This window comes from Miniopterus natalensis, chromosome 3 (assembly GCF_054644295.1).
Source record: "Miniopterus natalensis isolate mMinNat1 chromosome 3, mMinNat1.hap1, whole genome shotgun sequence".
In the NCBI taxonomy this organism is placed as follows: domain Eukaryota; kingdom Metazoa; phylum Chordata; class Mammalia; order Chiroptera; family Miniopteridae; genus Miniopterus; species Miniopterus natalensis.
In genome coordinates, this window is record NC_142083.1 from 91,150,547 (window position 1) to 91,258,879 (window position 108,333).

At 49.4% G+C, this 108,333-nt stretch overlaps 5 protein-coding genes, 1 non-coding gene and 1 pseudogene across 8 annotated transcripts; 6 read left to right on the plus strand and 1 right to left on the minus strand.

Annotated features, from left to right (window-relative positions):
• The first annotated feature begins 2,348 nt into the window (after positions 1-2,348).
• On the plus strand, positions 2,349-33,827 carry LOC107538266 (ectonucleotide pyrophosphatase/phosphodiesterase family member 7-like). The gene is made up of 6 exons (XM_087815211.1): positions 2,349-2,598; positions 17,877-18,022; positions 26,559-27,185; positions 30,178-30,415; positions 31,963-32,086; positions 33,758-33,827. The coding sequence occupies exons 1-6, from the start codon at positions 2,349-2,351 to the stop codon at positions 33,825-33,827; spliced, it is 1,455 nt and encodes a 484-aa protein (XP_087671337.1).
• Positions 22,260-22,366, plus strand: LOC148093556 (U6 spliceosomal RNA). Its single transcript, XR_015714322.1, has one exon. It is a non-coding gene; the product is annotated as a U6 spliceosomal RNA (small nuclear RNA).
• Positions 33,828-35,815: 1,988 nt separating the features above from the next.
• On the plus strand, positions 35,816-52,404 carry EEF2KMT (eukaryotic elongation factor 2 lysine methyltransferase). Of its 2 annotated transcripts, none has more exons than XM_087815657.1 (8): positions 35,816-35,911; positions 38,173-38,232; positions 40,371-40,451; positions 41,648-41,749; positions 47,811-47,944; positions 48,026-48,321; positions 49,647-49,796; positions 51,956-52,404. In XM_087815657.1, the coding sequence occupies exons 1-8, from the start codon at positions 35,816-35,818 to the stop codon at positions 52,054-52,056; spliced, it is 1,020 nt and encodes a 339-aa protein (XP_087671783.1). In that variant the 3' UTR covers positions 52,057-52,404. The 2 variants fall into 2 exon arrangements, with proteins under 2 accessions (XP_087671783.1, XP_016069980.1); XM_016214494.2 differs by lacking the exon at positions 35,816-35,911 and adding an exon at positions 36,225-36,397.
• On the minus strand, positions 51,775-64,698 carry ALG1 (ALG1 chitobiosyldiphosphodolichol beta-mannosyltransferase). 2 transcript variants are annotated; one of them, XM_016214492.2, is made up of 13 exons: positions 64,489-64,698; positions 63,512-63,589; positions 63,292-63,395; positions 61,681-61,829; positions 60,125-60,214; positions 59,678-59,788; positions 59,007-59,116; positions 58,782-58,820; positions 58,419-58,478; positions 57,541-57,651; positions 56,227-56,341; positions 55,260-55,335; positions 51,775-54,102 (listed from the first exon to the last, which is right to left on the minus strand). In XM_016214492.2, exons 1-13 carry the CDS (start codon positions 64,694-64,696, stop codon positions 53,971-53,973), a joined length of 1,383 nt encoding a protein of 460 aa, XP_016069978.2. In that variant the 5' UTR covers positions 64,697-64,698; the 3' UTR covers positions 51,775-53,970. The 2 variants fall into 2 exon arrangements, with proteins under 2 accessions (XP_016069978.2, XP_016069979.2); XM_016214493.2 differs by lacking the exon at positions 64,489-64,698 and having other exon boundaries at positions 63,292-63,351; positions 63,512-64,476.
• A 461-nt stretch (positions 64,699-65,159) lies between these two features.
• Positions 65,160-66,301, plus strand: LOC107538271 (GTP-binding nuclear protein Ran-like; annotated as a pseudogene).
• Positions 66,302-70,733: 4,432 nt separating this feature from the next.
• Positions 70,734-81,177, plus strand: C3H16orf89 (chromosome 3 C16orf89 homolog). Its single transcript, XM_087815124.1, has 8 exons — positions 70,734-70,938; positions 72,329-72,478; positions 73,705-73,855; positions 75,056-75,173; positions 76,374-76,509; positions 77,126-77,230; positions 78,810-78,896; positions 81,011-81,177. The coding sequence occupies exons 1-8, from the start codon at positions 70,734-70,736 to the stop codon at positions 81,175-81,177; spliced, it is 1,119 nt and encodes a 372-aa protein (XP_087671250.1).
• Positions 81,178-91,724: 10,547 nt separating this feature from the next.
• On the plus strand, positions 91,725-100,647 carry NAGPA (N-acetylglucosamine-1-phosphodiester alpha-N-acetylglucosaminidase). The gene is made up of 11 exons (XM_087815658.1): positions 91,725-91,823; positions 91,946-92,401; positions 93,335-93,474; positions 94,365-94,473; positions 95,734-95,862; positions 96,343-96,548; positions 96,652-96,699; positions 97,715-97,843; positions 98,049-98,180; positions 98,266-98,329; positions 99,630-100,647. The coding sequence occupies exons 1-11, from the start codon at positions 91,741-91,743 to the stop codon at positions 99,838-99,840; spliced, it is 1,707 nt and encodes a 568-aa protein (XP_087671784.1). The 5' UTR covers positions 91,725-91,740; the 3' UTR covers positions 99,841-100,647.
• Positions 100,648-108,333: the final 7,686 nt, after the last annotated feature.

The window sequence follows — 108,333 nt, forward strand, 5'->3', positions numbered from 1 at the left end:
ATTCTCCATCTCAACATAAGGTTTCCACAGTTACCGCAGAGGGGATGAGAAAGCAGGATGATCATGCACCAGCCTTTGAAAGCTTTGGGCTGGAAGTGATGCATGTGGCTTCTATCCACAGTACATTGACCATAAATTCAAGGGATCTGGGAAATGAGGAGGAGCACATGGATATCCCATGAAAATAAGTGTTCCTGCTGACATGCATTATCTTATCAGAGCCTCACAACCCCAGGAAATATTTCGTCATTCCTTCTTACAGGGAAGGAAACAGGCATAGAAAGGTTGTGGGACTTGCCCCAAGGTGTGAAGGATAGTAAGTGGCAGAGCTGAGATGCAAATCCAGGCCTGGCAAGCTCCAAAACACTCCCAACCACAATGCTGCACACTCATCACAAAATTCCACAAAAATCCCTCATATAGCAAAACGTCGTGCTAATTAATGATAGCAAAACACCGTGCTAACAACCCAAGTTACACAAATACAAAATGGAACTCCCCTGACACACCACCTCCTCACCCCAAAGATTCAACCTAAGCAAATGCCTAGAACAGAATTCTCAGGCAATTTCACAAGAGGGAAATGGATCATCACATCTGAGCCTGACATCCAGCCTTCAGCAACCATGTCAAGACAGAAGCCTTATAAAAACTTACAAAAACTGAAAACCCAAGCAGACTGTCACCAGAAAACCCATTGGTGAATCTTTATACAATTCACAGAACTTTCTAAAAGCGCAAAGGTAAGTGTTATCCATGCACCGACAGGAAAAGGCCAGAGGCAGGGGAACTGTTAGGAGACTGTTGTCATATCCAAATGAGTGGCTGGGTGAAAGTGCTTCCAAGAAGCTAACTCCTCCCAGCCTACAAAACTCAAGTCTAGCACCACCTCCTCCAGGAAGCCCTCCCCTGGCCAGCTTCTCAGGGTTAGGAACTGCTCCTGCATCACTTCCCATGTGCACCTCCCGTAGGGCCATTCCACTGCACGTAACCCTTTACTTGTCTCCTGGACTCTGAACCATACACACCAACCTCTGTACCTCTGTGTCTCCTGCACAATAAATGTGGAGTGGATAGGAAGACGCTTAAATGTGTTCTAAGCAACTTGTTCCCTTGGGGAATTTAACCCCCCTGTGCCCAGGAAACATGTAGCCAAGTATTAAAACTATAGTTCTAACCTCATTTACGCTGTGTGACCTTAGAGTGGTTCCATAGCTTCTATAAGCTGTTTACTCAGCTACAAAGTAAAAACCACCTCATACCTTGTAAAAATTAAGGGGAAAGCAGGGGTTATTCAAACCAAAGCCAGTATACTAATGTTCACAGCAGCACTTTTCACAGTAGCCAAAGGTAGCAACAACCCAAATGTCCGTCAGCTGGTAAATAGGTATATAAAATGTAAAATATCCATACAATGGAATATTATTCAGCCATAAAAAGAAATGAAGCACTGATTCATGCTACAATGTGGATGAGCCTTGAAAGCATTATGCTCAGTGAAAAAAGCCAGTCACCAAAGACTGCATTATTGTATAATTCCACTTACATAAAATGTCCAGAATAGATAAATCTGAAGAGATAGAAAGCAGATTAGTGGTTTCTGGAGTCTAGAGGAGAGAGGAATGAGGAATGACTGTTGATGGGTATAGTGTTTCCTTTTGGGATGGTGAGAATATTCTGAAACTAGATAGTGGCAATGGTTGCACAACACAGTGAATGTACTAAATATTACTGAATCTGTACACTTGCAAGTGGTTAAAATATCAAAATTTATCTTATGTGTATTTGACCACAATAATTTTTTTTAATTCTTATGGGGAATTTTCAACGAATAACCTTCCTAAGATTTAAAAAATAATAATTAAATGGGATAGATGATGTATATACAGTGCCCAGCCCTCCTGGGCACTTAATCCATGCTGGCTGTTTCCATAATCATAATGAACAATCATTTGTCGTTCCTATAAAAACAGGATCCACTGGGCAAAAGAAAGCATCAATCTAATTTGTTCCCCAAATCTTGACCACAGTGAAATTAGTAGAAGAGTCCAAAATACTTCACATGATTTGACTTTTCTTATCGAGGTAAAATACAAATAACATAAAATTTACCATTTTTAAGTGCACAATTCAGTGGCATTAGTGCATTCTCAATGTTGTGCAAACATCACCGCTATCCACTTCCAGAACTTTTTCATCAGGGAAAACATGCCACACTCCGGGTATTCTGATCCTCGGCGGAGCTGGGGCAGATTTATCAATGTGGACTTTGTCCAACCGCAGATAAAAAAGGGAGAAAACGGGAGAGCGCCCGGGCTGTGCGCTGCGTGCACTGAGGCGCTCGCAGCATGACCGGGCTCGGGGTCCTCGGGCTGTTGCTGCCCATCTTCCTGGGCTGGGCCAGCGGCCACCCCGTCTCCGGGGGGAAAAGCTTCAACAAGCTGCTGCTGGTCTCCTTCGACGGCTTCCGCTGGAACTACGACCAGGATGTGGACACCCCCAACATGGACCGGCTGGCCCGGGAGGGGGTGAAGGCCAAGTACCTCACCCCACCCTTCGTGACGATGACCTCCCCGTCCCACTTCACCACCATCTCAGGTAAGCGCCTCCCTGCAGCCAGTCCACAGGCGCTGGTGGGCGGCCCCGGCCTCTGTCGTTCCCGGAGGGGGAACCCATTCTGGCTCGGCTCTGGAGAGGCTGAGGCAGCTCATGCAACTTGGGGTCACCCCCTGGAAGAAGCACTAACTTAGAAAAGCCTGGGATCCCAGGGCTGTTCCTAGAACCCCGTGGGCTATGAGCCCTGGCCTCCAGGCAGAATCAGGGCTAGGGTGGCAGCCTCCTAAGGGATCTCTGTGCTCCCAGGCCCCCCCGCCCCCCACCCCTGTGCCTTTCACACAGTGGCTGGTGATCTTTTCTAAAAGTAAATCATGAAAAGAATTTTATAAAAATAAGTTGAGAGAACTCAGATCAGGCAACTCCCCTGCTTAGTATTTGTTAGTTAAAGGGACACCAATGCTCTTGGAGAAAATGCAAATTTTGTCTTTCCTTGGCCCAGAAGTTCCCCACAGCCTGGCCTCGGGCCTCTACTGGCCTCTCACATCTCTCTTCCCCTCCAGTGCTTCCCTGCATATCACAAAGGCCTCCTACTGGTGCCTCCACTCAGCCCCACCTGCCTCAGGGCCCTTGCCCGTGCTGGTCTCCCTAGCTCACCTGCAGCATGTAGTCCACTGGGACAGATAGACCTCAGACAAGCACACACACTAAAAGATCTCATTCCAACTCAGAGAGGCACCAAGAGGAAAGACGAGAGTTTCTCCAGGAGAAGGTGGCCAGAGTGAGTTGATTTGAAACTGGAGAGGCAGAAAAAGGGATCTCTGAGTTGGGGCCGTTGCCCTGCAAGTGATAGAGGCCTTGAGTGACAAGAGGAAGGAAAAGCGTTCTACGCAGAAGGAACAGCATGTGTGAGGTCTCTGTGACAAGAAGGAACATGGTTGCTCCAGAATCCCCATTGCAAAGGACTCCATATAACAAGAATAACAATAGCTTCCATTCCATAGCTTGATGTCGGGGTACTGTGCTAGGTGCTTTGCTTTTGTATCTCTAATGCAATATTGCAAAGCAATGCTGTCCCCATTCCACACATGGGAAAACTAAAGTTGAGTAACTGCCCAGTCACTCGGCCAGGAAGCAGGGAAGAAGCCAGGCCTAGAACCAGGATGCCACACAGAACTGGTTGTGCCCAGTTCTGAGCTGGGAATCCCCAGACCTCTCTCTCTCAGGGCAGGGAGGGGTGCCCAGCAGCAAGAGCCTCACCCGTATCCTGAAAGCCACTCCCTGGGGGTCCAAGGGCAGCTCAAGGAATCTCTGAAATGACATGTAAACAGCTGATGCCATTTTTGAGGGAGAAGAGCCCTCAAATCAGAAACTTAAAAAATAAAGCTGAACAACCACTCAGAGGGAGACTTGCTGAGAGATTTTCCTACATGTAAACTCTTTGAGAGGCTAGTCATTTGGGAACTGTTAGCACCAGGAAGCAAGAACTAAATAGCCCTTTCCTGGAGAAAGCAAATGCCGTTTCATGGCTAGCTTTAACTTCATAGCGTGTAAAAGGTCTCCCGCAGGCAGATGCTGGGTCCCTGGACACTGAGAATCCAAGGGGCACATAGTGTTATAAGGCTCGCCTACTATTTACTTATTCCCAGAGGGCTAAATATGTTCACACAGAAGATATAAACACTGAGAGCAAATTTTTTAAATTAAAGAATAACCCCAACTCCTCTCCTACGTTCCCTGCCAGGGGAGAATGGAAATGGAACAGCCCCAGTGGAGGGTAATTTGGCAACTTCCAACACAATCATGGATGCAGGAACTTTCTCACTTGGCACTAGCACTCATAGGACTTTATCCTACAGATATATGTATCTGTGTGGTGGAAAACCATGTACTTACAAAGTTATTTGTTGCATTAGTGTCTGTAGCCACAAAGAAAATATCCAGAGGGAAGTGGCTAAATGAAGTATATCCATAGAATGGCCCACTCTGTCACCCTTAAAAAAAAAAATTAGGAAGGTCTTGGTGCCCAGTAAGAAGCTGTCTCCGAGATGGGCTAAGTAAGAAAAGCGAGATGCAAAGAATGTGTGTAGCCTGCATATATGTGTGTGTGTAATACATATGTGGGCATATGCACATACAATTGCTTCTAGATGCTTAGAGGATCTCTGGATGAATAAGTGAAACTGGTAACACTGGTTGCTCCAGGGAAGGGGAGGGGTGGGAGGGAGACTTTAGACTGTATGCCCTGTGTACCTTTTAGATCTTGGACCATGTGAACATATTGACTATAAAAAATAAAGTGCTATAACACAGAAAGATCTTTTTAATTCACCCATTGTGGAAAAAGCATGTTCTTGCATCCCCCTTATTTATAACCCGGCCTTCCATGTATTGAGCAGGATTCACTCTGCTTCAGTTTTGAAACAGGCTTCTCCTTTGGTGTTTGGGACCAGGTTGTTCTGTGGTGGGGCTGCCCTGTGCGCTATGGCATATTGTGCAGGCTCACCCACTAGATGCCAAGAGCATTCCCTCCTCCCACTGTGACAACCAGAAATGTCTCCAGACGTTGCTCAATGCCCCCAGCTAAAAAAACACTGCCTTGAGTAGTTGAGCCCAGTACCTCCCTTATGAAAATGCCCAGCGGGTAGCATGGTCATCATGTCCTTCAATTCTTATAACAGTGATATGAGGTCAGGACAGTTACCCTCTTTACAGGTGACATATCCGAAGCTCACCAAATATACAGATCTTCCCTGGGGCAGGATCAGGATTCGAACTCAGCCCTGAACAGTTCAGACAAGGGATCTTCAATCCCTGCCCTCCAGCATGACTCCAGCCCTCTGACATCTTTGATTTAATTAAGTAATCCTTCCAAACCCCTCTGAATGCCATCCATCCTCAGAGCTTCCAGGCAATGTGCATATATGCTGAATACGTTGTATTAATGCAAGAGAGGCAACCTGGACCCAGCAAAACCATTGGTATTCATTGTCATGAGCTGGGCTCAAGCCAACCTCTGTCTGACTCCAACGTGGAAAAGAATCATCTGTAATAGGAAAAATAATGGATGAAAATTGGTGCTGCCAGCTCCCAAAGACCTCATGAGATTCCAGGGGGTCGGCCTGACACAAACTATGATAAAAGATGCTCTCTTGGCCCAGCGACTAACTCACTGGTGATCTTAGGAACATCTCTGGGCAATTTAACACTGGAGAGAGGTGATGACGAGGTGCCCTGCTCCATCCCTTCACATCTCAGCGGCGAAGGATGGCACAGCTCCAACGAGGGCTCAGGTCCGAGGACCTACATGGCCATCCCTTCCAGTGTCCTAGACAGAGTCCAAGGAACCAGGGCCAGGTGGTGCCAGGCAGGGGACAAGGCTGGAGAGGCCATGCCCCAGGCACAGGGCCCAGGAGCAAGTCCCCCTGAAACATAGCTGACTTGGCCACCCAAAGTCAGAACCCTGGGCCACCCGGGGCAGAGTCCACATCTGAGCAGCAGGGCCTCTTCGTGATTTGAGGCTGCCAGGTGTGCAGATATCTCAGCCTTCGCTGGAGCCAGGATCACATGACCCTCATCAGCGTCCCTGCTGCTGGTGAAGACGGTGTCCTGAGAAGTTTTTTAAAGTGCTCCTGCTATATGCCTTTATTCGACGATTATTGTTTCAGTATCTCCTTTGGGCCAGGCAGCGGGGACAGTGGCAACTAGACGCTTATGTGTCTCCAGGGTCCTGCTATCTTTCCAGAGCTTGTCCCACCGCACAGGCTCACGTCCCCTCTGCTCCCAGATCCCACAGACCTTTTGAGGGGTTTGCTTCTGTTTCCTTGTAATTCCACCAGGGAGAAGGGCCAAGAGCCACTTTCCCAGGGATCCTCCCGCCTCTGCTTCCTTTCTTCAACAGCTGAGGGCATCAAGCTGGGAGTTGTGTCCCCTCAAACCTTTCTCTGCACCCCAGCTCCCTGTGGCCCCCATAAGGAGCCAAGCTTGTGAAACTCCAAAGCCAGAGGAGCCTCTGCTTTCTACAAGTTGTCACGCGGATCCTTCCCTTGGAGGATGGAGGGCAGAAGTCCTGCCGTCTGAATGAGGAAAAGGCTAAGGGAGAGACAGTTTTCTTTAACCGGTTATTCAAAATAGCGCCCTGATCATCTTTCCATTCGAGAAAACCTTTTGCATCCTTGTAAAGAATGTGTGTTTCTCCTCCAAGTGTCTGCCCCCAGGACCACCTGCAAGAGGGGGAAGCAGGGCCTCTGTCTCGGATCAAGGCTTCCGAGTGCAGCAAGACCTGGCTGTGGGGTGACAGTCTCCCTCCAGCTCCCCAAGGCTGGGCACTGGGCAGGCCTGCATGTTCATCGAGCTCCTCCCCTCCCTCATTGGATGGGACATGACTTCCTCCAAGATAGTGTTCTTCCAACCAGGCCCCATCCTCCCACCCCCATGCCACACACACACACATGCACACACACACACACAGAGCAGGGCTTGGCCACAGCAGCTGGAAGTTCCTTAAGACAGAAAGATGTATTAGTTTTCTGTGGCTGCGTAACAAAATACCATGAACAATACCCATTTATTGCCTCTCAGTTTCCGTAGGTCAGGAGTCTGAGCATGACGGAGTTAGGTATTCCGCTCAGGGTCACACAAGGCCGCAATCAAGGTACCAGCCAGGCTGCGGTCTTCTCCCAAGCTCACATGGTTTTTGGAAGAAGTCATTTCCTTGCAGCTTAGAACTCATCGCAGCTTGCTTCCTCAAGGCCGGCAGGAAAGCATCTCTCTCCTCTAGACCCTCTTTTGAGAGTTCACCTGATTAAGTCAGGCCCACCTTGAATAATTTCCCTTTTGATTAGCTCAAAGTGAACTGATTAGGGGCCTCAGTTACATCTGCAAAACCCCTTCAACATTTCCACATAATAGTGGTTGGAAGCAAGCCACAGGTAACACCCATGTGCAAGGGGAGCGAATTAAACAAGGCATGTATAGGGGGGTTCAGGAATCTTGGGGGCCATCTGGAATTTGGTCCACCTCTAATAGATCCTTGATGGGGCTCAGATAACCAGGGGGTGAGCATCATTCTTTTGTTTAAAGGCAACAGGAGATGGTACCCCAGAGTGGAGCTCCAGAAAGCCCCCAGAATTATGGTCTAACCTCTGAGCCCCAGAGATCAATGCAAGAGGAGCAATGAGTGACCATAGAGGCTGGACTGCCCACATCACCCCAGTGTGTCACCATGTCCGTATTACACCCTTTCTGTTGCTTAGGTTAAAATGATGAAGATGAATATGGGGGGGTGGGGGGAGGGTTGAAGAAAAGAAAGAAGAGAAAGAAGAGGAGGAGAGAGAAGATTATTAATCTGAAATCGCTCACGTTTATTTCCTAGGGCTCCCGTAACAAAACACCACAAGCGGGTGGCTTAAAACAACAGAAGCTTATTGTCTAGCAGTTCTTGAGGACAGAAGTCTGAAATTAAAGTGTCATTAGAGCCATGCTCTCTAAGAAACTGTAGGGAATCCTTCTTTGTCTCTTCTTAGCCCCCTGAGGTTCACAAGCAATCTCTGGTGTTCCTCGGCCTGTAGACGCATCACTACAATCCTCCATGCAATTCGTGGCGTTCTCCCTGTCTCTGTCTTCTCATGGCTGTCTTCTTATAAAGACACCAGTCATTTGGATTTTAGAGGCCCACCCAGCTCCGGTATGACTTCATCTCTGCAAAGACCCTATTTCCACATAAGCTCACATTCTGGGGCCCTGGGGTTCAGGATTTCAACATATCTTTTCCAAGGAACACAATTCAACTCATAAGAATCGTATAGCACATAATTCACTGATAGCTTCAGGTATGGCTACATCCAGGTCCTCAAATGATGTCATCAAAATTAATGTATCTCTCTCTTTTTCCTAAGAGAGACCATAAAATTCCCAAGATGACTCTCACTGGGCCAATCTGCTTCTCAAAACCAATTGCTGTAGCCAGGGGGGTTGGAATGATGCTGAACACCCAAGGGGGGACCACATGCCCATCCCCAGGTCAGAGTGGGGGTGGCAAGCCCCACACAAAGTGTGAGTGATGGGCTGGTGGGTCCCCAGTGGAAAATCTGGGACTATTATCAGAGGGAAGAGCAAAGGAAGAGGGACTGGCAGAAATAACAGAAGCCCACCACCCCAGCCCAGGCCCAACAGTGCAGAGATGGGGGGTTGCAGTCCAGCGAACAGTACTCAGTCCCAAGAAATCACACCTCTGTCTATGGAGCTACCCACAGGGCATGCATTCGGTGATCACATATGAAAGCAGCCTCCTCCCAGCACCGTCCCTCGGCCTCCCTGAACTCTGTCGTAATTCCCCTCAGATATCACCAAAACGAAGCACCATTCTCTGAGGGCTAGGAGCTCATTCTGCTAGTTGCAATCACCCAATTCCCTCTCTCTCTTGAGAAGCCTGTACTTACTGCTCCATCACTAGTAATGACAATGAACATTTTTGCAATCTCAGTTTTTATTGCAAAATGATTGAGGACCAGTAAGATAAGCTATGCTGTTGAAACTAAGGAAATCCTGCCAAGCAAGTGGTGGGTGGATAGGAAGTCTTATGGCAGCACCGTAAATATATTTTCTCCCCCAAGGAACCGGCTGAAATTAAGAAGCTATCACCACTATGTTTCAGACAAAATCTATCAAAAGCATAAGCCATGATATCATAATTTGACAATTTTAGATCTAGTCAAATGGATATGGCCCTGGGGTAAAAATGAGATGCCCCGTAATTAGACTATGGTCAAGAATAATAAAAGTAAGGTCCTCTCTGTTCAACATTTCTCCTTCCTTGAAAGGACACTTGATGGTAGCCTCAGGGCCCCTGCTGGCCAGAAATTAAGTCTCTCCCAGTTCTGAATCCAGCCCCAGGGCAACCCCAAAACCAGAGCCAGCACTTACAGCCATGTAGATTGTGTACAGCACAATTCTGGGGGGTTGCTTTCGTGCATAACATGTGGGTGGTGCCCCCTGGAGGTGTGCAGGGTACAACTTGCACAAATGATCAGTCACTTACATTCCATCCCAAAATCAACCTATAGAAGGTAAAAATTTCCCACAGATATAATCAGTCATGAGCCTACCTCTCCTACATGAGACAGGAGCAAAGGGAATGGGGCCAAATGTACCTGCATGATCTTTAGGACTAAATCAGAGTTTATCAACCTCGGCGCTACTGACATTTTGGGCCAGATCATCCTTTGTCCTGGTGGGGCTGTCCTGTGCATTATAGAGTATTTAGCAGCATCCCTGGCCTCTACCTACTAGATGCCAGCAGCATCCTTCTCCCAATTGTGACAACCAAAACTGGCTCCAGACATTGTCAAATGTTTCTTGGTGGGGGGGAGGGGGGATCAGCACCTAGCTGAGAACTCCTGGACTAGATGTATAATATGCAAATCACATGTAAATCAGGGAGCCGAAGGTCACACTATGACAATCTAGCGGGAAAAAGTCTAGGGGAAAAAAGTCTGCAAGAGGTAGGGAAGGTAGGAAAAGAGAAAGGAAATTAAATTCCTGCTGCCAGTAACAATACAAACCCAGCAGATGTTGTTGGAAACATAGTTAGAAGATACTGTAAACCTTAATCACCAACCATCCTGCTCCCCCAGCAACAGCTCCTCGCTAAAAAAGTCCTGGAAGTCAACAAAGCCCAAAACACAGGCAAAAAGAGGAAAGAAACCACAGATTGAGACAAAAGATGTCCCTCTAACAACAGGCATTCCCACAAAGGGAGAAAAAAAATGGAATCATGAAAAAAAAATTGAAAATAAAGAAGACTGGGAAGCCAGGGTATCTCCTAACTTTTCAGTATGGAAATTTCTGCAGAAAAAAGCAGAGAAAATTGCACAATGAACCACCATGTACCCAGCACCAAGCTGCAAGAATTTGTCCATATTTTGCCAACCTAGTTCCATTTCCTTTATCCCCACCCAATGCTCCTTCCTCCCTTCCTTCCTTCCTTCCTTCCTTCCTTCCTTCCTTCCTTCCTTCCTTCCTTCCTTCCTTCCTTCCTTCCTTCTTCCCTTCCTTTCTGGAATATTTTAAAGCAAATGCCAGACATCATGTCATTGCATCCATAATACATCAGTATGCATTTCTAATACCAGAGTTTGGTTTGGTTTGGTTTCTACGTAACCTCCACGCCGTATCTAACAGACTTAACTTGAAGAAACTAGAATTCTTACAAACGGAGACAAAATCTAATCACCACCTCAGAGTCTTTCCTACTAGTGCTACCTAATCTGAACGTGTATATGAACCTTTGAGGATCTGGTTACAACGCAGATTCTGGTTCAGTGGGTGTGGGTTGGGGCCTGAGAGTCCGCATTTCTACCAAGCTCCAAGGTGATGCTGATACTAAGGGTCCAAGGATCATTCAAGAGGGTCAGTCCAAAACACCATGGCAACCAAGCAGAAAGTCTTGACTGCTCTGGATTCCAAGGCCTTGAGTGAGAGGAGGGGCTGGAACCACTTGAGACTCACAGCACGAGTGTATTAGTTTCCTGTGGCTGCTTTAACAAAATACCGTCAACTAGTGGCCTAAAGCAACAAATGTCTAAAGGCCAGAAATCAAAGTGCCAGCAGGGCTGTGCTCCCTCCAGAGGTTCTAGGAGATAATCCTCCCTCGCCCCTTCTGGTGGCTGTCAGCATTCCTTGGCTTGTGGTAGCATCACTCCAGGCTCTGCCTTCTGGTCACATTGCCTCTTCCTGTCTGTGTCCTCTCCTCTTCTGCTTTTTATAAGGAAACTTATCTTTAAATTTAGAGCCCATACAGACAATGTAAGATGATCTCATCTCAAGATCCTTAACTTAATTCCTTCTGCAAAGTCCTTGTTTCCAAATAAGGTAACATTCACAGATTCTGGGGATAAGAGTATGGTCATATCTTTGGAGGGAAAGGGCCCACTACAACGGTGAAAGGAAAAAGTGAAGTGAGGGAAAATGCAGAAGCAAGGACAGATTCTGTCTCTGTGACAGTGATCAGTAAGTCAGGCCAAAGGTAGAACTGTGTGCCAATAGGGTTCCCAGACAGAACTCAAGGACAGCGCACCTGCTTCCAGCTCCTTGAAGGGAGAGCATTTCTGTTTCTGACAGCAGATCAGAAGAAAAGGTAGGGGTGAGAAAAATCCCCCTCTGCTGGCCTTGCTCCTAAGGAGTCATGCCTCTGCCTTAGAGCCATGCTCAAGTCTTGTTCAAGGATAAAGCTATTTATTGATGGCCATAATTAAAAAGCAATGTCAGAAAGAAGCAGCAGCAGCAGCATTTCTCATTTGCATCTACACATGAGCAAGCACAGCTTAGTAAAATGGGTGTACTAGGGTTTTATTTTCTCCATTTAGAAAGGGGCTGCCGTCATCTGGTGCTAGCTACGGAATCAAGCCTCATTTCTATAGCACGACTTGATAAGGTGTTAAATTTGATGGGTGCACTGGGACACCTATTCTCATTTCAATACTTTAGTTATCAATGGGTGGCACCCAGGGTTGTAGACTTGGGGTGAATGTGGTTTTGAGCCCCAATGTGAGCTTTTTCCATCAGTGTCTCAGCTGTGGTTCTGAACGAGCTTGTCTGCTCGAGATTGGAGCACTGGGTTGATTGAAGGTGGTTGGTTGGCTTGATTTGGCAGCTGTTCTTCCTCGCTGATTTCCTACTAGCTGGTAAATAAGACGTTTTCTTCTTTGGTTTTGGGAATGTGAACTAATAAAGCACTGGACCTCACAAATCAGAAGGAGAATGAAGATATGTTTATAGCTTATATGGTAGATTAATTCAAAGGAATTAGTAAGTGACACATAGTAAGTCCTCAAATTTTTGTTAAGTAAGTAAATGCATGAAAGTGTGTCGATGCCCAAATGGACTATTTGCAAATATATATACTGTTTCACCTGAAAACAGGTAGAAGCTGAGGAAATGTTGGGGGGTGGGGTGGCTCTTACTGAGTTATTAAATTATAATAATTTAATAATTATATAATTATTAAATTATAGTATGGTTTATTTTAGTCCCAGTAAAGTATTTTTTCCCAAATTGACTTTGGACTAAATAAAGTTCTGCTTTCTATTTGTTCAGATTGTACCTGGCCATCTACAAATGGGGCAGGGGAGTTGGAGGGAGTTTATTCAATTCGATAAACATCTGGCCCTGGCTTGTGGCTGGTTGAGCGCCGTCCCGCACACCAAGAGGTCATGGGTTCAATTACCTGTCAGGGCACATGCCTGGGTTTCGGGCTCGATCCCCAGTAGGGGGCGTGCAGGAGGCAGCCAATAATCAATGTTTCTCTCTCCCCTCCTTCCTCTCTCTCTCAAATCAATAAAAACATACATTTTTTTAAAATTTAACAAACATCCGTTGAATGCCTACTAAGGGTAAAAAGCCCTATGCTTTGTGCCAGGGAGATACGAAATTAAATGAGGCACCTCCCTATTCACAGCCGTGTCGGAGAAAAATGGTTATAAGAAACAGAAATCCTTTCATGCTAGCTCAAGGGGAAGGGCTGCACTGCAAGGCTCTAATGAGCAAACTCACCGATATAAGAACCAAATTAGAGGCAGAGAATGGAAACTTCCTCTTTCTGGCTCTCAGAAGCCTAGAGGTCTTTTTTATCAGCCCCATGGATTTTCTTATCTCTGCTTCTCTCACTCACAACCCTCTTTCTCTTTTTGCTCATGGTCAAGCATGATAGACAGCAGAGCCCACCACCAGCTCATGAGGTACTGTGTCTCTAGGTTCAAGTCTTGAGAGAGAGAGGGAGAATTGGGTTTCAGACCAACCAACTGAATATAGAAAGGAGACGTCACTTGGTACAAATATAGTGCCTAGAAACCTGCCTTTCAGCAGGATTTATGAGTAGGAGGATTGTAAGAGAAAGTACCTGTGAGCACTGCAGGCACTCCAGAACATACTTTTTCTGTTTTTAACTCTCTCCCCTGCCCCCTCGCTGTAAATACCATGAGACAATCTAGGATAGTACTTGGCTCAAAATATTTGAGAAAGGGAAGGAGAAAGGAAAAGTTGAACCAAACTCTGGACTTCATGGTTTCCTAAATTCACTCTGCAAGTTTGAGAAATAAATGTGGGTCCCTGAGAACCAAAAAAAGGAGTTGGATCTATCCGGGTTTGTTCCCAGACCTGAAATGCTCAGCGGGGTGAATTTACCAACACTCTGGCATAACTGATACGGTGTGGGAGTCTGCACTGTACCCTGATTAAAGCAAAATTAGCAAGCAGCAGGAATCTCACTCACAGGGAGAGCTCATCCTCCTTCCTGTTTAACTTGCATAATTACCCACATCCCTAGACATCGAAATGACACAAATGACAGGCTCTCCGTATGACAGAGCCAGAAAGGCCCTGGAAAATCATTAACCTGGCTTGTTTTTCAAAAAGGGAAACTGAGGGCCCGGCCGGGCGTGGCTCAGTGGTTGAGCATCGACCTAGGATCCAGGAGATCACGGTTCGATTCCCGGTCAGGGCACATGCAGGAGGCAGCTGATCAATGACTCTCATCATTGGTGTTTCTCTCTCTCTCTCCCTCTCCCCTCCTCTCTCTGAAATCAATAAAGGTATATTTAAAAAAATAAAAAATAAATTTAAAAAAAGGGAAACTGAGGCCCAGAGTGAGAGTGAGGGTTGACAAGAGCCAACAGGAACCTTCTCCAGTCCAGCCCCCCTGTGCAGCATTGTACTGCAGGGAGGGAAGCGTCTCCTGACCCGAGTGAAACCCCCTCCTTGCAGCTTCGGGAACTCCAGGCACAACCAACAGTGCACCCTTCGCGTAGTTTTTCCAGCCGAGTCCCTGGTTGTCTCCAGAGTAGAAAATGCTGTTTAAGTAAAATGTGAAGGCTGCTCCCTCCCGCTGTTTGTTTCTCAGCTTTCCTCTCCTCTGTCATGTTTCGCCCACATTCCAGAACTGGCCCTTGACCGGGATAAAGAGGCCTGAGCAGCAGGAAGGAGGAATCAACGGGGCAGTGGAAACCTCTGCTGGGTCATTAGTGGTCCCCAGCCGCTGGCTGGATTTAGAACATGCCTTTAAGTGTCAGGGTGGAAATAGCCCAAATACCACAGAGATGGTTCTCTTTGTGCAATTACTGAGACTAGCCATGCTGCAGAATGGAAGGGTCATGCTCCCTGAGCTCATTTTAGCTTGGTTGTTTGAAACTTGAGTAACATCGCTTTGAGGGGAAAATGGATTCTATGATTGGTTCTCAGGCTAGTCTACTTAACTGAAATTATAATTGACCTCTGGGTCTCAGGGCATGCAAGCAGCATCCTTAAGGTACAGAAGGGGGAGGTTTTTCTGTCCATGGCATCTTTTGCTTTCTCCCATCGCTTCTCCTAAGTCCTCCCAGTGGCTCTGGACCCCCAAGTTTTCCAGATACAGGAGTGAGCCAGGTTTTGATGGCTTACCTGCCCTCCCTGCTTCCTCAGTAATGGGACATATGATAGAATTAATGCATGTACATCAATGACTAACATGTTTGTGTGAATGACTAACAGGCCCTGAACTAGTAGTTCCGACGAGTCAGTGGGCACTAAAACCACCTGGAGAGCTTGTTAAAATGCAGGCTCCCAGACCCCACACCAGAGGTGAGCATTCAGCAAGGGCTAGAATGGGGACCAGGGAATCTGTGTTTAAACAAGCAACTCGATTGAGTCTAATGCTGGTGGTAGAAAATGCCATAGAGAAACGCTACAATAGGTGAAACAGCAGGTGTTTGTAAGCCCAGGGTCATTTGTTTTGTACTGGACAGGAAGATAGAACAGAATCCAAGACAATGCAGGTTAAAAAAAAAAAAGGCACAGTAGAGTCGCTCCCTGGGTGAATTATCTCTGTGCTTCCATTTCATCTGCTGGAGTGAGGTGTGGCTCAGCCAAGAGAAAGCTCAGGCGCTGTAACAAGAAGACGGCTCACTGTAGATTTCAGAAGCCTTCCATAATTCACTTATGACGCCGAAAGGTACTTGCCCATTATGACCTCTACCTCCCAGTAACAAAGCGCTCCCACTCGAGGTTTTCAACCCCCACTCCTGAGAGACAATACAGCAGAGAGGTCAAAAGCACTGGCTATAGATGTCCAACAGCATCAGGCATTGAGGAATGCAAGTCAAAAGCACAATGAGACACCACTTCACACCCACTAGGTTGGCATTTAAAAAAAAAAATAAGCAAGTGTTGGCGAGGATGTGGAGAAACTGGAACGCTTGTACATTGCTGGTGGGTAATGTAAAATGGTGCAGCCACTGTGGAAACAGTTTGGCAGTTCCTCAAAAACTTAAACGGAGAGTTACCATATGACCCAGCAATTCTAGTCTCAAAAGAACTAAAAGCAGGGACTCGCAGAGATACCTGTGCATGAATGTCCATAGCAGCATTATTCACAGTAGACAAAAAATAAATAAAAATGGATATAACCCAAATGTCCATCAATTGATGAATGGACAAACAAATTCTGGTCTATCCAGGCACAGAATATCATTCAGCAATAAAACGGGATAAAGTACAGCCACACACTATGGAGCGGATGAAACATTGTGTTCAGTAAAAGAAACCAGACACAAAAAGTCCACAGTGTATGACTTCATGTCTATGAAATGTCCAGAAGAGACAAACCCACAGAGACAGAAAGATTAGCGGCCAACAGGGGGAAAGGAGAAGGGGGAAGGGAGGGAGGATAATTACTAACAAATACAGGGCCTCCTTTTGGGGTGATGACAATATTTCGGAACTAGAGAGAGGTGGTTATTTCACAACACTGTAACTGCCCAAAATGCCACTGAATTGTACACTTTAAAATGTCAACGGTTAGTTTTAAATTATGTAAGTTTTACCTGATTAAAATAACAAGAACGCATGGGTTATAACCAAACCTCCCAGGCTCAAAGCCTGGCTCTGCCGCATGACCTTAAGCAAACTCTGTTGCCTCAGTTTCCTGTAAAGGGGACTATAGTAATACGCACTTGCAGGGTTATTAGGAGAATTACATGAATTAATGTCTCTAAACGACTGGGGAGAGGTGTTGGCGCATGGCATGGTAAATGTGTGCCATGATTTCATTACACGAACCTACCTTATTACACAGGCACAGCAAGGCCAGGAGGGTTAGGGGCTTGTTCAAGTTCACACAGCAAGTTCAAAGGCCATGTCGGGGTTGGCGCCCACTCTCGTGGACTCTAGGTCACAGCTCTTCCTCTAACGACAGTCTGATTTGAGCCCTGACCAAGAATCTTGACACTCCAAGGTCCCAACCCCTGGCAGCAGCACACATTCTTTCCAGGAACCCCACGTGTGGCTGGCTGGCTGGCTGGCTGGCCTACCTACGAGGTGGAAACAACCGTTTAAAGCTTTACAGCAACAACTCTTTTTGCATCTTCCCAGTTGAAAGCTTTGGCCACCCGAAGGGTCCTTTTTACCCACCATCAGCCTGGCGGTGACTCTGACCCAGTGGAGAGCTTTTCCCTTCCCTGTTCCCATGACCATGAATATCCTACCTTGGTTTACCTTGGATATAAAGAAATTGTCACTATCTTATTACAGTCAGTAGGATCATCCAGAGCCTTTCTCTTCCAGGAGGCAGGGGGAGTAGGAGCTCAGTTCTCCCCTCAGTCTGCCCCTGATGTACACAACCCTTTTCCCTGGTTCAATGTCAGATCACAGGGACTTTGCATACTCGGTTCAATTCCTGTGTCTTCAGGAACACTCTAGCTTACTCACATTCCCCAACATCCACCTTCCTCCCTCAAGTAGAAAGAAATAAGTCTACACCCACCTATGTCTAGAAATCCTTCCTGATTCTTCTGGTTCCCTTGAACAGCATAACCATGGGAGTCCTAGGAGAAACCCTGGGAGGTTTTCTGAGAATCAGTCCGACTGGATGTTCAATATTGAATCAGGTCATCACAAGCAGAAGACAAGAAAAAGAGTCCCACAGGAAGTGTCGAAATCCCAGGCTCTTAGCTTTCGGACGCAGCATCGCCCAAGGAACCTGGCCTCCCTATGCCCTGCCTTCCTTCCTCCTTCATTACTTCCACAGCCAATACCAGTTTCCCCCTGGGCTGGGAGGTCTGTTCCAGGGAGCAGATCCAATCTGGCATGTGTGAGATGTGACTGTCCCTTCCTTTGTGGCTACCAATGCTTGCCCCTCCAGAAAAAACAAGTCTGAAGTGGTCACTTGGAGCCATAGTCCATCAGAAGACGTAAGCCAACCAGAAGGACGTTGGGGGAAGTGGTCTTAAGATTGCATTAATACCCCTGGCAGCGTCCGTTCATAGAACTCATACCTTCCTTCCTTTATCCCTAAGGTCGTTGGATTGAAGATCACGGAGTCATTCACAACATGATGTTTAACACTGAGACAGGCTGGAAGTACTCCTTCAAGACCACACAGAACAAGACTGAGTGGTGGGACAATGGTGTTCTCCCCCTCTGGATCACAGCCCAGAGACAGGTACAGTCAGAAACCCTGGGCTGGCTTCCAGGGATGCTGCCTCTCATTCTAAGGCATGTGGGGTGGAGACTAGAAGCTGTGTGACGTTGGGCAAGTGACTCAACCTCTCTAAGCATCTGTTTCCCTAAATGTGTAACAGGGATCATGATGATGTGTTTATTTAATAGATTTTATGTAAGGTTTAAATGAGATATGTGTGAAAAGGAGTGGGCACAGAGGAAATGCTCAGTAGGTTTTAGTTGTTATGGATGGACAAGTCAGGGCAGGGAATGGCTTAATCATGATTGTACCTCCAGGGCTCACCATAGAGTCTGGACCCAGCAGCTCTTTAATAAATATCTGTTTATACATTTTCCTCAGACTTAGGCATGAAAGCCCTTAGGAATGAAGTTGACCATTTAATGCATATTCAGACCATGAAAAGCTCTGATGAGAACATTCACTTGAAAGGATTCCAATGGCCATTCGTTATTGCTTTGAAAAGGCAGAAATCAGAGCTGTGTGTTCAACTCCCAGCCCCAAAACCTGTTGCCAGCTTTGCATTTTGTCAATGAGCTTCCAGTCATCACTTCAGAATAAGACCTCTTTCTTCCTCCCCAAGACACCAGCCTTTGCTCCAAAGCTATCCTGGGCTTCGCCTCTGTGCTCCAAGCCCACACTAAGCATGTCACATCGCAAGGTGGAGCAATGCAACAGCTCGGAATGCAGTGCGTGGACTCAGACTCCTGTAGCAGAACCCCGGCTTCATAGGGCATGGGGGTGGTTAACTGAGATGATACCTGTAAGGTGCTTAGATCTAAATGCTCAATAACTTTCAGTCATGCTAATGAATGGAGGCAAATTATTTTAGCACTTCTTCAGCTGGTCACTATAGCTCTAGGCCAGAACTATCCAGCGGAACGTTCAGCGATGATGGACATGTTCTATTGCACACTGTCCTATATGGAAGCCACTAGCCACATGTAGGTTACTGAGCCCTTGAAATATGGCTGGTGAGCCTGAGGAACTGAATTTTAATTGTATTTAACTTTCATTAACTTCCATTTAAATCTAAATACCATGTGTAGCTAGGGGCTACCATATTGGACAATTCTCTCTCGAAGAATCACAGTAGGTGGTCAGTGATCCTATCCTGCCTCAGGTTCATTTTTTTTCCCTAGATGTTGGGCCTTAATTCTTTCCTCTTCTGTCAGGTTTTTCAACTTTGAGGCATAGACCACGCAAATAAATTCTGTCCTCACAAGAAAATCATCCTCATAACACTAAGAGCCAGGCACTGATTTAAGTGCTTTACATATATTAATGTATAACAACCCTGAGGAGGGTGCTGTGGTTATACCCATTTAACAGATGAGCAAATTGAGGCACAGAGCAGTGCCATAACTTCTCAAAGTCACAAAACCAGTGAGAGGCAGGGCTGAAATTTAAACTCACCCTGGGTTAAGCAACTCTTAACACTTAACCATGACATACTTCTGGGCCAAAACATTTAGCCGTCGATTTCATAGTAAATCTTCTATTTGCCTAGCTGCTAGAAAGGTCTGGCCAGTCTTCTTTAATTCACTATTCAAAGCCCAAGGCCTTTGAATAGTGAATGGTATTTATTCACTGGCACAGAGCCTCTGGTAGCATCTCCTTTCCTGTCATTTTTCTTATTCACAGATCTTGTCTCATTGCCATTTATTTGCAGGACTTTGTTTCCCTGTGTCCAATTCATCATCAGAGTGTTTTTTCCTCTTTGCTTAATTCATAAGTGGTTGTGCAAAAAGAGGGTCTGGTGCAGGGCCAGGCAACTGACAACATGCCCACTTGTTCAGCAAGTGAATGTCAAATTGGTATATCTCAGTTCTGCCACTGGCAGCTCCTGCCATGGGACAGGCCCTCCGCCAGCTCCCTGAGGAGCTGGCAGAAAAGCGCTGCAATCAGATCAAGCCTGCGGCCCCAGGCCGGTGCCCCAGGAGCAGCACTCCTGCTGGAGGAGGGGGCCTGCCCCTTACCCATCACTGGGAAATCCATTCTTCTCTTCCCAGTGAGCTTTGTGGGGGCTGACACATGAACCTTTAATGCGACTAAAACGTCCCTCCTTCGATGACACTAACGCCCCCGGAGTCCCTTGAGATAAAGGAGAACGGACATGCCCTGGCGGATGAGGGCAAAAGACGGGATTCCTGACCACTTTTGTGTCCATTGCTCTCGGCCCACAAGCCCCCCACATTCCAGCAGGACTTCGCTAAGCGTCAGGGTGTAGACCGAGAGTCTCCGTGTGGAGCAGGCTCGGATTTTCGATGAGCGCCCCCAATAACTGGGCATGATCAATGGCCGAGGTATTTCACCAGGTTCCCCAGTCCTCATTCTCAGAGAAAGGCAGGCAGCCATGGCTGCAAGACTTAGGAATACCGTGAAAACCTAGGGGCACGCTCGCCTCTCTCCAGAGAGGCTGTAGAGCATACTAAGCAGTGAGACGGCAGAAGATGATCTGAGTGACACCTTCATGGGTGCCAAAAGTCTGCAACGGGACCACAGGAGGTGACTACCAGGAGGGGCTCTGGGGAGAGGGTGGGGAGGGCAGCTACAGCTTTCCAGTTCTCAGTGTAAGCCAGGTCTCCTAGACAATAGCGTCCAAACTTAGAAGAGCTGTGAGCAGGATCTGCCTAGAATAGCAAGGTAATGCATCCCAATATTGACCCAACTGTGTCTTTATTATGCATCATAAAGGCTCTAAGAATAACAGTCTCTCCTCCAAATGGTGTGGGAGGGGAGAAAACAGAATCTTAAACATCTAGCTGCTTTCTGCTCAGTGACTCCTCCTAAGCACAGAAAGGCAATGAAAATACCCAGAGCCAATTTCGACTTGTGAATTTCAAATACATGGAGTCCCTCTTTCCACTCAATCATTCCCTGGGACGAGTAACGAACTCCTTTTCCTAAGCCACACATAGTCCCCAACAAAACACAAGGACCTTCGTAAAAGGTGTGCCTTGTGACATTAATTCTGTCACCGAAAGGAAGAGACAAGACAAAATGCAAAACAGTACTGAAACTTTTCCTCTAATTATTGGTTCTAAAGAGTTTGGTGAGTCTGTACAAAACCCAATGGTCAGGATTTCCCCGTAAGAAGTGCCAACTCTTGTTTTTAGAAAGCAACCTAAAAGTAATAGCCACATTGATGCAACACTACACTAAGGGAAAATGATGAAGCTAATAAAAATAGCGATTTTCCAATTGCTATTGCTACTGGAAACACTGATTATGCTAATTAAAGGGTAGAATAGTAAATACCAAGTCCTTTGCATCCAATTAAGTGCTCAGATTATGTCTCGGAAGTATTTGTTGAAAATAGCACTTTTTATTATCATGGGTCCCAAATAAACAGAGTCAAGTGTGTGCGTGCGTGTATGGGACCAAATGAGAAAAACCACAGTTTCCTAAGACTACAGTTTGGAATATCTTTAAAGAAGGTGTGTGTTGAAAATGCAGCACAGGAAAACAATTCAATTTCAAGTGGGGGACATCTGAGATTTAACATGCAAACATCAGGAATTCAACTGGATATGCAGAGCTGCCTAAGTCCTTCGGAATATCAATGTCAGTTATTCTAAATAATAAAACAGCCAGCCAGGTGACATTCTACAAAATGTTAGAAGTGTCATCCTTCCAGTTAATGCCATACTTCAGAGCAAAGTCAATTAACATGTAAGTTAAACAAAGCACCGTCGCTAAAAACTGAGAATTATGTCGATTGCCAATCAGAAATGCAATAAATAAATATTAGAGGATTTGCAAGTTAAAGCAACCATAGAATTTCCATTATCAGAAAGGAAATGTGTTACCTGTGGAGGTTACAAATAAGATGCTAGAACCCAAAATAAGATGCTGTAACTATTTCCATAAGTTAATCAGAAGATATGATTCATGCATTCATTCAACATGCATTTAATCAAAAGTTAGCACTTACTCTGAGCCAGGCCTGTTCTAGGTCCCAGGAAAAGTGTGGTCAACAAGATAGACATGGTCCCTGATCTCCTTGAGCTCACATTCTAGAGGAGAGAAATGACAGCAAATAAGTAAACAAATCAAGATAATTTCAGGTTGGGGGAAGCACTTGAGAAAAAATAAAACTGGATCACCTACTAGAAAGCGAATGCTGGAGGGCAGAAGGGGTAATATTTTGCCTATAGCTATGGACAGCAGAGCTCCTGGAGCCTGAAAAGTATTTAGTATTAGGACTCTATCTTCTGTGCTCACTTCGGCAGCACATGTACTAAAATTGGAATGATACAGAGAAGATTAGCATGGCCCCTGCACAAGGGTGTCACGCAAATTCGTGAAGCTTTCCGTACTTAAAAAAAAAAAAAGACTCTATCTTCTGATGGACAAAATAGATCCAGAGACAAAGAAGCATGGAACAGACTAACAAATCTCAGAGGAAAAGCAGGGGGGGTGGGGTGGGGGGTGGATTAACCAAAGAATTTATATGCATAAATGTATAACCCATGGACACAGACAGTAGTGTGGTGAAGGCCTGGGACAGGGGGTGGGGTTGAGGTAAAAGGGATCAATGGGGGGAAAAAGGGGACATCTGTAATTCTTTCAACAATAAAGATAATTTTTTTTAAAAAAAAAGCACAACTAATCAAAGAATTAAGAAAACATAGAGGAGTTGAGCATCACTCTCAACTGCCTTGGCCTAATTGATACAGATAGGACACTATAAACAACAAAGTCAGTATATTTTATCAGGTGCTTATGGTACACTCACCAAGATAACCAACATGCTAGACCATTAAAAAAAGAGTTCAAAAGTATACAATGTTTTATATTATACACAAGTAAGTAGTAAATCAATCAGAATCAGAAATCCAGTAAAATTTCAAATATTCGGAAATTATGCCTCATAATTTGAGCTCACACATGGGTCGGAGAAACAATTTCCAGGGAATATTTTACCTATAGTCATGCTTGGAGAAAAGTAGTTTGCTTCCTTGGCAGGAGAGAAGCGTAAGCAACAGCTATGATAGTCCTTCAAATGTATGAGATCCTCCCTCACCGTCTCTAATGCTAATCACCATTTATCTCCAACTTTAAAAGAAATTTAGAAAATACTTCAAACAAAATGATAATTCAAATACACCAAGAACTTTGGGGAGGCTGCTAAAGAATTTATAGGGAAATTTATAGCCTTACATGTTTAGGAGCAGGGGTGTGGTTGCCCCGAACAGACGGACAGCAGTCAGAGGAGAGGGGGGCTGGGGAGCTGGATGAAAGAAGGTGAAGGGATTCGGCAAAAAAACATATATGCATAACCCATAGACACACAACAGTGTGGCGATGGCCAGAGGGAAAGGGGGATGGGGTGGGTGGAGGTGGGAAAAGAGGGGATAAATGAAGACAGAAGGAGACTTTGCTTTGGGCAATGGGCACATGATGTAGTGTGCAGATGATGTTTTGTTGAGTTGTATGCTAGAAACCTGTAGGGTTTTATGAACCGATGTCACCCCAATAAATCCAATTAAACATTTTCTAAAAAGACTCTATCTTATGCCCAGCTGCCCTGGCTCAGTGGTTGAGCGTCAACCTACAAACCAGGTCATGGTTTGATTCCCGGTCAGGGCACATGCCTGGGTTGGGGGCTCTATCCCCAATAGGGGGCGTGCAGGAGGCAGCCGATCAGTGACTCTCTCTCATCACTGATGTTTCTATTTCTCTCTCCCTCTCCCTTCTTCTCTCTGAAATCAATAAAAACATATTTTAAAAAACAAAAAGAGGTCAAGTTTCCCCAAAGCAGAGCCTGAGGCAGGGATTCAGTGCATGTAACGCACTGAGGGAGAGGTGTCAGGAGATGGGAGTAAGGAAACTGACAGGGCAGGGGAAAGAGCTAAGTGAGAGGTGGTCCCAGCTGGACACCAGCTTCATCCTGACCCCATGGGGAGCTCTGGAGCATGAATTGAACCCCAATGTTATCCCATCCTGAGTCCAGGGAGCTGGTCTTTTGTCCTGTCAATCAATGGCCACAGGCAGCTGGGGGCGGGGGAGCAGTGTGAGACACCTTCCCAAGTGAGACAGGACTTGCCTACTTGGATAAGGGTAATTTTCCAGGTAGTGATGCAGCTGAGAGTCATTAGCAGCTACCCTCACAGAAGTGGGTGTGGGTGCATTGGCCCAGTAAGGGGATCTGGGTGGGGCACCAATAACATCCCCTACAACTTCCAAATTGATTTCCTACTTCCCAAACGTACTTGGGAAGTTTGGGCATTACTCTTGGTTGTACTTTTCTGCTCATTTGTTGACAAAATAGTCACAACCCAGGGGCCATTAAACAGAGTCACACCACAGCCATCCCTTGTTTCTATTGAAGGGAATGAATTTGAGAGTGATTTTCAGAACATCCAAATCTTGGGCGATACACAGAGTGTCAGAGGACAGCCCTCGAGGTAATAGTTTAGATGAGATGAAGGAAATTTGGGGAGCTTACTTGCTCCCCAAATAAGCAGGCCATTCATTCACTGAACCAAAAATCTATTGAGTACCTACTATGTTCCCATTCCTGGTTGAGAAGCTGCTTTGCAAAAACAGAACCTACTGAGTGAGATGTGTCCATCCCATTGTTAACACATTGGTGAGCATACAGAAAATTACTTTCTTTTCCTAACTATTTTACCAAGCTTTGTCCAAAACCACCTTTCTGCTGGGGAGGAGATCACTTAAGAATATTGTCATGAATTTGTAGTCACTTGTGTTGTTAAAACAGCCCCATTTCTGAAAACTTAGTTCTGCTCACAGTAGAAACTTTTTCTCAAATTCAAGTCACAGCTCTCCTCCCCAGATGTCCCCTTCCATCTCCACAGACCCCCTGGTGGCCCCAGCAGCCTGGAGTAGAAGGAGAATGGCCTGTGCTCTACTCTTTCAGACACACACACACCCTTCCCTGGTTTACTCTCCGAAGACAAGGAGAGGAAAGAGACATAAGCTCCTCCCCTGACAGAGTGTAGGGAGGTCATGACTCTTTCCTTGTTGGCTGTCATTTGCTGCCCTGCTTAGTTGCCCGTGGCCTGACATAGAGGGGTGAAGGTTGCCCAGCCCCACTGACAAGGGTCTCAGTGTCAAGCAGCAATCCTAGGCCTCTCTGGGGCTTTGCAAGACTCAGGGCCACATTTCATAGCTGACCCAGCTCATTCCTCCGTTGTAAGGAACTCGATGCGCCATCCTACAGCCATTTCTGCCATTGCTGAAGCCCTCAATCTCATCTTCCCTCTGCATCCCCAACCCTGGGGTGTACGGGCACATTCCAGATTCACCTTCAGTACCCGCAGGAGACAGAAACTAGAGGAAATGATCATTGGCCCCTCTTCACCTGACCATACCGTTTGCCCAGTGCTCTTCGTCCCTCTTCAGGAAAAAGAAAAGCTAAGCTCATGTAACACTTACTAACGTGCTCTACATGCATATAGTCCTCACAAACACCCCGTGAAGTAGCAGAGTCATCTCCATTTTATAGGTGTGGAAACGAGGTGCAGAGCATGAGTAACATGCATCCAAGTGGTGGGAAAGGGTATAACCAGGCAATCCAGCATCAGAGCACACTTTTAACTGGCATCCTGTTCTGCCTCTGGGCAGGTCGTCAGGCCCAGTGGTCAAGCAAACATCTGCACAGAGAACAAGAGAGTCTCCCCTTCTTCCAAAAGCCCCCAAATTTTATAAGCATTAGATATAAGAACCAGTAGGGCAGCTTCTCCCCTCTCCAACAGCCCCAGGGGAAGTCTCATTAGCTTTGACTGGGACATAGGCCCAAGGCTGAACTAACTACAGTGCGAGAGGATGCAGTGTCCTCTTGCCACCCTACAGCCACATACCACATCTGGAGCCAGATGTGGAGCCAACACATCCCAAACCTGGCATGGAGCAAGTGCAGAGAGGGGAGCCTCCAGGGAAATTCACGGGACTCTGAACCAGCAGACAGGGGAGTGGGTGCTGGGCAAACAAACATATTAACTGTCCACTACGCACACTAGGAAAGACTTGGGGTGGCTTGTTATATCTGGAGGCAAAGAGTCCCTACTATGTGCCAAAACATGATGCCCAACACTTTATCTTGAAGTTAATTGGCCCAAACCTCACAAAAATTCCATCAACTTTTTAGCATTTTACATGTAGAAACACCGAAGCATAAGAGATTAAAGAACTCACTATCACCAACTTAGAAAGCCATTTTTCCTCCATCCTAAAGAATTTTTTTTTTCATTTTGCCATCTCCGACGTTAGAATGCATCTTCCAATCATTGGAGTGTCCCGTTTTAATTGGTAGCATTCTTTTTACTAATAGTTCATAAAATAAGGGCATGCCTTTCAACTAAAGGAGTTTTAGATTCAATGAAATCCTGGTGAAGCCAAGAATGAAATCCAGCCCCGAGTCTGACTCCAAAGCCCATGTGTTTCCTAAACCTCTGGATGAGGGCAAGGATGTCGACAAGTTGGGCTTTGCTTATTATGAGAGAGATTGAGAAATGGCCCTGATGGAATTTTCTTCTTGTGCTTGCAGGGGAGGAAGACAGCGTCATTCCACTATCCTGGAGGAGGTGCTAAGTACAAAGGTGAGGCCGTCCAGAGGTCCCTGGTGGAGTCTTACACTCACCCGGACAGCAACGAGACAGAGTGGAGGGAGAACATTGATATCGTCATGAACTGGTTCACTAAGGAAGACTTTGACTTTGTGACTCTGTACTATGGAGAGCCAGATAACGTGGGACACCGATTCGGGCCAGAGACAGAAAACAGAAAGGTGATCATTAAGCAAATCGACAGAACCATCGGGTACCTAGTGGAAGCCATTGAGAGGCACAACTTGGCTGAGCACCTCAATGTCATCATCACATCAGACCATGGCATGACCACAGTAAAAAAGAAGCCAGAGGTCACCGAGATCCTCTTAACCAAATACATCAAGTTCAGGGACTTGGTCAAGTTTGATATCGTAGACTATGGAGGCTTTGGGATGATCCTGCCCAAACCAGGGAAAGAGGAAGCCCTTTACCAAGCACTGAAGAACGCACACCCAAACCTCAAAGTCTTTAAGAAGGAGGAATTTCCAGAACACTTCCATTTTGCTAAGCACGAACGAGTCCTGCCAATCCTACTGTATGCCGACTCTGGTTATAACATCAATGGGGTGAGTTGATTTTAAATTGAGTAAAGTCACTTTGGATCTGGGAGACAGCCACCAGGGAGGAACAGTTCTGGAAAACATAAGTGCATGCACAATGAGTCGTAACCCACTGTTTTCTACGTGTTCCCCACCCTCTCACCCTACACACCACCCAACCACCCCTGCCCCATGTTACCATTACAAAATAATAGTGACAAACACCCCTGACCAAGGCTAAGTGTCCAGGACTATGCTAAAAACATGAGTTATTTCATTTTTGTCCAAAGATAGATGCTCTTATCTCCCTCATTTTAATGAGGAAGAAACCAGAGCTAGAGAGGAGTGATTAGAAGTGTAAGGCTGAAGTCTGAACCCATGCCTGTATGCTTGATTAGTATGCACAGATCACCAGGAGAGTCACACACACACACAAAAAAGCAACCCTGTACACACAAAATATATACACTAATGCTCACAGCAGCATTATTCACATTAACCAAAAAGTGAAAACAACCCAAATGCCTATCAACTTATGAATGGATAAACAAAATATGGTATATCCACACAGTGGAATATTATGTAGCCATTAAAAGGAACAAAGAACTGATACATGCTACATCTTGAACGAACCTTGAAAACATTATGCCCAGTGGAAGAAGTTAGATACATAGGCTCACATATTATGATTCCATTTAAATGAAATGTCCAGCCCTGGCCAGTTTTGCTCAGTGGTTAGAGCATCAGTCCTCAGATTGAAGGGTCCCAGGTTCAATTCCGGCCAAGGGCATGTGCCTCAGTTGGGGGCTCAATCCCCAAAGTTGGTCAGGACACATGTGGGAGGCAGCCAATCGATGTGTCTCTCTCGCATCGATGTTTCTCTCTCTCTCTTTCTCTCTGTCTCTCTCTCTCTCTTTCACTCTCTCTGGAAAGCAATGGAAAAAAATATCTTTGAGTGAGGATTAAAAAATTAAATTGAATTAAATTAATAAATAAATGTCCAGAACAGGCAAATCTAGAGAGACAGAACATAGATTTGTGGTTGTCTAGGGCCAGGGGTGGGGAGGACTTGGGAACAAATGAGAGTTGACTATGGAAGGCCACAGAGTTTCCTTTTGGAGTGATGGACATCTTCAAACTTGATTGTGATAATAGTTGCACAGCTCTGTTGAATACACTAAAAATCACTGAACTGTAAACTTTAAATGGGTAAATTGTATGGTATGTAAACTATATCTCAACAAAGCTGTTATAAAAAAAAAATAAGCAAGTGCCCTGGCCAGTTTTGCTCAGTGGTTAGAGCATCGGCCTGTGGACTGAAGGGTCCCCGGTTGGATTCCGGCCAAGGGGATGTACCTCGGTTGCAGGCTCAATCCCCAGCCCCAGTTAGGGTGCATGCAGGGTGCAACAAATTGATGTGTCTTTCTCACATCAATATTTCTCTTCCACTCTCTCTGAAAAGCAATGGAAAAACTATCCTCAAGTGAGGATTAAAAATAAGAAGAAGAAGAAAGCCCAAAGAAGAAAATACCAAAATCAATACAAATTATGAGACATAAGTGAAATGGCGTGGTTTTTGTTAACTACCAACCAATAATTCATAACAGAACAAAGTTGAGATGATGTTTAAACATCACATAACAGACGATCATCTCAGGTATAGCTTGAAGAACCCCTGTCTAAGGCTGTGGACAGGAGCCAAACATTACAATTATGTTTGCAATCTGTATACTCTGGGCTTGCTACAAGTCCTGAGTGTAACAGGTATAGGAAAACTCATTGGGATGTTATCTAATGGTGGTGGAAATATTCACACTAAAATGCAACAATTTATTGGTATTTTACAACCCCTCAAGTGGCCTAAAACACTGAGGATGTGTGCCCAAAGCTAAGGCCTCTCCAATGGGAGATTCCAGAGTCAGTGGCCTCTTTATAAACCTGGTTCATGATGTAACAGGTTGCAAGTATTGTGAAGTCATTTAATGGAACGGCCACATTCCCAACATGACCAACCAGATACTTTGAGAAAATAGGATGCTATTTAATCTTCTGGCAAACTGACATTTGACAGAAAATCTTTTGATCTCAGTTCACCTCACTGAGCACATTTCTCAGATACCCATCCACCTGCCTGCCTTCAGGTGCGAAGTAGAGTGGATACTACTCTTTTCTCTTCAGGGACTAAGGAGCTTGCAAACCACATGAGGCCGTCACTTGGGCTTTTGATGGACTTCCCTGTGGCCTCAAAGGTCATTGGACTGGTTACTTTAGCGAGGGTGAGGGAGCCTGAGCTGGGTGACAGGAGATTTCTGTATTCACCAGGCCAAATACAAGACCGGCTTTCCAAAGTACAGAGCATTACATTTCTTACATGGTGGAATATCTGTTGGTCCTAATAAAATATAAACAGTGTGGTGACTGATGTTAGTCACCTGAAAAAGGGTACAAACAAAAACCTATCTGGCATTCATTACACAATTGCCTACAGTCTTTATTTCCTCCCTCCAAACCTCTCCTCTCTCTCTCCCAAAAAATATATACACACTTTTAGGCCATAAAAAACATACTTGGCTCTAGAACCAGACAGTCTGGGTTCAGATACCTGTTCTGAACCTTGCTACTACGTTATCTCAGGGCAGGCTCCTCAGTTTTCATATCTTTAAAACAGGGATGATAATAACAGTGCCCTTGCTGGGCCACTGTGAGGGTGAAAAGAGTTAACATGTATTTATAAAGCCCTCCGAACAATTCACGGTACACAGTGAGCGCTCTACGCCTGAGCCTGTCATTATGGTCAGTATTGTTATCGTTGTCTTCTTGCTGTTTCTAACGAGTATGCTTTCTTTGTTCTCTCCTAAAGATCTTTCATTCCTTGCTCTTCTCTCTGCCACTGCGGAAAGCATACCCTCGTCATTTAAATTTTCAGAATTCATGGGTCCAACAAGCATGATATTAACTAAGGGGCAGTTTTCTTTCAGTGACCTGGAATCTAAAATGGCTTTTTGTTATTCTTTCTCAGCAACTTATAATATATTTCAACAAAGGAGATCATGGCTTTGATAATGCTCTCATGGACATGAAGACCATATTCAGAGCTTTCGGGCCAAATTTCAAGAAGAATTACCTGGCTGAGCCTTTTGACAGCATCCATATCTACCCACTGATGTGTAAGCTCCTGGGGGTTACTCCTGAACCCCACAACGGCTCCCTGGCAGTCACCCAGGATATGCTTGTGGAATCTTTCAACCAGCAGCCAGGTGAGATACAAAAGTAATCACCAGAAAATTGGCAGTGTGGCCTGTTCTGTCCTGAGAAACAATAGATTCATAATGGGGTCTCCAGGAGGGGGTGAAATTGAGCAGAGTAATCCTGTTTCCCAGCAGCTTTGGCACCCCCGGCACAAGATATCAGCAGCTCTAAAAAGATAGCAGAGGAGGTAGGGAACCCCTGGACGTGCTGGTGACATTTTGCATAGTGCCTCTGGGGAAAAGGGAAGGCTCTCCATAGAGGAAGTCAGAGGATAACCCTTCTGATCCTCAAAAATCCTGTGCAGTCTGCCCCCAGATGCCCCTTGTAGATACCAAAAATTAGCCTTCCTTCTGCAACTCCATGCATGTTGGTGCCTGGATAAAAGCTGCTAACCACTTCATTCATTGCTGAAAAGGGGGGCAGGGGTTCCTGTAAATAAGACTGCTAATTTTTTTTTAATATGTCTTTATTGATTTCTGAGAGAGGAAAGGAGAGGGAGAGAGATAGAAACATCAATGATGAGTCATTGATTGGCTGCCTCCTGCACGCCCCCTACTGGGGATGGAGCCCGAAACTAGGGCATGTGCCCTGACCAGGAATCAAACTTCGATCTCCCGGATCCTAGGTCAATGCTCAACCGCTGAACCATGCTGGCCAGGCAAGGCTGCTAATTCTTAAAACTTCAAAATCCTAAATCTGGGCCCTAGCTGGGTGGGGCACCGTCCCGTACACCAATAGGTTGCAGGTTTGATTCCTGGTCAGATTGAGAGTGGGAGGCAACTGATTGGTGTTTCTCTCTCACTTCTGTCTCTCTCCTTCTCTCTCATCAATAAACATATCCTCAGGTGAGGATTAAAAACGTCCTAAATCTGGGCGATATAAAAGAAGAAATTATCTCTGGGAATTCAGTTATTTGCAAATACCGGCCAGCTTTTCTTCTGCCAGGAGAGACTGAGATAGATACTGCCTGATGATTTAGCGAGCGCTTAGAGCAACCATACTCAATCAAAACAGACTATAAAGAACGGCTTCCTGCACCCTTTTCCCTTTTTCCAAGCCACTGCCTATGATCTTTTTGTGAACTTACAGAAAGCAGGCCATTTTGCAGAAAACAAATTAAATAAATGAACACTTCACCAAATTACTGAGGATTTTCTTTTAAACTTTAGAGTTTTTCTCAACTATTTGGGCCCTACTTCTGTCCCATAGTACATTGGGAGGTGAGGTAAGGTGTGTTGGACCATCAGTCATTGATAAGCAGGACATCCCACCAACCGATTTTCAGTGAATTGGCTTTTAGCAAATTGGCCGTTTGGCAAAGTGGCCATTAGGCAAATGAGTCATTTGGCGAATAGGTCGTTTAGTAAATCGTCTTTCAACGACTTGCCCTGTGAGATTTCTCTACAGTGAGCACTTTCTTGGGTTAAATGTACATTTCATTTCCATAATTAATATTCACTAGTGCCTGGATGGGAAAGTTCCCAGGGACCCAGGAGCATCTGGAACAGCCTCTTAATAATCAGACAATTAAAAATCATTGCATTTTTTTTAACAGAAGCAGAGATGCAGAGGTCACCTGTTCTCCAAAATATAGCAATAGGTGTCGGGACTGTCACAGGAGTTCTTGTAGTTCTGTTCATTACTAGTGTGACATACACAGCCATTCGTCGGAAAAAGAAGTGAGTATCCTTGGGTTTCCTGTGGTTGGTGCACATTGTAATAATACATTTCAACCACTTCCTGCTGCAGGGGGTCCAGCACTTTGAGAACCCAGCAACCAGAGCCAGCTTGGGCCCAGGACTCAGAAGAGCCCCCAGCTTGGTTTAATAATCTGCTGTCACAATCTTGAATTTCTTGATGTTTAACAAGGACCCTGCATTTTCATTTTGCACTGAACCCCCAAATTATGCACTGGTTGTATTAGTTTTCTAGTACTACCATAACAAAGTACCACAAACTGGGTGATTTAAAACAACAGAAATGTATTATTTCACAGACCTAGGGGCTAGAAGTCCAAAATCAAGGGTTCAGCAGAGCCATGGACCCTCTGAAACCTGTAGGGGAGGGTCCTTCCTTGCGTCTTCTAGCTTCTAGTCGTCGCCAGCAATCCTTGGTGATCTTCCTCCAATCTCTGCCTCCACTGCCACAAAGCTGCCTTCTCCCTGTGTTGCTGTCTTCTAAGGACACCAGTCATGGGATTTAGGGCTCCCTGTAATCCAGTAAGACCCCATCTGAATTTAATTATATCTGTAAAGACCCTATTTCCAAATAAGGTCACATTCCTAAGTACCAGGGATTAGGATTTTTAACATATCTTTTGGGAGGACACGATTCAACCCATATTATTGGTTCTGCCACCAATCAAAGCATTATATGAGCTGGTGCACTGCTTTCTACATCTCAGTAGTTTGTCATTTGACTGAGCCTCCCATATTATTACACCCAATCCCGACCATTCTTCTACTTTGACATAGCATGGGGACCTCCTGAACACTATAAACTAAGGGAAGGCAGGACTTTACTTAACCTTAATTCCATTCCAAAGCCCACATTTAAAGTACTTTATATTTAAACTATAAAATTTTCCTGTAAGTTGAAACATGACCTATAAAGGTCTCTACACCCTGAAGCAACATTTTAGAAAAGAAATCAATTGGTCCTTTTATACAGAAACCATTAGCCATACAGGAGATACAGGAAAAACTGCAATGTACTGATTGAACGCCATGCCTACAGCATAATTTCTAAAAGGCGACCATTCCACACAGTTAAAATGCATTAGGTTTTTATTATTATTATTAAAGAAAGCCTCAGATCCAGAAGCGGAATCGTTAATCTAGCATGTGCTCATAACATCCCTCTTGCCACTGGAAGGACCACTGGGATATGTCCTAATGCTTCTCTCCATATCAGAGCCGCCCTGGAATTTTTACTCATTGCGTTAAATGACAGCCCTCACCTTCGCTTATGCCTGAACATACCACACCTATGAGATCCAGAGAACATTAGACATCCCTTCAGTGCCTTGATCCTTCCAGATGTATCACCTTTGTCCCTCCCGAGAGCCCGCACACAAAGATAAAGTTTTCGTCTGAGTGCAAATCAATGCTGCAGCCCACTCAGGGTCCTTCCCCAATCTGCTTCCCATCTATATGGCATGAAGAAAGGTTGGACCAGCCTAGGTTTATTAATATCGCAGTATTACATCACAGAGTATTGCTATGGCATTGACTATACATGTCCTTTCGCGCCTCAGAGGAAAGGTAATTAATAGCTGTTATGTGTGTTCACAGAACAAGGCCTGTATTTACGAGTTTCACTGACCTGTTCCCATTGGTTTTCTGCTGCAGGCAGAGAGATGACCAAGACATCAAAAGTCAACCAATGTACCTGAGCGAGCTCCCGAGAGTCCGCCTTTAGGACCAAGACTCAAATCATAGTTAAGACTCATTGTTGTATGGCAGGCGACTCTCTCTCGGGACACTGTGATGAAGATGTATGCAGCACCTCGGAACCAGAAACCACGAGTTCCGTATAAAAACACAGCAATAACCACAACGCACCTTCTTTATTTAAGCCAACATGTGTTGAGGGAACGAAAGGTGAACAGTTTTTGCATCAGATCCTGTGCTCGCGTGCTTGTGGAAGAAGCACATCGGACGTGAGGGAATAAATGCATTCAGTTAGAATTAATTCTCTCTCGCTTTCTCATAGCCAAGCCGAGCTCCAGTGTTTCTCATCCAAAGGGGGTGAGGTTTAATCTGTCTTCTCATCTACCCTTCTGCACGTGTATTTAACAAATTAGCTCTCGAGATGCTTCTAAAAGGAGTTTGGTGAGAGATTTGTGAAGCTAACCGTGTAGACTTTGAACACAGTTCAAACTCCAGAGGCAGCACTGGTCAGCTGCGAACTGTCTGCCCTGCCTTTCACTCCAGACATAATCATGTCGAACGGAAATAATCATCTTTCTCTTTTCCTCCCCATCCCCACCTCTATATCACCCCCACAACACCCCAGAGCCCTCTCGCTCTCCTTTCAGACTCCTTTTTCCTGCAAAGCCAGCGCTCCCACTCAGCTCCGCGCCCGCCTGCCTGGCATATAAATGCCGTCACACGTCTGCACGTATCTGTGTGATCATTAGTTCAATGTCTCCTTCCCCCCCAAGAGCCCCTGAGCCCCTGGAGAGCAGGGACCCCTCCTGGCTTTTCTCACCTGCTGCATCCCCAGTGCCTGGCAGGACCAAGCACATAAGTGCTTCATAAGTATTTGGTGAACAAAGGTCCCTGTGGGTTAGAGAGCGAGACCGAAAGGCTGGTCCTGCCTTCTGTCGGAGGTCATCCAGAGGTCATCCAGAGGTCATGGCTGCGGGCTGACCCGGGAGCTGGCCCAGGGCACAGGCGGGCTCCTCACCCCTGCCTCTGCCCCGCTGTCCCCAAAGTGGGAGCCGATTCCAGGACAAGCCCTGAGAGAACTGGGGTGTTGGGGCCACCGGGACTGGGTCCGGGGCTGAACCGGTTAAGGCCTCTACAGAAACTTGTAGGATTCTGGCGGGCGGCGCGGAGGCCTACTCCTTCTGAGACACCCCAAGTCGCTTAAGCAGGTTCCCTTATTAAACCCGCCACCTCCCCGTCTGGAGTGGCCTGCCTCTCTCCGTCTCTCTTTCTCCTCCGCCTACCAGCCAGTTTGGAAAACAACACCTTGACCTAAATGCCCTCTTCCAAGGAGAGAAAGGGGGGCCGCGGCCTGAGCCCACGGACCCCGGGCCTGAGTAGGCACCCCCACGCCCTCGAGGGGCGTGAGGACAGTCAGGGTCCCTTCTGCCCGTTCACACAGAGAGGTGGCGCTAGGGCACGGCTCGGATAAGGCGGCAGGGCCGCCCCTGACCGAAAGACCCTCATGAAAGTGCAGGGACGGGGAGAATGATTACCGGGATCTCAGCCTCCCGCGACGCTCCCAAGGAGGCGCTCGCAGTCCTGCAAAACCCTAACCTGGCGCCAAACGCTGACTCCGCCCCGCCGGGCCGGGCCCCGCCCCTTCCGATCCTGGCCCCGCCTCCCAGAGCTCAAACCTCGCCCAGAGCCCTCCTCCAGGACCCGCCTCGAACCTTCCCCCCAAGTTCCGCCCCCTAGAACCCCGCAGCGCCTTGACTCCGCCCAACACCGCACCCAGGGACCCGCGCACCGCCTGGCCCCGCCTTGACACCCCAGCCTCCGCACCCGGAGCCGGAGCAGCACCTGGCCCCGCCCCAGGCCCCGCCCCAAGCCCCGCCCCCGATACCACCTGCAGCCTCGGGCCCGCCTCAAGCCCCGCCCCCGACCCCGCGAGCCGCCTCGGGCTGGTCCCGCCTCCTCCGGGCCCCTCCCCGCTTCCGCCCGGTCCCCCGGCAACGCTGCGGCTCCGCCCCCGCCATGGCGCCCGAGGAGAGCGCCGAGACCTCCCGCCTGCTGCAGAGTTTCGAGCGCCGCTTCCTGGCCGCGCGCGCGCTGCGCTCCTTCCCCTGGCAGGTGGGCGGCGGGGCGCGCGGAGGGCGAGCTGTGGGTGCAAAGGGCTGGTTGAGGGGGGCGCGCTGAGGGCTCCCGTCCCTGCCCTCCCCGCCGCGTGACGGCCTCGGCTTCCGCGGCGTCGGGGCCGCACCTCCCGTCCTCGACCCGGGGCTGCGCCCAGGGCCTCCCCGGCTGGCGGCGGGGAGCCGGAGGGGTACCTGCGCGCCCCGGGAAGCCTCCCTGCACCCAGCCATCGGCTCCCTCCTCCCTGGGCCCTTCCCGCCCTCGGCTACCTTTGCAGACTCGGGTCCCACGAACGGAAGGAATGCAGGGTTTCCTCCCAACTCTTTCACTCGGGCTTTTAGGGTCATGGACAGTTCCCCATAATTTTCATGACTTTACTTTTATTTAGTCAGTTACCATCCTGGCCACTGAGTAACAGCTGTTGTTGCCCATTGAAACAGTCAACGACTTTAGGACAGCTGGAGATCACGTTTCAGTGACCAGGTCAGAGACAACCCCCCTCATCCACATACAGACACACGCACACCCCTGGGCGTTCTCATCTGTGTCATCAGCATTGGACAAAATCGTCTCAGAGGCAGCTCCAGGCTCTTAAGCCTCTGATGGAAGAGACAGGGAGGAACAAAACTGGCCAGAAAATAGATAGAGGTCTCACTTCCCCTGCCCTGGGGACCTGCCATTGTTCAACAGGCCAGTGGTGTGGCTGCAGCTTTCTTCTGTCAAGGGGTGGGTGAGGGGGCCCTTCTAATGGCACTGCCTCCTTTATAATTCATGTGCGGTGAGCTCACTGGGGTGACTCAGTTTGTATTCTTCCCCGGTCTTCCCCATCTTAAGCGGTGGTGATTAGTCACTTGTATTTTAATTGACATAAACCATTTAGCATTCTGGAGCTCATTTCCAGTCAAAAAGGAATATGTACATTTTTAACCCAAAACTTAAGCCTTAATAACACCATCTATGGGACCCAAATCCGTATCAACTAGAATTGTTCACATGAAATGAGAGCATACGCTATACCAGGACCATACTAAATGCACACTTAGCCTGGCCCACAACACCCATGTGGTGGGTACTATTAATGTCATTGTGTCTGACCACAAAGGTTGTTTGACTAGAAAAGAAGTAGAGTGCAGCAGTGGAGAGCTGCGAGCTGGGAGACAGCCTGGCTGCTTGGAATCCTGGCCCAATCTCATACAAGCTGTGTGACCTTGGGCAAGTGACTGCACACCTCTGGGCCTTAGTTTTCTTATGAGTAGAACAGGAAATATAATAATGTTTACCTCATAGGGCTGTTTTCATGTGTACATGAGAATAAAGCACCTGAGGCAGTGCCTGGCTCATGGTAAATGGATATGTTAGCCAGTATTTTTATTCCATCACCAAATGTTTACCAAATGCCTTCCACAAGCCAGGCACCAGGATCAGCAGCATACAGATGAGGCCCTGCTCAGATAGGAGAGCCAGAGAATAAACGCATAAGTGAATAAGCAAGAAAACACCAAGGTATGACTGGCTATAAAGCCAATAAAAAGAAAAAGTATCATCAAAGTAAGGGAATCAGGGAAGGCCTCCAAAGGGGACGTTTGAGCCAGAACCTGAACAGTGAAGCAGTGGACTGTGGGAGGTCTTGGAGAGCAGGGAATGCAAAGGTTCTGCCAGTGAGAGCAAGCTGTTGCAAGGAGGCCAGTGTGGCTGGAGTGGCATGAGCAGAGGTGGGATGGGGTGGTAGCAGATGAGGTAAGAGAGAGGGGCCAGAGCCAGGTCTTGTAGGGCTTTTAGGGTGTGATAAGTTGCCCTGGAGAAATGAAGTGATTTTCCCGGTGTCACATACCAGCCAGGCAGTCTGCCTGATTCTGGAGCCTGAGCCCCCTACCAGGCTGGAGTCCCCTGCAGGAGAGGATAGCATATAGCTAGGCCTGGCAGCTGCATATTAACTCAGATGTCAAGTCAAAGGCAAGCCCATCAGGGGCTGATGTCGTGGCTGACCAGTACAGCCACCAAGCTGGTCTGTGACCCAGGTGAGGCTTAGCAGCCTGGGCTAATGCAAACCAAGAGTGTATCTCCTGTATTCTTTCTCCAACTCATCCAGTGTAACCTGGGAATTGTCAAGGTCAGGCTTTCAGCTGGCTGTGGCTTCCAATTGGCCCAGGTCCCTAGGGAGAGATCACTGAGCACTTTGCCAACATGTCCTATTGCATGTTTAATATTCCTGTGAAAATGTCTTGAGATTTCTCCCCCCCAATTCTGTCTTCAAATAGAGCCTAGAAGAGAAATTAAGGGATTCCAGTTCTGAGCTGCTGCTGGACATTTTACAGAAGGTAAGAATCACAGAATCACTGGAACACGTCACCAGCCTCCCGACTTGCCCATGAGGACATGACAGAAGTGCAGTAGGCGTGTTTATCTCCTTTAAAAAAGAAGAACACTGCATTTGGTGGTAGCACCTCAGAGATCTCTGGCTCTTTTGTTATCTTAGATGAAGATACCAGAATATACAAAAATCTATGTGAGAGGAGGAAATCTGGGGGATGTTTTTTAAACTGTCCACAGAGAAAACAAGTGACAGCTATGGGAACTAGCATTTGCTAGCTATTCAGAGACTTTCTTCTTTACATTTAAGGAAAAAATAAAGATGTAAGTTTTGCCCACCTGAGTCCATTCTCTAGATGTCGGTGGTCACCTGCTTTTTGGAGGTGACTTTTAGATTCTAAGGTGCATGTGGGTGAGGGTATATATGGAACCACCACTCTGCCTGGCCTGGCGCCAGCCTGCCCCTGGCCATGTGGATCAAGTGCAGAACACACTGCATCCTAGCTCTCAACCCTCTGAAGGGTCATGAACCCTTCTTAAAACCCAAAGCTGTGAACTCTCCCCCTAGGAAAAAAAAAGCACTAGAACACATTTTGCATACAGATTCAGGGGCATCACAGGTCTTCCTTCCACCACTAAACCAATCCAAGGGTCCCAGATTAACTCCTTTGTGGCCCTGGCCAGTATGGCTCAGTTGGTTGGAGCATCATCTCATATACCAAAAGGTTTCGGGTTCGATTCCCAGTTAGAGCACACATGAAAGGCAATCAATCAGTGTTCTCTCTCACATTGATGTTTCTCCCTCTCCCTCTCCCTCCCTTCCTTCAGGTAAGGATTTTTTAAAAAAAGAATTTCCTGTGTGGAGGGTAAACCAGGAGAGTATCCATCTGACCACCAAGTGAAGATGGAACTGTAGCTAGGGAGGACTTCCAGGGCAATCTAGTATTCAGAACTGTGAGCTCAGAGTAGTCCAAGGTCATTGTTCATGGTCTTGTAGCCTACTGTGATTCTCACCCCACCTAATACCAGCCAACTAGAAACCCCCTGAGCAGTGTGTGGGTATTTTGTTGCCCTTGGGTAAAATCATGTCCCTCCAGCCAACAGGCCCCCTGTAACCTGGTCCATATTCTCATTGCTCCTGTCACCCTGCCCTCCCCAAAATGCCAGGCTGTGACTGCCTTGGAGCCTGCATAAACTATTCTCTCTGCCTGGATCTCACTCCCCTGCTCTTTGATTCTCTAGGTTTCCACTGAACTGTCACTCCTGAGAGCCCCCTTTCCCCTCCCCCATGTCCCAGGCAGATCCCCCACTTTCCCCAGTCCTGGCCATCATAGCACTCATCACAGTCTGGCTCTTGCTCATTTCCTTGGCCCGGGATATGAGCTCCAGGAGGGCAGATGCCAAATATGCCTTATTCCCACCATTTGGGCTCTTGCCTCTTCCATGGAGCCAGACAATCCCACACTTGTCCTTACTACAAACTCTAATTCATGCTGGCTGCCCTGGGAGTGGGTATCTTAGTCCGGTCCAGCCGCTATAACAGTATACCATAGACTGGGTGGCTCATAAACAACAGGAATTTGTTTCTCACAGTTTGGGGACTGGGAAGGCCAAGATTAAGGTGCCAGCAGTGTCTAGTGAGGGTCTGCTACCTGGTTCATAGAGGGCCATCTTCTCATTGTGTCCTCACATGATGGAAGGCACAAGGGAGCTCTATGGGGTCTCTCTCTTCCCACACTAATCCCATTCATGAGGGCGCCACCTTCATGACCTAATAACCTCCCCATGGCCCCACCTCATAAAACCATTGCATTGGGTGTTAGATTTAACTTGTGAATTTGGGGAAACAGACATTCCGTCGATAGCAGGTGTTAGCTTGGGTCCGTCTGCCTCATGTTCCTGCCCAGAATGGGCATTAGAAACACTGCCACAGTCTGTGCCTCTGCAGTAGGGAATTTTTTGGGAGGAAAGGGCTTATTCTGAAGACTTTCAGTTGTGTGAGGATCACCTGGAGTCGGCACCCCTGTGTCTGTACATGTCTTTGCTGAAGGATCTGCTAACTGGGGTTTGCCCTGTATTCATTTAAAGCTCATGGGAGACTTAAGGCCAGGTCTCTCCAGCAACTCACACGTGTCCTCTGTCACAGACTGTGAAACATCCTCTATGCATGAAGCATCCACCGTCTGCGAAGTATGCCCGGTGCTTTCTCTCGGAGCTCATCAGAAAGGTCAGTAGTGGGCACTGTCTGTATGGTAGCCAGAGAGTGTCTGGGACTTTGCCTGTTAAATCTCAGGTCCATCCCATGCCCTTTGGAGCTCTGTAAACCCCTGTATGTCAGGTGCTCCCTAGGCAACTGTCTCCCAGCTGGGTTCGACCGATGAAAGGCCATGGAGGGCAGGAGGAAGGGAAAAGCCAAGGTATTTCTCCCTCTCTGCTTTGAGAGGGGTCTCTGGCAGCAGCTGCATCTCCTCTGTGGTTCCTGTGCGAGTTCTCTTTTCTACCAGGCAGCCCTGAGCACCGAATCCCCACTTTCTCCCTCTGTTCTGCCACCTGAGAGATTTTGGCAGTTTCTGCTGTTATCAACCTCTGGATTGCTGCACTGTCCTCATTGGAGGTTTTAGGTCTTGCAGTGCCTTTATAACTAGTTCCCCTTATACCTTCCCCTCAGCGAACTACCTGGAATGGCACTTTTCCTGACTGATACAGGATGGATTTTAAGGGTGAGCCCAAATTTGCTGAGTTTCACATTAAACTGGACTTCAGAAAAGCGAAATCCTCAGTGGTCAGTGGCAGACCCAACATGTTTGGCCTCTGAGTACAAGGGCCATGCCTCACCCAGGCTTAGCACATGGAATGATCCCAGCTTCTCCATTACCTCTATCCCCAGTCCTCACCAGCGTGGTGCATCTAGCAGTCACCAGCAGGTCTCCCCTATACCACTAGGAGAAGCATGGCCACCTGATGCCACCCCACACCACCACCATGGGGTGCAGGACAGGGTTCCCCACTGATGGAGCCACACCCTGAAGTATAGAGGCCCATCCTATGGCTTTTGCCTGGGCCCATGTAAAAGCACCATTTGTTTTCTCTATGCAGGACATCATGGTCAAAGGGCAGAGCTCTCTGTCCCTGTCACACAGCAGCTCTCATGCCATTCCATTTCTGCTGCCCTAGACTACACCTTAGTCTCACCCTCACCCTCTCTACACCTCTTTGAGATACCCCAGGTCCCCCCACCAAGTGAATTTTTTATATGCCAGGCAGCCTATATAGTGTCAGTCCATCCCAAACTGCCCCTCCGAATTTGGTGAAAATCCTCCAGCCATTTTTAAAAGTCAGAGTAAAAGCAAATAGGCAGTACCTTTGATTCATGCGGGTAAATATTTAGTGCTCTTGCTGAAGCTCTCACTCCACCCACTCCAGCACGAAGCTGTCCATGAAGAGCCTTTGGACGAGCTGTACGAGACGTTGGCAGAGATCCTGACAGCCGAGGAGCCCCCTCAGTGCCACCGGAGCTATCTGTTGGTAGGAGCCTTGTGCCTTCCAATCCCCACACAGGCCAGACACCCGCCTCTGCACACGGAGTTAAAACTCTAGTCAGCTTCCCATGGGTTCAGAACCTGACTTATCAGCTCTGTGGTCTTAGATAAAGTCAGTTAACCTCCCTGAGCCTTAGTTTCTTCATCTGAAAATCAAGCACTTTGACAAATAATAGTACCTATCTTTTAGGGTGGCTGGGAGTTAAATTAGGTAATGCACGGTATTTACACAGTAGGGACCTGGTGCTGAGTCCCTAATAAATACCTGATGGGTGGATGTTATAGGACAGCAGTCATTTCTTACTCCCCTGCCACCACCATCACCAGCCTAGACCAATGCTGCAGCCTTCCAACTGGTCTGCCAGCTTCTTGCCCCACAAAATTCCATTCTGCGTACAACAGCCAAAGGGATCTTGAATGTTTTTGTCTGTTTTTTACCTTTTACTATAAAATAAAATATAGATACAGAAAACCACACAAAAGAAGTATACAGCTTATTGAATCGTTGCAAGGCAGCCACCATGGTAACCACCACTCTAGTCAAGGGACAGAACTTCGGCAGCCAGCCCACAAGACCCCCATTTGACCTGTCCCTCTTCCAGCCCCGGGTCCCTGCAAAAGTAACCACCATCTCCCTTTCAGACTAATCACTCTGAGGTTTTATCACTGCCCTGTCCACCTCTGGACACTACCATTTTGTCTTGCCCATTAACTAGGTGTGGCTTGAATCTCCCTTCAGGCGCAGGTACCCTACCTCCATCCCAGCTCTTTCTCTTCCTGGCAGTGCCTCCTTTGAACAGCCCTCATTGTTTGGCCTAGACAGCTTTCCGCAGGCTAGCTTTTGGTTGCACACACATGGTGCTTTTCCATTTGTTCCTGCATCTTCTAGTTCCCAAAGATTGGTGTCTGGAGTCAGAGGCCCACTCAGATTTAGGTCTGTTTGGTTGCTTTGGCAGGAACACAATATGGGGTTACAGGAGGCACAACAAACCTGTTTTTCATGCCCTTAATGACAGTTGTTACGGACGCCCAAAGCTTATAGCCATTCACTGGAGGATCCAAAAGGGTGATTTCCTGATTCCATCATTTTGTTTTCATTCATTAACCAGAGAAATTTTATAAGGAGGTACCTCCCTTCATCCACTATTTAGTTACTCACAGGTACAGCTTGTAGAGAAAAGGCAGAATACAAACTTGATCTTTCCTTTTCAAAACAGTGAATTTGTTTCCTATCATCCCAGAAGGGGTTCAATCCATGCAAATCGTGTCTTTATTGAAAAAATAAAGAACCCTTTTGACATTACCTTAAATAGTTTTCTTGCTTTCCTTTTTGTCAAGCATCTTGTATATTCCTTGTCCAGACCAAGAATCAGCCATGTCATCAACAAGCCCTGGTTTCTTTTAGCGGGAAATGATATTTAAAGACCACAATCTGGGCATTAGGGTGCTCGTTGCTGCAGTGTAGGCCTTTCCAGTGAGCAGAACTGGATGTGAGTGGTGATATGTGTATCCATACTTTTTAACATAGGATACCATGAGTCCATGTTGATAGTCCTGATTCAAAATCAGAACTGCAGGGTTTCTTTTTTTTTTTATTGAATTTTTTGGGGTGACATTGGTTCACAAAATCATACAGGTTTCAAGTGTACGGTTCAACAAAACATCTCCCTGACTGAGTAGCTCAGTTGGTTAAAGGATTGTTCGTTACACCAAGGTTGCAGGTTTGATCCCCAGTCAGGGCATATACAAGAATCAACCAATGAATGTATAAATAAATGGAACAAATTGATGTTTCTCTCTCTCTCCCTCTCCCCCTCCCTCTCCCTCCCTCTTCCCCTTCCTCCTTCTCTCTCTCCCTGCCTCTATCTCAAATCAATATATAAATTTTTTTTAATATATCTTTATTGATTTCAGAGAGAGGAAAGGAGAGGGAGAGAGAGAAAGAGAGAAACATCAATGATGAGAGAGTCATTGATTGGCTGCCTCCTGCATGCCCCCGACTGGGGACCAAGCCCGCAACCCGGGCGTGTGCCCTGACCAGGAATCAAACCCCAGTCGCCTGGATCCTAGGTCGACACTCACCCTCTGAGCCACGCCCGGCCAGGCATATAAATTTTTTTTTTTTAATTTAACAGAACATTATCTGTACACTGCATTATGTGCCTATCACCCAAAGCAAAGTCTCTTTTATCCATTTTCCCCCCTTTGCCCTGCTCACCTATCCCCACCCCCCTTCCTCTGGCTATCATCACACTGTTGTCTGTGTCTGTGTGTGTGTGTGTGTGGTTTTGCTTAATCCCTTCACCTTCTTTCCTCCAGCTCCCAAGCCCCCTCCCCTCTGGCAGCTGTCAATCTCAGAACTACAGTGTGTCACTGAGCCTCTTACAGTGCATCTGTCTCCTTTCTCCTTCACTGGAATTCTGGTTTTCAAGAACACAAGGGATAATGCTGGCTATCCCCCAACTGCCTGTTTACTTTATCCCAAATACTCCTGCAGCCGTCTCAAAACGACAGTGCTAATCCCATCCACCAATTATGGCTGCTGAAAACAGTGTAAAATGTTTATACATGCTATCCCCACTCTCCCTCATTTTGTTTGTTTGTTGATGTACCATAACTACACTGTCATCATAAAGGCATTACATAGTATTACCACAAACTTAGCAGTCTAAGGCACATAAATTGTTGTATTGTCTTATAGTTCTGTAGGTCAGAAGTCTGGTGGGCTCAGCTGGTTTCTCTTCTTTGAGTCTCACAGGGCTAAAATCAAGGTGTCAGCAGGGCTGGGCTCTAAAGGGGAACCTGCTTCCAGGCTCCTGCAGGTCATTGGCACAAGTTCGTTTCCTGTGGCTGCAGGACTCAGGTTCTTTTCCTTTCTGGCTCTTGGCTGGGGGTTGTTCTCAGCTTCCAAAGGCTGCCCCCTGTTCCCTGATTCATGGCCTCTTCAGCGCCAAAGCCAATAATAGCAGGTCAAGTTCTTCTTGCAATCCAAATCTCTTTCCTCTGCATCTCTCGGTCTTCAGCCGGGGAAAAATGCTCTACTTTTAAGGGCTCAGATGATGAAATTGGTCTCATCCAGATAATCCAGGATAATTTCTCCATCTCATGTTCGATAACTTTAAGCACACCTTCAGAGTCCCTTTGCCTCGTAACGTAACACAGTCACAGGGTTCAGGGTGAGGGCAGAGACATTGTTGACCTGGCACACATCCCATAGTCTCTTCCCTTCAATCTGTGTATCTTTAGAGCTCCCCCTCACTCCACATGCTGACGTGTCGCTAGCCATTTTGGTTGTCTGAAGTTCGTTCTCTAGTAGATTCTTAAAGGGCTTCTGGGATTGACCTTCCCGGAGTTCTTACATGTTGATAACACTTTGAGCCATTTATACTTGAATTCTGACTCACATTTTCTCTCCCTGAGTCTCTTAAATGTGTTTCTCCATTTCCTTTGGCATAAAGCATTGCTGTGGAAAAGCCTGATGGTAATCTAATTTCCTCTCCCTTTTATGCTCCGTGCCCTTTCCTCTTAGAGGGCCAAACTGTCTTCTTTCTTTAGAGTTCAGTCATTTTACTAGACTGTGTGTTGGGTTCATTGTTCTGGGCCGGTGATCCCAGGTGCAGAGTGTGTGCTCCTCCAATATTATTTCAAATTGTTTTGTTTTTTCAGGAATGCTTTCTCAAATTATAATTTTTAGTATTTGTTCTTTGCTTTTGTGTTTCATTAAGAAATACCTAAACATGGGTGGCTTAAATAAAAGAAATTTTTCACCTCACAGTTCTGGAAGCTATAGCTCCATGGTCAGGGTGTTGACAGGATTGCTAGGGAAGGCTGGGTCCGGACCTTGCTCCTCGGCTTGCAGTTGGCCATCCTCTCTGTGACTCTTCACAGCATTGTCCCTCGTGGTGTTTCAATGTCCTGATTTTCTCTTCTTATAAGAACGTGGTCAGACTGGAGTAGGGCCCACCCCAATGACCTTATTTTATCTGGATTCCCCCTGTAAAAGCCCCATCTCCAAATACGGTCACATTCGGAGGCGCTGGGGGTTAGGACTTCAGCATATGATTGGGGGAGTACAGTTCCTCCTATAGCAATCTCTTTCTTAATTCATTTTCTATTTTTTAAAATCACTTTATTTCACCTCCTCTTTTGACTTTATTCGGTTTTTGTTTTGCTTTCATTCTCATGTTCCTTCGAGTAGTCTTTATTTCTGAAATTTCTGTTACTGCCATCAGGACTCATCCCGGGTCCCTCACACTCCCTATGACTTGGTTAGTCAAGTTCCCTCCTAGGTGTTCTCACTGTTCTTGGCTGACCCCTGCATTCCCAGTGAATGCTTGTGGCTCTGGGCTCTCCTGCCCTCAGGTCAGCCACATGCCCCCTTGCTTCCCTCATCTGTCTCCACAGACACGTTGAGCATGAAAATTGTGTCTGTCTGTGCTTTTCCCTCACCTGTTGATATTTTCAGGCTCACAGAGATACTTTGTTGTAAACGTCCCTATCTTGCTGCTCTGTCTGTTCTTATGTGGGGATTCAGGAAGAGTCAAAACTATGCTGCAGCCATCTTCCACAGATTCCCCTGATTTGAGGTAAATCAGATCATGTCACTCACCTCAGAACCCACCAGTGGCTTCCCTTTGCACTGTGACTCAATTCTAACTGCTTATGTGGCCTACAAGGCCCCACATGCCCTGCCCCAGCCTTTCTCTCTTGTCTAGTTCCTTCTGCTCTGCCTGTGCTCTAGCCCCCTGGTCTTGTTTCTCTTCCTTGAACTCACTAACTGCAGTACTGCCTCAGGGCCTTTGCACTTGCTCTGTCTAGAATACTTTTCCCCCAGAACCTCACATGCCTCACTTCTCCTTTTCACCCAGCTCTCAGGTCATATGTGACCTCCTCAAAAAGGCTATTCCTGACCAATCTATCTAAAATAGACCTTCCCTTCCCCACCCCCAGTCTTTTTTTTTTTTTTTAAATATGTCTTTATTGATTTCAGAGAGAGGAAGGGAGAGGGAGAGAGATAGATAGATAGAAACATCGATGATGAGAGTCATTGATCAGCTGCCTCCTATATGCCTATCCCGTACTGGAAACTGAGCCGACAACCTGGGCATATGGCCTGACTGTACCTTGATCTCCTGGATCATAGGTTGATGCTCAATCGTTGAGCCACGCAGGCCGGGCTCCCTGCCCCAAGTCTTAATAGAAGATTGCATATTAAGGTGCCATTCTCAGCAGCCCTGGGTTGGAGAACACATTTCATTCAGGACTGGATGTTCCATGAAGCACATGCCAGCAAGCCAAGAGTGGGGTCCCCTACCTGCTTTGGGAATGGGAATGACAGGAAACTCCAAAGGCCAGAGAATTCCCGGCCCCAAATGTGAAGTTGAACTCAGGAAGCCCCACACACTGAGACTGTTCACATATAGCTCACAATACCAGAGAATTATGACTTTTTTGGTTAATAACTCTAGATTCACAGAAAGCTACAAAAGTAGCACAGAGATGTCCCATGTGCCCTTTTCCCAGTTTCCCCCAGCAGAAACATCTGACACTCACGCAGCATCACAGCCAGGACATTGACAGTGGCGCAGTGCGTGTGTAATTCTACATCATTCACCACATGTGGGGATCTGCGCAGACACCACCACAGTCCAGATACAGAACTGTCCTGTCACCACAAAGACCTCCCTTGGGCCGCCCCTTTATAGTCACACCCATGCCCTGTCCCCATCCTTGCCCCAGGCATCCCTACCACTGATCTGTTTCTCCATCTCCACAATTCTATAGTTTTGAGAATGTTAGATAAATGGACTCACGCAGTATGTGGCCTTCTGAGATTGGCTTTTTTCATTCAACATAACGCCCTTGAAGTTCATCCAGGTTGGTGTATGTGTCAACAGTTTGTTCTTTTTTATTGGTGTGTAGCATTCCATGGCGTGGACATACCAGTTTATATAGCTATCCACCTGTTGTGATTTTTTTTTTCCCCTTCATTGCCAGCTCCTTGTTTTCTGTTAGCTGGACTATTCTCTCTACCTGTCTCCATCCAGCCTTCCGGGGACTCGGTCACACTCTCTGAGAGCACAGCCATCATTTCCCATGGCACCACCGGCTTGGTCACGTGGAATGCTGCACTCTACCTTGCAGAATGGGCCATAGAGAACCCAGCGGCTTTCACTCACAGGTGACCTTAGGGCACAGGGCAGGGCACTAAGGCGGGCTTGCCCCAGCACAGTTGCAGAACGTGTCCCCTTCTCCTGCTCAGGACTGTCTTAGAGCTCGGCAGTGGAGCTGGCCTCACAGGCCTGGCCATTTGCAAGATGTGCCGTCCTAGAGCATATGTCTTCAGCGACTGCCACAGCCATGTCCTCGAGCAACTCCGAGGGAACATCCTTCTCAATGGCTTCTTGTTGGAGCCAGATGCCATCACCCCTGCGCAGCACCCAGGACACAACACCCACAACTCAGAGAACCCCAGGGTGATGGTGGCACAACTGGACTGGGACATTGTGACTGCCCCTCAGCTCACTGCCTTCCAGCCAGATGTCATCATTGCAGCAGGTACTGTTCAGCCCTGGCCACTGGAGCCATGGCTTCCCTGTGGTGCCACCCAGCTCTCAATTCAGGGAAGGGGACTGTGGACACTGCAGGGGCAAAAGGGTACACAGGCAACTTCTGGAAGGGTCACTGAGCCTCCAGGGTGACATCAAAGCACAAGGTATGCCTCTTGGGTGCCCTAAAGCCACAGTCCTTCTTTTTGAGAAGGTGGCCACATGCACCCCCGTTGTAATGGTTCCATCAGATAAATGAACCTGACTCTTCCCTATAAGGCCTGGGATGAACAGAACAGGCCCCAGGGCCTCATGCCAGCCTGACCTATTAGCCCAGCCACAGCCAAGTAGACAGACTTTTATGTCCCTCTGCAGCAGCCTGAGGGAGGCCACTCAGTTGCCATCTAGAACTTAAATAGCTAGAGCAGCCCCATCTTCAGGTGGAGTGGGTGCGAAGTGGCCATGGCAGCCTTGCCCTTTCAGGGCCACAGAGAACATCACAATTTTCCCAGGACCGTGTCTGATTCCTCAGTGTATCATGGCATTCATGGGCGTAGGGTCCAACTGTGGTGGGGTCTGACTCAGGGAAGACACTCTGAGCGCCCCCACCTCTGTCAGCACTGGTTTCCCTCTGCTCCGTGTCATTGCCACATGTCTGCGTGGCTCTGAGGAGAAAAGCTGCATGTTTCTGCCCCAGGTGCACACCTGTGTCCTGCAGAGATGAGTCCCCACGGAGGGGCCACCCACTTCTAGGGCAAGGTCCTTGAGAGAAGGGGCATTTGGCTTGGCCACCTACAGGCCCCTCATCTTCTGCCAAGCTCACCCCATCCCCTATCAGTTGGCAGTGCCGTCTGTGCGTCTGATCCTGGGCCACAGCCCTCAGACCCATAGGCACACTGGCCAGAACGCAGAGCCTGAGCAGCATGCCCCAAGGTGGCACCCATGCCTGCAAGCCCGGCTGTCAGGCAGGAGCGAGCTGATCCCCCCACACCACAAAGAGCAAAGTAGCAGGCCCCTGGAATCAAGCAGTCTGAAGCAGAGTCGGGACTTGCTTTATTAAGCGCCTTCTAAATAGGCCAAAAGCAAAGAATTGATTTTTTTTTAAAGGAATAGCAGTGAGTCTTGGATATTTTTCAATTGTTGCCTTGTCTTTCAGCATCTTTTATTCTCGCCTAAGGATTTTCTTTTTTAACATCATTTTCTTTCCATCTAATAGAATTGCTGCTTTCCTGGCCCTTGCCCCACTGCTGCAGTTGGCACAACCCACACCCTCCATTCTGGGGTCCTGACTCCCAGAGGGAGCCCCAGTCAGTAACCTGGAGTTTCTCATTGCAGACGTTCTGTACTGCCCAGAAACCATCCTCTCCCTGGTCAGGGTCCTGCAGATGCTCTCTGCCTGCCAGAAGGACCAGCAGACTCCTGATGCCTACATTGCCTTCACCATCCGCAACCCGGAGACATGCCAGCTGTTCACCACCGAGCTAGGTGAGCTCCAGGACCCCAGGATGGCTGCTGTCTCTGAGAGGCCATCCAGCCTGCAGGGCCACTGTGCTGGCCCCATATGGGACTCCAGTGAGGCAGAAATCAGGAAAGTAAAAGAATGCCCCAAAGACAAGTGGAGCTGGGCTGGGGCGATGACTCCCGCCCTCAGGTCAGCAGAGGAGGCAGAGCCGGAGAGTGGGCTCTGGGGGTGGAGGCAGGTCACACCGTGATCCTGGAGGGCTGAGACCAGCAGCCCTACTTCATGTTTAGAACAGGTTTCAAGAGCCTTTTGGCCTGTTTCATTGTCTGTAAAGTGGAAGGGATGGCAGATGCCAGTGGGTGTCAGGGTAGACAAGGTTCTAGCCACAGGCAGTCAGGCACAGCTCTAGAGGTGGATCCCACTACCTGCCCTGGTGGAGCTGGACTGTCACTGCCTCCGGGTCATCTGTACAGCAGAAACATCCACCTGAGAGGTGGAACAGGGCCTGGCTCACGGGAGCACCCAGGAAGACAGCAGCTGCTGTTACTGGATTAAGCACCCAGTAAATGGAAGAACAAGGGATGACTTTAGAGAAGGGGTGGAGTCTGCCATTTACAGCCCTGAATTGGCATTGCTGTGGGCCAAGCACTGTCCTCAGACCTGACATGTGCCAGCCCCTCTAGCAGCTGGGATGTGCTGTCATCCTTCATGTCACCCATGGGAACACTGGGGTGTAGGGAAGCTAAGTAACCACCTGAGCTCCAAGGATTGGAGCCAGGCAGCTCGTTCTTGCTCTCTACCACTAACCCTCCACCCCACAACCACTGCCCTGCCATGCCCACCACATGCCAGGCCCAACTAGGACCTCCATGTGCCCCAACAAGCCCCCAGCAAAGCCCCATCTGCAGTAGCCTCTGCTGACACAGAGATCACCTGAATGCCCACCCACATGTGCCCATGTCCAATTGGAGAGTACTGTGAGCCTCGAAAAGAGTGAAGTCCTCCTTCACATATTTATGGGGAAAATACTGTGTATGCGTATTTTTTATTTTTATAGTTGTTGATGTACAACATATTAGTTTCAGGTGTACCCCATGATTAGACATTTATGTAACTTATAAAGTGATCACCCCGGTAAATCTAGTACCCACCTGGCACCATACAGTTATTACAATATTATTGACTGGGTTCCCTGTGCTGTGCTTTACATCCCCATGGCTACTCTGTAACTACCAGTTTGTGCTTCTCATTCCCTTCACCTTTTCACCCATCCCCCCAACCACACTCCCATCTGGCAAGCATCAAAATCTACAATATATTTTAGTGAAGAAAGCAAAATGCCAAACAGCATAGATAGTATAAGCCAACTTTTATTTTTAAAAAAATAACCTTTGTATTAATACTCATATGGGGGAAAATCTGGAAGAATATACACTAGTTAACAGTTATTATACTTGGACGTGAGGATTATAGATGCTTCTACACTTTTATCTCTCATTTCCTTTTTAAATATGTTCACTCAGTAAAAAACTGATGATAACATGAACCTCACCAACGGCTCTTCAGACATCTGTGCTCATGAAGAGGATGGGAGCCCCTTCAGGTTCATGTCCAGCCTCTGTGAGGCGGCACTGGGCTGAACAGTCAGGCAGAGTGGGTTCAGATCTTGGCTGCACCAGTGACAGGGTGGAGGACAGGTGCAGAGCTACAGGGAGCCAAGACAGGCCATGGCCTTCCAGGGATAGAAGTAGCCTGATGGGCAGAGGCGGCAAACCTGGCTGTCATGAACTTTTTAAAAACACAATTCCTGCCCGGCCGGGCGTGGCTCAGCGGTTGAGCATCGACCTAGGATCCAGGTGATCGGGGTTCGATTCCCAGTCAGGGCACATGCCCGGTTGTGGGCTTGATCAATGACTCTCTCATCATTGATGTTTCTATCTCTCTCTCTCTCCCTCTCCTTTCCTCTCTCTGAAATCAATAAAGATATATTTTTAAAAAAATATAAATAAATAAATAAAATACACAATTCCTGGTCCTGCCCTGGAGGCTGATTCCAGGTGTCTGGATGGGGCTTGAAATCTGGTTCGTACCTCATCCCCAGGCCTGTCCTACAGCCCTAAACTGATAGGGTGGTATCCTGTCCTCAAACCCCACCATCCTGAGACACATACTCTCTTTGCAGGCAAGGCTGGGATCTCATGGGAAGCCGCACCTCGTCACAACCAGAAGTTATTTCCCTATGAAGAGCACTCGGAGATGGCAATTTTGAAACTAATGCTATAGGTTTACAAATGTTTCTGAAAATTACCATGAAAATTAAACCAGCTGGGAAAGAATTTTTATATGAGAAAGCTGATAAAACTTTCATTGGACTTGAATGTTTGAAGAATGTTAAATTCTGAATCAGGGCCCGGCCAGGCGTGGCTCAGCAGTTGAGCATTGACCTACGATCCAGGAGATCGAAGTTCTATTCCCGGTCAGGGCATATGCCCAAATTACAGGCTCAATCCCCAGTAGGGGGTGTACAAGAGGCAGCCAATCAATGGCAACTCTCTCATCATTGATGTTTCTATCTCTCTCCCTCTCCCTTCCTCTCTCTGAAATCAATAAAGATATTTTTTTTTAAAAAAAATCTGAATCAGAAACCACCAACTATGTCCTAATAAAATGTAACTGTTCAATGGGGGTGCCCCTTTCTGTCAGCAGTTCTGGTTTGTAAGCAAATCACTGTAAATCAGAAAGAAAATTTTGGCTCAGAGATAAGCATTCCACTTGTGCAGGTAAAAACACATATATCAAGTATGTTTTCCCCCATCCTGGATTCACAGCCCTCATACAGCCAAGCCCATGGTGCACGTGACACACCTCTGCTTACAGTGCAATGGGCTGCAAGGCCTGTGTCAAGGCAGGAACCAAAATATCAGGGACACAGCAGATGCTGAAAGAGGCGGACACCAGGAGACAAAAACAGGGACAGAGATATTGAATAGGCCACAGGCAAACAACAGAAAAGTAATAAACAGGAAAGAAAAGACTCAAAGAAGAGAAGAAAAGAGAGAAGCGACTCACGGATGAACCAGTTTCCTAGGCCACAAATTCCTGGCCATTAAATAACTTCATTCCAAGCCCAACACCGACACTTCCTCAGCTTGCCTGGTAAGCCTGTCTCTGGATGTCCAGATGTGCCAGGCCACCACATCCCCTTACTACACAGGTCATGTCAGCATCACATGTAGCGCTGTGGGAGCTCCATCCCGAAGTTTGAGATGCAAGGTGGCTACCTCCTCTCCCAACTTCAGAAAGATGTGGGGCTCCTAGTACATTGCTGTGTAAAGAAATCTTTATCACAAATTCTTTCCCCTTAACTGTCCCAATCACCCAAACCCTTTTGCCCTTGATAAGTGTGAAGAGCAGTGAAATGGTTTTCCATAGGTTTCCACTGACAATTTGCATTGGGAACTAGTACTTCACTTGGTAGACAACCTCCATCTTATTGAAAATTCCATTTGTGGCCCTTTGTTTTGAGATTTTGCCTCCATTTCTGATGTGCATTAATGTTGACTGTGACAGCCCAAGGCACACAACACTCCACTATGAGTAGTGGCCCACAGACTGGCTGTCTGGAGGTGTTTAAATCATTCTCAAAAAAACAGGAAGTGATGGGACTTCCAACAGACTGTGTGCAGTGCACCTCCCAAGCTGGAGGCTGAGAGAGCAGCCAGCCTGGAAAAAGCACATCCCCATCACAGAGGTGCGACAATGTCCCCAGTGGTGGGAAGCCATCTATACCAACACCAATTAAATGAAAACTTTCTTGCTGCCCTCACCTCTCTGTCCTGGATTGAGGCTGTTTGGCAACTTAAAAATGACCATGGGATTTTTTTATTGACCAAAAAGGTCATGAAACTGCCAAAATTTGCCTCCTGAATAAAGTTTAAGGGGGGGGGGGGGGGAGTAACATTCCACAGGCGGCACCTGTTGCTGTCCTTGCAATTTCCACCCACTGGGAGGCGCTGCTCTACAGTTTGCCCAGGGACTGGGCAGCAGCTGGAAGAAGCTGCAGGAGGGAAGCGGACCAGGTTTCTGGTGGCAAGGACAGGAGAGCAGGGAGGGGTTCGCATCGGATGTCAGGGTCTCCCTCTTTGTGACATCCAACACCAGGGCATGCTCAGGGGGTTCAGTCTTTGGCCCAAGGGGTCATGTGTCCACAAGCAAAGGGAGAACTGTCTGTTTCCAGCTCTCGTCCCAACGAAGCTGCTTGGACTCCCGAAGGTTCTTCCTGAACCGGTTCAGTTTGCCAGCAGGATCTGGAAACTTTGAGAAAAGCATCTAGAAGAAAAATGAAGACCAAAACGTCCCTCATCACCACTTCCTGCCCCTTCCCTAGCAGCCTGGGCCCCTGCCACAGCCCAAACACCAGCTGTCAGGCCAATGACTCTGAAACCCTCCCCTGTGGCCACACTACCACCACTAGTGGCCTGGAGCCTCCAGTGGCCCTATGCCAGCCGCCCAGCTTCCACACAGTGTAGTGAACTTGTCTCAAACATCTCTGACCCCCTCCGTCACGGGAGCCCTTACACCCCAGCCATGCTCCATCCCCTGCTCTGCTCCTACCTGACAGCTCGGCCAAGCTGCAGTGCTCACCATCCACACACTGGCCTTCAGTAGCCCCCAGCCTCTGCCATGCTGTTCCTTCCACCAACAGCACCCACCCCTCAGCCTCTGACCGGCACCATCCAGCTCATGGGCTGGGAATAAGACAATGTCTGTGTTCTTTCCAGTTTTGCTAAACTAAGGGTCCACAAACTAGAGCCTATGAGCCAAAGTGGCCTTCCACCTATCTTTGTAAGTGAAGTTTTATTGGAACACAGTCACACCACAGATTTTTTTTAATGCTCACCCAAGGAGTGAGGATATTTTTTCCACTAATTTTTAGAGACAGGGAGGTGAGAAACATCAACATGAGAGAGACACATTGAGTGGTTGCCTCCCCCGCACACCCCAACCAGGGGACAGGAATCGAACTTGCAACCCAGGTACATGCCCTTGACTGGGAATTCAACCTCTGACCCTCTAGTGCGCAGGCCAATGCTCTAGCCACTAAGCCACACTGGCCAGAACACACCACAGATTTTTCTAGCTAGGCTTTCCAGAAAGTTTGCCACGCATGGTCTCAACTGTCCAAAATGATGTTATCACTTTTTGCAATAAGAAATAAGTATCCTCTGAAGACTCCCACCCATCTTGTAAGGCTGATCTAGGAAACTCCCTTCCCTCCTCCCTCTTCCCCGATTCCCAGCAGCTCCCAAAGTGACACACACAGTCGACCTCTGCACCATCATCTGCGTGGTATAAGCTCACAAACCCAGGCGGCAGGTGCCTTAATTGCTCTGGGCCCACTGAGGCCCAGCCTCTGGGACCGCTGCTCCCTCCTGCTGCTTTTCACCCAGACCCTGCAAGCCCTGGCGAGGGGGCAGACACACTACCTGCAGTTGAACTGCCAGCTCCTCTGAGTCCTCGAAGACCAGGCCGTTTTCCTCATGTTTCACAAGCTCGTGTAAGCTGCAAAGAAAATTGAGGGAGGCCTGAGCTGCCTGGAGAAGACACCAGAACCCTATAGTGCCCACCTGGACCCCCACACCACCACTCCCCACCCGCAGGCTAAGCTAGCAGTCAGGAACAGTCAGCCTGGTTCCAAAGAATCTGTTCTTAGATTTGACGTCTAAATAGAAAATAGGCCTGGGAAAATACACATAAAAACCCAAACTGATTCGGAGACAGAGGGGCAGTGAATGGGGATCTGGACCTTTTCTGCTCTATGGTCTTTTCAGTGAGAACACACTCAGTGGGTTCTGCATTTGTTTCTTAATCCCACGGTAGAGAAACAAGGTAAGAGGCAACCCCACTGGAGTAGGCTCAGCACATTAAGGATGACGCAGCGTGCAGAGCTCAGCTCACACCAGGGTCTAACATCCTGACTTCCCGGTCAGAGGCTAGCTCCTGAGCCCATGGAAAGGCACTGTTTCTACAGCCTCTCTTAAGACCATCCTCTCCAAACACCCACTTTTTCCAGGAAGAGTGGAGACAGAGAATTACACTCATTTGATGAATCTGAGTAAGAGTAAATGAGCTCAGACAAAAGGGGCAGAGAGAGAAGGAAATGAAATCATGTAAATTGTGCGGGCAATTCCAGTCACCACTTTCTCCTGTGAGCACGAGTTGAGTATAAGGAAACGTAGTTTTCATTCAACACGAGCTCTAAGTGGAAGCCACCTCCTGCAGTAGGGCTCAGCCCATCCAAGAGGACTGCTGTTCCCCAGGGCCACCTGGCTGAGCTGCACAGGTCAGGAGGTGGAGCCTTTCCGGGGGGTAGCTCTGACCACACTGGTCCCCTTAGCTACTGATCTGAGAGCCCAGCTCCTAAATCCAGGAAGGTCTGGTTTCTGCTCCTACCACCGGAAGTTCATGGCACACACGGGCAGGCAGCATCCAAACATGTCCACCACCTTCATGGGCAGGTCCAGGCCACTGGAGGACTTGTGTAGGCAGACGCCCAGGTCCGCTGACCCTGCAAGGTGAGGGGGTCGTCAGAGCGCTGGCCATGCTCCCTTTGACCATGCATGCTGCAAGGACTGTGGATCGACGCCTCTGGTGGGAAGCAGGAGGGGGAACACTCCCAAGGCCACATACATCTGGCTGGAGCTGGCCAAGCAGCCCGGCGCAGGGTAAGGGCCCAGCAGTGTCCACTCCTGGCCACTCAGCCCTATCTGAAAACTACTTGCCTATCACTAACATTTTAATTTAAACCGACTCCCTTTTCCTACTTAACCACATTTTATTTTAAAAGAACCCACAGCAATTACGCTGAATGGGTTCAGAGTTTCTGCGTGGGATGATGAGACTGTTTTGGAACAGGCAGTGATGATGACTGTGAAACACTGAATATAATTCATGCCACTTGAGTTGTATGTACACTTAAAATGGAAAAATACTTAAAATGGCAAACTTTGTTATATATATTATCATAATAATTAGAAAAAGAGCCCACAGCAGACTCAACAGAAAACCAGCTGTCACTGTGAAAATAAAGCCAAATAAGCAACTTCGCATCACTAAACGCTGGCTAGAAATGCCTGCCTACCAAAGGCTCTCTGCCACACAGCTTCCCGGCTGCTGGAAGGTGAGCCTTAAGACCTATCAGGACCCAGCCAGCTCTTCCCTCCCCAGCGTAAAGAAGACAGCAAGAGGGGAGGGGAGAGTCAACACCGCTGATCGCGTCATCTCTGCACTGCCCTCCCACACCTGGGGAACAGTGGGCCCCAAGCCAAGCCCAAGCCCAGCCCTCACGGCTGAATGGAAGGACAAATCTGAATGGAGGGTGTGGAGGCTAAGAGGACATAACCCTCTTAGAATCCCTCGGCAAACAGCTCCTGAGCCCACACTGCAGGGAGGGCTGGCACATCAGGAAACGGCCCCATTTCCTGGGGTTCAGCCAACATCTCCTCCAACAGGTTCTCTGTCCCAGGTGGCCCCTGGAGCAGGGCCCAAGGCAAGGCCCAACCCAGCCTGAGGCCTATGTGCGTATGGCCCTTGAGCTGAGAATGGCTTTTAATTTTTAAAGGGCTGCAAAAACAAAGAATATGCAACAGAGGAAGGTAAGATATTTACAATCTGGCCACATTCAGAAAGAGTCTGTCCCCCAGCCCTAAAGCATTCCCTTTTAAACCTCAGCCCTCTCCCTGCAGGCCTCCTGCCAGGTATTCTTACCTAAAAGCAGGGGGTAATCCTCAGCCTCCAACCATGGGGTACAGACCTGGATGTGCTGGAAATGCTTCTGGCCAATGAGGCGGCTGTAATACTCCTTCAGAGGCCCTTTGCCTGGCAGAGAAAATCAGAGTCACTGCACTGGGCCCACCTCTGACTCTATCCCATGGCCTCAGGCCTGAGAAGCCCCTGCAAAGGTGTGAGCAGGAGGTCCACACTCCACAGCTCCAATCAAGCCTCTATCCAGCCCCTTCCAGAAACAACTCCCCAGGGGTGTGCACCCTGATGGCTAAGGCCACGGCAACCTGCACCCAACAGGCTGTGAGCACGGCCAGAATAAACTCTGGCCAGCACCAGAGTGCAAACCAGACACAGCTTCCCACATGGACTGCCCTGTGCCTGGCCAGACACCCCAGGTGGCACAGCACGTGCAGTGGGCTCCTGTCACCCTGGGAGCCCAGGGGCCAAGAGGAGGGGAGCAGGTAAGGCGGGACAGCTGGCCCAGGACCCTTTCCTTTGACCATAGTTCTCTGCTTCTCTCCCCACTGGGCTACTTTGGAAGCAATTTTATGTCAGACAGTGACTTCTTTGTTTTTTTTTTAAAAAGTGTGCAAATCACTGCAGAAGTGAAAAGTTCAGCATCTCTGAAGTTGTGCTGAGATTCAAATCCAGACTCCATGCCCTGCCATGAGGCCCCTCAGCCTGTTTCCCTCTCTGTCAAATGGGTGTAGAAAACCCTATGTCAGAGAGCTGCCATGAAGATTAGAGAAATAAGGAGCATTATGTTCCTGACATCGGAAAGGACACCAGAAAGGCAGGTGCCTTCCCCCCTCCACTGCCCCCAAGCCAAATACAGGAACATGGAGGGTCCCAGGCAGTACCTGTTATGACACAGACCAGAGAAGGCAAGCTTTCTCCATTCAGGATCAGCTGTTCAAACTCTGTGTTTAAGAAAATAAATACATGGTAACCAGGATCATCTAGTCAGGTGAGGGAGGGGTGGGGAACAGAAGTGGGGGAGGACAGCTTCCAGACACAAGATCACTCTCCCAGAGGTGGCACTTCAGATCTAGGTCCTGGTCACTCAGTGATCCCAATGGGGACTCAGAGCTGCCACCTCCACCACCCGCCCTGCAGCCCTGGAGGCAGGAATACTGCACAAGACACCATGCAAGGCACAGTGAGCACCTCGCAGCTCAGCAGCCCCTGACAAGCCCAGCTCCTGATCAAAGCCACACACCTACTTTCTAACGCTGCCAGCAAGATGGAGAAGTCTTCATCCTCTATAAGAAAAGAGAGCCAAGTGTCACGGCTGGTTTCTAGATGCCCCGCGCCCAGCTCAGTGCCCTCCCCTTTCTCTTTAGGGCCTCAGGGCACCCAGAAAATATGTGGGGCACAGCCCTGGCTGGGAGGAGAACACGGCTCAGATGGGCTCGTCCAAGCCCCAAGTGCCCAGGGGGTTCTGAGACCTGTCCAGCTCGTGCTGCTGACCAACAGGGCCGGCCGCCCACGAAGGCGTGTCACCATCCCGCTCTTAGCATCCTTCTCAGTGAAGGCCGACCTCTCCGTGGCTTCAGAGCTGAAGGAGCAGAGACAGAGCCTGTGAGATGCCACAGAGCCAGCCCACAGGCCCCAGATGGCCGTCTCCCACCAGAGCGAGCCCCAGAGTCTCCTGAAGGTCAGATGTGGCCATGTCAGGGACACCTAGGCAACACTACTTCCCTAGGCCTGGACTCAGGCATGTGCTTTGCTTTCTTTATCAATATTTATTTGTTGCTAGGTGCTGAGCTCACAACAGCAGACAAGACCACTCAGCCCCTGCCTTCCCCAGCTTCCTGTTCTTATCATTCCCTCAGCTTAGGATGATGCTGTGACCTCCCAACTGGCTCCCAGGTTACTGAAAGGGGCAAACAACTGGTGTGTGACAGCTGCTCAAAGGGCCTTTCCTGAGCCCTGGGAGACACTCCAAGAACACAAGGTCCAAGGACTGCACCACGGGGTCAGGAATCTGCGGGCAGGAGGGCCTGCAGCCCTACTTAGCCAACCCGTGGATTAGGGGGTTCTCAGGTCTGCAGCAAAGAGACAGGGAGAAGCCAGGACGGCAGCAAACACAAGAGAAGACAGAAGATGGGAGACCTACCTGGCCCTGAACACTGAGTAGGTGCGGCCCAGCTTCATAAAGAGCCGGTGTTGCAGGTCCAAGGGAGTCTCTTTAAAGAAAGATGCTGGCTTGTCGTAGAGAGTCACAGCTCTGCAATGAGATCATTGGGAGGCTCTAGGAAGAGTGGAGAATGGCCTAAGGAATAGAAGACCCAGGAGGATCTGGAAAAAGAAGGGCACTTGGGGGATGCGAGTCTCTGACAATGATAATAAGCAGCTATGAATTACTTGGGGAAGCAGAGAGAGTTCTAACATCAGAACTGCCTGGGCCATCTGGCTGGCTGGGAAAGAAACTCAACCTCTTCCCTCAGCTTCCCAAAGACAAGGCTCATCTCCAAGGCTCCTGCATATTTCCAGATGCCTCGCCAACATGACACAGCAGCTGTGCCCAACCAGGCTCGGAACCCTTGCCCCTCCAGGTCCCTACTTGATGCCCCAGTTCTCTGCCAGGTCTTCCCGCATCTCACTGGTCACACACAGGTTCAGGTGGGAGAGGCGCCCGAAAAGCTTCTCGTACCTGAAAAGATAAAGCGGTGATCACCCAGAGCCCTGGGCCAGGCCCCATGACCATAACCGCCATGCGACTCGAAACCTTCCCATACAGAAGAGGCTGCAAAGCTGGGGTGTCCCAAATCGGGTGGCTGGCAAGGCAACTTCCCAGGGTTTGTACTATCTGAGTTCCACCTGTGCTATTATTTCCTTCACACCTTTCTTTACGTTGTATCGCTTTTCAGCTTAAATACAATTACTTTCAAAGGAAACCATATATCACTACAGAAGGGAAAAGCCAGTCTCTGTTGCCATAAAAAGAAGAAATACAATAGAGTGCCCCTTATTAAATTTCTGCCACACTGTGCTGATTCCTGCTAAGGCTGTGGGCTGAGGATGCTCTCCATGTGTTACAAAGGGAGTTTAACAAATGTTAGAGAGGCATTAACAACAGTCTCAGCTCCAAACTGAGACCTGCGACCGGATGACAGGGCAGAATTAAAAAGAGAATCAGAAAGGGAAATGAGCGACTCCAGGTTAACATCATTGGTGTATCAGGGATTGTTCCTAACTCAGGATGCAGGGAAAGCTCTGGAATTGGAAGGCTTGGGCCTGAATTTGGTCCTCACACTTATTAGCCGTGGCAAGAGTCTGCATAATGGTTCTCAGCCTTGGTTTCCACGCTTGTAAAAGGCAGGTAGTGTACACTGAATAGGATAAAGGACTTGGCCTGAGCCTGGCATGCAGCAAGTGCTCAATAATTGCTGTTACCACCATCAAGGAATGACCCATCAGGGGAAAGGTCACAGCCAATGGCTTGAGGCTGCAAGTCCCCACCAAGGCAGCTGTTATATACTGGGGCTCAGAACAGACCAACTCTTCCTGCTCCAGGTCAAACTGGCTACCACAGGCGCTTCCTCCCTCTCCCTGTCTCATCCACTACAGCAAACTGTGGCCTGTGTCCCTATCTTCCAGCAGCAGCCCCAGTTTTTACTTGGGGACCTGGTCTGAGTACATCTGAGATCCCAGCTCTTGAAGTAGAGCACTTGTCCCAAGCCTGAGACAATGGGGTACTACAGCTCCTGGCCTCAGTGGAGGGGGGAGGTCACAGGATGGCAGGTGAGCAGGTGCTAATCAGAGGCTCACTCTCTCCACTGAGCCTGAGGGGGTGAGGCTGAAAGCAAGAGGAGCTCCCAGAAGCTGAGAAACACCTCCGAGAATCAGTATGGAAAGAGAGATGAGAGGGGTCCTAATGACACTTTTTTTGAGCTCAAAGTCAGTCGTTTCTCTGGACTTTTCTGTTTCATGAGCCAACAGACTCAGTCCTTGGCTTAAGCGTGTTTCCATCACTTTTAACCAGCATTAGCCCAATTTCCCAGCCTAACCCTTACCCCACAGAGTATACAAGGAACTGGCTTCACTGAGTCTCCGCACAGGCCCTTCTTCCTACTACAGGTTAGGGAAGGTGTCTGTACCATCCTCCCAGACCCTCACCACTTGGCCAGCAGAACGAGGCAGTGGCTGGGGCCGTGCACCAGACCCATAATGGAGTAGCCATAGTTGTGCCAGTCGATGACGAGCTTGCTCCCACAGAGGCAGCCCACAAACCAGCAGACGGCAATGGCAGGCAGGCCCGGGGGGTTCTGGGAAAAAGAGAGACGTGAATGAAGAGGAAACCAGACCATCACTGACAATAAACTGAGTGCAACATAAATGATCAATAAGCAGAAGACCCTCTTCTTCACTAAAAAAGGTATAAAAAGTCATAAAAGAAACAAAACTGACCAACCTGAAAAGTCCAAGATCATCAATAATCAAGGAGACAAAAAAATGAAACAAGGAGGTACATTTAGTTAGGTAGAAATTAAAATACCTAACAACAGCCAGTGGTAGTGAGTATGTGGGGAAGAGGCATCCCCTGGGTGGGGGATAAACTGGCCCAACCTTACTCCAGGACTATCCAGTAGCACACCACAGCATTTCTAAGTACATGAGTTTTGCCCTGGCTGGTGTGGCTCATTTGGTTGGGTATCGTCCCATGCACCAGGAGGTTGTCGGTTCAGTTCCCAGTCAGGGCACATACCTGGATTATGGGCTAGATCCCCCGTGGGAGGCATGCAGGAGGTAGTCAATCGATATTGCCCTCTCACATCAATGTTTCTCACTCTCTCTCCCTCTTCCTTCCTCTCCCCCTGAAAAGCAATTCGCTATTCTAAAAATAAAAATAAAGTGCATGAGTTTTGACCAAGCACTTCCACCCCTAAGAATTCATTCCAAGAAAGAGACTGGACCTGTGCACAAAACATACATTCACTGATGCTATTTACCACATTATTTGTAAAAGAATTTAAAAATTAGGAAGAATCTGATTGTCCATAAAGATGAGACTAAATAAATATATTAGGGTACATCAGCCAATTAAAAGAAGGTGCTTCTATATGCTAAAAAGTGATGGGAAGAAGTTAAGAGCATAACTCCAGAGCCAGACTGACTACCTAGTTCAAACCCTGCCTCCAGCACTTCCTAGCTGTGTGTCAATGGGCTACTTACTGAACTTCTCTGAGTCTAGGTCTCTTCATCTCTAAAATGTAAGTAATATAAGAACCTATTTCTTAGGATTGTTGTGAGTGATTAAATGAGTTAATACATGTAAAATACTAAGATGTGTAATAGGTGCATTGTATGACTTATCTAAATGGCATAGAAAAATAAACTGGATGGGTATCATAAATAAAATGGACACATACCATAGACTCCCATTCATAGTCTTAAAAGTTTATACACAGCCTGGCCGGTGTGGCTCAGCAGTTAAGTATCGACCTAGGATCCAGGAGATCGAAGTTCGATTGTCGGTCAGGGCACATGCCTGGGTTGCAGGCTCGATCCCCAGCAGGGGGCGGTGTGCACGAGGCAGCCGATCAATGACTCTCTCAACACTGATGTTTCTATCTCTCTCCCTCCCTCTCCCTTCCTCTTTCTGAAATCAATAAAGACATTTTTTTTAAAGTTTATATACACATATATGACATTTATTTACCAACTTGTGCATTTTTAGAGAAAACTGTTACAGTGATTCTCACAGAAAGAAGCAGGGCTGACATATACCTGGAGAAAGATGTAGGCTGCTGGCTGGCTGCACATCAACTTCCACAGCAAGTGCACCACCTGAAATACAACTTTGACTCCATACTGAAGAATGCGTGGCCCAGCTGCAAGTCAGAAAACAGCTGTCACTACCAAAGGAGTTCTTGGCAATTCACAGACACCCCCCCACACACATACACACACAGAGATTCAGAGGAATCTGGAGTTGACTGCATCCTACCTGCAAGTCTCTGAAGTTCTGTCAAATGCGTAATCCGAATTCTGTCACTCTGCAAGAACTCATCGTGGGGTTTGGAGTCTGAAAAGAATGTCCCCTTTAATGAACCAGACAGGACGATCTAATTTAAAGTCAGATGATTGGCCAACTCAGGCAAAATAGTGGAGAGTATTTTGGAAAATAGGGTTTTTCCACATAACTCTCTGTTCCTCAGTAGCCGGAACAGAGAAAGAGGCCAATTCTTGTCCAGATTCTACTAGACTTCCCACAGAAGGAGGGCCCAAATCTTATCCACCTTTAGGTAACACAATACCTGGCACATAGTAGGCCCTCAAACTTATCTCGGTTCCTTGGATGGTGGAATTATCCCACCACAGGGAGACCCCTATGAAGTCCCCCTCGCCTGGGAGAACAGGGACCAAAGGCAACCAGCGCTATTATTACTGCTTTTCCCCGGCATAGAATCGAGCTACCCTTTAAAGATGTCACCATGGAGGGAGATGGAGGGACAGACGACGTGACCCCGCACACGAAGGGGAAAGGCTGGACACGCTGCGCAAAGGAAAAACACCCGCTGCCTGCAGAGCTCTGCCAGGAGGAACGCAGAGGAGACTCGGCCTGACCCGCGCGGCCTCGGGGAGGCGGTGCCTGTACCCCCCTGGAGTCGCGCCCCTGGGTTCCCGTCCGCCTTTCCACTTTCCAGGAGGATTAAGTGAGAACCAGGCAATGAGTTCATTTAGCTCAGCGCCGTCCTGGCACATGGCAGGCGCTCGCTTAAAGCTCCATCAGGCTGCTCCTAGAGACCCACCCAGCAGAGCCTGGGCAGAAACCTGACATCAGCTGTCCAGGCCAGAAGTGGGCTCATGCAATCTCGGAGGGCTGCCCGAGGGAGGAGAGAGAAAAGGGGCACCCCCGCCCCGGCCCCTCTGCGGTGATCAAAGCTGAGAGCGCTGCCTCCTTCCCAGGCCCCCCGCACTCACTGCAGAACCCCAGGAAGGTCACGGAAAAGCCACACTTGGCCAATGACAGCGCGTGGTACTGCATTCGGGGGCTGCGGCCCACGTCGCCCAGCACCACGACGACCACGTGCCGGGCCGTGAGCCCCCGCCGCCAGCGCTTCCACGCGATCAGCAGCAGCAGCGGCAGTGATACAACCAGCGCCAGCAGCGCCACGTAGGAGGCAGCCATCTTGGCCGGCTGGCCGCCGTCACGTGACCGCGCTCCCGCGGGGGGGGGGGGAGCGGTGCGCAGCCGCACATCCAGCCCCGAAGGGGGGCGGAGAGAAGGCCGGCGAGGGCGTGGTTCCCTGAGCGCGGCCCGGGGAACCTCGAAGCGGTCCTGAGGTCCAAGGTTTAGTTGTACTGCGGTCAAGTTTTTACCATGTGGAGCTCTAGGAACATTTTATTTCAAAGTTCTAAGGTAACTTCAAAATATGTTAGAGCAGCCGGGCGGGCGTGGCTCAGCGGTTGAGCATCGATTTAGGATCCAGGAGATGGGGGTTCGATTCCCGGTCAGGGCACAGGCCCGGGTTGCGGGCTCGGTCCCCAGCAGGGGGCGTGCAGGAGGCAGCCGACCAGTGCCTCTCATCATTGATGTTTCTCTTTCTCCCTCTCCCTTCCTCTCTCTGAAATCAATAAAAATATGTTATATATATTAGAACAATTTGAATGAATCTCATAAGCATAATCTTAAAAAAAGAAGCCAGACGCCAAAGAGTAAAATGCTGGCTGGTGCCATTTATATAACATGAGAACTAACCTTCCATCTTTCAGTCAGACTGACTGGAGATGCTTCTGGAGGTAACATCACCATGGCTGCCTAAGGAGAACCCCAAGTTCAGTTCAGACTTTTGTATTGCTCAGTGATGGCGGGACTGGGAAAGACACTGGTGACCCATCACCTGCTGAATTTGAGAAGCACGTAGCCACGCAGGCTGAGGTCCAGCCCCTCCTGTTACACACCAACAGAAGGCCTATGAAGTTCAGCGTGTGGCCAGGAGCGGTCCGGGGGGCCGAGAGACAGCCTCGCATCCAAGCCCAGTGTGCCATCATAACGCTTGACGTCAAATCGAGTTACTCAGGAGAACGTGCTGATGTAGAGAGATCGGTGTTGGTGTGTGAAAACACCCCCATCGTGTTGTGTGGCAACAAGGTGGATGTGAAGGACAGGAAACTTAAGGCAGAATCAATTGTCTTTCGCCGAAAGAAGAATCTTCAGGGCTACCGCATTTCTGCCAGAAGAAGCTGCAATTCTGAAAAGCCCTTCCCCTGGCTTGCTAGAAAACGAATCGGAGACCCTCACGGGGAGTTTCTCGCCGTGCCTGCTTTTGCCCCACCTGAGGTTGACGTGGGCCCAGCTTTGGCAGTGCCGTCTGAGCACGATCCACAGGTTGCTCAGACCACTGCTCTTTCCGACGAGGATGACAAGCTATGGGAAAGGGAAGCTGGAGCCCAGCATCTGGAGTCTAGTTTTATAGGCAGCTGTCCTGGGATGTCAGTGCTGCAGCCTGTTTGGCACTTTATTACACAGCTAAGCGGAACCTGTGCTTGACCTTTGGGATGCTGAAGGAGGCGAATGGGCTTCGGAGTGAAATGTGGCAGTTAAAAAATACCTTCATTTTTTGGACCTGCGTATTTCGCTGTTTTGGAACGCAGTTGTTTCCTTATTGAGTTTCAAATGTAAGAACGCTGCAGTAACATCACAATATTCAGTGGTGAAAACTTGTGCATTACTTGTCATTCCAATTCCTTTTCGTTTAGAATCAGAATAAAGTTTAATTTAAATATCTAAAAAAATTAATCTTTGCTGTTAGAAGTCAGGGGAATGGCCTGTTTGGAGAGTTGGGAAGTGAGTGGGAGGGGGCCAGTGGAAGCTGGGAGGGAGGGTGGTCACGCTCTGTTTCTTGGTCTGGGTGCTCCTAAGGTAGTGTGTTCCATTGGGGAAAATTCATCCAGCATTCATTCGTTTTTCAGGATGTGTGTTGTACTTGAATAAAACATTTAAAATACAAAGAGAAAGGGAGAAAGAGAAGAAAATAAAAACCATAATGATTTTAAGTATCCATAGTATTGAGGGAAAATTTTCCCCCGACCCTCCAATTTCACCTCCCAAAGTAGCCACACTAGAGTTTAGTGTGTGTCCATGCAACAACCTTTTGACTCTGAAAGGGGTCGCCTTGTTGACAAACATCAAGAACGTGTTGGTGAAGCCACCCCACTGCCTCTACCTTGGGAGCTGCCCCAGAATCTGCAAACCACCCACCCTCAGACCTGGCTCACCCAGTTACACATTCCACTAAGAAACAAAACAGCACCTCCTCCCTGGATAAGAGCCTGGGCAGGTTGGTGCCCACTGGACAGTACTGTGCTGATGGATAAGAGCCTGGGCAGGTTAGTGCCCACTGGACAGGGCAGTACTGTGCTGATGTGTTTGCCCCGTGACCCTAGCTCCCAACTTGGCACATTTCCCATTTGGTTCTCACTATAGCCCTCTGACTCCCCTTTTTACAGATAAGGACACCAAGGTCACACCATTAATGAATATGGGGCAGAGGCGGGCCTTGAAACCTGAGCCGAAGAGGGGAAGGAAGGACGAGTAAATTCGTGCAGATGAGAGGGGTGGGCAGCCTCGTTATTGCCTCAGTTACCAGCGAGGCCCCCGCCTTTAGTTGCATGTGCCCTGCCCACTCCGTCCACCCTCTGTGGTGGGGTGGGGCTGGGATCTGGAGACCTCAGCCTCATGAGTTCCTTGATCTTGAGCAAGTCACTTCTGATCCATTGGCTTTCCTGACCTGTAAATTAAGGGAGGAGACTTTACATCTCAGAGAGCCCCTCTTGCTCTGACCAGGCACCACAGTTATGACAAATTGAGAGTAAACACCTTGCTATAGATGAAACCCCAATTGGAAAAGAAGTCGGGAACATTCTCTAGGGAGAGAGGAACCAGGTGCATCGCCAGCTAGCTGCTAACGTTCCTTGTCCCGTTGATACATATCACAGATGAAATTCAGTCCTTCCAAAGGTCAGGAGGGTATTGCTTCCCCTTCCAGAGATGGGAGGTGAACCCTGGCAGGATTACCTGCTGCTGACCATGTCTACTCAGGAACTGGCATCCCTGCAGCACCTGGTACTGGCTGCGAGACTGTGGGTCACAATAGGTCATCCCCACCCCCCACCTCCCGCCCAGAGCCAAAGATGTTTAAAGTATAAAAGGGAATATGACCCACTTCAGGGTCTCTGTAAGGATTAACAGAGGTGATGACAGTGACAAGCTTCCCCTGGAATGTTCATTCTCCATGGCACACTCAAGAGGGCAAAAAATGGTTCTTGGGGAACAAAGAAAAACCTCCTCTTATGTATAAAGCCCAGATGCATACAGTGCATAAATAAATATACAGCATATCTGCAGTATTAACAGTTCATGGGAGTTCCGCGCAAAAACGTGTGCACGGGGAGCCCTCACAGTTCACCGGTGGGGATGTAAAATGGTGCAGCCGCTGTGGAAAATAGTTTGGCAGTTCAATAGTTAAACATAAAACATACCACATGGCCCAGCAATTGTGTCCTAGGTGTATACCCAAGAGAACTGAGGATGGGTTTTCAAACAAAAACATAAATGAATGTCTATGTCAGCATTGTTCACAATAGCAGAAAGATGGAAACCACTCCAATGTCCATCAACTGATGAGTGGATAAAATGGAATATTCCTCAGCCACAGAGGACTGAAGTACTGACACCTGCTGTGGCGTGGATGAACCTTGAGGACGTTCTGCTGACAATACCTCCCACCCTTCCTTTCCAACTCGGGCCTGCGTGGTGGCTCCCCCAGAGCAGGGTGGCGAGAAGGGCTGTTGAGCCATGAGCAAGGTGGTGACCAGAGAACACACCATCAACATTCGCAAGCGCACCCAGGGAGTGGGTTTCAAGAAGCGTACCCCTCGGGCACCCAGAGAGATCGGGAAGTTTGCCATGAAGGGGACGGGACTCCACGTGGGTGCATTGGCACCGGGCTCAACAAACCTGTCTGGGCCAGAGAAATAAGGACTGTCCCAGACCCCGTCCGGGTGCCGTCCAGAAAATGTAATGAAGACGAAGAGTCGCCAAACAAGTTCTATAGACACCTACGTACCCGTCGCCACTTTCAAAAATCTGCAAACAGTTCATGTGGATGAGCATGAACTGCTGAGGGTCGAATAAAGTTATAAAACTGCCAGGGGGGGAAAGAAGACATTATGCTAAATGAAGGCAGTCAGACACGAAAGGTCACGTATTGTGTGATTGTGTTTTATGAAATGTCCAGAAGAGGTAAGCCCATAGAGATGGAAAGTAGATTAGTGGTTGCCAGGGCCGGGGGGGCAGAGGGCGTGGGGGGGGGGGAGGGACTGCGAATGGGTGTGGGCTTTCCTTCTGGGGTGATGGGAAGAGTCAAGGATGAGACAGTGGGGGGCTTGCACAACTTTGTGAATATACTTTAAAAGGCAATGCCTGTACACTTTTAAAGGGCAAATTTTATGGTGTGTGAATTATATCCCAACAAATGTTATTCTTAAATGTTCAGGGAAAATGTCTAAAAAGTCTGGGAGTCAGAGATGCGGGAAAGGGCAAGAATGAAATAAACAAGTTGGGAAACCCTGACCTGGAGCCTGCCCACAAGGAGCGTCAGATGCCCATCTGTGTGGTGGCATTTTTATTATTTTTACAGATCTGTAATCTCTTAATGGAAGCCCTGGGGCCAGGTATGTTTCTGAATCCAGAATTTCTTGAGTTTTAGAAGGGTAATATGGTGCACATACACATGACAGTCGGGCAAGGTTTGGGATGGCACCTAATAAACCAACATTGAAATTTCCACAGGAAAACGGACATAGACGTGCTTTCACACTGGGTGAGCGACCTGAGGGCTCTAAGTCCTCACTGTCTAATAAAGAAGCACGTGTGGCTATCGGGCTCTCAAAACATGGCTAGCTGAGTTGAAATGTGCCCTGACTGTAAACACCTCTCCCCCTCCCCACCCAGATTTCAAAGGCTTCATACAAGAAAAATAATATTTTTAAAAGAATGTAATGGCTACCATCAACAAATCTTCAAATGACAAGTGCTGGTGGGAGTGCAGACTGGTACAGCCACTACGGAAAACAGTATGGAGGTTCCTCAAAAAATTAAAAATGGAACTGGAACTGCCATTTGACCAGTGATCCCACTACTAGGAAAATATCCTAAGAACCCCAAAACACCAATCAGAAAGAATCTATGCACCCCTATGTTCACAGCAGCACAATTTACAATAGCTAAGATCTGGAAACAGCCCAAGTGCCCATCAGTAGATGAGTGGATAAAAAAGCTGTGGGACATTTACACCGTGGAAAACTATGCAGCTGTAAAGAAGAAGGCTCTCTTACCCTTTGGGACAGCATGCAGGGACCTGGAGAGGATTGTGCTAAGCGAAATAAGCCAGGCAGAGAAAGACAAGTACCACACGATCTTACTCATATGGGGGATCTAATGAACAAAATAAACTGATGAACAAAATAGATCCAGAGACACAGAAGCATGGAACAGACTGAGGGATCTCAGAGGGAAGGCAGGGGTGGGGGAGTGGGTGGGGAAAGATTAATCAAAGAACTTATTGAAAAGGTAATATTTTGGATCTACTGGATTAAATAAAATAAATCATTAAAATTCATTTCACCTGCTTCTCAGGTTTTTTTTAATGTGGCTACTAGAAAATTTGTAAGTGACCATGTGGCTTGTCTTTGTGGTTCATATTATGTTTCTACTGGGCAGGGGCCGCTCCAAGGAATCTTCCACCAGTTTGGCACAGGTGTGCCCTCAAATGAATTTATTCCAAACTTATTTAAAAAAAGAAGGCTTTGTATTTCAGCGTGTTGGGATTTCTGCATTGTAATCACAATTGCTAGATCAAATGTGCAGCCTGTGGGCCTGGAGAATCTGGTGAGAAGGAAAGGGTGGGAGCCCCTCTCCCAGCCTTTGGCCAGCTGGCTCCACAGCCAGGCCTGGCCTGACTGATGCCCCCACCCCCTCAGTCAGTCCCCTGCGAGTGCCCTTCCCAGAGCCTTCTGCCCAGGCCACCCCCACTGCTGGGTCAGCCCTGCCCAGCCACTTGTCTGCAGCTCTGCAGGAGGAAGGGAGGGAGGAAGCAGGGGGAGGCGCATGGGGGTGGGCTGGCTGGGCTGAAGTCTCCACAAGCCTCAAGCAGAAGCCAGCCATGTCCAGCCTGGGACACCTGCTCCTGCTCCTGCTTCTGCCACCGCCGCTATTGCCCTCCTCGCTGCCACCACTGGACACCCCAGAGGGCAAGGCGACCATCACTGGCCTCATCCTCTCGTCGCTGGAGAGAGCTACCTCCTTCTTGGAGAAGAGGCTGCCCGAAATCAACCTGGATGGCGTGGTGGGGTTCCGGGTGCTGGAAGGTGGGTCTGCTCCCGTTCCCCTGATCTGGCCGCCAGGAAAACCAGTTCCCACTGTGTCACCTGCCTGCTCTGCACCTCTGGGACCTGACCACCTTATGGTTTAACCATAAGGAAAGGGGGATAGGGTGGGGGGCAGCTTGCTTCTTTGGGGTATCTGGAGGCCCTGCTATTATCAAATTTTTTAGAAGAGGGGAGGATTCGAAGGCCACATAAGAAGAGATTAGGAAATTATTATTTTCCCTGGAGGAAATGATCCATTCGACAGTCCCTCCCTCCTGACATGCTATGAACAAGGTGGGCTTTGAAGGGGTATTTATGGGAGGGCGGCCATGGGCAAAACCAGGGACCCCCAGGTAGGTTCTAGCCCCAGCACCCCCTACTTCCAGCCAAAGCCACCAGGAGGCTGTGAGAAAAGAGTCAAGTGTTTGTTCAGCTTTGAGAAATATAAGATCCCTGAGGAGGGAACTGGAGACAGGCCAAGGCAAACAGGGAGCCACCCCACACACACAATGAGTGGCTGCCACCCTAAGTGACAAAGAGCCAACTGGATATCAGCAGGGGACTCTGGATACCCCCCCCCCCCCCAGTCAGCCCCTCTGCGTTGCCAGCGCAGCTTGGGGCCCAGGACTCCAGGTCCCAGCAGGAGGAGGGGCTCGGGGACAAAGACATCTCCTTTCTTTCTGGCCACCACCATCTCTCCCACCCCTGCAGGGCCCACTGCTGGTTGGTCCATAGGGCACCTTTGTGAGAATTAGAAAACTCACCCCTTCCTCAAGTCACTTGACTGCCACCTGCTGGAAAATTGTCTTAATACGTATACAATCCCATGACAGGAACGTGTGTTGTCCTTGTGCCGTGTGCAGCTTGCTCTGCTGCACATGGTGGTCCTTCGCCCTACAGTCTGAATCCCTCCCTCACTTTTCTCTCCTGTATAACAACCCCGCCTCCCTAATTAATACCAATAGCTAAATTTTATTAAGCACTTTGCACTATGGACAATGCTAAGTCCTCTCCTGCATTAGTTCGATTAATCCGTATAAGCCCTCCTTCAAGAAGCGAGGACTATTTTACAGAGGAAGAAAATGAAGAGGAGGGAAATTAAATGATTCTCTGGTCACCCAACAAAAAAGCATTAGTCAGGATTTGAACCCAGGCCCACCTCTAGATATCTTAGACACCCACAGCCTTCTGTCACTCCAGCTCCAGCCCCACCACCCAGCTGAGCCCCACAAAGGCCAAAGGCCCTAATTTCCAACAAGCTCAGCAATTCCCCCCCCCCTCCAGGAGTGGAGGAGGCAGAGAGGCTCAGTAAGCATTACACCTTGGGATCTTGTTTCCTCTCCGCGTGGCTTGTCAGATGGTGGAACGAGTGTTCTCTGTTCCCTCCCAGTGCAGCTAAAAGGCGTTGAGGAGGAGTGGGCCCGGGACCCCTGGCTGCAGCCCCAGAGCCTGCACGTGGGCCGGCTGGTGCAGAGGCTGGAGCCTCTCCTCCGCCGATCCATCTCCTACCTCGAGCTGAGTGACCCCCAGTACCTAAGAGGTAATGGCCTTCTTCAGGAACACAGCCTCTGGGGGTATTTACTGAAACAACAGTGCGGCTCCTCCGGTGCAAAGGGAGGGTCTGGGACGGCTTGTAACTGACTCGTCCTGGAGGCCAAATGTGCCACAGGCTGACCCTGGGGAATGTCTGTTCATCCTTGACTTCAGGTTGAGATGACCTCTCCCACCCACATAGAGGGGGTGGAAAGTAGAAAATGCCGCCCCTCGTCTGTTCAGCCTGTGCCCAGGCTTGGGGAACTTCCTCCCACGCCAGAGGGGATGGGAGGTGGGAGTCTAAATGGTAATTGGGCCCTTTGCACAGCAAATATTAGTATCTTGCTAGCATAGCTCCTGTGCCTTATAAAGCTGAGTTCCTTCATCTCACCAGCCTTGAGCTGCCCAACCAAGGGCCCCATCCTATGAGCCTGGCCTGAACTGTTCCAGGGGCATAGACCCAGGAGTCATGCTCATCTGACCTGTCTCCCAGGCTCTCAGCTCACGTCAGGCCCCACTACATGTGGCCACAGCCCAGCCCTCCCTAGCCCTGGCCTCCCACTCTTCAGAGGAGAGCCTTCACCCTCTCCCAGGCCTGGTCCCTGAGCCCCTCCCAGCTCGTGTCATCCTAGAAGCCCCTGGGCTGGGTATTTCCATTATAAGAGCTTCACTTCCTCACTGAACTGAAGGAACCAACTAACCCTTTATTTTTTAATATGTTTTTATTGATTTTAGAGAGAGGGGGAGGGAGAGGGATAGAGAGAGAAACATCGATGAGAGAGACATCCATCCACTGCCTCCTGCACTCTCCCTACTGGGGATGGAGCTCGCAACTCGGGCATGTGCCCTGCCTGGTGACCTCTTGGTGCCTGGGATGACACTCAACCAACTGAGCCACACCGGCCGGGCCCAACTCACCCTTTTTATCCATCGTAAGCTTCCACGGATGCAATGGATTTAGCCAAAGGCAATTCCAACATTGTTCTAGTAAATTTTTGTATGGTTTTTTGTTTTGTTTTATTTAGACTTTAGAAAAAGAGCCTCCTGAGTGTTTCCAACAGTGCCCAGGCAGCAGGCAAAGCTTCGAGCCCTGAGCAGACACTGTGTGTGGTCAGGGATGCCCAGGGAGGATCACCCAGTTCCTTAGGTCCAAGCCACAAGAGCCTGGGGGTGGTTAAGCACAGCATGGCCCACTGCACGTGGGGCTCTTCCCCCACCCCTTCTTTCTGCCAGAGTTCCAGCCAACCGTCCAGCATGGATTTTGGAAGCTCCCACACGCCTGGACGCACACCAACAACTCCATGGTGTACCCCACGGTCGAGACCCAGGACTCCTTCTCAGAGGAACACAGTGACTTGTGCCTGGTGCAGCTGCTGGGAACCGGGTAGGCCCCCTGTGCTTGCCCCGCTTCCCAAAAACCCAAAAGCGCTTTCTCTCCACCAGTCCTCCTGTTCTACTAGCTCTCCAAGTCCCCAAGGGTTGATACAAAACCAGGAGCAGCTTCCCCAGAGCCACCCTGACACCGCCCTCTCCCACCCCCATCCCATGTGAGTCAGGGCCCACTCTCCACCCAAAGCTGCCACCCTGGCCCAGCCCCCCCCCCCTGCACTCCCACGCTCACCTCCTGACTGAGGGATCTTCTCAAAACCCACACCTGAAGCTTCCTGTTGTTCTCAAGACAAAGCCTTACCTCCTACCACCCTTCCAGGTACCCAGGCCTCTCTGCTCCAACCCTGAGAGGCACCTTCCACTATAAGCCTGTCCTTTTGCTAAGAATACACCTCTATGGGGCGCCCTCCCACCCCACCCACCTCACCCCTCTGCCTAAGTAACTGCTCACAATTGAAGACCAGCCCCAGCATCCTTCCTCCAGAACCTTCCCTGACCCCACTGAACGAGGCTAACCTCCCATGATGGGCTGCCCCTCCTAACACCATAGGTAGCCACAGATGCAATATACATTTGTTTTGGGTTCTGTTTCCCCACCTGGCTGTGGGTCTGGAGAGCAGGACCCGAGCCCAGTTTAGCTCCCCCTTTCATCCTGCTGAGCCTTGGCCTTGGAGCATATCCCCAGGGCAACCCTAGATGCAGGGACCGCTGTGCAGAGGGGCAGCAAGTGCTCAGGCCACCGTCCTCTCAGCACCCTTCAGAGAGGTGTTTGGGCCAGGACACAGCTGGGCTCATAGAGGGTTTGCGCTCCATCAAGCAAGGGACCTCCCCCCCCCCCCCCCGGCCGTTGCCCCATCACTTTTATGGGGCAGGCCTGGCACCGAGGGAAAGGGCATGCCGGGCCCAGACCCCAAGCTGTCTGGGCTCAGAGTTCCCGAGAAGCAATGGGAAGTTGCAGACTCCAGTGGCTCCTCCAACCCAAGTTAGCCCCGGCCACCTCCCTGTGCTGGGGGTACGGATTTAGCCAATCAGAACCCAGATGCCTGTGTTTCCTCTAGCAGCCCCTTGAGCCCAGCTGGGTGCCTGCAACCAACACGGTTCTAATGACTAGTGGGGAACCGGGCCCAGGGAAGGGTCCAGGGCTTGGGGCTTCCTGTAGGACGCCCTCACCAGCCTGGAACCACCTCTACCCCAGGAACGACAGCAGCCCGCCCTGCAGCCTCTCGGACCTCTGCAGGACCCTCATGACCAGGCCTGGCTGCTTAGGTTACAGCCTGTCCCACCAGCTGCTGTTCTTCCTGTCGGCCAGGGCGGTGAGTGCCCCAGCCAGGCCCTGAGGAGGTGAAGGCACACGAAAGGGGGCTTGTGGCGAGTGGTCCTGTGGGCACCACACCGGGAAAACAAGCAGGGTTGGGGACTTGTGCTTCGGACATTAGAAGGGAGAAGTGGGAGTAGCCTGCCATCCGCTGGCCATAAAATCTAACCAAGCTGAGGGGAGGGAGGGAGGGGGCGGGTATTTGGGATTCTGTTGCACGTAGAGCTTTGCATGCTGAACTAGGTTGTAAGGCATCAGAAAAAAAAACAAAAAGAAAGTCAAAGAGAAGCAGCAGAAAGAACTCAGTAAATACCAACAAATGGCAAAGGACTTAGACTGAAGTTGATAGCTGCTTTCAGGAAACCAAATCAGGACCAACTGGCCCCGCCCTACCTCTCCAGCGCCCAGTGCTCTTCCAAGTCCAGGAGCTCAAACTCTGCTTAATAATGATAATGACCATTTTAAAGCACCTAAATTTCTTTATATAGGAACGTAAGGCTCCCTATCTATATTCAAAAATGTTATTAAATGTCCAGAAATTTTAGCTGAAAAGGGACTTGCTGGGGTGGTTTTTTTTTTTAACAGATTCTTTTATTATTATTCATTTGCAAACCATCACAGGCCAGGATTTTTGTAAATATAATAAAAACCAAATTACGAGGAACATTAGTCTATTAGATTTGACCAGTAGAAAGTTCCCCTGACACTTTGCTATAGAAGTTTTAAAGTCTTTCTCATTTGCTGCCCTCTCCCAGCCACGGTGGCCCACCCCAGAGTAGCGCTGAAGCCGGCAGCCCAGTGGGGCTGGGATCAGAGGAATCCTAGCCGCAGCCAGCGGCTCTAGAGTGCCCCCTCGTGCTGGGAATCCCGGCGGGCACTTTCTAGTATGGCAATGCCCACCCGTGTGAGCGCCCCTCCAGTGCAGCTCCCAGCAGCATGCCCTTTCCCTATAAAGACACTTGAGGCTCCAAAAGGTTAACTTGGCAGGCCAGGGTCACATCGTTCCTAAGTGGCAGAGTCAGGACTCAAACCCAGCTCCCTCTGAGCCCTGGTGACTGAGCCTCCAGCAGGCTAGGTGTGTGGGTGGGGAAGAAATTCTGGGAAAAGGGGAAAAACCTCACCTAAAGGTAGCTATTTGAGGACCATCTTAGAAGTGCACATCTGTCACCTGTACCACCAACTTCCTTTGTCCCCACAGAAGGGATGCACGAGGGGGCTGTTCCGCCAGAGCCAGCACTATATGAACCTGTTCTGTGCCAACATGATGGACCTGAACCAGAGAGCTGAAGCCACCGGATACGCCTACCCCACCCGGGACATCTTCATGGAAAACAGTGGGCATTGCTCTCTAGGGACAAGTTAGCAGGGTGTCCCTGCTAATGGACACACACATGCAGAGTAGGGCTTCTCTGACTTCTGCAAATAAAGGTACAGGACGCCCAGGTAAATTTCAACTTCTCTAAAACAATGAATAACTTTTAGCATGAATGTCTCCTAAACATTGCAGGAGCTACACTTATACTTAAAATTTTTTAATTTGTTGTTTATTAGAAACTCAAATTTAACTGGGCCTCCTGTACTTTATCTGCCACTGTTTTGACTACTTCCTGCCCCCAAAGTCTGACCTAGTGACGAAGGTCTAGACGGACTGACTGACTAGCAAACAGACACACAGGCCTTAGAGATAAGGTAGAAAGGGAGTCCCAGGGTAGCCGCTTCTTGGCTTCGGTGTCCAGATCCCTCTCCTGACCCTGACTCTCGATTTGCTTCAAACAAGGCCCTAAGTTGGAGGCAAGATCCAGGCCTGTCGGCCACTGTGTCGAGTGCCCATCTCCTGGCACTGCCTGGCCCTGGCTGGAGAAGGCAGATGGCACTGTGGTGGCCTTGGGGAGAGGGAGGAGATGGACTTGTGGGGGGAGGGCTGCAAGGGTGCCCTGTGTTTGCTTCCAGTCATGTTCTGTGGAATCAGCGGCTTCTCTGACTTCTACAAGCTTCGGTGGCTGGAGGCCATTCTCAGCTGGCAGAAGCCACAGGAAGGATGCTTTGGGAGGCCTGGTGAGCTGCCCTCTGGCCCTGGCTGGGAGCAGAGGGTGGTGGGGTCAGCATGTTCTAAGTCAGATGGGGAAAGGACGCAGTGGTGTTAGGGACACAAAGCGAGATCTGCAACACCCACACGAACACACACGCACATGTGGAAATAGGCTCGGAACTTTGGAAGCTAAAACCTTGTAGGACGGGAGTCAGTCATGTTGGAAGATGTTGGCCCCCCTGCACCTACATTAACAAACTCATTCCTTCAACGAGTATTCCCTGTGCACCTACTATGTGCCGGACACTGTGCTAACCTCCAGATCATCTCGGGTACTGTTTAGGCATAACCCACCTAAACAAGCCAATAAGTGAACAAACTGTGAGTTCTGAAAAAGCTGCGAAGGAGACACAGGCTGAGAAGGAAAAGAACGTCAGGAAAAGTTCCTTAGGTGGAGTGGCCAGGGGGAATGTCTGGGAGAGGGTGACACAGAAGCAAGAGATGGAAGATGTAGTCCCTTTCCAGCCGTGTAATGCTCATTGAAGTAAGTTGCTTTACTTCCTTGAGCTTCAGCTTCCCCATCTGTAATTAAATGGGCATAATTCCTTTCTAAGCTCTGAGGAGCAGACATAATACATGTGAAACCACCTAGCCTGGCCTGGGTACAGAGAAGGCTCCCAGTAAATGCTGGCATCCTAAATGAAATGCTTGTGATGCTCAAAGCGGCAATGCTTTTGAAATAAGAGTCTGTTTTTTAAACAGAGGAGTTCACGAAATGAAGATTCTCAGGCCCCCAGACCTATAGATTCGGCAGGTGGGAGTGGAGCTTTAGAACATGCATTTTTTTATTTTTTTTATTTTTTTAAATATATCTTTATTGATTTCAGAGAGAAGAAAGGAGAGGGAGAGAGAGAGATAGAAACATCAATGATGAGAAAGTCATTGATCAAGCCTGCAACCGGGCATGTGCCCTGACCAGGAATCGAACCCTGATCGCCTGGATCCTAGGTCAACGCTCAACTGCTGAGCCACGCCCAGCCGGGCAGAACATGCATTTTTTTTTTTTAATTTAATATTTTTATTGATTTTTAGAAAAAGAGTAAGGGAGAGGGAGAGAGAGAAAATCATAGTTGTGAGAGCAGAACATCGATCAGCTGCCTCCTGCACGCCCCCTACTGGGGATCAAGCCCACAACCCAGGCACGTGCCCTGACCAGGAATCAAACAGGCAACCTTTAGATGCACAGGCTGATGCCCAACCGAGTCACATGAGCCAGGGTGGAACCTGCATTTAAAAACTTTTTTTATTTTTCAATTGCAGTTGACATACAATATCATATTAGTTTCATGAACCTGCATTTTTAATGAGCTCCTTTGGCCATTCAGATGTGGGTGGTTGGGGGAACCACAATTTCAGAAATACTAGTAGATGACAAATTTAGGCCTTGCAGAAGGGTCTGCAGACAGGTGCTCGAGGAAACTTCTGGAAGAGCCTCCAGATCCAACGGAGGAGCTGAGTGGCTTGAGGCATTGCAAGGGGGAGGAGATTTAGCAAGTAATGTTTAAGAATCCATCTTGAGAAGTTCGTCTTTCCCCCTTCTCCCAGATGCTGAAGATGAGGCAGCATCCAAAGTCACTCAGCACCAGAAGCATTATTTGAAAAGAGTAAAGAGGCGAGAAAAACTATTTGCAGGTAATAAAAATACCCAAGGGACCTTGTTGGCATGAAATGGACATGTTCCAGAAAGGCTGCGCACAGATGGCCCTCAATGGGAAGCAGGCCCTAGCATCACTGAAGGGGCCGGGTCAAAGGGCACTTGTGTTTGGGAGGGAGAGGGGAGGCTAGGAGTCCCTGATGCCCTCCCCTTGGAAAGTGGGGAGTCCAGAGATATCTCAGTGAAAGGAGCACAAAAGAGAAGTTTCAGTGTATTGCTGAAAATCACAGAGAGAACCCCGCTCCACCCAAGTCTAATCAGGAGAACAGAATCCGTATGTGAAACTTCAAACTACGTTTCCCAAGAAGAGACTGAATACAGGGAACTTGCCTGCTGCTGGTGGGCAAGACAGCCTGGGAAATGTAGGCTGGGATTTGGAGCAATGAAGGGCAGGGAGGGAATCTGAGAGCCAACACGCCAGTACCCCGCACAATCCCAGGGGCCACGTGTCCTGGTGTCCCCAGCTCACACCTGTTGCCCTGGTGCCATTATGAATAGTGCCCCTTTTCCTCCTGGTTGAAACGATAAGTTACGTGGTCAGCTCACCAAGTCAGGGAGACTGGGACTAGGGTATAATGATATTGGAAAGGAAAGAAAGGCGAGATGTACATGGAATAAAGGGATGGGGGGAGGAAGAAAGTAGGAAGAGAGGACTTGATTTCAATCTTTTTATTAATAAAAAATAAGCAACTGCAAGGTAAAAAAAAAGCAGGGAAGGAAGTGGAATAGCCAGTTCAGATGAGATGTCCAGCGTGTGCTGGGGGATAATTCCAGCAACTAAACATTTCCCCATCAACTTCATCAACCCCACCCAGCCCCATCCTGCAGGTGGACAAGAGAGGGGTGTGGAATCACAAATCCAATGGGTCCATTTTGTAGCTGCCCCCAGGGGTTGGGCCGCTCAAGGGAGAGACTCTCTAGAGGCCCCCTGCCCCGGCTAGGCCTGCCTGACACAGAGGGGAAGGGGCTGCCTATGGGGGGTGGTAGGGAGCCTGCTTTGCACACCCTGGGAGTTGGCAGCTCCCTAAAGACTGACAGCTGGAGAAGGAGCTGGGGAAATTCAGAAGCCTAAGGCCCTTTCTGGCGTCCCTGATGGTTGACCAGCAGCCTAGAACACTGCCTGGGAGGGAGTGACATGCTCCTTTCTTCACTTATGATGCACACCCATGAGATTAGGAGCACAGGATTTGAAGTCAGACAGTGTGGGTTCGAATCTGCTTCTGCCCTTATTCACTGTGGGAATCGCTCAACCTCTCTGAGACTCAGTTTCCTCATCTATAAAATGGGGACCAAACAGTGCATCCTTCATAGGGCTGTTGGGGTTAATATCAGATCACTGTGCAAAGCACTCTCCATGGCATTTGGCATATAGTAGGCCACTGAAAAGTGTGGGCTGCCAGGGTGAGTCATTAGACTCCTTGAAATCTGCATTCTCCCTCCCTCCAAGGGGCCTGGCTGGGTTCTTCTTTTCTCCAAGTTTGTGAGGGGAGAGGAAAGTCTTGGCTCCCACCACCTGCCTAGAGACTAAAAATGGGCGACCTACTTTGAGTTCAGAGGACTGAAGAACATCTAAGGGGCTCCCGCAGGCCTGAGGCAGCAACAAGGGAAGGAGGCTGTCGGGGTCAAGAAATGAGCTGCGGAATTACCAGGGCTGGAAGCTCAGCTCTGCTATCTGAGCCTCAGTTTCCCCAACTATAAAACCGGGCAATGAGATGCTGAAGGTCTCAGAGGGCCTGAGAGCAGGGAAACAGGAAGGAGCTGGACAAGGGCATGACCTCAAGTCAGATCCTATGAATGGGGGCGCAGGCCTGAATTGAACCACAGAGTTGCACCCCAAGACAGGGGCCTGGCTTTTGTGTCCCTGTATTACTACATCATTGGGAGGAGGTGTATCCCAGATGGCTGAGACATTTCTGTGGAGAAGGGAGCCATTTGCAGGCAACACACAGCAGCGGGTAGATGGGTGCCCAACCCAACCAAGTGGAGCTGCAGGCACCAGGCTGGCTGGGAGAATATCTGAAAAGTACTCCTGATGGAGCTGTGGCCCCACCCAGCACTCACAGGCCAGGCGGGACCCTGTCTCTCTCCCCAGATGGCTGCTCCTCCCACAACACAGCCATGGCCGTGGGGGCCCTGGGAGGCTTCCTCTACGCCCTGGCACAATACCCGCCAGCGAACAGAGCGCTGTGGCAAGCCACACCGGCACCACCACCAGCCACTGACACGGATGGCTCCGTTTCTGCCGCCCCAGGAAGATGAAGCCCACGCCTTCAGTCCTTCCTGAAGCCCTGGGTCCCGCCCTGCGAAGGAAGAACAAAGCACCCTGGCTTTATCCCTCTGGGTGCAGCGCCTGGGGGGGGGGGCTGGGATGGATCCAGGGGTGGCAGCAGATGAATAAACTCGGTTCAGACGAGCGGAGAGTTGAGCCTGTTTCCTAGCCTTCTGGACAACTCCTAGAGCTGTGTTCTGAGTCCTCCACCCCACTCAACACAAATTCTAAAGAGATCCAAAAACTTGAGCCTTAGAGCAGTTTGTTCTGATGTCAACTATTGCCTCTTCCCCTGTGGGAGCAATAAGGGTCTTGAAAATAAGGGAAGTCATGACCTAGAACTCTAGATAGGAGCGCGAAAGGCAGCACATGGAATCTCTGTATCCTATGCAAATCCTCCGTGGTATCATGGGCACACTGTGGCACAGTCATGTCATTCTACCAAAGGCCATGGAGCATGATAAATAGTGAACGGCACGTTCTGTGCCCTGGCTGCCGGAATCCAAGTCCCTGTTCCCGCTCATTAGCTCGGTGTCCCTGAGCAGTCATTTAGTGTCTCTGTGTCCTATCAGCACAATTGGGATGGATTAGAGCACCGACCTCAGTGCCCGCCCCCCTGCTCTGAGGGTTACATTTGTAGAGTACAGGGCACCTATGACACAGTGCCAGGTAAGTGCTACCTGCCACCACGCCGTGGTGATGTCAGGGGACTGGGGGCTTGTCCCCAAGCAGCGGGAAGGGGCAGCTGACTTGTCAGCATTTCTCTTAGCCCAGTTTGTGGCCCTTCTCTCATGTTCTGCCTCAGTGTGAGCACATCCAGACACGTCAGGGGCTCTGACAATAACGGAGCCTTCGAGGAAAGACCTTCCGGAACGTTCCTATGGGCCCAGGCTCTGTCTGTGCCGATTTTGGGCTGGCATCAGATGGGCATCAAATTAGATTCCAGGGTAGAAAAACCAGCTAAAACCCGGTCCTTGGGCCGGAAGGTTCTTTGGCTCTATCATCCTGCTTTGCTTCAAAGGGAGAAATCGCTGCTGATCATCCTTATGGGATAATTTAGTCATATTTGAGGGTCTGAATGAAAATACCCAGGGCAGGGGGAGTTCTTCTGAATCTTTCCTTTGGGAGGGAGTCTCCTCTGTCTATTCCTTTGCCTCTGCCCCTGGAAGCTGTCCTGAAATTGCTCTTAAGTTGTCAGGCCCATAGGAACGTTCCTGGATTCTGTTGACGAGTTTGACTTGCTTTTGAGGTTGTATTTTTCTTGGGGAACCAGTGGCCAGAATTTAATGCCCACTTGGCACTCGTCTGTGTGGGTGTGTTTCACGTTGCCTCGCAAAGTTCGCCAAGACAGGCGCACAGCCAGCTTCGGGGGGACTCCCGCCTCATCTCCCTGTCCTTCCTGAACTGGGCTGGGTTAGTCGCTGGGGCCTGACATCGATTCGTTTTAGAAGGCTTAAGGTACCAAACCAGGGGGGACGACCCTAGGAGGAACCGGAGCCTACAAGTCCCTCTCAAGAAGAGGGACTCCTAATGCAAAATGGGAAAAGTCGAGAGTTAAGACTTTCTCTGTTGAGCCACCTCAGTCTGAATCAGTTTGTGGGAACAATTTCTGCAGGACAGTTGTCTGAAACCACATCTGAGAGAACGAAGGGAAGAAAAATCACAATCAGGGAGAGCCGAGATGAGCACAAGCGTCCACTCTTTCCCGTTTTCTCTCGACGGTTGTGCCTCTACTTCCCCCTCACACCCCATCGGTCAAGGGAACTGGGCCCGGAACATTCTGCCAGGGCCCCCTGCGTTTCCCAGGCCTTAACGCCCCTCCTTCCATCTGGATTCCCCGTCTGCTCCCAGCCCCGATTGAGTTAAGATTTTATTTGACCTTAAAGATTCAGCCCTAGCTGGTTTGGCTTAATGGTTAGAGCACTGGCCTGAGGACCGAAGGGTCCCGGGTTCAGTTTTGGTCAAGGGCACATACCTTGGTTGCAGCCTCGATCCCCAGCCTCCCCACCACCACCAGTTGGGGTGTGTGGGGGAGGCAACCAATGGCTGTGTCTCTCTCACATCAGTGGTTCTCTCTCTCCCTCCCCCCTCCCCCACTCTGTCTGAAAAGCAATGAAAAATATATCCTCGGGTGAAGATGGAAAAAAAAGATTCAACTGTAAGGTCACTTGTCCTATCAAATCTTCTCCCATCCTCCCACCTCCCTCCCTACCTACTTCTTGTATATACAGCTCTCTGGCACTTTATTCTGGCATTTATTTGTGTGCTTGTCGACTCTATCATCAAATTATAAACTAGAGCATGGACAATATCTCTCTCCTCTTTATGTGCCTGGGACACAGAAGTGTTTAATAAATGTTTGTGGAATTAAATGAAGGGGGAGAAGAACCAGACTCTTTGGATCGTTGTATCCAAGTCTTAGCTAGTAGAAGAGACCTTGGGCTATGAGCATTGTTGAGTCTGATTTGGCCAGGTGGCAGCCCCCCCAACTCCACTCAGAATGACGGGGCCCTTAATGTCACCAGCACCCTCCAAGACATGGAGCATACGACAGAACCTCCTGCCTCTGAAAACCTCGAAGGTGGTTCTAGGATATTGTAAATACCCTTGTAGCACTTTATATAATAGATACAGAACACAATGCAAATATAAGAAAATGATCTCAGCCTATAATTCTTAAAAATGTTTTATAAAAAGCAACTTTGGTTTTCCAGACTCCAAAACAAACAGGCATCCCAACTTGAGAATGAAGTTGCTTCTAGGAGGGCTACAAGCTCATGCTTCAAAACCAGCTGCCCACTTCTTACAGCTGTGTCACCATGGGCCAGAGCCTGCCCTCTCTGTGCCTCCATTTCCTTCTCTGTATAAAGGATATCTTGTAACACCCACCTTCTAGGACTCATGAGGGCATCCAATAAAACGGTGCAGCGTAAGCCCCTTGCACAGTGCCTGAGGTTTAGATGAGCTCAAGTGGCTGTCAACTGTGACTTTTCTTATAAAACCCAGCATCCACACCACCTCTGGGGTTTTATCAGTCATCTATTATTTACTAACAAATGATGTCATCCCCATCCATTCGTTCAATAAATATTGACTGAGAGCCTGCTCTCAGCGTGGGAAATGCAGCTGAGAACACAAACAATGACGCTGTCCCCACCCATTTATTCAAGAAAAATCTGTGCCCTGGCTGGTGTGGCTCAATGGATAGAGGGTCAGCCCGCACACCGAAATGTCTCGGGTTCGATTCCTGGTTAAGGGCACGTACCTGGGTTGCAGGTTTGATCCCCAGCCCAGTCTGGGCATCTGCAGGAGGCAACCAGTCAATGTGTCTCTCTCACATGGATGTTTCTCTCTCTTTCCTTCCCTCCCTTCCGCTCTCTCTAAAAATCAGTGGGTAAATATCCTCAGGAGAGGACTGACCAAAAAGAAAGAAAGAAAAAGAAAGAAAGAAAGAGAGAGAGAGACAGAGAGACAGAGAGAGAGACAGAGAGAGAGAGAGAAAGAAAGAAGGAAAGAAAGAAAGAAAGACAGAAAGAAAGAAAGAAAGACAGAAAGAAAGAAAGGAAGGAAGGAAGGAAGGAAGGAAGGAAGGAAGGAAGGAAGGAAGGAAGAAAGAAAGAAAGAAAGAAAGAAAGAAAGAAAGAAAGAAAGAAAGAAAGAAAGAAAGAAAGAAAGAAAGAAAGAAAGAAAACGAAACGAAACACCCGTGAAGCGCCTACTGTGTGCCAGGCACTGTGCAAAGTGCTGGAGGAAAGCAGTGGCCTCTGTCCTCATAGATGTGACAGGCAAGGCAGGAGACAGACCTTAGAAATCAGTTTCAATCAAGCAGGTCGAGCTTATGGTAGGGAAAGACTGGATGCACTGCTTAAACATTTTATTCTTTCCCTCAAGTCATAATCGTACACCAACGCATAAATGCTGTTCCTGTTCTAGGTTAGTGGAGGAAACACAGACACTTGCTCTGTCAGAAAGCCTGTTGACTGCATGAAAAAGCTAAACAGCAACAGAGGAGGCCTCTTCAGGGAATGTGTGCTCCACAGCTGACCAGGGTGTGGAAACTCAGAGGCCAGAGCCTGTGGGCTGAGAGGGCCCCAGGAGGAGGAGTCCACAACCCTCAACACATCCTGTCAGCCTCAGGCTTAACACCCTCCCTGCAGTTCGCAACCACCCCCTGTACCCAGCCCCAGCTCCAAGCAACCACTAATCTGCTTTCTGCCTGCAAGTTCGCCTTTTTTGGACATTTAATACAAATAAAATCACTTGACAAAGCTTTGGGTTGGGGTGATTAAAATGTCCTAAAAATGCACTAAGGGATGCTGAGATATCCCTATACATTTAAGTGTACACTTAAAACAGGTAAATTTTATCTTATGGTCTATAAATTATTCCTCAATAAAACTGTTAAAAAAAAAAAAAAAGACTTCCAGTAGCTTCCTATTTTACTTGGGCTAAAATCCAAACTCATTTGCCTCAAGCCCTGTGAGATCTGGCGCTGGCCTGGCCCTCCCACCTCAACCCTCCCCTTCCTCTGCTCTCCTTGCTGGCTGATCTTTCTCTGCCTCTTGCCAAACTCTGCCCCACCTCCAAGTTCTGGCCCCCCTCTCCCCCCAACTGTCCCTTCCTTCCTATCCTGTATGCCTCCATCTAAATGGGCTCACAGAGGCCTTCCCTGTCACCCCGGTGACACTGTTTTCTGTCTTCTTTGTTCCCAGCTCTCACCACACTTGCCTTGTTTAGTGTCTGTTTCCCCATTAAAACCCAGCCCGGCCAGCGTGGCTCACCGGTTGAGCATCGACCTAGGATCCAGGCGATAGGGGTTCGATTCCTGGTCAGGGCACATGCCCGGGTTGCAGGCTTGATCCCCAGTCGGGGGCGTGCAGGAGGCAACCGATCAATGACTCTCTCATCATCGATGCTCCTGTCTCTGTTTTCCTCCCTCTCTCTGAAATCAATAAAAATATATTTTTAAAAAGACTCTTTAAAAAAAGAATCTAAGGTCCAGGAGGGCAGGGGTGGTCTGTCTGTTTCATCAGCATCTAGCACATAGGGGAGCCCAACCTGTTGAATCCACAAATGACGGTGGAACCTGCCTGAGGACGCTAAGCTGGGGCTGAGATGTTCCCAGTGAAGAACAGGTGTGAGCCCTGTCAGTCAGCTGGCTGGGCTAGAACTGCGGCCTGGGCTTGTTAACCTTTAAAAGACAGCATTTAAAAGACAGCATCATACAAACTCCATATATTTTCCAGGATCAACTGTACAAATAATGGTTTCTTTCCTTTTGTCTGTAAAAAAGAACGTATATGCTTAGGTTTCTGAGTATTTAACCTTTAAAAGATGGCATTTAAATTCCATCAGCATTTAAATTTGGCCAACGGGACCCACTCCTTGCCGGGAACTAAAGTTCCCTTTCATCGGATAAAGGTTAAAAGATAAGCTGAGGCATATTTATCTTTTTATTCCTCACCTGAGGATATTCTTTCCATTGCTTTTTCAGAGAGAGTGGAAGGGGGGGGAGAAACATCGATTGGTTGCCTCCCACACCGGGCAGGGATCCAGCCTGCAACCGAGGTACATGCCCTTGGCCAGAATCAAACCCAGGACCCTTCCGTCTGCAGGCCAACGCTCTAACCACTGAGCAAAACCGGCTAGGGCTAAGCTGAGGCACATTTAAAATTTTAAGAGTTTATTTGAGCAAGAATCGATTCAAATCAGGGAGCACCAAACGGGAAGTGGTTAGGAACACTCGGCCACAGGAGCCAGGGAAAGCTTGCTGTGGAGAAAGTGGGGACGCAACGGAAGGAAGTTCACTGGCTACAGCTTAAAGCTTAGTGAACTGTTTATGAGGGGTTGTTTATGATAGCATTTCGATCTCATAACCTTGAGGCATTTGCATGTTTAAGTTTCGGTTTACTTACTTCGTGGGCAGCCATGGCATTAGAGCCCCAGCAGTCTAATAGCCTCCTTGTTTAATTAATATAACAGGCCGCTCAGTTCAAACGGAGCATTTTCTGTGGCTCTCATTTGCTTAGAACAACTTGGCAAAGGGCATAACTAACATCAAAGTAGGGAGAAGACCAAAGGTGAGACCTCGCTGGAGACTGCCTGCCACTTGCCAACTCCTAGTTGATACAGAGAAACGAGTACTGCAGAAGCACAGAAGTTGGGGACAGGCCGTGGCTTGTTTGCTGATGGTTTCTGGCAGCCTGGGTATAAAAAACAAAAAGACCTAATCCCTCCACATCAACGTATCTGCGTCAGGCTGGTCATTTAATCCCCAAGAGGAGCAGTCGTTTTGAATGTGGTTAACTGAAGTGAACTAACTCTCGTTCCCCCACAGGCCTCGGGGATGCTCTTGGGGCCCATTTGAGGTCACTGACTGTTAGTTCAGAAATTAAGGTGTCAGCAGGCCTCTGAAGCCTTAAGGGAACAATCTGTTCCACCCTCTCTCCTACTTTCCAGCTGCTGCCAGCAATCCTCGGTGTTCCTTGCCTTGTAGCTGCCTCACATGGCTGTCTTCCCTGTCTCTCTCTTTGTGTCTCTTTTCTTATAAGGACACTGGTCAGACTGGATTTAGGGACCACCCTACTCCAGTATTACGTCATCTTAACTAATTACATCCACAAAGATCCTATTTCCAAAGAAGGTCACATTCTATGATTCTGGGAAAGATAAATTTGGGTGGACACTATCCAACCCAGTACACTGACCCTTGAGAGGCTCTCAGGAGTAGTGGCTCAAAGAGGGGCCTGAGTTCAAGCACTAATCGTACTGACTGTGGACAGAAAGGGCCTGGCCTGGCCCTGAGGACCCGTGGCACCAAAGGCCAACCAGACTTCTGCTGGCTCCTAGGTGGCCCATGCATTGCACTGACACCAACAGGTGCCACCTAACCTTGGACACTGCCCTGGACCAGAGGCCTGAAAATGTTACCAGTAGGGGACCTGGTCCTGCGTGGGTCTGCCTAGGGCCAGCTGGTAGTGTGTGGGTTCTTGACTTCGGGCAGGAAAAATGTCACATCACGAGTCCAGGTGAGTTTTAGAGGACGTTTATTAAAGCTGGGGATGTGAAACAAGAAACGGCTGGGGAAATGAGCCTAGGCTGGTCTGCTTTTGCTCATTGAGAAGTTAGAGAAAAGGGGGCCTTGGGGACAGATTCAGGGTTTTTTTCTGGGATGAACTGCCACTGCCCATTGCTGCCCTGGTTGCAAGCCTCATGAGGTCCCTTAGAGTTCAGGAGATGCAGGCCTATGGGGAAAGAAGCGGGGGGGCGGGGGGGGAGGGCAGAGGGGAATAGAGAGTGGGGGAAATCGCCGGCGTGCTCCTGGAGACAGCACACACACAGAACCTTCCTTTTGAGAGTTTTAGAGGCTGGGCATTTAGGGGCGGTCTTAGGAGGGGATCAACGGAATATTCATCAGCTTTGTGCTGATATGCCAAAATGAGGTTTATTTCCATAACCTCATCTTGTCCTGGGTGTGGTTGGCAAATGGCACTAACTGGATCCCTGAGTAAAGTGAGTTAAGCTATTTACCCTCTGGTTGCAGAGAAGTGCAAACCATTTACTCTTAAGTGTCCCTGGTTTAGAGAAGATTTACTAGATGACTGCAACCTGCTCAGCATCTAGATTTTCTGGATGGCTGCAAACTGCTGTTTAACTATCTGTCTCAGTTTCCATATTCCACTTGTCCTGGCTTACTAACCTGTCTCAAAAAGAAGTATACTCTCAAAGGAATCTTGAAGTACATGCTACAAAATAACAGGCCAGTTTCATGGGCTTCTGACCTGTGGAGGTGCACAGGACCTGCACACAGAGGGGTCCCACACTTGCTTTCACAATCTGTTCTCGACATCTTGAAATTCTTAATATTTTAACAAGGATCCCTGCAAATTATGTAGCTGACCTGCCTGTCCTCTTCCAAAATGTCAAGATCATTAAGAGCAGGGTAACTCAGTTAGAGTATCATCCCAATATGCTAAAGTTGCAGGTTTGATCCCGGGTTAGCGCACATACAAGAATCAACTAATGAATGCATAAGTAAGTGTGACAGCAAATCAATCTCTCTCTCTCTCCTATTCTCTTACTCTAAAATCAATAAATTTTTAAAAATTTTTTTAAAGATTAAAGAAAAAGAGAGGCTGAGGAACTGTTCTAGATTCAGAGAGACCAAAGAGACATGACAATTAAATGCCACTCCTAGACCGCAGTCAGGCCCTTCTGCGACCTTCCGGCCACCCCAAGTGGTTTCCAGCGCTCTTAAGTGTTTGCAACTGGAGCAGTGGGAAGGGGCGCCATTCCAGGTACTCGGTAACATCACCAAGCAGCCCTACTGGTTCCACACTGAGTACCTGAAGAGTCTGAATGCAGTTCACCTGGAGGCGTGGCCGTTGCAAGCAATCTTCAGCCCGGCAGAGAGCACGTTCCTCACGTCCAGACTATGTCACAGACCTCGCCTTGCATTAATCAGTGGGACCCTGAAGGTGAGGCTGAGATCTTGATATTTGGTCAGCCTTCTTACCAAAAGGATGTGTCCAAGATGATCATGACCTTGGCTTACTATCACCGCCAACTCTGTGTGCAAAGCTCAGGGAGGAATGCTGCCCAGGAGACAGAGACTCAGAGCTCCCCCATGCAGTCCAGGAGGCGGTGACCCAGTGGTCCCCCAATGCTACCCAGAGCCCAGTTCCCAGGTTATGAAGGCATTTTGAGGCCCTGGAGCACAAGCCAGGCAAAGTTCAAGTGGAAACCCCTATCTGGAGCTCCATTCTCCTAGGTCCTTCTTCTGCAGCAGAAGCTGGGCAAAGGATGGTGTGAGTTGTTCTTCGTTCCCCCCCACCACCCCCTATGTTAAGTGTTTGCAAACACGAATCTAAAAAGTTCTAACAAGGAATCGAATTTCCTTAATAAAGAATCTAATTTTTTTAAAAATGCAACTCCTGGATTGGATCCTGGATTTGGGGGAAATAGCTACAAAGGATTGTTAAAAGAAGTTCAACTACATAAATGTGAGGATCTAATTGGCTTTATTAAATGATTCTGAAATCAGGCAGCAGTCCATCTAGCAATTAGGGAGGAGCTCCAAGGAGATGTACAAAATGAAAGGCTTTTATGGGCAGAGGTGGAAAAAGAGTGCATTGTTTCAGGCAAGATGACCTCCTTCAAGAGACAAAAGGGGTATATCAGGCACATGTTGATATAAGAGAACCCAAACCTGTAGAGAATTTTTATAATGATGTATTTGAGCAAAACAGAGGATATGCCTGGAAGCAAGGTCTCAAGAGACTGAGAAAAATGCTTCATAGAATAACAGGTTGAAGTTTCTTTTATGCATTTAAGATTAAGGAGGGATCATAAGGAAGAGTAAACGAAGGCGGGATAAAGTAAGGCAGGAATAGGATTATAGGACAGTTAAAATTTGTGCTCTCTTGAGGGTGGCCATGCTTTAGAAGGAGGGGCCTGAAAAGGGGGGGGGGTTCCAAAGGTGTGTTAACCTAGATGCACAGGAATAATGGACATGGCTTGCTTAAAGCTAAGATAAACCTTTTACTGGAGAAGTTATATGCCTGGGGCACGACTACCCACCGTAGCCTGCCCAGTTAAGAATCTGTGATGAGATCACCCCGTACGGTTACTTTCCACAGAACCACTTTTTTGTGTATACACATTGCCTCTGTAGTGCTGACCAGGAAAATCCAGACTGACAGGTTAAGATTACCTTCCTGGGAGGGGCTGAAATTGCAATTAGGTTAGATGTCTCTATTTGGTGATGCGGGGCTTAGCACAAGTGACTCCATTTGGGGCCTTTTCTTTTCTAATGGGACATTATAGGGACAATTGGCAAAATTTGAATGTGAACTGTGGGTTAGATAATAGAACTCTACCGCCCAGCCGGCACGGCTCAGCAGTTGCGCACCGACCTATATGATCCTATCGCAGTTGGATTCCCGGTCAGGGCACATGCCCGGGTTGCAGGCTGCATCCCCGGTAGGGGGCGTGCAGGAGGCAGCCGATCAGTGATTCTCATCATTGAGGTCTCTCTCTCTCCCCCTTCCTCTCTCTGAAATCAATAAAAACATATTAAAAAAAAAAAAAATAGAACTCTATCAATTTGAAATGTCCTGATTTTACCTGGCCTGTGGTTATGCAAGAAAATGTCCTTGTTGGTAGAAGACACACAGTGAATTACTGAAGTGAAGGATCATGGTGTCTGCAACTTTGCTGTAAATGGTTCAGGAAAAAAAAAAATGCAGATGAATCAAGTACAAATACAGGAGCAAACGGAGAAACATTAACAATTGGTAAATATAGGTCAAAGTTACATCCGAGCTCCTTATATTATCTTGCAACTTCCGTAGGGTGGACATTACATCAACATGAAAAGTTCCCGCGGCCAACCCGCCGCCGCGGCCCCTGCCGAGCAAGCGCAGTACACGGCCGCCCGGACCCGCGGTGCACAAGCCCGAAGGCGGGCACCGATTCCATGAGCGCCGGAGGCCGCCACCGCGGGTCGTGAGTAACGTGGGTCGAGCCCACGTGACCGGAGGCCGGCGTCCAACATGGCGGCCTCCATGGGTCCCTGGCTTCTCTTCCTGACGCTGCTCAGCTTCCTCGGGGAGGCGTCCGGCGGCTTCGGTTGGGGGTGAGTACAGCGCCCGGGGATCGTGGCGGGGGGTGAGGGGTGAGCCAGGTTCAGGGGTCCCCTCTCCGCCCCGCCACCCCGGGCCACAGCCCTCCAAGCTCACGGCCGCCCCTCCCCCGCAGAGCCTCGCTGGACGACGACCTGCTGCCGCCCTACCCCCGCGCGCGCGCGCGCCCCCCCCGGGACTGCGCCCGGATGCGCGTGGGCCACCGCGAGCACGAGAGCTGGCCGCCCGCCCCCGCGACCCCCGGCGCCCGCGGCCCGGCCGTGCGCGCCTTCGTTTCGCATTTCGCCGGCCGCGCCGTGCCCGGCCACCTGACGCGGGCGGCCGAGCCGCTGCGCACCTTCTCGGTGCTGGAGCCCGGCGGGCCCGGCGGCTGCGCGGCCCGGCGCCGCGCCACCGTGGAGGAGACGGCGCGGCCGGCCCGCTGCAGCGTCGCGCAGAACGGCGGCTTCTTCCGCATGGACACCGGCGAGTGCCTGGGGAACGTGGTGAGCGACGGGCGGCTGGTGAACGACGCCGGGGGGCTGCAGAACGCGCAGTTCGGGATCCGCCGCGACGGGACCCTGGTCACCGGGTGAGGAGGCAGGGAGCCCCGGGACTGTCGTCGGGAGAGGACCTGAAATGTGTGTTGAGCTGCCATGTTCAACTCGCCTACCCGGCTGCGCCGCCTCACCTGCGGACGGGATGAGTAACACCCTCCCTGCAGGGGGCAGGCGTCCTCCGCTCTCGCCGAGCCCCTGCTGTGTGCCAGGCAGCGTGCCAGGCAGCGTGCCAGGCAGCGCGCTGTGCGCTGCGAGTGTGCGTAGCAGTGAACGAGACACACAGCCTTCGCCTCCATGGACCTCTCCCGATACGAGGGTCGATAAAAGCCAGGCAGATCATTAAGATGAATTCAGATTGTGTATGTGAAGTGAAGCAATGAACACGGTCAACCGGTTGTCCAGAGTGTTGGTTTTAGGGAGGGTGATCCGGAAAGGCTTGTTTGAGAAGGTGACGCCTTTTGAGTTGAGGCCTAAAGGTTATTCACAAATCAGCCAGGGTCAGAACTGGAGGAAGAGCATTGAAGTCAGAAGGAGCAGCAAGCGCTAAGGCTCAGAGGTGCATAGCGGCTTGGTGCTGTGAGGGATGAAGGAAGGAGCAGAGTATAAGAGGATGACAGAACTGAGTGTGATGATTATTTAAAAGCTTGCCTCTAACCCTGGCTGGAGACTAGTCTGGAGGGCTATTGTAGAAGCAAGGAGGCCAGTTAAGAGCTGTACAGACATCAGGTGGTAGTTTGGCCAGGATGGCAGCCTGGGAAATTGAAGTATGTTTCTATTCAGTGACATAGCCTGGACTTACAGACTGTTTATAAGGCTGTTTTTGGGATTAGGACCAGGCAGGTTCCTGAGGCAGGAGGAGAAATCAAGCATCTAGGCCACTGGGGGTAGGGTGGGGAAGGGAAGGAGCCCCACTACCCACAGCTGCCCCTGCTGGTAAGTGAACTTCACACCTTCCCTGTGTCCAGGTACCTGTCTGAAGAGGAGGTGCTGGACACTGAGAACCCATTTGTGCAGCTGCTGAGTGGGGTCGTGTGGCTGATTCGAAATGGAAGCATCTACATCAATGAGAGCCAGGCGGCTGAGTGCGATGAGACACAGGAGACAGGTGGGGTGGGGGTGGCAACAGTGCTCCTGAGAACCAGGACCAGAGGGGCTGTAGGGGAAGTATTTCAATAAGTACTGTTGTAGGTACTGGGGATCAGGGATTAAGGCAGATAAGATGCCTGCTCAATATATAAGAGAGAAAATAGATACATAATTTGCTAAAAAGAAGTGGTAAGGGCTAAGAGAAAAATAAAGTTGGGAGAACAGGGGTAGGTGGAAGGAAATGGAAATGGGGCTAGGGTCAAGGAAATGGAAGAGTGCTGCTAAAATGTTTGTGGACCAGCAGCGTCAGTGTCACCCAGGAGCTTGTTATAGGCCTCCCTCAAAGCTACAGATCAGAATCCCTGGGAGTGAGTCCCAAGCTCATGTTTTAACAAGCCTCATTGGGTGATTTTGATGGACGCTCAAGTTTGAAAACCACTGGGATGTGGAATGCTGGGGCAGGGAAGGGACACCCTGGCCATAATGTGAAAATGGGCAGTTTTAGACTGAGCAGTCAGGGATGGCCTCATGGAGGAGGCTTAGATCAGAAGGAACAAACCAGAGAAGAACTGAGGAGAAGCACAATCCAGCCAGAGGGAACAGAAAGTGGCTGCAGGGTGATGAGAGGGAAGCCCTGGGAGATATGGTAGGAGAACAGGCCAGGATGGTCATGCTGGGCCTTGGTAAAGTGTTTGGATATTGCTGTAAGCACAATGGAAGCCATAAGAGGCTTTTCACCTGGAGGCCGATATTACTTGATTTACACTTAAGAAGAGCCCTTTGGCTCCTGTGTGAGGCTGGCTGTAGTGGCACAGTGGTGAGGCAGGGAAACACTGGATAGCATGTATTGGCAGGAAGTGGCAGACTGAGTCTAGAAGGCCTCCCAAAGGGCCAGTGCTTCTCTTTCAGGTCCCTTCAGCAAATTTGTGAATGTGATATCGGCGAGGACGGCTGTGGGCCATGACCGGAAGGGGCAGCTGGTGCTCTTCCATGCAGATGGGCAGACGGAGCAGCGGGGGTGAGTGCCAGGAACCAGAGCCTCTGGGCCTGGGCTGAGTCCTTTGAGGAACTTATACCCACCAATGGCTGCCCTCTGACTGCCAACTGTTTCCTGGGGATGTTCACACCCATCTGTTGCCTGCCTTCCCACTTCTAAGAACTTGTCATCTTCCACACTTTCTCTCAGTCTCCCCAGTTTAGGCTACCTCCCTCCTGAGTCTCAGTTGGGGTAAAAGGAAATTATCACAAAGTTAGCAAGGAGAAGACCTCGATTCCAGGCCCAGCTCAGCTGTCTGCTAGTTCTCTGGCCATAGACAAGTCACTCAACCCCTCTGAGCCACATGTTCATGCTCTGTGAAGAGAGTGTGTTATTGTGCTATTGCTGTGTAGCAAATGAGCATCCATTTGTTACATCATAGTTCTGTAGGTCAGGAGTTTGGAGGGCTCACTGGGCTCTGTGTTCAGGGTATCCCACAGAGTCAAGCTGTTGGCCAGGCAGAGCACTTCTGTGGAGCTTCAGGGAAAGAATCCTCTTCCCAGCTCACTTAGGTTGTTGGCAGAATGCAGTTCCTTGCAGTTGTAGGACTGAGGTCTTTGAGTCCTTGTTGGCTGACAGCTTGGGCCGCGGCTCCTTTGGCCACCCCTGTTCCTCCTCAGATGTGTACCTTCCCCATCTTCAAGCCAGCAGAGATGTGTCAAATCCCTCTGATCCCCTCAGATTTCCAATCTCTCTCACTTCCTTTTCCACCACTAGCCAGAGAAAGTTCTCTGCTTTTATTTATATTTTATTTACTAAACATTTTTATTGGTTTTTTAGAGAGAGAGGAAGGGAGAGGGAGAGAAAGAGAAACAGCAGTGTGAGAGTGGAACACCAATAGGCTGCCTCTGGCACGTGCCCCGACCTGGGATTGAACCTGCAACCTAGGCATGTGCCCTGACCGGAACTCTCCTGTTGTTGTACAGGATGATGCTCTAACCAACTGAGCCACCCGGCCAGGGCAAGTTTTCTGCTTTTAAGGGCTCTCGTGATTCCATGGGGCCCACCCAGATAATCCAGGACAGAGTCCCCATTTGTGGGCAGCTGTGCCATGTAGCGTAACATAATCATGGGAGTGATCTCTATATCCGCAGCTTCTGGGATTAGGATGGGGCATCTTTGGGGGGCCATTTAGAAATTTGACTGCCACCATGGACATGATACCATCCACTATGGAAAGTACAAAGAATTAAACAGGAAATGGTGGTAGGCACTGTCACTAGTGCTGCTCTTGTGCTACAGCATCAACCTGTGGGAGATGGCGGAGTTCCTGCTGAAACAGGATGTGGTCAATGCCATCAACCTGGATGGAGGGGGCTCTGCAACCTTCGTGCTCAATGGGACCTTGGCCAGTTACCCGTCAGATCACTGGTAAACACACTAGAGACCCCTTCTTGAGGTCTAAGTCTAGGCCTGTCTCTGTGTCATTCGACAAATACAGAGTACCTGCTATGTGTCAGGTCCTGAGGATTCAGCAGTGAGCAGGAAGAGCCGAGATCCCTGCCTCTCACTGCTTACAGGAAGCATATATAGTGTACCAGTACTACCTAAGCTGGTGAAGGAGGGTTGATTGGTCAGGAAAAATCTCTCTGAGGGTAGTGAAGCATGAATGACATCTAAAGGAGGAGGAGATGGGTAGGCAGCAGGGGTGGAAGAGCCTTCTGGGCAGAGAGAATAGCATGTGCAAAGGCCCTGGGGTGAAAGGGACTGTGGGGGTTGAGAAGAACCTATGAAAGTCTGGAGATAGGACAGTGGTGAAAGGCAGCACTTCTAGGCTGCAGTTGAGGTTTGGGGGGACTGGCTGGTGATGGTCAACACCACAGCCTTTCTTCAAACTGTGTCCCCTTGCAGCCAGGACAACATGTGGCGCTGTCCCCGAAGTGTGTCCACTGTGGTGTGCGTGCACAAGCCCCACTGCCAGCCACCTGATTGCAACGGCCATGGGACCTGTGTGGAGGGGCACTGCCAGTGCACAGGGTACTTCTGGCGGGGTGCGGCCTGCGACGAGCTGGACTGTGGCCCCTCCAACTGCAGCCAGCATGGCCTCTGCACAGAGAGTGAGTGGAGGCTGTGGAGAGGCAGCTCTAACCCGGGCTCCCAGCACTCCCTGCCCAGCTCTGCCTGCACCCTCACCTGACCTTCTTGGTCTTGTCTTGGCAGCTGGCTGCCGCTGCGAAGCTGGATGGACAGGGTCCAACTGCAGTGAAGGTAAAAGCCACTAGGCCAGCCCCTCCCCCACCCCGGGGCACGTGGGGAGAGGGTGAGTGTGGCAGCTGCCTTCATCCTCGCCTTTTGGTCTGCACATCGCTTGCCTTTTGTCTCTGTCGCTCTGTCCTCACATGTAAATCACTGCATTGGTGTCCTGGGACTGCTGCAACAAATTCTATAAACTGGGCAGCTTAAAACAACAGAAATGTATTCTCACACTTCTGGAGGCCAGAACTGCAAAATCCAGGTGTTGTCAGAGGCATGCTCCCTCTGGAAGGTCTAGGGGAGGATCCTTCCTACCTCTTTCAGCTCCTAGTGGCTTCCAGCGTTCCTTGGCTTATGGCCACATCATTCCAGTCTCTGCCCTCGTCTTCACATGGCCTCCCTGTGTGTTCACTCTCCCTCTCTGTTATCTTACCAAGGTCACTGAATTTAGGGCTCACCCTAAATCTAAAATGATCTCATCTCAAGATCCTTAAACTTAAGTGTATCTATAAAGACCCTATTTCCAAATAAGTTCCTGTTTACAGATTCTAGGAGTTAAGGACATGTCTTTTGGGGAGACTCAGTTCAACCCACTACAAACATCCACAGCTTAAACCCTTCAGTGGTTTTCTTTCACACTTAGTGAAAACCCAAACTACTCAGTGTGACCTGCCAGGCCCTGGGTGCTCCAGTCCCTCCCTGCTCGCTCTGCCCTCTGCTTCTCCTCTCTAAGTCTCAGCCTAACGTCATGTCCTCCGAGGCCTCGCCACCACCCACCCCCTCAGTGGTTTGCTGCTGCTAAGAGGTCACGTCCCTGCTTTGCTTGTCCTCCCCATACTTGGACGTTTGCTTTCTAGCTTGCTGGCCACCTGCCCTCTTAGACTTGAAGCTCCATGAGGGCACAGTTTCAGGGAGAATATGTGAGCCCCAAGGCCACTCGGGGTGACTGTGGTCCATTTGCAACCCTGTTGGCTCCAGCCTGGGAGGGACAGGGCCAGATTTTGCAAAGACCTCCCTTCCCCCATCCCAGCTTGCAGCAGTGGCTCCTTTGGGGAGGACTGTGCCAAAACATGCCAATGCCAGAATGGAGCTACCTGTGACCCAGTTCAGGGGACCTGCACCTGTCCCCCTGGCTTCACTGGAGACAGCTGTGTTCAGGGTAAGCTGGATGGGCCCCTGAGTCAGCCAAGAGGGAACACCACCCAGGGCACCTCAGGTCTGGCTGGGGAGTGTATGTGTGGGGGGGAGGGGGTGCAACTCCCCTTAAGCTAGGCTCTGTGCATACCTGGGGCCTATCCTGTCAGTTCAGAGAGAGGTCCTGCCACTGGCACCTCCATTTCTATCTTCCTGCCTCTTCACTGCAGAGTGTCCCCTCGGCTGGCATGGGCCAGGCTGCCAGAAGCCTTGTGAGTGTGAGCACCAGTGTCCCTGTGACCCCCAGACTGGCAGCTGCAACCTCACCCAGGCATCCACCCTGAGCAGCATTTTCTCCCAAGGTATGCCCCCCACAAGTCCCCTGGGGGCAGGAGAGGGCAGACCCAAACCCTCCCAGACCCTCAACCTCACCTTGATTTTTTACAGTGAAGCAGTGTCTCCAGCCATCCCAGGTCATCCTGCAGACAAGAGAATTCTCCCTTCTCACTGGGTAGGTGCTTTGGTGGGACCTGGGGCAGAGGAGACCCCCTCCCTCTGCCATCGAGGGACTGGGAAGGCTAGCAGGTGGCAGCTGGGCACCCAGGTGACATTTCTCCAATGTCCCTGTGAGCACAGGGAGAGTCACAGTTGATGCTCAAAAGGACATGGTGAGAAGGACCTTGGTCACCACACAGGGGGAGTCGAGGGGGCTGGGCATGGGCTTACTGTCCTCAGGCGTGGCAACTCACAACTTGTTCTCAGCTCCAGGTCCAGAAGCCCCAAGGAACTTGCATTACTCCTCAGGCACCTGTGTGCACTCAGGCCTTGTGTTGAGGCTTTATTTTCAAGCCTAACCTCAGGGAGGAGAGTGTATCAAGAGAGTGCTGGGCTCCACCCCCGGCGTTTCTGCCGCTGGGGAGGAGCCAGTGCATCCGCATTCCCGGTGATGCCCGCACTGATGGTCCGGGGACCTGCTATGAGAACCTTGTTGCTTGTGGTTCTCACCTCCCCTGGCACCCAGGCCTGACCCCACACACACCCCGCCCCCTCTGGAGGTGGAAACCAGGTGTGGGTATGAATGAAGAGCTCCCCAGCATTGTTCCAGAGGCAACCCCTGGGAGCTCGTCAGTAATGCAGATGCCAGGTCCCTCTTGGGGATCCTGACCCAGTGAGTCTGAGTGGGGTGAGGCCTGTAGAATACTGAAAATGGGCTTTTGAAATGCACCAGAGCAGGGACAGGAGCTCCCAGGAATCCAGCCCCTGGCCTTAAGCTCAGTCTCCTCAGGTGTGAGACTTTGAGGACCCCCCCTTCCCCACCCAGACCTGGAACCCATTGACAGCTACTTGCTGTCTGCTCTGAGGACCCTGGAGCAGAGTCCAGCCTCTGTTGTCAGCAAACATCCTGTGAAGCATTGGAAGCAGACTGATGCTGCCCGGGGCTGGGTTAGGTCATTTGAGTTGGTATTCCCAACTTAACCGTTGTAAAAGATTTATTAACAACATCTGAAAACCAGTAATATTCATGTAAAACTTTTTTTTTTATAGTTTATCTTGAAATATCAGGTGTGGCAGCACCAGCTGCATCCATGTATCAGCTGTCCCCACTGTTCCCCGAACATGTGTCTGGAGTGTGCCTGAGCCCCACAAGGCCCATTGCTCCTTGACGGTCCCTGTGTGGTCCCCAGAGGCCCCACCCTATGTCCATGTTGTGGGTGGAGGAGCGAAGTGAGAGGGAGGGACATCCCTCCAATACTCCTGAAGCCCTGAGTTTGCCCAGCAGTCCCCCTTCAGGATTTCTCTCCTGTCTGCAGGACCACCTGGCTGGCCCTCACCCTGGCCTTGGTTTTCCTTCTGCTGATCAGCATGGTTGCAAACGTGTCCTTGCTCCTCAGTTCCAGAGCCAGGTGGAGCCGGCACCTGGATGGGTCTTATGTGTACCACCCCCTGCAGGAGATGAACGGGGAGCTCTCAGTGGCCGAGAAGGAGCAGCCAGGTGATGCTGGCAGCTCCTTCAAGGACTGAAACCTCCAGCTGCCCACCGTGGCCTGTTTTGGAGACTTTGTTTTGTCAGGTTCTGGCTTCTGCAGGGGAAAGTCCAAGGCCACTGACTCTGGGTGTCTCAGCCCCAGCACCAAGCCAAGCTTCCGACAGCACCTGTGCCTCAGCCCCTCACCTGGCCCTCGGCCGTCACCTGGATGTCTGCTGTGACTCAAGCAGCCTGAGCAATACAGTGTTCTCGAAGAGAGACTGCCTTCTCCCCACCTGCCTGTGTCTGCTGCCCGTGGGGCCCGTCCCCCAGGGGCCTCTGCCAAAGAGCCTCTGGCCTCCTGGGGCAGGGGCCACTAGCGAATGGAACTCACGTGACCACATCGTGACCAAGTGGCAGGGTCCAGCCAGCCCCATCGGACTGGGGCAGATTAAAGAGACAATGGCCACGTCACGGGACCCTTTTCTATAGACCTCATCACTGCATTTGCCAACTAGAATTCAATTTCCTATCAGGAAACTCCTTGGAAGGGACAGGGGATAAAATCATGTTTACAGGCTTTCTATTTTGTCTCTTGCCACCGAGAGGGTTTTTATAATACTTGAATAAATTGATATAATTAAAGGAGCCCCTAGGCAGTAGCTGAATTTTGAATCATGAACTTCAGCGCACCCTTGGGTCTTAACAGGTGGGGCTGCTTTACCCGAGTCAGGAGTCCCCATCAGGCAGTCAAAGCACCTCTGGCTCCCTCATGTATTCCTCTAATTCAGGGCTTCTCACTTTAATGTGTACATCAGTCGCCTGGAGATCTTATTAAAATGCAGATTCTGGCCTGGGGCTGAGAGTTTCTAAGTCTAATAAGCTCCCAGGTGGTGCCAAGGCTGCCCCTGACCACACTTTGAACGGAAAAGGTTCAGTGCACACTGTATTTTAATAGAATTTAAATTAGGTACCAGAGTCTAAAAGAGATTAAGAACTCCAGAGGAGAACTCGGAGGGGAGCCAAGGTGTTTCTGGTTTCTCTTTAAAAGAAAGAGGTAGCAGCCCAGCTGGTGCCCTCACAAGGCCACGGCTTGCCAGAGCTGAGAGTTTACAGCCCCAGCCTGGCCCTCTCCATTGAAGCCCAGCAGCCTGCTCCCCTCACCTGTGACCTCCCAGTTTCTGAGTACCAGTGTGTAACTTGTGGCCATGAAGCGCCTTCAGGAAGCCCCCCTGCTCCATGAATATGTATCACACAGTGTGCTTAGCAGCTATTTGGGGAGGGGAGACGGGGGAAGTGCCACAGCTTTCAGGAGTTCTTCAAACAGACCCATGCATATGATGAACTGCAAGCTTGTGTGCCCCCCAAACTCATGTTGAAGCCCTAACCTCCAATGTGTTGGTATTAGGAGGTGGGCCTTTGGTTTAAAGTTAGGTGAGGTTGTGAGGGTGGTGCCCTCCTGATGGGGTTGGCACTCATGACAAGAGGAAGAGACCAGAGAGCACCCTCCCCACATGCTCACACAGTGAGATGGCAGCGTCTAGAAGCCAGGCCCTCCCCAGGAACCCAATGCGCCAGCACCTTGACCTTGAGAAATAATGTCTGTTTATAAGCCACCCAGTCTAAGGTATTTATCAGCAGCCCAGGCAGACTAAGACATGTCATAACCATAGTAGCCCGTGCCTCCTAAGAAACCAGTCCAAAACTTGGCTTAAAACAACAACCAGTTATTGCTTATTGTGAAAAAATAACTATTTCTCATTATTCTAGGGTCAACTGGGTGATTCTGTTGATCTGGGCTGGGGTCAGCGATTTCTTGGGCTGGGCTGGGAGAGCCACAGCTGAGGAAAGTAGTTCTGTTTCACGCCTTCCCTGTGGCCCCAAGGATTTTTTTTTCATTGTCATGGGGGTATCTACTATCTTTGCCCGACATTCAGTGCCTCTTTTAGTAACTGCCCTGTCTGAGGTTGGGTCCTCCTAGCAGCAGAACCTGAGACAAGGGTGTGAGGGCAAGTAGTATATTTGGGAGGTGCCCCAGGAATCCCTGGGTGGGAAGCAGGGAAGTGAGGCGAGAAGGGAAGGCAGCCTGTGCATGGTACATTAGGGAGCAGCTCCCCACTGCGGGCAGCCAGGCTCACCCCGCTGGGGTCCCCAGGAGAGTAGAGCACGCCGGTGCCACCCATAGGCGGGGGAGGGGTAGCCTGCATGTTTACCAGCCTGTCCTCATTTGGCATGGGCTGAGGGCTGCTCCTGGGGGCTAACTCGCACTTCCAGCCTGCTCTGCACAGGGGCCAATACGCTCGAGGTAGCCATTGGAGAGAAAATTGAAGTTTCATGCATCCAGATGCCCTTTGTGGTGGTGAGTGTCTAGGGAAGGTGGGCAGGGCTCAAGAGCAGAAACTACAAGCCACCTTCATATTACTTTGGAGCAGTACCTCTTCCCCATTCCCCAGCCCGTGGTTTGGCTGACACCATCCCCTCCCTGCAAGTCTAGGTGGCATCAGTGAATGGTTCAGAGACAGGTATATGTCCCATTTGGCCAGTCAAAGCTCACCCTGGAACATCGGCTGGAACGAGGGGAAAGAAACTCTCCACTGGGATTATCCAGCTTCCAGGGTGTGGCCACATGGAGGAGAGAAGTAAAACCAACACGGAGAGCTGAACCCCTCATTTGAGCCCCTAGATCCAGCTATACTCGAAGCCAGTGTCATTCTTGGAGTTCCCCATTAAGTGGACCAATAAATCCTTATTTTTGTTTGAGGCAGATTGTGTTAGATTTTGGGGTCTCCGGCGACCCAAAGAGTCTGGCACTCATAGTGCCGTTCCAGGAGAGGCACATTTTGGACTCAGGCATTTGTAGAGCTTAGATGGGTCATGGAGCAGGAAGCAGAAAAATGCCTGAGGTTCCAATACCTGCCTTTGGTGGTATGGGGACACGTGTGATACAGACATACAAAGAGCTAGTCATGAAGCTTCCGGATTGCGGGCTGGGGATTAACATGGTCTGGTTAAGGCAGTGCAAGGATCCCCTCCCCGCCTGGTGATAGTAATGGCCTGTGGATCGGAAGTCCAGATGCCTGATTTGGAACCCTGGGAGTTCAGTGTGCTGGACAGTTACCTGGTGACACAGAGCTCAGCTGCTGGGATTCTCTTTATAAAATGTTAGCATCGGGAAAGACTCCAGGAAAAAAGGTCCAATTCCAGAGCCAATGTGTGGGCAATGGAAGCAGAAGTCAAGCATGATGCCACAGCTTTCAACAGATTCTCAGAGAGATCTGTCTCAGAAAAACCTTGGCTCCAGAAAACTCTTAAGCCAGAGGTTTCAGATTGTGCTTTCTGGGGACCCCCATTCCTCAGAAGTACCCTGGGGGGGGGCACAAAGGGAAGGGAGGGAAGTGGGCTGGGGAAAAGTTTGAAAGCCACAGCTACCTCTGATGTCCCTGAGGGTTACCCAGCGCCTTTCCTTCCTGCCCTTTCCGGCTCCTTTCCGGCCCTGCCCAAACCCCCACACCAGTGCCCTGAGACCCTCCACAGAGACCCCAGAGGTCTGCCTTTGATGCAAGCCCTGGCCTCGGAGGAAGAATTGGTCCCAGAGGCAGTCTCTGGACCCCAGGGAGCCCTGGCATGCTCTGTTCTCTCCAGATTCAAATCCCAGGGGCTTCTGGGGAAGTGATTCTGTGGAGACATCAGCAGTGACCCGTCACCTGCCCCAGGGAGCTCTATCTTTCTCAACACATCATATCGCTGAGTCAGTTGGCTGTTCCTTTGAGAGTCCTCATTCAGCCCAGCGAAACCCAGGGAAAGGCCACAGGGAATGAGTGAGTGCACTGTACCGAGTCAGGCAGGGCTGCTCCTCTCCCTCAGTTAGATGTATTGGGCAGGGCTGGGTAACAGAAGCTGGTGTGGACAGGTGGCCCTAACACTGTCCCACTAAGGAGCCCCACCTCCTCTGCTCCCCAAGTGACGGTCCTTGGCCCCCTGCTTCAAAACAAGGGAGCCTTTTCAGGATTGCATGGTGTGGCAGCCAGCACCCCTGCTGAGCTGAGCCCAAGGGAGCTCCTGGGAAGGACAGGTGTTGCCCTGGAAAAGGCCCTCCCCTTCCTGACGTCAGGACCGTGGCTGTCCTCAGATGCAACGCTGGGACTTGGGTAAAACTCCAGGGGACAGGGCAGAGTGGCCCAGGAAGATGGACATCAGGACCCTCACCTTCAGGGGTACCTGCCAAGTAGAATTCAGGAACCTACCCCCAAGATTCCAAGTCAGCAGCACTGAGTGGGCCCCAGGGATCTGCATTTAATACCCTGGATAAATGCCACATAGATGCTTATGTGCTGCACGCGTATGCAGTAAGTTGAATATGTCCCCTCAAATTCACACCCACCCAGAGCCTCCTAATGTGGCCTTATTTGGAACCAGGGTCTTTGCAGATGTAATTAGTTAAGGATCCAGGTGAGGTCACACTGGATTAGGGTAGTGTCCCAACAAGAAAGGAAACAGGGGAGAGGGCATAGGGATGGAGGCAGAGTTAGGAATGCTGTGGCCACCTGCCCAGGAATGGCAGGAGCCACTAGAAGCTGGACGAGGCAGGCAGGATCCTCCCCTAGAGCCTGTTGACAGTGATTTCAGACTTCTGGCCGCCTAAACTGGGAGAGAATCAATTTCTGTTGCTTTTATGCTGCCTAGTTTGTGGCAATTTGTTACAGCATCCCCAGGAAACTAACACATCTGTGCTTTATATATTAAAAATGTGTCCTCTCTGGCTGTTTTGACTCAGTGGTTGAAGCGTCGGCCAAAGGACCAAAGAGTCTCGGGTTTGATTCCCGGTCAAGGGCACACACCTCAGTTGCAGGTTCCCTGTCCCTGTCAGGGCGCATGCAAGAGGCAACCAATCGATGTGTCTCTCACATCGATGTTTCTCTCCCCCCCCCCCGCCCCCTCCCTTCCACTCTTCCTAGAAATCAATGGAGAAAATGTCCTCGGGTGAGGATTTTTTTTAAAAGTGCCCCCCCCCCCCAAGGACCAGTTTGCATACCCTGAGGGTGATGCAAACTGTGTTGAGAAGGCTCCAGAGTCTTAGAAACAACAGCTGGGTAATTCTTGAACAAGCCGAGGAGAACCTCCAGGGTTTTAGGAAGTAGACAGTAGACGTATGTCCAAATCTAAAACATTTAATGCTTCTGGTGGAGCAAATATCAGGCCCACAGAAACCCCATGTTTTACTGGCCAAAACAGACTGGAAAAGAATTACACTATTCTCATTGAACAACTGGTGTTACAGTGGGGAAACCCAGGGAGTGAAGGGTAGGGGAAAAGTCTCACACTCCCCTTATGTCAACCTGTGGAGAGAACAGTCTCTAGCTGGTTGAGGGACACACCATCGCCACTCCAAATGGTGCTGTTCCGGGTGAATGGATTTGCCCCCAAAACGCAAGCAGCTTCTAAAAGGGTAAGTCAGAGGGAAGCAATATCCTGACACCTACTTTTCCCCCTGATATACCCAGCACTGAGCCTTCTGTCCCATGAAAAACAGTGACGGGCATCCTCAGGAAGGAGTCTGCAATCTTTGGATGAGAAACATTAAATAACCAGAATAACCGCTGACTTTTCTGTGAGCTGGGTGCTGGGTGGTGGACTTCACAGCCCTGTTTTATTTCATCCCACGATGACCCAATGAATGAGGTAGGCACTGCTATCACCATTTCACAGATGAGGCAACTGAGGCACAGAGAGGTTAAGTCACCTCCTGGAGGTGACAACTAGATTTGAACCCCACCCTGTCTGAATTTTAAGATCCAGGGTCTGGGCAGGTCCTATTACAAGAGGGTTGTTTCTGTCCTGACCACAACAGGTTAATGGACAAGTTGGAGAAAAAAGCCATGCCAGCCCGGCCAGGGTGGCTCAGCAGTTGAGCATCAATCTATGATCCAGGAGGGCACGGTTTGATTCCCGGTCAGGGCACATGCCCGGGGCTGGGGGCTCGATCCCCAGTAGGGGGCGAGCAGGAGGCAGCCGATCAATGACTCACCATTGATGTTTCTATCTCTCCCTCTCCTCCCTTCCTCTCTCTGAAATCAATAAACGCATATTTAATTAAAAAAAAAAAAAAAAAAAAAAGGCCAAGGAGCTTCCAGCCCTGGACCCAGGGAAATTCAGAAGCCAACAGCTTGGCAGACCTTTCTTGGATTTTTAATTCCAAGCCTCTCAAAGGTAAGAAGATGGCATATTGATTGACGATGTTCCAATGTGGGCCCCAGAGACCTTCAGCACAGGAGAACCGTAGCAGACACCAGACCATCTGTTGCTTCTCTGGCCTAGCACCCCTTGTCTTGGGTGACTGGTCCTCCCCCATACCACTGTCGCTTCTGGAGGGAATGCCAGTCACAGAACCCCACCCCCTTGGCCCGGACATCCACAGGAGTGAGCGTGCAACTTGTGCAGGGCCAATCCGAGCCCTCTGTGGGCTTTGAAATGGAGAGTGCCTCTCTCAGTCTTGGGGATGGTGAACCCTGTGGCTGTAGGCTAGGGGGTGCTGGCAGCCACCTCCACCAGGTAGGGGAGAAGATGAGCCCGGTGTGCGAAGAGATGCAGAGCCCAGAGACATGGGTAAAGCCGAGAGGGAGAGGGGGTAGCCCTGGAGGGGGAAACTGCGTGGGCCTCGGGCCCCCTGCTCCACATGTAAAAGCTGGACTGCTGATGGCAGACCCTGGTCTCTGGAGTCAGCAGATCCAGATTCCAGTTCTCAAAAGCCACTTCTAACCCCAAGTCAAGGAAAGGCTTCTCCCTCCCTCACTGGGTGCTAGTCCTACACAATAAGTGCCCAGGGATTGCTAGGGCAGCTTACCCCAAAATCCTTCTAGGATAACACGTAGTTTTTAGAGGCAAGCTAGAAATTCATCTAAAGATAGTTTACAGGATCACAAATTGCTCTCTGCGATAAGTGCCTGGTCGCATAGGAGCAATTGGTCTGAGGATGTCTCTAGTCTCCCTTCCTCTCTCTCTCCCTCACAAGTGCACACACACAGCTTGATGCAGGATGCAGTTTTAGATTTTGTTCCTATACCTGAGAAGCAAACGGAAAACTACAGAGGTGGACAAGGCTCCCTCCATTCAGGAGGAAGAGTGTCTCCTTCCCCCTGCTCCAGGTTTGGGGGATTGAGGCTGAGGTCGGTAGGGAGTAAGCTTGTTCTTCTTGCCCCATGGTGCCAAGCCTGCAGGGAGGCAACGATCCCCACGGTCATAAACCCACCCTTTGGGCAAGGCCCAGTGACTCTGGGCGTTGGCCAGAGACCACCCCCAATGGTAAGCAAGGTTATGAGATAAAAGTAACGCTGAGCCTCTAGGACCCGGCTGGAGCCCAGGCTGCCTGCTAAGCCATTTCAATGAGGTCTCTCCCAGGCAGACAATGCAAGTGAGTGACATGGGCTAGGGGTGGGTCTAGAGAGAGGGGTGGGGACTGGGGTAGCCCTTCCAGGGTAACAACTGTGCTTGTTGCCTTTATGTGGCAATGGTGGCCCTGTTTTGCCAATATTCCCAAATGCCTAAGGGAAACCAAAAATCCTGATTTCTGGGTGAAATGCCCCAATTTTTAAATCACTCTATAGGCAAAAAAAAACACAAAAGGCAGGCCATATCAGACTATAGGCTGCCACTTGGTGACCTGTTGTCTTTTTGGAGGCCCAGGAAAGGAAAAGAGAAATGTCCCCAGGCCCAAGGATATACAAAACTCTCCCATGCAGGATTCTGGGCCAGTTACCTGTGCCCGTGAATGGTTACCTTTTATGTGGGTCTCCATAACTTATAACCAAAAAATTCATAATTAAAGAGCTCCCAGGAGAGAAAGGGACCTCCAGAGGAGCCATCTCATCACAGCCTGAAACTTAACAGTAGCCCTGCACCTTCCCACCCTCTTCAAGTTAGGGCTGGTCAGGGGGAGGTTTTCCCAGCCAAGTGCTAGGAAAATGGACTTCAAGTCCAGGGTGCAAAGCCTGTAACTCATATAATTGCTCACAGTACTGGTCTTAGAACACAGGGCATCGCTATGAAATCAGATGCTGTGGTGAACACCTGCCATTTCTGCCTGTCCAGTATTCTTTCCTCCTCTTCTTGGGGGGGCCCTACTATTCCTAGAGGCCCCTTGTGCTTTTTAGGCCAGGTGGTTGGCTCCAGGGATAAGCGTGGGGTCCAGGCTGGCCAATCACTGTACCCACCCCCTTCCCACTCAGTGACTGGTCCAGATTGGAACCAGAACCCTGCTGGCCAGTGTTCTTCATTTCCCTGGCAACCTTGATTGGTTCAGGGACCAGCATGGGACCTGGGCAGCCGGATCAGACTCAATTCTGGGAGGTTGGAGGAACTTTGGGAGAAGGAAGCTCTCTTCTGGAGCTGAGCTGGGAGGAAAGAGGGAAGGAGTCTCGTGGCAATGCAGAAGGCACCTGAGAAGGAGGCTATCCCAGGGAAGGCAGAGGCAGGAGTAAAGGGGGCTGAGCCCCTGACACCCCTGAGCCGCCAGACCAGGCAGACCTGAAGGCGGTCCACCCACTCCTCGGCTT

Bases quoted from the DNA above. Each gene is read 5' to 3' on its own strand.
- LOC107538266 (XM_087815211.1), top strand. From the start codon at position 2,349: ATGACCGGGCTCGGGGTCCTCGGGCTGTTGCTGCCCATCTTCCTGGGC. The intron at 27,186-30,177 runs GTGAGTTGATTT...ATTCTTTCTCAG, and splicing joins CTGGTTATAACATCAATGGG to CAACTTATAATATATTTCAA. The intron at 32,087-33,757 runs GTGAGTATCCTT...TTTCTGCTGCAG, and splicing joins GCCATTCGTCGGAAAAAGAA to GCAGAGAGATGACCAAGACA.
- EEF2KMT (XM_087815657.1), top strand. From the start codon at position 35,816: ATGGCGCCCGAGGAGAGCGCCGAGACCTCCCGCCTGCTGCAGAGTTTC. The intron at 40,452-41,647 runs GTCAGTAGTGGG...CACCCACTCCAG, and splicing joins TCTCGGAGCTCATCAGAAAG to CACGAAGCTGTCCATGAAGA. The intron at 47,945-48,025 runs GTGACCTTAGGG...TCTCCTGCTCAG, and splicing joins CCAGCGGCTTTCACTCACAG to GACTGTCTTAGAGCTCGGCA.
- ALG1 (XM_016214492.2), bottom strand. From the start codon at position 64,696: ATGGCTGCCTCCTACGTGGCGCTGCTGGCGCTGGTTGTATCACTGCCG. The intron at 61,830-63,291 runs GTATATGTCAGC...TCTTTTTCCCAG, and splicing joins CAGCCTACATCTTTCTCCAG to AACCCCCCGGGCCTGCCTGC. The intron at 57,652-58,418 runs GTACTGCCTGGG...TTTCTCTGCCAG, and splicing joins TCTGGTCTGTGTCATAACAG to GCAAAGGGCCTCTGAAGGAG.
- C3H16orf89 (XM_087815124.1), top strand. From the start codon at position 70,734: ATGTCCAGCCTGGGACACCTGCTCCTGCTCCTGCTTCTGCCACCGCCG. The intron at 70,939-72,328 runs GTGGGTCTGCTC...GTTCCCTCCCAG, and splicing joins GGGGTTCCGGGTGCTGGAAG to TGCAGCTAAAAGGCGTTGAG. The intron at 72,479-73,704 runs GTAATGGCCTTC...TCTTTCTGCCAG, and splicing joins TGACCCCCAGTACCTAAGAG to AGTTCCAGCCAACCGTCCAG.
- NAGPA (XM_087815658.1), top strand. From the start codon at position 91,741: ATGGCGGCCTCCATGGGTCCCTGGCTTCTCTTCCTGACGCTGCTCAGC. The intron at 91,824-91,945 runs GTGAGTACAGCG...CCTCCCCCGCAG, and splicing joins TCCGGCGGCTTCGGTTGGGG to AGCCTCGCTGGACGACGACC. The intron at 96,700-97,714 runs GTAAAAGCCACT...CCCCCATCCCAG, and splicing joins AGGGTCCAACTGCAGTGAAG to CTTGCAGCAGTGGCTCCTTT.